Raw genomic sequence first — 144,179 nt, forward strand, 5'->3', positions numbered from 1 at the left:
GTGAACGTGTGGAGCTGGATGTACATGTGGAGCCGGATGTACGTGTGGAGCTGTGTGAACGTGTGGAGCTTGATGTACGTGTGGAGCTGTGTGAACGTGTGGAGCTGGATGTACGTGTGGAGCTGGATGTACGTGTGGAGCTGTGTGAACGTGTGGAGCTGTGTGAACGTGTGGAGCTGGATGTACGTGTGGAGCTGTGTGTACGTGTGGAGCTGGGTGTACGTGTGGAGCTGTGTGTATGTGTGGAGCTGTGTGAACGTGTGGAGCTGTGTGTACATGTGGAGCTGTCTGTACATGTGGAGCTGTGTGTATGTGTGGAGCTGTGTGAACGTGTGGAGCTGTGTGTACGTGTGGAGCTGTGTGAACGTGTGGAGCTGTATGTACGTGTGGAGCTGTGTGAACGTGTGGAGCTGGATGTACGTGTGGAGTTGTGTGTACGTGTGGAGCTGTGTGAACGTGTGGAGCTGTGTGTACGTGTGGAGCTGTGTGTACGTGTGGAGCTGGGTGTACGTGTGGAGCTGTGTGAACGTGTGGAGCTGTGTGTACGTGTGGAGCTGTGTGTACGTGTGGAGCTGTGTGTACGTGTGGAGCTGTGTGTACGTGTGGAGGTGTGTGTACGTGTGGAGCTGTGTTTACGTGTGGAGCTGTCTGTACATGTGGAGCTGTGTGTACGTGTGGAGCTGTGTGTATGTGTGGAGCTGTGTGTACGTGTGCATCATGAGTGTACCTGTGCATCATGGGTGTACGTGTGGATCTGAGTGTACGTGTGCATCATGAGTGTACGTGTGGAGATATGTGTACGTGTGGAGCTGTGTGTACGTGTGGAGCTGTGTATATGTGTGGAGCAGTGTGTACGTGTGCATCATGAGTGTACCTGTGCATCATGGGTGTACGTGTGGAGATATGTGTACGTGTGGATCTGTGTGTACGTGTGCATCATGAGTGTACGTGTGCATCATGAGTGTACGTGTGGAGATATGTGTACGTGTGGAGCTGTATGGAGCTGTGTGCACGTGTGGAGCTGTGTGTACGTGTGCATCATGAGTGTACGTGTGCATCATGAGTGTGACCTTCATGTTCAAATGCTCATCAATGCCTTTAATTCAATATATTTACTTTTCGGAACAAACAAACAGTTTACTCATATTTGCCCTCGAAAAACTCATGGAATTCAAGATGTTTATTCTCGGGCATTCCACTTTTGAGACCCAGATCGATTAAGTTCACCCTGAATTATTTATTACATGTAGATGCGCAAATAAGGTTAAGACATTAACTTCTTAGGCAGCTGCGATTTGAGTGTTGAATGAAAACCCACGACAGTTTTAGATTATTTTATTTCACCCCAGTAAAAAATAGTTACGAAATTGAACACCGTTTGCACTCGACACGGCAGGTGCGGCGACTACGGTTCAATGGGGGTTAACATCGCGTTCAACATTGTTACCATTCCGAGCTCGTGCTGGTTTAATAGTGCTAGTCCCCTGAATACCATGCTGGAGTTTAACATGGATGCCCCACTCAGACATTTCATACTAACTCCGAGCCGACCACTCCTTGTTTTTTCCCCTTAATGTCGAGCGCCAGGAAGGGTAACAATAAGTGCCATATTATGGCGTGGCCACTGGATCAAACCACCGACCTTCCACTCTCCTGGCAGACGACCAATCCACTAGCCCACAGAGGCGGTTCGAGCAAATGAAACGTTGATAATTTTTTTGAAATAAATGTTTTGTATGTATATATAATGTCATGATCATAAATTAGTTAATGTTAATAAGTTTTACACGCGTTGTGTTGAGTAATTATGTGTTTGTTTGGGGTTTTGAACGCCAAACTCAGCATTATTCGTTATAATATGGCAGTCTGTAAATAGTGATGGATATTATGAGTAACGTACTACGCCCTTGGGGTACGATGGCACGTGATTCTCGACCACGGGATCGATTGAGACGCCTCGCACGACAAGCAAAGTTAGTGTCAGAGTGTGTTAGGTTTAACGCCGCTTTGATTGATTGATTAATTTGTTTGTTGGTGAACGCCGCACTCAGCATTATTCCAGTTATGTGACGGCGGTCTGTAAATAATCGAGTCTGGACCAGACAATCCAGTGATTGATATCATGAGCATCGATCCAAGCAATTGGGATCGATGACATGCATCAACCAAGTCAGCGAGCCTGACCACCCGACCCCGTTAGTCGCCTTTTACGACAAGCATAGTTGCCTTTTGCGGCAAGCATGGGTTGCTGAAGACCTATTCTACCCCGGATCTTCACGGGTCAACGCCGCTTTGAACGTAATATAGGTCTCCACGTTTACCACTTTGGTGAAAACCCACGAGCACGCGTATTGTGCTGACAAACCTAGAGACACAATCGGGGCGAAACGGGATTCGAACCTACGACCATAGGTTTCTGGCGTGCCCATGGAACACTACTCTGCACAGAGAAGACGACCGAGGCACCCGTTCCCCCGGTCACTCAGAAAGTCCCATGCGATAGAGCTTGGATTCAGAATAAATCATAGGAAATGTAAATGCTAGTCTTCTTGAACCCCATTTTATCCATGGAGTGAGTCAGTTGGGTTTGACGCCGGCCTCCCGTCGGCTTTGTGGGGAGGAAAGTCAAAGGTGATGCAGGTCATTTACCTTTGGTGTTAAAAAACCAATTATCATGTTCATGCCCCGATAGAGCTTAAACAGTTTGTGTTGGTAGAGAGCTAAAATAAGATCGAGATCGGCCTTAGTCACAGACACACGCTCTGCCGCCCGAGTGTTAGCCTGACATTTTACTGACGTTTCACTTCCATCGGTGTTGGTTAAATAATTAACTGGATAATCCGTGAATGGCTTTGAGTGAGTTAAGTATATAGTATTGTTTGAAGCCGATTTGATTGGGAAAGTTTGAAAATATCTCTGAAGAGGGCCGCCGACCTTCTCTCCACTACACCACAGAGTCAGGTCTCATTTTTAAGTAAAAAAACAAATCCACAAATCTCAGTAGTGCTAGTTTTTTTCCTTATATATGGAGTCATCTCTGTAGCCGTATCATCTTTTACAACAAAAAACAGATGCTCCATTAGTGATTATATCAGCTCATTTATTGATCTCCATATGCTAAAATATATAAACCTGGTACAAGTCTGCTGAAAGACATCCACTTGTGAGGGAACACATGATGACACGTACAGTGATGCAGACACACCAGTCATAGTCTACGTGAGAATGATGAAGAAACACACCATATTCTGAACAATTAATTGTTGAGTATCATTAAGTTTAATGTTTGATATGAGTTTCAGTTTCAGTGACGCAGACACACCAGTCATAGTCTACGTGAGAATGATGAAGAAACACACCATATTCTGAACAATTAATTGTTGAGTATCATTAAGTTTAATGTTTGATATGAGTTTCAGTTTCAGTGACGCAGACACACCAGTCATAGTCTACGTGAGAATGATGAAGAAACACACCATATTCTGAACAATTAATTGTTGAGTATCATTAAGTTTAATGTTTGATATGAGTTTCAGTTTCAGTGACGCAGACACACCAGTCATAGTCTACGTGAGAATGATGAAGAAACACACCATATTCTGAACAATTAATTGTTCAGTATCATTAAGTTTAATGTTTGATATGAGTTTCAGTTTCAGTGACGCAGACACACCAGTCATAGTCTACGTGAGAATGATGAAGAAACACACCATATTCTGAACAATTAATTGTTGAGTATCATTAAGTTTAATGTTTGATATGAGTTTCAGTTTCAGTGACGCAGACACACCAGTCATAGTCTACGTGAGAATGATGAAGAAACACACCATATTCTGAACAATTAATTGTTGAGTATCATTAAGTTTAATGTTTGATATGAGTTTCAGTTTCAGTGACGCAGACACACCAGTCATAGTCTACGTGAGAATGATGAAGAAACACACCATATTCTGAACAATTAATTGTTGAGTATCATTAAGTTTAATGTTTGATATGAGTTTCAGTTTCAGTGACGCAGACACACCAGTCATAGTCTACGTGAGAATGATGAAGAAACACACCATATTCTGAACAATTAATTGTTGAGTATCATTAAGTATAATGTTTGACATGAGTTTCAGTTTCAGTGACGCAGACACACCAGTCATAGTCTACGTGAGAATGATGAAGAAACACACCATATTCTGAACAATTAATTGTTGAGTATCATTAAGTTTAATGTTTGATATGAGTTTCAGTTTCAGTGACGCAGACACACCAGTCATAGTCTACGTGAAAATAATGAAGAAACACACCATATTCTGGAGAATTAATTATTGATAGTATTATTGACTATCATGAAGTTTCACATGTTCTATGAGTCTTAAACAGTACAGGTCCATCATGGCCAATACCAAGGGGAAACCTGAAAGGTTACAATCTCCAGGGGTTCGCGGTTTGAATTTTTCCAATATCATTGGTTAAATGTCATCAATAGTACCGAGATTAAAAACATTCGAGTCCCTGCAGAGTTTAGGGCAAAAGGTTATGTCAGCAAATGGGAATTAAATTTGGCACATATATAATTTGTATTAGAGTGACAATCACTATCGGACAGCTGGCAATATTCCCCTACCATACTTTGCCAATAACAATACCCTGTTAATCCAGACACCTCTCTTGCTAAACAAATTCATGGGGTGGATACAAATCTGGGACTTCAGTAAGAAGGGTTTCCGGACAAACAGGGTGTCACGATCTCCAACAATCAACCAAGATACAATGAATACAAGGATGAGTTATTGACAATGAGCAAGCACTAGTGGCACGATCCAGAGTGGGGTCCACAGTCAAAAACACATTTGGGACCCCCTGAACATACAAATAAAACCTTTTACTGAATACAGATAAATCTAGCCGGTCTCCTCACCCACACCCCAACACCCACCCCACCCCACCCCACCGCACCCCACCCCCAACACCATTGGTCTGAATAGCCCCCCTATCATATCCTACCCCTAATTATTCAGCCCAAATTCTAAAGTTAAGAATTCAGAATTTGATGACCCATCCCCCATCCCACCCCTTATAAAAGTCCTGGATCTGCCATTGGAGCATTGCCATCGTTTCAAAGAATTATTCCAAGTCATTTAATAATACAAGGCTAATTTCAATGTGTGGTATACGTAACATGTTGAAGTGCCATATGCACTATCATATGTCGGGACATCATGTGGGAATCGACCCCAGGCCTTACATGACAAGGTTGTACCACTAGGCTACCCCGTCGCAACACAAAACATGGACTAAAAGAATATAACACAATCTAATTGTTTTTATTCCAAACACAAGGACAAGCTCTCCACATCAAAGCCATCATCTATCCTTCACAGGTGGTACAGACTGTGTTCCTCTTTGAATACATACAGCCAGGTGTAGTCGCTATTTGTATCTGTGTCAAATCACAGCCTGGTTCTAGCAGGGGATCTGACCAATGCAGGATCAGATTATATCACACAAATGACACTATTTCTCATGCACATTGTGCTACAGCCTTGCAAGTATGTACTCTACCCATTGCTTCTATATAAGGCAAGGTAGGGTTCGCACATGATTGACTTCCATGAGATTACAGAGCCTCGGTCTGTTGATTTATTAAAAATAGACATGTTTCACGACTACACTGCATTTCGGCGTGTATTTAAGAATTGACCTTCACTTTGTGTGTGTTCATTGGAGTGTGAGCCTTCATAGAATGAATGTCCGATCTTACTATGTTTGGATCTGAATTTCTTCAATTTGTTCACAAGGATGAGTCGTAGCAATGATATTCATGAGACAATCATCCAGTCAAACTCTCTGATGTTTCTCTATGTATGCTAACACGCTGAGTTCAAGTATAAAGAGTCTAAATGATCAGAAAGAACGTTAACGCTTCTGTATTTATTCGCGCTACGGAATTCCCAGGGTTTTCCCCAGGAATGTGGAGGTAGTCCGTCAGTGTTTACGTCATTTCAAGAACACCGTCTCCTGAAAAAACTATGAACGTCAAATTGTGTTGTTTATACACTAATGAACGTCAATTTAGCAGGTCATGTCTCCGACCTCTCGTCCAATGGAAAAGCCATATATCGTGTAAACTTCCATTAAACAACCATACATGGATGATGGAGGAATGCAGTGTATACAAGCCTGTGAAGTACTGACGAGGCGTTAAGACGGAAACATTTCCGACATCAGACGCTGCCTGAAGTCACAGCACTAACTCAGCCTTCTCAAACAGGGCCGCAATAATTCTTTCATTCATCATTCAAACACGTTCAAAATAAAATACATGGAAAGATTGATGAATATCACAGTGTATATTGTGTGAAGAGAGAAGGAAAATGATTAACATGGGTTATCAATTTGTTGTCATAGCAAGTGTTTCACTCCAGCAATCAGGGAAGACAAGGTCCAACAGCTGGTGCACCATTTCAGTGAGTGAGTGAGTTTGGTTTAATGCCACTTTGAACAGTGTATCAGTCATGTTACCGCATGACAGCTTAATAGGAGAGGAAAGCCTGAAGCGATGCAGGTCTCTGACATTTACCACTCTGGTAAGGCCCTTGAGCACGGGTATGGTGCTGACAAACCTTGACACATAATCAGGGTAAATACGGGATTCTAACCCACATTTCTGCAAGGGAATTGATGCACATTCTTAGATGACTTGGGCAATTGCATCTCTTCACTACTAATAAAGTCACTACAGGATGTTTAGATTATGCAATGGATGGCGAATTCTTTGAGACATATTTGACCTTATAAGTGAATATTTCAACACAAATCAATTATCCATAATAAACATAAATTCATTAAGTAACAATTACCACTTACCAAGGGGCTATGTCAATTGTTTGCACATTATAACAAATTGCATCTACAGGATTTCATTGTTAGATCTTGCCTCCTCAGAATAGTTCAAGAAAATTTACACAAAACAGAACTTACATGATGCCAGATCCAGGATTTCGAAAAGAAAGTTCCAAATAAACCTTTTGCGATGTATATTTTTTTAGTTGATTCTGATTGATTTCAAAAGCCGAAAGTGGAATAGGACTATCATACTCCCTGGATTCTGGGTGAGTGAGTTGCTCACAAACTCATACAGCTAAATCAAGATGGAAGACAGATCAATCTTATTACTGGTAAAATAGATCTTTTACACGGATATGATATGTGTCTGTGTGGAGACTTGACAACCCCTCTACAAGAGGATGCGTTGGATGAACATTCTTATCAGCCGATCACCATTCAGGCTTCTATGTTCTCAGTACAATGATTGAAGAACAATCTCATTAAAATCAGATCTAAGTTTTCGCTACTGCTAAAAAAGATCTGGTCAGATTACGGGTCACGTCAGAACGACCTTTCGCAAACTTTGACCGATCAATGAAATGAATGTCAAGAAATCGACATTAGCCAATCAGAAGGCAGCTTTCTCGAGCTTGACGGCGCTAGGTTCAAACTGGCGACTTCGCTTCGAAACATATTTTAACGTATTCTCGATTTAAAAAAATCAAAACTGTTAAAAAGAACATTCTGGAAAGGCTCTCAGATGGCCTCAATTCTATGGATATAATAATAAAACCTGTAACTGTCGTTTGGAATACCCTCTGTTAAATATTTCGAGGTTGCATGATTAGAAAACACATTCTGTCTGTCACTTTCATGATCTGGTAAGCGAGGCTCCGACTGGTTGGATGAAAGGTCGTACTGACGTGAACCGTAATGGGATGTCCTCAAATCTTTGTTCAGCGATTATGAGAACTAAGTTCTGAATTTAATGAGATTGAACGAAGAATAATCATTTATTATCTGTGTACAAACGAAACTGGCATATACACATCAACACCAAAGTGACACTTACATTCTAAAAAGACATGGAAACTTTTGACACAGCCCCTCACATATACTCATATTCCAGTAACCAATATATTACAATAGTAACACTAAATAAAAGCAGCTTATATCTTTTTACAAACAAATTGAGATATAACCATCAGCATTAAACTGACAGGTACAATGTACATTTGGAAATGATATGGTTAACCTTTGACACGGCCCCTCACGTATGACACATAAACATATTAAAAATATCATCCAATGGTCATCATATACAATTGTACAAGCTTAAAGAGCACCATATTTCAATAAAATCATAATAAATACCTTGGACCCATTCTCTAATATAGCTTTGTCATGGACGTGCCATCTTTACGTCCATCCTTCCTCTCTCTAACTTATCACAGACTATTTGACTGGAGGGCTTTTTTAGCATCATGCTCTCTAAATCAAGCTCTTAACAAAGCTATCATAGTGAATGGGTCCAAAGAATTTATCAAAGTGGAATGGAAATATAATATCCTGGATAATTAAGGATGTAGATCGAAGAATAAAAACCAGATGCGAATTTTGGACCTGATATTTCTCAAACCACTGTGGAAGAAGATCCACATATTGGCATTCAGAGGATCCCCAGAGAGCTTTTTTGATCACCTACGATCCCAGCACTTCAGCAGTTGTGGGTGATCCGTCTAGCCACTGTGGGACTAGTTATCCGCACTGCCACACTATGACAGTCTTGTCATATCCTCCTGACAACAGCCTCCCATCCTCAGCAACATCAATACTGGTCACAGCATCTACAACAGACATCAGTCTCAGGATACCCATTTCTTGAGTGAGTGAGTGACAGGGGACCTATTCTACACCGGAATCCCCACAAGAAGACCAGCATAGGAAACTGGGGCCCTATTCTACCTTGGAATCCCCACAGAGACAAGAGTGGGGTACTGGGGACCTATTGTGTCCTGGAATCCCCACAGAGACAAGAGTGGGGTACTGGGGCCCTATTCTACCCTGTAATCCCCACAGAGACAAGAGTGGGGTACTGGGGACCTATTGTGTCCTGGAATCCCCACAGAGACAAGAGTGGGTTACTGGGGACCTATTGTATCCTGGAATCCCCACAGGAAAACAAGCATGGGGTTCTGGGGACCTACTTTACCCTGGAATCCCCACAGAGACGAGTGGGGTACTGGGGACCTATTGTGTCCTGGAATCCCCACAGAGACAAGAGTGGGGTACTGGGGCCCTATTCTACCCTGGAATCCCCATAGAGACAAGAGTTGGGTACTGGGGCCCTATTCTACCCTGGAATCCCCACAGAGACAAGAGTGGGGTAGTGGGGACCTATTGTGTCCTGGAATCCTCAGAGACCCAGAATGGGGCACTGGGGACCTATTCCACCCTGGAATCCCCACAGGGTTGTCTTACCTTGATGAGCCTTAGACTGGTGAAGTATCTGCCCCTTGTCCATGTCCCAGACCTGCACGAAGCCTGCACTGTTCCCCGACATCACCAGGCCCCCAGCCCAATGGAGACATCTGAAACAACAGAGTCAATGTGCCACCAGACCAGACCCGACGTATGCAACATGCTGAGGTAGGACAATTCAATTCGAACAACCAAATCTTGCCTCAGGCATTGAAAATCCATATCGCCCTCGAGAAGTGCGCTAACCTATACAGAACACAATCATCTGGAGGGTGAGGTTTCCAGACTACTGAGGTTTCACAGTACTTTCACTTTATATTCACTGAGGGCAAGGATTACTTCACGATGTCTGTGCTTCTGGCAACATGGCTAGAGAACAGATGGCTGACAAGTGTGTGTTGAAATGCTTGTATCGGGTGCACTAAATATGTGGAAAATGGTACAAAGTTTCCAGACGCAGAAAAGTGTGAGCTCATGAAGAAAACTATCAAATACAGTGAAGCAATTAATATTATCATCCAAAACTGGCTCCCACAGGAGATATCGCTTGGATGAGATCAAGCGATATCTACACTGTAGATATCGCTGCAATGAAATTACATCACAAAGCTTAGCAGACCATTGTGACATCACTGGTTACCATGACGTCACAATCAAATGACATCACTAATGGCTCTGCTACTGAAGCTGTTAGCAGTACTTTTTACACTGAAGACACTGCTAATTACTGTCTACAAATTGAAAAAGTCGGAAGAATGATGTTGGATGATAAATAAAATCTCACCCTTTTTCCACTTTTATCAACTCGTGTTGATATATTTCATATCAAAAGACACTCGGGTGAGATTCTCTATATCACAATGACATGCCCTACGACTCCACTGGACCTATATTTCATAAAAAAAATTAATCTTTCATCCCACCTAGTCTGTAAGTAGGTCGAGATGGAAGGGAAGCAACTATTGGTTATATGTGTTATTTGTGTTTTCTCAAGCTTGCACTAAATGTCAGGTTAAATATTAAAAAGAGTCCTTACAGTATTTCATCTTGGACATCCTTGGTGAAGATCTCGGTGCCAGTTCCTGTGTCCAGCACTTTGATGTAGTTGTCTTCCCCACAGGACAGGATCCGTCTCACATCTAGAACACACAGACACAATACACACATCTATAACACACAGACACAATACACACATCTATTACACACAGACACAATACATATTATCTATAACACACAGACACAATACACACATCTATAACACACAGACACAATACACACATCTATAACACACAGACACAATACACACATCTATAACACAGACACAATACACACATCTAGAACACACAGACACAATACACACATCTAGAACACACAGACACAATACACACATCTATAACACAGACACAATACACACATCTAGAACACACAGACACAATACACACATCTATAACACACAGACACAATACACACATCTAGAACACACAGATACAATACACACATCTATAACACACAGACACAATACACACATCTATAACACAGACATAATACACACATCTAGAACACACAGACACAATACACACATCTATAACACAGACACAATACACACATCTAGAACACAGACACAATACACACATCTATAACACACAGACACAATACACACATCTAGAACACACAGACACAATACCCACATCTATAACACACACATCTATAACACACAGACACAATACACACATCTATAACACACAGACACAATACACACATCTATAACACACAGACACAATACACACATCTATAACACACAGACACAATACACATATCTATAACACACAGACACAATACAAACATCTATAACACAGACACAATACACACATCTAGAACACACAGACACAATACACACATCTATAACACACAGACACAATACAAACATCTATTACACACAGACACAATACAAACATCTATTACACACAGACACAATACACACATCTAGAACACACAGACACAATACACACATCTATAACACACACATCTATAACACACAGACACAATACACACATCTATAACACACAGACACAATACACACATCTATAACACACAGACACAATACACACATCTATAACACACAGACACAATACACACATCTAGAACACAGACACAATACACACATCTAGAACACACAGACACAATACACACATCTATAACACACAGACACAATACAAACATCTATTACACACAGACACAATACAAACATCTATTACACACAGACACAATACAAACATCTATTACACACAGACACAATACCCACATCTAGAACACACAGACACAATACACACATCTATAACACACAGACACAATACACACATCTATAACACACAGACAAAATACACACATTTACATAACACATTTACATAACTGCATTTGCAGACACAATACAGAGTTTGCAGACACAATACAGCATTTGTGGACACAATACAGCATTTGCAGACACAATACAGCCTTTGCAGACACAATACAGCATTTGTGGACATATTGCTGCATTTGCAGGCACAATTTAGATCTATAACACAGACACAATACAAACATCCATTACACACAGACACAATACACACATCTAGAACACACAGACACAATACACACATCTAGAACACACAGACACAATACAAACATCTATTACACACAGACACAATACACATTATCTATAACACACAGACACAATACACACATCTAGAACACACAGACAAAATACACACATCTATAACACACAGACACAATACACACAGACACAATACACACATCTAGAACACACAGACACAATACACACATCTATAACACACAGACACAATACACACATCCATAACACACAGACACAATACACACATCTATAACACACAGACACAATACCCATATAGAGAACACACAGACACAATACACACATCCATAACACACAGACACAATACACACATTTACATAACACATTTACATAACTGCATTTGCAGACACAATACCGAGTTTGCAGACACAATACAGCATTTGAAGACACAATACAGCATTTGAAGACACAATGCAGCATTTGTGGACACAATACAGCATTTGTGGACACAATACAGCCTTTGCAGACACAATACAGCATTTGCAGACACAATACAGCCTTTGCAGACACAATACAGCATTTGTGGACACATTGCTGCATTTGCAGGCACAATTTAGACTTTGCAGACACAATACCGCATTTGAAGACACAATACAGCATTTGCAGACACAATACATAATTTGAAGACACAATACAGCATTTGAAGACACTATACAGCATAAAAGGACTCTTATATATACTCTGAATGATGCCAGTAACATCACCTACTCTGAAGGATAAATGAACATTAACATCATCTACTCTGAAGGTCACATTAACATTAACATCATCTACTCTGAAGGTCACATTAACATCATCTACTCTGAAGGTCACATTAACATCATCTACTCTGAAGGTCACATTAACATGAACATCATCTACTCTGAAGGTCACATCAACATTAACATCATCTACTCTGAAAGTCACATTAACATGAACATCATCTACTCTGAAGGTCACATCAACATTAACATCATCTACTCTGAAGGTCACATTAACATTAACATCATCTACTCTGAAGGTCACATCAACATTAACATCATCTACTCTGAAGGTCACATTAACATTATCTACTCTGAAGGTCACATTAACATCATCTACTCTGAAGGTCACATCAATATTAACATCATCTACTCTGAAGGTCACATTAACACCCTCTGCCCTTAAGGCTACTTTTAACCAAAGAAAATTGTTTGAGTACATCAATCTTGTACGATGTTATGCACATATTATTTGTGCAAGCGCTTAAGGAAATCTGCTGGATTGTTTTGTGTTTGTGGTTAAGAAGTGCACCTTGCCAAAAAAGAATTCCCACTAAGCCTTTTCTTTGTTTGGACAATTAGATTTAATAACAAAGATAATAGAAAAAGTTAAATACCAGCGAACAGCCTTAAACTACAGAGTCCGGAAGGTGAATGTTATGCCAAACATAGTGGGCAAGGAGTAAAATATTAGACAGGGGTGTATAACAGGTGGATCCGTTACCTGGACTGATGAGGACAGCATTGATTCTCCCATGATGCACTGTAAATACAGGAAAAACACTGAAGAACCACCACTGAGGGCTGCATGTACTATTGTTGGAACATACTGGGTCAAATATTTATATATTCATGATATAAGCATATTTAACCTCACACAACATACCGGTAGTGCCAATTCCTTATCTCTTTAATGCTATAACACAGAACCTAAATCATGTCTCTTTAATTAGGGGGCGCTCTCCACCAGGTCGCCATTTAGAGTTACCTCCCTTCAAGACCTCACTTTCCTCTCATTTGAAAACTGTGCAAATTTCAGATTGGGAAGGTTGGGTGATCTGTTGTATCAGGATAGAAATACTAATATCATAAATATTCTAGTGCAAAGGTTATCACACAGTTGGTGGCTGTGTTTGTAGTTGCAATACTGGTCTGTCGGGAACATGGACCAGAATATGTCATGGACTAGACTTCAGGCCTCCTCAAGCACCCCATCTTCACTAATCTGTCACATGCAAAACTATGCTTGATTACCTGTGTTAGAATACTAAACTCGCTCCCTTGTAAGACCAATTTCTATGAAATGAGTGAACAGTTGTGTAATCTGACGAGTGAATGCTCATAAAATTCATAAAATTGGTATTTCAAGGGAGCAAGTTCAGTATTTTATTTATTACTTGCTGTTTATAATTTTGTTTTAAAATTTAACTGTCGTGTGTGAATAGGCAGACATCTACATGATCCACAGCTTACTCCAATTCAGATAAAGAGAAGAATGCTTCAAACAAATAAAAAATTGATACTTATTAATTAAATACCATACAACAGCCCCCCTTAAGAATTCAGGCATCCGTTCCACAAAGCTATCATGACACTAAAGTTACTGTAACTCCCATTCTTTAACATAGACTTACAATCGCCTCGTGGAATGGGGCCCTGCACTACAAAGTTACAATCATTCAGTCACCAATGATGAAATTTGTTGCACCAGCTAAAACAGCGCCATGTGACGTCAGCCTAGCCACAGGGTTGTTGGGGTCATGGAGTGTGCATAAGCTCCTCTCAGTGATGTATCATCTCTACACGCAATGTCATTGAAAAAGCCCAGGGATGTTGGGAGCTTTCAATATTTGTTAATGAAACTTGTTCCCACAGTACCTTAACATGCATCTAGTATTACACAATGTGTAGTACAGCTGTATGTTATTAAACGGGGGATCTCTTCATGGGCAGGTAATAAATGATGCTGAGGGATCGGAACACCAAGTCACCCATGTCCTCTGCAAACACTTTGAGACCTTCATTTACTGGCCTTTGGCTAGCATACTAGTGTTAATTACTAATTCTGACAGTGTTAGTCATGACTGTACTCCTTGTGCACCTGCTAGTTGGTTGCTGATGTACTGAGTGTAGAGGTCCCACACACACAGATGGCCATCCTTGGTGCCCGTCACCAGTAGGCGACTCTCGGCATCCAGGTCCAGACACGTCACCCCCTCGTCATGGTCCAGCTGGCCCTGCAACATGGATGCCGTCATACTGACTATTCCACATGGATAGGGGTGAACAGAAGACTTGAGGAACATTAGTTGGAAGTTTGTTTGTTTGTTTACTTGTTGATTACTGCTGAATGCAGCAATATTCCAGCCATATGATGTCAGTCTGTAAATAATTGAGTCTGGACTACACAATCCAGTGATTGAGTGAGTGAGTTTTTATGCCGCTATTTATATTTATATTTATTTTAGATTTTTAGCAATATTCCAGCAAGATCATGGCGGGGGACACAAGAAATGGGCTTCACACATTGTACCCATGTGGGGAATCGATTCTGGGTCTTCGGCGTGATGAGTGAATGCTTTAACCACTAGGCTACCCAACTGCCCCTTATCCAGTGATTGACATTATCAGCATCGATCTATGCAAATGACCATCAACTAGGTCAGACAGCCTGACCACCCGATCCCATTAGTTGCCTCTTACAACAAGCATGGGTTGCTGAAGACCTATTCTAACCTGGATCTTCTATGGTCACATCAGTATAAAGAGAGAGATGAGTGACAAGCAAATGCTTGACCCCATGAAGCTACCCTACTACCCTACCACCGCTACCACTGCTACCACCCCTTTCACACTACCCTCCTTACCCAGGGAAAAGTCACGTGACAATTTCACGTTTTAGCAAATGACCATTATCATATAGTAATAGATTCTATGAGATGTCAAATGGTGTGAGTGCACCCTTTTCCATAACTGCTCGTGACATAGAAATTGTTTTTTGGGGTCTTGAACCACAACCAATGTGGTTCCCAAACTCACCAGATATTCAGCCGATGAGAGAGCCTGGCCTTGTTCTGGTTGTGGCAGCTTCCAGATCTGTAAACAACAGCACTGTACTTGTACATCATCCACAGTAGTGTACAGTTGACATAAGTCAGCTCATTTACAGTATCATGTAATTCAATGACTCCATGCTATAGAGGCAGTGTACAGGGAGCCTGACGTCCATACAATAGAAGCAGTGTACAGGGTGTCCGACCTCCATGCTATAGAGGCAGTGTACAGGGTGTCCGACCTCCATGCTATAGAAGCAGTGTACAGGGTGTCCGACCTCCATGCTATAGAGGCAGTGTACAGGGTGTCCGACCTCCATGCTATAGAGGCAGTGTACAGGGTGTCTGACCTCCATGCTATAGAGGCAGTGTACAGGGAGCCTGACGTCCATACAATAGAAGCAGTGTACAGGGTGTCCGTCCTCCATGCTATAGAGGCAGTGTACAGGGTGTCTGACCTCCATGCTATAGAGGCAGTGTACAGTGGCAATGGTACAGAAGACAGTCTTACCTTCACCGAAGAGTCCCAGGAGGCTGTGTACAGGGTGCCAGACCTCCAAGCTATAGAAGACACTGAAAGCACAGATTTAATCTTCATATGATAGAAGACAAAAAACAGTTCGCGCACATGCAGCCTATTTTTTCAGTGACCTTAAAAGTATGATCCCCAAAGGCAGAATGCCCATTTGGGCTGAGAGAAGAAATCCTCCCTGCTACACTGACAAGAGAAGGATGCCCCTCCCCGCTACACTGACAGACAAGGGTGCCACGCCCCCCTACACTGACAGACAAGGATGCCACCCCCCGCTACACTGACAGACAAGGATGCCACGCCCCGCTACACTGACAGACAAGGATGCCACACCCCGCTACACTGACAGTCAAGGATGCCACGCCCCCCTACACTGACAGACAAGGATGCCCCTCTCCGCTACACTAAGACAAGGATGCCCCTCCCTGCTACACTGACAAGACAAGGATGCCCCTCCCCGCTACACTGACAGACAAGGATGCCCCTCCCTGCTACACTGACAGACAAGGATGCCCCTCCCCACTACACTGACAGACAAGGATGCCCCTCCCCGCTACACTGACAGACAAGGATGCCACGCCCCGCTACACTGACAGACAAGGATGCCCCTCCCCGCTACACTGACAGACAAGGATGCCACGCCCCCCTACACTGACAGACAAGGATGCCACGCCCTGCTACACTGACAGACAAGGATGCCCCTCCCCGCTACACTGACAGACAAGGATGCCACGCCCTGCTACACTGACAGACAAGGATGCCACGCCCTTCTACACTGACAGGCAAGGATGCCACGCCCCGCTACACTGACAGTCAAGGATGCCCCTCCCCGCTACACTGACAAGACAAGGATGACACGCCCTGCTACACTGACAGACAAGGATGACACGCCCCTCTACACTGACAGACAAGGATGCCACGCCCTGCTGCAGCTGCACCACATCTCTCACCTGCATCATCATGGCCATGAAGTGTGTCCAACACCCGGCCGTACTCGATGCTGTAGAAGTAGCTGAAACACACAAGGACACTCTGATGTCACAACTAGAAATGATGTAAGCTTCATCAAATTCAAATCATAAACACTCAACATATTTAGCACCTTCACCTTCAATGCCATCCAATATTGTCAGATACATTCCCCAGGAGTATGTAGAAGGCATGTCAAGTCTCATTGTTTGTCACAAGCATGCGGTTGAGAAAACCAATGAGTGGGTTACTTAACTACACAAGTCATAACTGAAGAGGTGTTATGAAAGATCCAACTACTGATGCACTGCAATTTCCCATAGCTGATGGGAATCCATCGTTTACTAGTGAATAAAAAATCATCAATGCTACATGAAATACACTACATCTATAGCATGGAAACTAATTACTAACATTTCCAAAACAGACCTTGTTTAAATAGACATGGGAATACATTGCGAACATATTCATATGCTTCTGTTAGATACATCGTCATAACTTCACAGATTTGTATACACTTCGCTCCTTCATCACCCAAGATTTTGTTTGTTGTTTAACGCCGCACTTTTCAATATTCCAGCTTTGTGACGGTGAATTCATGAATCTCTTATTTATGGATAGCAACTTCTTTTATTCTTTGTCACGACGTTACAGGGCTACCTCTTGCTCCTTCATCAGTTGCTAGTCATAAAAAAGTGTCATGTATTCATGTTTTTCCAACCTATAAATGCCTTAGTATCAAATACTTTATATGGCAGTAAAAAATCAAGTCCAGACCAGATAATCCAGTGATCAATATTGTGAGCAACAATCCACGGTTGGGGTACGATGACAATGTGATCAACCAAGTCAACCAAGATTGTATCAAAATTTTCCCAAATAAAATTTCAGCTCTGACACAGTTGTGTGGGTCGTCTGAGACGCCACAATTCGTTGTGCGGAGTTGTATCCTTTAGTTGCTATCTAATCTCAGTTCCCCCTGATTATGTTTCTAGGTTTGTCATCACAATATTCATGTTCAAGGATTTCAACAAAGTGGTGAATGTCTTTTCTCCCACATCAAGCTGACATGCCATGATAGAACTGAAATACTGTTCAAAGCAATGTCAAACCAAACTCACTCACTCACTCACTTATTTCAGCCTTAGATTGCAATGTTCAAACAAAGAAATCGCCTGTTGTAGTCAAGGAGACAGGAGGATGAGGCACAGGTACTCACACATTATTGTCCCAGGAGCCCACAATGATGGTCTTGTTGTCTGGCATGGCTAAACAGGAAGACAGGGCCTGCAGGAGACAAAGAAAGGATCAGAGTGTTTCTGTTTCTATTGCTCTTACTTTCAAGGTCAACTTTTCATGCAAACTTCCGTGAATTAGAATCAGTGTAAAAAGTGAAAGGCAGTTTGCTGTCAACCATCACCCAGCTTCATTCAGTTTGATAGGTGAGATGTATTAGTTATATGAATCTCAAACAGCCGTCTGTGTCATGTCTGCCTGTGTTAGTTATATGAATCTCAAACAGCCGTCTGTGTCATTCTGCTTGTGTTAGTTATATGAATCTCAAACAGCCGTCTGTGTCATGTCTGCCTGTGTTAGTTATATGAATCTCAAACAGCCGTCTGTGTCATTCTGCTTGTGTTAGTTATATGAATCTCAAACAGCCGTCTGTGTCATTCTGCTTGTGTTAGTTATATGAATCTCAAACAGCCGTCTGTGTCATTCTGCTTGTGTTAGTTATATGAATCTCAAACAGCCGTCTGTGTCATTCTGCTTGTGTTAGTTATATGAATCTCAAACAGCCGTCTGTGTCATGTCTGCCTGTGTTAGTTATATGAATCTCAAACAGCCGTCTGTGTCATTCTGCTTGTGTTAGTTATATGAATCTCAAACAGCCGTCTGTGTCATTCTGCTTGTGTTAGTTATATGAATCTCAAACAGCCGTCTGTGTCATGTCTGCCTGTGTTAGTTATATGAATCTCAAACAGCCGTCTGTGTCATTCTGCTTGTGTTAGTTACATGAATCTCAAACAGCCGTCTGTGTCATGTCTGCCTGTGTTAGTTATATGAATCTCAAACAGCCGTCTGTGTCATTCTGCTTGTGTTAGTTACATGAATCTCAAACAGCCGTCTGTGTCATGTCTGCTTGTGTTAGTTATATGAATCTCAAACAGCCGTCTGTGTCATGTCTGCCTGTGTTAGTTATATGAATCTCAGACAACCGTCTGTGTCATGTCTGCCTGTGTTAGTTATATGAATCTCAGACAACCGTCTGTGTCATTCTGCTTGTGTTAGTTATATGAATCTCAAACAGCCGTCTGTGTCATTCTGCTTGTGTTAGTTATATGAATCTCAAACAGCCGTCTGTGTCATGTCTGCCTGTGTTAGTTATATGAATCTCAAACAGCCGTCTGTGTCATTCTGCTTGTGTTAGTTATATGAATCTCAAACAGCCGTCTGTGTCATTCTGCTTGTGTTAGTTATATGAATCTCAAACAGCCGTCTGTGTCATGTCTGCCTGTGTTAGTTACATGAATCTCAAACAGCCGTCTGTGTCATTCTGCTTGTGTTAGTTACATGAATCTCAAACAGCCGTCTGTGTCATGTCTGCCTGTGTTAGTTATATGAATCTCAAACAGCCGTCTGTGTCATGTCTGCTTGTGTTAGTTATATGAATCTCAAACAGCCGTCTGTGTCATGTCTGCCTGTGTTAGTTATATGAATCTCAAACAGCCGTCTGTGTCATTCTGCCTGTGTTAGTTATATGAATCTCAAACAGCCGTCTGTGTCATGTCTACTTGTGTTAGTTATATGAATCTCAGACAACCGTCTGTGTCATTCTGCTTGTGTTAGTTATATGAATCTCAAACAGCCGTCTGTGTCATGTCTGCCTGTGTTAGTTATATGAATCTCAAACAGCCGTCTGTGTCATTCTGCTTGTGTTAGTTATATGAATCTCAAACAGCCGTCTGTGTCATGTCTGCCTGTGTTAGTTATATGAATCTCAAACAGCCGTCTGTGTCATTCTGCTTGTGTTAGTTATATGAATCTCAGACAACCGTCTGTGTCATGTCTGCCTGTGTTAGTTATATGAATCTCAGACAACCGTCTGTGTCATTCTGCTTGTGTTAGTTATATGAATCTCAAACAGCCGTCTGTGTCATGTCTGCTTGTGTTAGTTATATGAATCTCAAACAGCCGTCTGTGTCATTCTGCCTGTGTTAGTTATATGAATCTCAAACAGCCGTCTGTGTCATGTCTGCTTGTGTTAGTTATATGAATCTCAAACAGCCGTCTGTGTCATTCTGCTTGTGTTAGTTATATGAATCTCAAACAGCCGTCTGTGTCATGTCTGCCTGTGTTAGTTATATGAATCTCAGACAACCGTCTGTGTCATGTCTGCCTGTGTTAGTTATATGAATCTCAAACAGCCGTCTGTGTCATGTCTGCCTGTGTTAGTTATATGAATCTCAGACAACCGTCTGTGTCATGTCTGCCTGTGTTAGTTATATGAATCTCAGACAACCGTCTGTATCATGTCTGCCTGTGGCGGCATGAGGACGTACCATGCTGGACAAGTTGACACTGCGGAGTTGACGCTGTTCCTCCAGTGAGTACATCTTCAGTAGGCTGTCTGCAACAAATGGGGCACATTACTGACAGTTCTGTAACATCACAGGTGCACATGACTCACAGCATTGTAACATGAGAGGGGCACATGCTCTGTAACATGAGAGGGGCACATGACTCACACCTCTGTAACATGAGAGGGGCACATGAGTCACACCTCTGTAACATGAGAGGGGCACATACCAAACCAAGTTTGTATAAGTTTATCATAGTGCTAAACAACTGAGATACTATGCCGCAGTTTAACATGGATACTCCCCACTCAGACACAGTATACTGACGCTGAACCAACCAGTCCCTTAATGACAAATGCCAGGCAGGGTAACAACAAGTACCATTGTTTAACATATTTTGGAATAACACAGACAGGAATTCAATCCTGGACCTTCCTCTCTCTGGGCAGATGCTTTACCACTAGACCACAGTGGCGGTCTGTTATTTCTGTGACTTCATGACATAAAATGTTCCATTGCACTTAATCAGAATCAGTTGTGCAGACACCCACCTTGTAGAGAAGATGGAGTGTGCAATGAAGACCATAGCAGCTATGATTGGATGATATTGTTATGAAGATTTTTTTGCATCTACATCCACCCAGCAATAAAAACTAACCATATTTTTAATATTTTGTCGCATATTTTTAACATCATCACTTCAGCTGCATGTTTCTATACTTGCATATGTTCATCAAGCAGGTGACATTTGCTGCAGAGCTTGGTTGGTGTGTTTAGCTTCCTGTCCCCGGAAATCGAGCTGGGAGAGCTTGCATATTTTGTGATTTTACTGCAGCTTTCAGGCCAGGCTATGCATACATATACATGGATTGGCTGTTGAATGCCTAATTACATCTCTTAAAAACATAACATTAGCCTAGTCTTTGGAAAAACATACACAACCTCAAGTGTCACTGATCTAAGGGGAGACAACTCTCCCTTGGCATCCAAGCCAAGTCAGACTTGTTCTCTAGTATTTACATATACGTCGTCTCCATGTTTGTTGTTTAACGCCACACTCAGCAATATTCGAGCTATATGACGGCAGTCCGTAAATAATTGAGTCTGGACCAGACAATCCATTGATTGACATCATGAGCATCGATCCATGCAATTAGGATCGATGACATACATCAACCAAGTCAGCGAGCCTGACCACCCAATCCCTTTAGTCGCCTCTTATGACAAGCATAGTCGCCTTTTGCGGCAAGCATGGGTTGCTGAAGACCTATTCTACCCCGGATTTTCACGGGTCCATGTGCAGACACTTGTTATTTAATCATACGCTTGGTAAAACTATAAACTATCTGTATTTGAATAATGCTTTACCTTGTGAGACTGAGAAAACATTCTTCCCATCAACTGAGAGCTTTGCATCAGTAACAGCACTGAAACCAAAATATGATCCTGAATCACAATGTTGTTACTTTCAGTCTTGCTGCACATTAATCACGACACACAAAGGGAGAGGTAGAGGATAAGAAACCTTTGAAATATTGGCTTGAAAATTATCAAACATGTTCAAATTTCTGACACTAGCCATTTTACTTTCTTACACGTGCACGTTTTGGACTTCTCACATGATCAGAAGTATGGCTAAAAGGAGGGACAGAAGTGGACTTTTCAAACTTCAGATGAAAATCTAAGTATGAGCAAGACCATGACCCAAGATGAATTCTTGCTATATGTTTTAACTGTTTTTAACTACATTTCCTATTAAAAGCAATTTAGGGCAAAGACCCATTATTAGACAAAATACTTCCTTGAAGGCTTCTAGAATTAACCATTTTGCCATATTTTAACCCTACGGATGCACTTAGGTTTTATCATAAGTATAAACATACAAGTCTTGAAATTAAGGAAGTCTAGTTACCATTCATAATAACAGCGCTGAAAACTTTCCAAACAATTTCTAAACATTTTGATCAATTAAAATATAATCAGTTAAAATATGCAGATCCAGTGGGCCAATAAGTACCCTTATTCTTCCTTGTCCATTCTCATACAAATGAATACAACTTGTCTTATTGGGAAATCTTTTCCGATTTATTTTTCATCTGGTAAATTTACAAAATGTGTATCAGTGATGCTATAAATTGTACTTGGCTTACTGCTATGTTTTTGCATAAGAGCAATTGATTAAAAAAAATATATTCAATTCAACATCAAATTTATTCAATTTTATTTTCACATTCCTGATTATAAGGGCAAGTGGGTTCAATAAACAAGGTGATGATAAATATACCACCTGATATGTCTGGTAGTGCAGGATTACAAGATAGGGGGTGCTAATAAGTTTCGTGACAAATGGTCAAGTCTTTCATAGGCATTTAGCATAATTGAGTGAGTGAGTGAGTGGGTTTGATGCTGCTTTTAACAGTATTCCAGTTATATCATGGCGTGTCAGCCTAATGTGGGAGGAAAGCCCGAAGTGATGCAGGTCTCAGACGTTTACCCCTTAGACAAAACCCACGAGCAGGCGTATGGCACTGACAAACCTAGAAACATAATCGGTGCGAACTGGGATTCAAATCCACAATCATAGGTTTCGGGCGTGCCCAAGGGAAGCAACTCTGCACAGCGAATCGCGGCGCCTTAGACGACTGGGCCACCCGTGCCCCCTCATTTAGCATATTGTGTTAAACATAACTCAATACACCTACACAGCAGTTATCTGAAAAAGGGGCAAGACGCAGCCCTGAAATGTTGTTCCAAACAATAAAGAATTTGTGATTATAGTGTGTGAGTTCAAATTAAACATCACATTGGCAATATTTCAGCCATATCGACACGAGTTGTTATCCAAGTTTCATGACAAAAAAAGCTGTTCTTAGTGTTCACTTAACAAAAATCATACACAAAACAACAACATGGAGAACTGATGTGACAACAACAGCCTTACTCCTTATGCAGTGTGTACTTGAGATGTGTTTTGATTTTGCTGAAGTCGACAGTTTTGATGACTGGTTCAGGCACCTCCAGGCTTTTCTCCATGGAGGACTCTGAAACCAACAATCATGACAGTCTGTTATTCTCAATAAATATCACAGGATTCTCTTCACTATTCCAATGTTATGCCATAGACCATATATAGATACGGTCTTTGGTTATGCTAAAAATATTCTTGTGCAATGTTTTTGTGACATCCCTATTAACTGTTGTACAGCTGCTTCCTGATGGTAACTGTACAGTGAGTCAGTGAGTGAGTCTGGTTTTACGCCGCTTTTAGCAATATTCCAGCAATATCACGGCGGGGGACACCGGAAATGGGCTTCACACATTGTACCCATGTCGGGAATCGAACCCGGGTCGTCGGCGTGAAGACTGAACACTTTAACCATTAGGCTACCCGACCGCCCCTTAACTGTACAGCTTCTTTGTCACAAAGAATTACATGACAGAACAGCATTTTTCAGTTTTTGTTCTACAACACTCAAGAACATTAGAGTTCAACATGTGCCAGTATTCTCACTGAAGTGTTAGACTGAAGTGTTAGACCCTTGTCATGCACTTAATTGAACCAAGACAAGGTGTGGTCCATATGATGGAATATGACTGGAACCAGACATTTTATCATGCTTCCATGTCAGAATGTTGAGATCTGAATGGTCCACATGATCTTGATAAAATACTACCGGTATGTATCCTGCCTGCAAGGGAAATACATTTCTGAGAGGGAGAATAAATCCCTTATACCCCACCTTGGGGAAAACAGGCTGAACGCAGATTTCTCAGTGGGAGAATAAAACCCCTATATTCCACTTCAAAGCAAAAAGCCGCACACTTTTTCTAAGTCAATGAAAGTCACATGACAGCACAAGTTAGCCTCAGCTCAATCGAAAAGCTGTTTTCTATCATTTTTGAATTTGTTTAAATTCTTTCACAATAAGAGATAAAAACATGTCTAAGATATGTAGCAATATCACTTGGGGTACATGGGGTTTTATGAGTCTCTCTGGCTCATAGTAAAAAACTATCGGGGGACGCATAAAATCCCTTGTATCCCACGTGATCCTAGTAGTCAGTGTTCCTGACCCAGTTATCATCTTGACGTTCACAAACATCTACTCTCATAGGACCAGATATTCAGCCCTAAGTCTGCAATTAGGTCAGTAAGCATTCTCAAGCTGGAATAAAAACATTCCCAAATCATGTTGCAATAGTTACAAGTAGCTAATGTTTTGTCGTGTTCATAAAGCTGACTTGTACTACATGGATATCAAGGCCAGTAAAGAGGAAGAAGACTTGATGCATTGAATGCAGTCTTGAAATACAATGTCAAATGCCTCCAGATTTGAGAAAATAAGAAATGTAAAAAAATCCCAATTTTGAACAAAATGACAATTTTTTCTTCATTTGCTTGCATGGGGCACTTAGTTGGGAGTCCTACACAAATCCCAGCTGGAACATGAACTCACCAAATGAACGTTTGTCTTTGTTAGTGTCAGAGTCTGCCCTCGCTGCCACATGTGCCTCCAGTGTGGGAACCGGGCGGGGCACCGGTGTGGTACACAGGCGCCGGGGATGTGGGGTGGTGAACAACTGTTTGGGGACCTGGCCAAACTCCATGATTTGTGTCTCCAGGCCTGCCCTCTCATTAGGGTCCTCGATACTGAAGCAGGTAGAAAAAGTGGCGACTATTATTTGATTAAAGAAAAGCGTGACAAGTTATGTACATCTTCCCACCCTCTCCCCACCTTTAATTTCCACCTACTCTCCCCCATTCTCCAGCACTCTCTCCCCAACTTTCTACTCTCTCTCCCCACCTTCCTGCTCTGTCCCTGCCTTCCCCCTACTTTACCACTCTCTCCACCTTCCCACACTCTCTCCCTGCTTTCCCCACACATTCTTGCCATCTTCCCACACCCTCTCCCCCTTTCCCCACCTTCCCACCCCTTTCCCCACACTCTTGTCACCTTCCCCCACTCTCTCCCCCTTTTCCCCCACTGTCTCCCTGCCTTCCCACACTTTCTACCCGCCTTCCCACACCTTTCCACACTCACTTGCCACCTTCCCCCACTCTCCCACCTTCCCCCTTTTCCCCCACTCTCTCCCCACCTTCCCCTACTCTTTCCCTGCCTTCCCCCACCTTCTCACACTCTCTCCCTGCCATCCCCCACCTTCCCCAACTCTCTAACTGCCTTCCCCACCTTCCCCCAACTCTCTCCCCGCCATCACCCCACCTTCCCCAACTCTCTCCCCGCCTTCCCCCACGTTCCCCCAACTCTCTCCCCGCCATCCCCCACCTTCCCCAACTCTCTCCCCGCCTTTCCCCACTCCCACCCCCTTTTCCCCGACTCTCTCCCCACCTTCCCACACTCTCTCCCCCCTTTCCCCCACCTTCCCACACTCTCTACCCATCTTCCCCCACCTTCCCCAACTCTCTCCCCGCCTACCCCCACCTTCCCCCAACTCTCTCCCTGCCATCCCCCACCTTCCCCAACTCTCTCCCCGCCTACCCCCACCTTCCCCCAACTCTCTCCCCGCCTACCCCCACCTTCCCCAACTCTCTCCCCACCTTCCTGCACCTTCCCACACTCTCTCCCCCTTTCCCCCACCTTCTCACACTCTTTCCCCACCTTCCCACACTCTCTCCCCACCTTCCCACACTCTTTCCCCCGCCTTCCCCCACCTTCCCCCAACTCTCTCCCTGCCATCCACCACCTTCCCACACTCTCTCCCCTCTTTCCCCTCTTTCCCCCACCTTCCCCAACCTTCTCACACTCTTTCCCTGCCTTCCCCCACCTTCCCCAACTCTCTCCCTCTTTCCCCACCTTCCACAACTCTCCCCGCCTGCCCCAACTCTCTCCCTCTTTCCCCACCTTCCACAACTCTCCCCGCCTTCCTCAACCTTCTCACACTCTTTCCCTGCCTTCCCCCACCTTCCCCAACTCTCTCCGCCTACCCCCACCTTCCCCTACTCTCTCCCCACCTTCTTCCCTCTCCCCACTTTCACACACCCACCTTACCTGTCCAAGTCAATTGCTCCCTCATATGTCAGGTAGTAGAACACTGTAAAACAACAAACAATATGAGAAAACAAAACACAGGCACATATACAATAATTGTCTCAAAAGTAGCAATGAATGAATTCAAGAAGAATAACACATATCAGAGCGTCAACAACATGACTTATTTCTCCCCCCCTGAAAATAATCTTACAGTTATCTGCCTTCTCCGCCTCCTCGCCACGCTGCTGGAAGCCGAAGATGAGGTCGATCCAGTGATGGATGTTGGAGGACACGTACTCCGACTCAAGAGCATCCTGTAGCTTACGGACAAAATCTGCTGGACCTATGAAGACAGACCAGCTTGAGACATGTGCATAATACACAAACACATGATGAGTTCACAGGCTTCATTTATAATAGAGATAATTTGGGGTTCCATGACAAGAAAAGAAGCGGCCAAGGGTAATCTACAGGCTAGCCCCATGTGGCACACGAAGCTCCACTTCCAAGAGTGTGTTGTTTCAATGCCCACGTCAGCAATATTCTGGCAATATGATGCAGCCTGACCAGACAATCCAGTGGTTGATATTAAGAGCACCAACCCATGTCATTGAAGTACGATGACATACCACCAAGTCACCTTGTTTGACCACCTGATCAATTTATTTGCCTCTTACGAAAAGCACAGGTAACTGAGGACCTATTTTAACATGGAATCCCCACAAGAACTTCACATAGACATTGCATTGCACATGGACTGAAGCCTAATGCTAATTGGTGATATGCTTGTCAGTATGTTGAGTGAAGAAAGTTTCAAAGATAAACATTTTTGAAAAATTGAATGGTCAAGACACAGTTGAGTCATACAGTCATGGGGTTTCCATGGGACTTGCAGTGCACAATTTTGCATCCATTCTTAAGTTTTACATCTTGAAGCAGCTGTATTTTGTATCTACTAAAATCATGTAACTGATACATTTTATTCAACATGATCAATCCATTTGGATCATAAATGACAGAGCTATGCAACTCCTTGTATGATAAAGAGAGGACTACAGTCTCACACCTTCCTTCAGGTGAACATGTGCAAACATTAGCACTCATACAGGGTTAGAAAAGGCCAATAATGTGCTACTCCAATGAAAAGTGAAAATTCTGGAAGGATTACTGATTTCTCCCTAAATCTAGTTCTGTTGGATTTCAGACAAAGAACGTCTCCTGCAAAGACACCCATATCATTTTTTGGTGTAAAATAAATTGTGACTTAGGATTTTCATAATTTTTTCTAAAAGCTTTAATCTGAGGATGCCCGAGAAACTAAATACATTTGGGATATCAAGTCTCTTAATGTCAGGCTGAAAAGGGTAGAATGGAAAAGAGTCGATTGTTTCATAAAATATATGCTCTCAGGTATTGTCTATCTGTTTGTTTGTTTGTTTGTTTAATGCCACACTCAGCAATATTCAAGTAATATAATGGCAGCCTGTATATAATCACTTCAGAACCAGACAAACCAGTTATAGATGCTGTCAACAACAATCCACTATGGTGAGGTACAATGACATGCACTGATCCAAATCACCAAGTTGACTACCTGTTCCATGTGGTCACCTCTTACAACAAGCCTAGGTTCCAACAGGGTGGGTCTGGTCAGATCTCAGACAAAGAAAGTGTTTGGTTTTTTTCTAAAAGCAGAATTATCTTTTATAAACATCATGGATGCTACTCACATGATGCCCAGGGAGGCAGCTCTACATCGGCGACAGGGCGACCGTCTTGTTTGATGCCAAAGTTAATGATCTGAAAAAAGAATATTTCCTTTGAACAATGAATCTTGTTTCCAATTGCTGTCATACAAAATTCCAGTATGAACACCGGACAAAGCAGCTCATCCCCAGGGGAGTCAAAATCAGGAAAGATTACACTTGACTGCAAGTCTAGTTGTGATCAATAAACCACTTTTATTTGTGTTGTTTTGTTTGTTTGCTGTTAATAAGCCCTTACTGGAGACAACCCCTTTGTGAACAATAAGTCAGTGGAGCCGTTGAAGAACTTGGGTATCAGCTCCTTGAAGCCAAGTGGAGACAACTCACCCCTTTGTGAACAAAGAAGTCTGTGGAGCCGTTATAGAACTCGGGTATCAGCTCCTTGAAGCCAAGTGGAGACAACTCACCCCTTTGTGAACAAAGAAGTCTGTGGAGCCGTTATAGAACTCGGGTATCAGCCCCTTGAAGCCAAGTGGAGACAACTCACCCCTTTGTGAACAAAGAAGTCTGTGGAGCCGTTATAGAACTCGGATATCAGCTCCTTGAAGCCAAGTGGAGACAACTCACCCCTTTGTGAACTAAGAAGTCTGTGGAGCTGTTATAGAACTCGGGTATCAGCTCCTTGAAGCCAAGTGGAGACAACTCACCCCTTTGTGAACAAAGAAGTCTGTGGAACCGTTATAGAACTCGGGTATCAGCTCCTTGAAGTCAGCCGCTCCCTGAAGGCAGTTGTTCCAGGTGTCTTGGAGGCTAGGGAATACATATGCACAGAGACAACAACATATAAGAACTGAGGAGGTACAGACTACAAGTCTTAAGTGTAAAAGTGTTGTAAGACAGGGCTCCAGGTCATACTTTTTAGCCGATGAGTACTTACGCACATGTTGTCTTCCACTTTGGGTTTTGATAGTTTTCCATGGGTATTCAGTATATTTTTACACATTTTTCCATTGAGTATTTTTAAACCAATTGTGTAGTGTACACTGATATTCTGCTATTTTACACGAACATCTCCTTCCAACAGCACAAGTTTTGTATGGAGACGGGTGGGCATTCCAGCAAGACAATGATCCAAAACAGAGAGCGAAGTATTCTCAGGAATGGTTTAACAAGCAACATTTTACACTACATTGCAAGATACTTACAGGTTGAACATTCTGTCCGCATGGTCAAACTTCCCATTCTGTAGACAGAGCACATACTCCGGACCTGACAAGGGCAGAACCATTGTAGTAACCATGGTAACTATACTGAAGATCTTATGACACGTATGGACATGTATGGTGAGGTGAGGTGAAATGGAGTTTAACGTCGCGTCCAAGATTATTGCACTTATATAGCGACGTGCATGTACGTGTGTGTGTTTGTGTGGCTGCTTGTACTAGTCCGGACTAATGCCGATTTATAGTGCTAGCTCACTGAGATATTATGCCCCAGTTTAACATGAATACCCCACTCAGACACAGTATACTGACTCCGAGCCGACCAGTCCTTGTTTTAGCCCCTTAATACCGAGCGCCAGACAGGGTAACAACAAGAACCATCTTTAAACGTCTTTTGGTATGACGAGGCCGGGGATCGAACCCCGGACCTTCCGCTCTCCGGGCGGACCTTCTACCACTAAACCACAGAGGCGGTCCCGACAATCTTATGACATGTATGGACATGTATGGACATTACCAGGCCCATTAATTCATCCTTACTGATACAGATTGACTTCCAGATTACTTATGATGTCCATGCCCTTGTTTGTTTGTTTGTTTGTTTGTTTGTTTGTTTAACGCCGCACACAGCAATATTTCAGCTGTATGACAGTGATCTATTCTACCCTGGATCTTCATGGGTCCATCACAGCAAGTGTAGTCAATGAATAACAATAATACCAGGGCATTTATAATCTGCCAAATTCCATTCACTTAGTGGATGCACATGACGCCACAATATTATTACCCATCAGTGGATCAGTGTGCCCTCGCTTTTCATTCTCAGCTCCCTGGGGAGTATATAACCAACTGTCTCACTGTGAGGCCCTAGAAGGCTAACAGTCACATCACCATCTCATTGTAATATATCTGGAATTTCTTTTTCACATTTTGATTGTGTAGTAGGTCACCAGGTGTTTGTGCGTTTGTTGTTTAATGTCCCACGCAGCGATATCCCAGCTTCCTGATGGCAGACTGTAAATAATCGAGTCTGGACCACTCGATTCATGAAGTCACCTAGGTGATAAGTCAGCTATCAGACCCAAATGATTTAATCAAGGCATAGACAATCATACCATATGTACCCCAAAGAAATGCTCTGCAACACATCTGTAAGATTCACTGCTGGTGAATGTCCTGAATGAAAACAACACTTTCTTTCCCTCCCCCCCCCCCCCCCCCCCCCCCCGACAGGCTTTGGTTTATCAACTTAATGTCGAGCCCCAGGAAGGGTAACAACAAGTACCATCTCTTAACATATTGGAATGGCGTGGCCCGGGACTGGACCATCAACCTTCCTCTATCCAGGCAGACGCTGTATCCACAAAAACCTGGATGACAAGATGAAGGACTTACATATTCTGGCAAGGAAGAACAGCACATATCCTGGAGTGGAGTAGTGGGAGCCGTACATGAACCGCGGCTCCGGCATGTCATTGAACCGTTCCTGGAACACATCATCATCATCATCATCATCATCCGCTCTCTGACACAGCGGCATCACAGAATGGCACGTTGAAAGCATGTGAATACATTACCCATAGAGACACCGATTTTCCAAAAAGACACTTTCATTAAGACTCTCTACCCCTTTTCTAATCACTCACACTAATACTATCTACCAACTCACCCTCATCCTAATTGCTTCAAACCAAATGATGGCAACAAGTCAAGACTATCTGATCGATAGTAAAGATCTATATTGTAATAAAACAGCCTAACATTGCGAAGTGCATCAAACCACTTGAGCACCTTGATGAAAAGGATGAAAAGATTTGCAAAATATCTGTTGACGCCCAGTTGGCGGTACACATGCTTTGTAAATCCTTCAGTCGACCAAAATCTGCACATTGAAATCAATGTTGTTTACGAAGCGGATGTTTAGTTCATTAGGCGATTTTGGTTGGACTATGCATAGATTCATTAGTCTAACTCCAGAATTCCAGCCTAGTTCTGCAAGAGTGGAAGCTGGTCAATTAACACCCTTTCCTCAGGAAAATGCCCCCAGCCCACCCTCATACATCTTCCCGAGGCAAGCGTGTCCACTAGCCTATATCAAAGCCTAGTTTCTGCCAAGGCCACATGTCTTGGCTCGACCATGGTGCCATCTCACGTAGATCACGAGTTGTGCCCCTTGTAATGAAAACGCGATATCCAATCAGATAGCTGTTAATTCTTATCTCTCATTGCTCCACAAAGATGGCAACTACCATAGGCGTTGACAATATCGATCAGACAACGAAAACATTCGCAATGTTATCCCTGACACAAAAACATAGGCAAACGATGGGGGATTTAGAAGATGTAAAAGACATATTCCAGGGATAAATCACTTTCATACGAGGGGTGAACCAGTTGTTGAGGTTGATTTTCTGAAACCTTCTCTGATTTGACTATCGATATGTGCAATAGTCCAATCATATTTACCACAGGAAAGTGGGCTTGATGTGGCAAGGGTGGAAACAAGACTTCGATGAAAAGGCTAGTGGACGTGCTTGCCTCGGGAAGATGACCATCATCCTATCCACCAACTCACCTTGATCCTATCCAGCCTCTCCTGGTTCAAGGCTCCGATCGGCTTCTTCAGATCGCGGTACACTTTCTCATCTTGCAAGTCTGTGGAGGAGATGTGGACTGTCAGATCCAAAACAGCAAGAAACTACAGGCAAATACAAATCAATGCCAAGACTCAGATACGACACCAAGCAGTAACTCATGACTGACCTAAATGATCGCTGGTGTAGTCGGATATGACCCATGGCATTACTGGATATTGCGTCAAGTCATTGAAACTGCGGTCCGCCAAACTGAAACATATCAACATGGCACCATTAGCATTTCAAAGCCATCTCATCTTAGCAACTGATCATTGTATTCTTGGGGGCCTGGTTGTTTGTTTATTCATAAAATAAATGTCCAGGCGACACGTCGTCTTGTGTTTCTGTTCGTTCCCTTGATGTCCTAGTCTAGTCTTTCATCCAGTATCGCGTCCTGTCCAGACAATGAATATATATAACCCATCCACAACATTACCGGTCCTATTATCATTTTCATATTTTCTATACCAAAGTGCCATGATCAGATTATCTTGAAAACAGGTAATCATTCTGATGTTACTTAATCATTAATAGGTCAATGTTTGCGCTTTACACCACACTCAGCAATATTCCAGCTATGTGATGGGAGGTTGAAAATAGTCAAGTCTGGACCAGACAATCAAGTGATTAACATTATGCGCAATGATCCAAGTCATTGGGGTACAATGACATGCAATCAGCCAAGTCAGCCTGCCTGACCACCTGATCCATTAAGTTGCCTCCAGTCTTACGACCAGCATAGGTTGCTGGGGACCAATTCAAACCTAGAATCCCCATGGGGGCCCACCTGTTGAGATAGAGGAGGTACTCGTAGTTGGAGATGTAGCCACTCTGCCACCGGAGCGTCATGTCCTCTTGTCCCACCTCGTCAAGATGCAGGTCTGCAACACAGAGTTGAACTGTACTTCACGTACATCACAGCATGTCAGCTTAATGGGGGAGGAAAGCCCAAAGTGATGCAGATCAAAGACGTTGTTGACTCATCTTAACTTGCTGTTGTAGGATGTGATCACACAGTTGGTTACTCTAACCTTGCTGTTGTAGGATGTGATCATACAGTTGGTTACTCTAACCTTGCTGTTGTAGGATGTGATCACACAGTTGGTTACTCTAACCCCGCTGTTGTAGGATGTGATCATACATTGGTACCTTGTCTTACCTTGCTGTTGTAGGATGTGATCATACAGTTGGTAACTCTTACCTTGCTGTTGTAGGATGTGATCATACAGTTGGTACCTTGTATTACCTTGCTGTTGTAGGATGTGATCATACAGTTGGTGACTCTTACCTTGCTGTTGTAGGATGTGATCATACAGTTGGTGACTTTCCTACCTTGCTGTTGTAGGATGTGATCATACAGTTGGTGACTTGTATTAACTTGCTGTTGTAGGATGTGATCATACAGTTGGTGACTTGTCTTGCCTTGCTGTTGTAGGATGTGATCATACAGTTGGTGACTTGTATTAACTTGCTGTTGTAGGATGTGATCATACAGTTGGTGACTTGTCTTGCCTTGCTGTTGTAAGATGTGATCATACAGTTGGTGACTTGTCTTGCCTTGCTGTTGTAGGATGTGATCATACAGTTGGTGACTTGTCTTGCCTTGCTGTTGTAGGATGTGATCATACAGTTATGACCTTGTATTACCTTGCTGTTGTAGGATGTGATCATACAGTTGGTGACTTGTCTTACCTTGCTGTTGTAGGATGTGATCATACAGTTGGTGACTTTCCTACGTTGCTGTTGTAGGATGTGATCATACAGTTGGTTTCTTGTCTTACCTTGATGTTGTAGGATGTGATCATAGAGTGGTACCTCGTCTTACCCTGCTGTTGTAGGATGTTATCATACAGCTGGTTTCTTGACTTACCCTGCTGTTGTAGGATGTGATCATACATTGGTACCTTGTTTTACCCTGCTGTTGTAGGATGTGATCATACAGTTGGTTTCTTTTCTTACCTTGCTGTTGTAGGATGTGATCATACATTGGTACCTTATCTTACCCTGCTGTTGTAGGATGTGATCATACAGCTGGTTTCTTGACTTACCCTGCTGTTGTAGGATGTGATCATACAGCTGGTTTCTTGACTTACCCTGCTGTTGTAGGATGTGATCATACAGCTGGTTTCTTGACTTACCCTGCTGTTGTAGGATGTGATCATACAGCTGGTTTCTTGACTTACCCTGCTGTTGTAGGATGTGATCATACAGCTGGTTTCTTGACTTACCTTGCTGTTGTAGGATGTGATCATACAGCTGGTTTCTTGACTTACCTTGCTGTTGTAGGATGTGATTATACAGTTGGTGACTCTTACCCTGCTGTTGTAGGATGTGATCATACAGCTGGTTGCGTATCTCCTCTGTCTTGAAGGACAGATACAGATGTGTGACTTGTGCATTGTCACTACAGTAGATCTCCAAACCCTGGCACAGAAAAGACAAAACTCAATATCTCCCACCTGAATGATCCTGCTTCAGTTCTAAATGTGTGTGGAATGAACATCAGCATCAGATTATCTGACATCCTGACATCATTCTGCTGGTATTAAGTACACTTGCAGTAAGGAGAGTTAAGGTGATGAGTTGAAATGAGGTTTAACATCACGTTCAGGTTTATTGCACTTACATAGCTTGTGTATGTGGCTGCTTGTACTAGTCCGCACTGATGCCGATTTTATAGTGCTAGCTCACTGAGATACCATGCTGCAATTCAACATGAATAACCCACTCAGACACAATAAACAGACTCCGAGCTGACCAGTCCTTGCTCTATTCCCTTTAATGCTGAGCGCTAGGCAGGATATCAAAAGTACCATCTTTTAACTTCTTTTGGTATGACACAGGCATTGATCGAACCCCCAACCTTCCACTCTAAAGGCAGACTCTCTTTCCACAACATGACGGAGGCAGTCAAGAGTTAAGGTAACAAGGATTCTGTAAACACCGTTTCAAGTCAAAGCAAGCAGCCAGCTATCACAACAAATTATTTGTCTATTCCTGCAACAAAATGTGACTTTGTTTTTTAATCAGCTTACCAGCTGCCGGAGCAGGTATCTACGTCTTATAAGCCTCTTGATTTCTTTGAGTCTGATTTTCAAAACTGGCCACTGAAAAAAACAACATTCATTGGCATTCAAGTATTGTTTTATTATATATTGTATGATGAGAGACCCCAACTCCAAGATAACACAAATAATCTTTGCATAATTCTCATCATTACTCATCTCCCAACACACACCCCTGTTAAATCAAGTTTCTTCTCAGGCCACAGTAGTAAATCATTGCCTCACAGCAGCATCTTATTTAGTCCTATAACGGTAAACTGAATTTAGCACCTTTTTGACAAACAACATTTAAAAACACGCTACCCAAAACTTTTACAACTTACTAAAACAGAAACACCTGGTTTTATTTTTCACCAGAAATAATTATTGCTTTTAGGAGCATATCCTGCCTAAAGACACAATGACTTGCAATCTAATTGCAGATAGAGTACATCATTCTTGCGAGGAGTTTGGATAATTGTCATTTCACAATGTTGAGTGTTTGGACCACCAACCCTGTCAATGTTGTTGAATGGCTGGAAGTAGAGTCTGGAGGAGGTCAGCATGATCCTGCCGGGGTTCTTGGCCAGGGGAGTGTTCCTGTCTCCCTGCGTCTCCAGCACGATCTTCTCATACAGGTCCTCCAACCTAGAGTCAAAACAACACACCACATCATACAGGTCCTCCAGCCTAGAATCAAAACAACACAGCACGCCATACAGGTCCACCAGCCTAGAGTCAAAACAACATACCACATCATACAGGTCCTCCAACCTAGAGTCAAAACCACACACCACATCATACAGGTCCTCCAACCTAGAGTCAAAACAACATACCACATCATACAGGTCCTCCAGCCTAGAATCAAAACAACACAGCACGCCATACAGGTCCTCCAGCCTAGAGTCAAAACAACACAGCACGCCATACAGGTCCTCCAGCGTGTAGTCAACACAAAACAACACACCACATCATACAGGTCCTCCAACCTAGAGTCAAAACAACACACTACATCATACAGGTCCTCCAGCCTAGAGTCAACACCACATCACATCATACAGGTCCTCCAGCCTAGAATCAACACAACACAGCACGCCATACAGGTCCTCCAGCATCTGGTCAACACAAAACAACACACCACATCATACAGGTCCTCCAGCCTAGAGTCAACACAACACAGCACGCCATACAGGTCCTCCAGCATCTGGTCAACACAAAACAACACACCACATCATACAGGTTCTCAAGCGTGTAGTCAACACGAAACAACACACCACATCATACAGGTCCTCCAGCCTAGAGTCAACACAAAACAACACATCACATCATACAGGTCCTCAAGCGTGTAGTCAACACAAAACAACACACCACATCATACAGGTCCTCCAGCCTAGAGTCAACACAAAACAACACACCACATCATACAGATCCTCCAGCGTGTAGTCAACACAAAACAACACACCACATCATACAGGTCCTCCAGCCTAGAGTCAACACAAAACAACACACATCATCATACAGATCCTCCAGCCTAGAGTCAACACAAAACACCACATCATACAGGTCCCCCAGCCTAGAGTCAACACAACACATACCACATCATACAGGTCCCCCAGCCTAGAGTCAACACAACACACACCACATCATACAGATCCTCCAGCCTAGAGTCAACACAAAACACCACATCATACAGGTCCCCCAGCCTAGAGTCAACACAACACACCACATCATACAGGTCCTCCAGCCTAGAGCCAACACAAATATACTTTATACTTGCACATGATTTTCACACCAACCACTTCATTCACCATTATCAGTTCGACACAATGATGTTACATTTTCAGATACCATTAGATCATGTAGTGGAAGAAATGGGTCAATGACTCACCAGCTGGTGTTGAACTTCACTCTTGACTGCCTCGACAAAACAATGGCATTTATCTGCAAGTGTAAGCATGATTGCCATCACACATGACCAATACAAACCAAGACATCACACAAGCTGAGCCTTTAAACAAGTAAAATGGTGCCATGATTGTAGCTAACCTGGATATGTAGCCAATAGTATAAAAAAATGTCAACTAAGATAGCCACTTAACATTGCTGTCAGCATTGATATTCAAATATTTTCTGAATAAATACTCGGGACTAAAAACTGAAACTAAATTTTAATGATCAAAACTAATCTAACATCAAAACATGATGTCATCATTAGGAGGAACATGAGAAAAATACCAAAGTTCAGTTCCTTAAGTCAGGGGAGAAAACTTGCCAAATATGCATTTTGAGAAAATGCAAGATCATGGTCATATAAAGGTCAAACATTAAACTTCAGTAAAATATGGTTATAATGAACACGCTTATAATGAACTGACGGATGTAACAAACTTACTTTTTTGGTCCCAGCTATTTGCTGTAGTTATGTTGTATATATGATTATAACGAACTACGGTCATAACGAACTAAAATTAGTAGTCCCTTTGAGTTCGTTATGACCGTAGTTTACTGGAAGGGGACCCGGGGGGGGGGGGGTGGTTGACGTACCATGTGAGACTGGTCGGCTGGCGGGAGGGTGGAAGCTCTCTGGAGCTGACAGAACAGCGGCAGGCAGTCATCCAGGGTGGCGTAGTTCAGGGAGAATCGGTGTTCCGCTGAATCCTAACAAACAGAGCACTCTTCATAACTATCAACACAGTCCATGTTTTCATAATAATCTGCTTTGTGCCATATGAGTTGAAACTGCACATAATGCATTTTTATTGATACACATTTCAAGGCCGTAGTTAACTTCTTTTGACAGGGGGGGCAAATATGTGTACAAGTATAACTTGTCCCCAACTTGATTCAAATAAAACTGTTTTCTATAAAAAAAATCCAGGGGGGGCAACTGCCAACCCTGCTCCCCCAGCTGGCTACGGCACTGCATTTATTGAATCCCTTTTTAATAAGCATACAGTGTCAATCTTTTTGTAAGATGTTTATTGTATGTCATGCCCTAACTTCCATGCAAGTTTCAATTCTCTTCCGTCCTGATCCTGATCCATTGCTTAAAGATATAAATGAAAGGTGGTGTGAGAAGACCTGGCATGAGCCTACCTTCCTGAAGACAAAGGGTGCTATGATATTCTTCTCCTTCATCTCCACAGCCTGATCAGACACCACCTTCAGCACCCGGTCCTTGATGTCCAGCCTGTAATCATGATGATGACAACAATGATGATGATGATGATGATGATGATGATGATGATGATGATGATGATGACAATGATGATGATGATGATGATGATGACAACAACGATGATGATAGTAGTAATAGTAATACAGTAAATACATTTATAATGAACTCAAAGGGAACACTAATTTCAGCTTGTTATAACCGTAGTTTGTTATAATCATATATACAGCAAATGGACAGGACCAAGAGAACAATTCGTTATATCTGTCAGTTCGTTGTAAGCGTGTTCGTCATAAACATATTTTACCGCAGTCATAATATTAATAAAGTGAGTGAGTGAGTTGAGTTTAACGCTGCTTTTAACAGTATTCCAGTTATATCGCGGCGTGTCAGCTAATGTGGGAGGAAAGCACAAAGTGATGAAGGTCTCAGACGTTTACCACTTCGGTGAAACCCACGAACATGGGTATGATGCTGAAAAACCTAGAAACATAATCGGGGCAAACCGGAATTCAAACCCACAATCATAGGCTTCTGGCGCAACTCTGCACTGCGAATCGCGGTGCCTTAGCCGACTGGGCCACCCGTGCCCCCATATTAATAAAGAAGGAGAAAACTAAGAAATATTATTATTATTATCATCATCATCATCATCATCATCATTATTATTGCATGACCGCATGACATCATAACCAATGGTCACAGATCAGTAAGCATTCAAATTAGATTCTCATCTCAATGGGAAGTGTACAGCCCAAGATGAAATCATAACCAATATTCAAGATATGTGGACACAATCAGCCAGTTCACACATTGTAGCCACCCAATCACCATCTGATTGGCTCTTAAGGCAAGCAGGGGGCCCTAGGGCCCATACTGCCACAGAATCTGTGGGGTTGTAACATGTTGAAAGAGAAATACTTATGATGGACAAGCTATTGAAGTATTCAGAGAAGCAAATCTTATTTCTGTGTCTCAAAAATGAACATAAACATGCAGTTCCAAATGTAAAATAAAAAAGGCTCCTTTATTATATTGTCGTGAATATTTTTATACACCCTATCATTTACAGCTGAGAGAATTTTCTTTTTTAAAAGTCTCAATTGAGGGGATAAATAAACTAAGCTGAATCATTTCAGAAACCTGACATCTGACTGGCTCAAGAATTCATGCACCTTCATTTAGATTGGGGATCAATGTTTGCTCAATGTTCATGTGACACGATCTCCTGTGGAGGGAATGTTAGATATTCACACAAAGAGGCATCATATCAGAGATCTGATTTTAATGAGGTTGAATGTTATTTTTAATATGTTAAACATAATAACAACAGTCTGTTTGTAAAGCACAAAACTCAATACACAACGTACGCGTGAAGTGCTGCATTAATATTTCCCTGGTGAAAGAATTGGTATGCACTCATTTTTTCATTCTCTGCTCCAATTTATATAAACTGTTCTTACTTTGAAAATAGTCCTCCGGACCACTCATCAATCGTTGTGATGCACCGCATCGGGAACTGAAAACATAACTAGGGTTAGTGTGATCTGACTCAAGGTCTTCCATATGATCCATGTCTGGTCAGCAGATCAATAAGACAAATAAGAAACCTAAAGATGGATCTTGTTCTGACAATACTGCTTACAGTGAAATCTTGTCCATTTGTGTTTAACAGGTTTAACATGCATGACCAGGTAGTTATCAGGATGGGTTAGACATAGTAAATTTTGCTTATTGAAAACTGATATAGAACTAAAACATGAATTGAAACATTGGCAGGTGTATCATATATCACATAGTCGGGGCTATACAAAACTTGCACACGTGCAACCTATTATTGAAAAAAGCAACCTTCGGTAATATTTATCTCTGCATACAGCAAGAGCATGTAAAACATTTTCAAATATGTATCTGACTAACCCTTACTTTTAGTCCCAACAACGATCTTTAAACACACTCAATACCTCTAGTGAGTGAGTGAGTGAGTATGGTTTTACGCCACTTTTAGCAATATTCCAGCAATATCACGGCGGGGGACACCAGAAATGGGCTTCACACATTGTACCCATGTCGGGAATTGAACCCAGGTCTTCGCCGTGACGAGCGAATGCTTTAACCACTAGGCTACCCGACCGCCCCCTCAATACCTCTAAGCTTTATGTACCATACTACATTACTAATCCCTGTGTAGTGTGTAATTTGTCATGCTTTCTTGATCCTGTGCTTGCATCTTAGTGATTATGAAGCATGATATTTTAAGAGACTGCACAGGCCACTTGTAAGGGTGTCATTGATTCAAAATGTTATATTGAAATACTGATTCATATGTTTGTTTGTTTGTTTGTTTGTTTGTTTAATATTCCAGCTTTATGGTTGCGGTGCTCACATGATTTGATGCATTTCGCAATGTAAGACCCGTTTTATCAAAAAAGAGATCTTGATTATCCATCAGACCGTCCTGACTTGGCTACCGCTATGTTGTTCGAAGCAAATGCTTCACGAGAGGTGGAATCTGATTGATCCATAGGAGAGGCTCAGAAGGGACATAACTCATAATAGCCACCAGTGGCGCTACGATCGAGCCCAGGAATTCCAGCCTGGTTCGGCAAGGGCGGACACTGGACTTTTACAGTCGGTTAACTCTCTTGCCTCAGAAGGATGCACGTACCTTAATAATAGGGAACTGTATGTCCTTCGGGACGAAAACAATGGACTTGGAGCACATCTTGAGATGTCCCCTTTGTTTCCTACAAGAGAATGAACATTATCCTTTAACACTGCTTAAATCACATCAAGTAGGTTTCTCCATAAGCTTAAAATAATTGTGTGTAGTAAGAGAGGAATATGAGTTGTACAGGGAGTGAATGAGCTCTGCCTATTCTATACTGTACACCTTGTAACTTCTCTCTCCGAGGGGAGGAAGGTTTTACTGGATGTAAATGTTGCGTCGTATACATACAAAAATTAAGAACGGATGCAAATAATATCCACTGCGAGTCCCAAGAGATACATATTGGAATGATTGAGTGAGTGAGTATGGTTTTATGCGCTTTTAGTAATATTCCAGCAATATCACGGCAGGGTACACCAGAAATGGGCTTCACACATTGTACCCAGGGAATTGAACCCAGGTCTTCGACATGACGAGCGAATGCTTTAACCACTAGGCTACCCCACCACCCCTGGAATGTTTGAAACTAAGGAAATTGAAGCATGTACGTAAGATTTATCAGACGTTTCTGTTCTAATAAGCAATACAAACATTGTTCGGACAGACCATGTCCATTTTAGTTACTCAATCATTGGACATACGGCTTCACACATACCATGCACACTGTGTATTTTATTAACACTTGGTACAGTGGTCGCCCTTGGACCCCATTTTTATGCCTGGGACCCCAAAAGTTCATTACCAAGAGTTCCTGGGACTTGTAACTATACAGACCAAGGTAAATCCCTGGATCAGGTTGGCAGTGTCAGAACTGCAAATTTCACAATAGCACTGAAATAGTCAAAACACTATTGTGACACTATTTGACAGTATTGTACTATCTTGATAGATACCCGTACCTACCCACAGTGTGAAAGTCCTTGCATCATTCAACATGATGGCAAAGCCCAGTATGTGAGTAAAGTCAAACACAGCAGATTGGTACCTCTGATTATTGTCTGTCATATGATCAGGAAAGTGTAACCTTGTCTAAAGGACATCTATGTTCCTACATGCATCTTATCATGTTTATTAAAGGAAACACTTGTTTCTTCAAAAAAGCTGTATTTCAGACTAATACAAATGGATGAGTATACAACGTTTAACCTTGACTTACAAAAGTGGGGGTCCAGGGACCCCCAATAACAAATTTTAAGGGTCCTTGCAGGCAATATGAGGGTCCTGTAAAGTAATGAAATGGTGTAGTATACTGTACGTTTAGATAATTGCTTCAGAGCCTGGAATGAATCAATGATCACGTAGACAGTGGTCTTGATTGATATATGAAATGACACCCTAACTGCTCTTGATGAGCTGTAGGTACAATGTATATTATTGTGCATCCCTCAAGATGAAGTGTTTTCTTTTTCTGCATCCATTATCTACAAATATTTGTACATAGGAGTAAAGCCCTGAGGAAATATGGAAAATAATTAACATTATTATTATGTCTATCAATATTGTGGCCCAGCATGCTTGTCAATTATTGATATCATAATGGACTCACAGAAAACAGATAACTGATCAATCTTACCATCCTATCACGCTTTTTTAACAATGTATTCGAGTCTTTCTTCCTTCCATTATATATGACAGGGTAAATGGTGTAAGATTAGATAACTACACTGAAACGTTATGTCTAATGTGACCTCACCTTCTGATAGCATCTTGTTCTGATAATCCTGCTGGGTAATAAAACACACTGAAGTCCTCAAAGTAGATCTCTCCAGGTTCCAGGAGGAGGAGGGAGAATCTAAAATTGTATACAGAAAAACTACCGTTTGCAATACTAAAGCAAACTACCCCTGTCTACTGCGACTTCAGCCACAAGTCAAATACAAACTACATGTATATATTAAAGGTTTAATGATATTCCTATCAACACAAGTCACAAAACCTGAATTACTTAATCAATGCTGTTATTGTACTTCTCTGTTTCATGTGGCATGCTAAACAAGGAGTGAGTAAGTATTGTCAGCTGAGAGAGCACCAAAAAAAACTATGTTCATGGTGCACTTGGTTCCATTGAGTTATATAACAATGTGCAATCAATCAACTTATTATTGGTTAATCCTTTGAACGACGTACATGAATGTTTTTTTTAAATAGGCACTTCACGCCCAGGTATGGGTGTATTCCGTCTGCTTGAGTAAACCTACATATATAAACACTTACTTTTGACAAATCCATTCCGCAAGATAACACTGATTAATCAATGTATTATCCATTAATCCTTTGATCGATGATATTTTGCTACACAACTGATCATTCCTCTCTTGCTGGGCTGACACAGGCATGCTACATAACATGTAATACATTCACCACATCAGACCTCGCTTAATAACCCAATCTTAGATTGAAAAATTACCCCAGACACAAGACATGCTAAGTGGGAACCACTGATTGCTATCCTTGATTCCCTCAGAGGCAGAGATGAACGTTATTGTGTGATTTCGCAGTCTTTGTGAGGTAATCTGAGTGGTTCTACCACTAATAATATTGATGACTTTATCTTCGTGTTTATTCTACATCCGATAGTAAATAGTATACAAAAACCATGCAATGGGAAAACAGGGTTTTATTTACAGCCTCAAATAAATCAAATGGTTATTTTTAATATTGTGTCTATGCACAAGCGATATTACATGATATGTTTGAGTATCAGCCTATGAAACACGAAAATGGTTAGATGTAAACACTCTTTATGTAGTCATTCAGTTTTATTGTACGATTCATACCTTTTAAGTTTGAATCACTTGTTAATTGTTTTAGCATCTTTTAAGAGCAAAATGTGAAATAAAAGTTTGAAAATAAAACAAAATTAGTGTAATGATTGGTGAGAAAGGAGACATTTAGAATTTTTTCTGCAGTTCCTTTGTAATTTTTGCGATCATGGAATTGCAGAATTTGTTTAAGAATGATCATGGGTATTTCCATTTAATGGCATCCAATGAGCTTTTCAAACCCAGAATTTGCACAGGGTGTTATGGAGATTTTAATTTTGTAAAATAATAACCGGACTTAAATTTAACTGATATTAGGCGTCTAATAATTTGTTTATACCATTGTATGCTACCTTATCTGATCAATTTCACAATATGTCCTACTTTTCATACCGATAAAGAGACAAGTGATACGTTACTGTTACGATGAAACAGAAACAAAATAAAGATAAAACTGATATAGCGTGTATAGCCTCGGGCCTAAAGTTACGAGTGCAACTGCCACTCTCAAACGGATGTGATTGACTTTCAAAAGTAATGACATGTGCTTCTTATGACAGGTTCCGATCTTGACAAACAGACATGAATAGATAAAACCATAGTGCACACAAAAATATACCTTTCCTGTCCAAGTGTATCAGTTTCCAAAAATGCCATCACCGTCAAAAACGCCCTTTTCTTTCTACGGAAGACAGAATTATCTGCCCTTCAAAACAGGAAATCACGTGATTGTATATGGGGGATTATTCATTATGGGGGTATATACGAATTAAAGACAAACGTAATGCTTATGACATGTCTGTCAACAACTGAGTTTACATGACATATATAAGTATTTAATAGTTCTTTGAAATAATGCTTTGTGTCTAAAAGGTATTTAGGTTGAAATTAATGCAATATGAAAAGCTATGAAAATGAAGAGTCCCTTATGTTGACCTTGAACCCACAAACATGGCGTCGAAGAATAAATACACGGTATTGCTGCCAACATACAACGAGCGAGAAAATCTCCCATTGATAGTTTGGTTGTTGGTTAAATGTTTTTCTGAAAGGTATGACTCCCTTTTGTCAAAACAAGTGTCAAACATGACAAGATTGTACATACTATTCATAAAAATAGGAAGAACACTTCACGACTAAGTCCTGTCAAATGTGGCATGATTTCATCAGAAAAGTTCTACGGTTCGCAATGGTAGTTTTCAGATGCCAACAGAAATATAAATTGATATGAAGTGTGAGGTAGTTGTCGAACATCTCGAATGTCATGTTTGAAAGTATATATTGTCAGATGTCGTGTTAAAAGATGGACTAAGATTGTGATAGTTCAAACATGGATACGTGGAATTCACTCATATCGATTATCATTGGGTCTGCATGATCTGTCCCACATTAAGCTGACACGCTGTGATATAACTGAAATACTGTTCAAAGCGGCGTTAAACCCAACTCACTTAGTCACTACAACAATATCAACCTAATCGTGCTGACAACATGAACATAATCGTGATAAAGGTGAAATGGGTATATTGAAAACACATATTCCATCACTGATCCATAAAGATTTCTGTGATATTAACAGAAACATTTTGAAAATATTTATATGATTATGAATTATGAGAAAAATTGGCATCACTTCCAATTGAAAATCTGAAAGAACATGACCTGCTTTTCTGAAATATTCGACATGCTTGGCTGTACACATGATATATATTACTAACTGTTTGCTCCACAGTGGCCATGACTATGAGGTGATTATCATTGATGATGGCAGCCCTGATGGAACACTGGATGTTGCAAAGGATTTACAGAGAATATATGGGAAAGAAAGAATTGTAAGTTTTACTGTTTCTTCTACTGCAGCTGCTGGTCATGGCACAATTGTACAGCTGATTTGTGCAGTGCAATAAACAAATGCAATTTTGTTATATTGGCTTGTTTGTGTGATGAGTATGATTAACCTTCTTTCAATCAAAACTTGGAAAACCATGAAGAATTCTGTTTCAGTGTGGTGATGCAGGCTCTGCTAAGTTTAAAGCAGTTCAACCTTAGCATTTGTGTCAAATTCTGTCACTGTCTTTACTTTTACAAATGTGGGATTTCCTTTAAAAAAATAACCACATTTGTTTGTTTTATAATCTTAAACTTCTTTAATTCCTGAAATTATCAGTTATGTACTACATGATTAATACAAGATGTTTCCAACTTTTACAACCTTTTATTTCTTCAGGTCCTCCGGCCGAGGGAAAAGAAACTTGGACTTGGTAGGTCTATATCAGTCAACTTTTCCAGTATCAAGACATTTGTCTACTTTACATTGGGGTGTATCTAGCAGCAGTATTATCAATAGTCCTCTGAAAATTCCAGTCCCAAATTAAAGTTGCCTCTCATATTGAAATTCTTGTTATTGCATGAATGAATGTTTGATCCAGTGTCCTCCATAAAAGTAGGAAGGTTATTTGTCAAAATCCTTTACATGTTTTTGTTTATAAACTCCATACCACTTTGAATTTAGTGATACATCACATGATGTTTTTAGGCGACACATTTTCAATTTTTTGTTTACGATTAGAAGATTTATCAGAATGACAGGAGCCCCAAAACACGATCACAGAGTCTAATACAAAGTATTCAAGTTTTTGTTTTTTTTCAACATTGGTGGAATAGAAAAATAAAAAAAGACGACTAAAAACAATTTTTGAATTATAATTGATAAAATGCATTGGTATGGTCTTTGTCTGCAGCAAAATCTTTTTGAAGAGAACAAAGCATTCTCTAACACATATATTCTTACTGTTAAAATAGTAAATAGCCTTCACTTCAATCCATAATTTCTCACTTAACCTACATGCTAGTGTAAAAACTATTAGATTGATAAGGAAACTGGAATTTTGTGATCTTGATTCCAACAATAGAGTCCTCAAGGTTTTTTTCATATATTCCCCATCCCAATTTAAACATGGCAAGCTTACTGTATACCATTGTATGTATCATTGCACAGTGTGATAAACAGTAACAGTCGGCAACCTAAGTCACTAGTCTGACACCCAAGTCTAGTGGAATGTGTTTCCGTCTAGTAATCTCAGCTAAGAATAGGCAATATATGAACACTAAAGTGCATTCAAAATTATCCAAAAACCCTTGACGCAGACTTTAATATGTATGTTTCAAATTTGTGTCCTCATCAACAGGTTGTGATAATTTTGCCTGTCAATCTTTGTGGTATGACCATGAAACTGAAACTGAAATTGACAAAAATGTATTCATATTTTCAACAGAACTTCCTCATTAATTGTGAGAAAACTGAAATATGTTATTGTAATGTCTTTTTTACCAAGCCCTCAACTTTGTATTTGGACAGGATTTGAGAAACATAATTATTGTAACCAATGGGTATTATATTTTCAGGAACAGCCTACATCCATGGCATCAAACATGCTACAGGAAACTTTATCTTTATAATGGATGCTGATCTCTCACATCACGTGAGTGCATGTTGTTGTCAGCCTGTGTTCGGGCGGTATACGGCACATAGTGCACAAATTATTATAGCAGTCGTCAGTGCACATTGCATGTATATTCATGTGTTTTGCAAACTTAGTAAAAGTCTTTTAGGAATAAGTATCCATGTTTGAGCTTAATTTAATTTCACAACACACTTATCAGTTTACTGTCCTCTTAGTAGGGAATGCAGGAACATGTATAATGTTGCAATCATCATTGCATCTCAGTGAATTTGGATTGGGGTCACAAATTTATTAAATGAAATAAGTTTCTACATTTTACATGTATTGTTTGAAAATGCCAAAAATAAACATTATGATTAAATTAGCTGTAAAAGTCCACACAATGTGATCTTTCAAAATGCAAACCTGTTTGTATTTTTTCTGTTTACTTTCATGTTTCTAAAGAAAAAATCACTATGTCTTCTACTTTCAGCCCAAATTCATTCCACAGTTCATTGAGTAAGTATACACATCAGAACAGGATCACATTCCTATTCAGTTTATACCCACAATAATCTGCATACATATACAACTGGTAATGAAACAATAACAATTTCAAAAGGAGACTCCCCGATAGTGATCTGTGAATAGTCAAGGGGAGGTAATTAAGAGAATTGCTTTCATTATTATCTCCCCTGGATTATACATTGTGGAGCAATCACAGCAATATGCTTAAGATACCAATTTTGCCCTATACCATGATTACATCCTTTACTGGTCAGTTAACAGCTGATACAGTTCCTATTTTGCTAAATAGTTTTTTAGGAATATTTTCCCTTATAGGAAGCAAAAGACACAAGATTATGACATTGTGCTTGGAACCCGCTATGCAGGTGATGGTGGTGTGTTTGGCTGGGATTTGAAGCGAAAGTGCATTAGGTAAGTCACTGTGTAAGCAATAGCAGAATTACATCCCTTCATATGTGTAGCAGCCACACGTCTGAGCTGTCAGATGTAGACTGAGGCAGTGGGTTAGTCCAGGGGTTAAAGCACTTTTTGGTCACACCAAGTGCCTGGGTTCAATTCTTAACATAGGTGTAATATGTGAAGCCTTTTTCTGGTTTTCCCTGCCGTGATATTGGTGAAATATTGCCAAAAACCGGCAGAAAACCCAATTCACTCACTCATGGACTTAGTGCCTGAAACCATGGTAACATCACTTACACTTTCTTGGCCAAACCAATTTGATGATTTGGTGATGCAGGTTTTAGGTGTTACCGTGCAGAAATTCTCTGCTTTTATGTGGGTTGTCTATGAAGGAGGTTGTACCTGCAACCAAGGTTATTTTGTTGTCATTTCGTTGTGTCTTTTTGTGTCTAACCATAATAAATATACTGCAAGCTCCTCTCAGAATTATTTACAACTTTGTTCCAAGTGTACATGATTGATGTGAATGTTTCAGTCAGGATGTCACGACCTAAGATGTTAATGTTTTAGTCAAGACATAACTGACCTAAGATGTGATTGTTTCAGTCAAGACATAACTGACCTAAGATGTTAATGTTTCAGTCAAGACATAACTGACCTAAGATGTTAATGTTTTAGTCAAGACATAACTGACCTAAGATGTTAATGTTTTAGTCAAGACATAACTGACCTAAGATGTTAATGTTTTAGTCAAGACATAACTGACCTAAGATGTTAATGTTTTAGTCAAGACATAACAGACCTAAGATGTTAATGTTTTAGTCAAGACATAACTGACCTAAGATGTGATTGTTTCAGTCAAGACATAACTGACCTAAGATGTTAATGTTTTAGTCAAGACATAATGACCTAAGATGTTAATGTTTTAGTCAAGACATAACAGACCTAAGATGTTAATGTTTTAGTCAAGACATAACTGACCTAAGATGTTAATGTTTTAGTCAAGACATAACTGACCTAAGATGTTAATGTTTTAGTCAAGACATAACTGACCTAAGATGTTAATGTTTTAGTCAAGACATAACAGACCTAAGATGTTAATGTTTTAGTCAAGACATAACTGACCTAAGATGTGATTGTTTCAGTCAAGACATAACTGACCTAAGATGTTAATGTTTTAGTCAAGACATAATGACCTAAGATGTTAATGTTTTAGTCAAGACATAACAGACCTAAGATGTTAATGTTTTAGTCAAGACATAACTGACCTAAGATGTTAATGTTTCAGTCAAGACATAATGACCTAAGATGTTAATGTTTTAGTCAAGACATAACTGACCTAAGATGTTAATGTTTTAGTCAAGACATAACTGACCTAAGATGTTAATGTTTCAGTCAAGACATAATGACCTAAGATGTTAATGTTTCAGTCAAGATATAACTGACCTAAGATGTTAATGTTTCAATCAAGACAAAACAGACCTAAGATGTTAAAGGTTCAGTCAAGACAGAAAGATAATGTGAATATTTCCGTTGTGACTTTGCTGACCGATGATGTTGATGTTTCAGTCGCGCTGCTAACTACATCACACAGGTGCTGCTGCGCCCTGGAGCTTCGGATGTAACTGGCAGCTTCAGGTGTGTTCCATGCTTAGCTTGCAGAATGTATGGTGAATTTTTTGTGATGATAACCATATGATATGATGAGTACTTAATCCGTTCGTAATAGACTATGAAATCTGAAACACGATTATGCTATTACTTTGTTATGAACAATATCAAAACTTTGTGGAACTGTTTCATAATTCACCATCATTGTCAGGTCTGTCCCTTGCTCATCCCACATCCAAATGACACTCCTGATGTTCCCTGTTGTGGTATTCATGAATTTACCGGACACAAAATCCTGCATCCTAAACACAAAAATTGAAAACAGATGCATAAAATAATACAGTTTATCTACTGAAATGCATACAATATATGTGAATGTTTGAAAATAAATGCTGCTATTTCATAATTTGGTATCACTTAAGATTCATTTCTGTATACTTTGAATACTTCATGATCATCCACTATCATTTATGGATGCATTTTGTTTGGGGAACTTCATATCTATTTTTCTCTAACAGCCTCTGAGCTGACCTTACAGTTGTGGTAGAGTACTGTATTCAGGTTTTGACATTGCTAGCACCCCTACAATTATAGGCACTGAGTCCCTGGGATTCCACAAAAAGCTAAGCCCTGTAACTCCCTTGGTATTGCTCAAATGTTGCTAAAAGATGAGTGAAAACCAAGCTCACTCTCTACAAACTTGGAAATGTGAATCAAAGACTTCTTGAGATTCCTGTGTAGAATGGATTTACTGAAACATATATGTGTATGTATGAATAGAGGTGTAATGATTGGTAACTGAAATGCATCAGTAGTTAATCTATGTAACAGTGGAACTACATCAGTCCTCTCGTCTGAGACATAAAATTCAGGACTTGTGTGTCATTGTCTTATATAACTTCCTACCCTGACACAATGATCACATTGATGAGAATTTAAAAATCCCAGTAGTCAACGTTCATATTTCCCTACAATGGATCATGCTCTATAGTATCAATGGACAACGACCATAAAGTACTGATAACAAATGATTTTATTATTCTTTCTCTCAGTTTTATTTTCCTATTTTAGAAACATGTAGATGTTCATTCTGACACTGAACATAATATTTATGAATAAAGAGATCATATTTAATAATCGACAGAGCTATCTCTACTACCAAACCATGAACCTGGTGAGCCTTGCATGTAATGATTTAATGTGAAGAAATCAACATTGTTTGAAGCAAAATGCTTTCAGCATACTGTCTTCATGCTGTGGCAGCAGTGATCCAGCTATCGACATGGTGACTTGAGCTATAGTGAAACCTCGTTAATCCAGACCCTGTTAGTCTTAAAATCTCGCGTTGCAGGCAATAATTATTTGAAACATCTTTCCATTATCTAAAATATATTACAAGCTACCCTTGATTTATTTATCCAGAAATTTGATAATCCCAACCTTTTCCCTGAGAATGGTACTGTCTGGATAAACAGGGTAATCAGTCAGTGGTTATTATGCCCCCGTGGTTGTCCCTGTGTGTGAACATGCGATGTGTTCCGGTTGCAGGCTGTACAAGAAGGACGTGCTGGAACGCCTCATCCACTCATGTCTGTCCAAGGGCTATATGTTCCAGGTGGAGATGATCATCCGAGCCCGACAGTTTGGATACACAATAGGAGAGGTAGGGGAGACAACTCTGTGATGGGGAGATAACTCTCACTTAACCTTGCCTTCTATAGTAGTCTTTGGGAGGCAAAGGTGGCATATTTGTCTGAGGCTCTGAAATTCGAATTGGTGGGCCAGAAATCTATGATGGTATGTTCGTGTCCCATATTCCCCAGGCAGGAGTGTCCACTAACCTTTTTATCAAAGTCTTGTTTAAACCTTTGCCACATCAAGCCCACTTTCCTGTGCCAAATATGATTGGACTATCGCACATATTGATAGTCCAATCAGAGAACATTTCACAAGATCAACATCCTCAACTGTTACACCTTTGTATGAAATTGATTTACCGCTGCCTGTCTTTGTTGACAGGAATATGTCTTTTTCTTTTTCATCTTTTAAACCCCCCAATGAATCCCATTGCTTTTATGTCAGAGATAAGATTGTGAATGTTTTCGTTATCTGATCGACTAGGTTGTTGCCTGTGGTAATCGCCATCTTTGTAAAGCTTTACAAGTTAAGAACAGCGATCTGATTGTATATAGCATTTTCATTACAAGGGGCACAACTCGTGATCTATGTGAGGTGGCGCCAGGGCCAAGCCAAGAAAAGAGGCCTTGATGTGGCAAGGTTATAAACTAGGCTTTGATATATGCTAGTAGACACGCTTGCCTCAGGAAGATGCCCATCGTCCTGATTATATGTTTCTAGGTTAGTCAGCATCATGCCCTTGTTGGTGATATCACCACAGTGGTAAATGTCTGAGACCTGCATTACTTTGGGCTTGCCTCCCACATCAAGCTGACACACTGTGATATAACTGGTATACTGTTCAAAGTTGTGTTAAGTTAAACCTCACTTCTTCACTCACTCACTGAGGTATTACTGATGACAACACTGTTGTATTCATTTCTACAGGTTCCCATCTCATTTGTTGATCGAGTGTATGGAGAATCGAAACTTGGAGGGAGCGAGATTGTTGACTGGATCAAAGGCACTCTCTACCTTTTCGCAACAACATGAAAATGATGTGGTCCTTGTTAATAAATCTATACTATGCTGTTATTTTGCGTTTTGTTTGTATTTCAACATGACAGCAAGGAACAAGTGTCTCTTTTGACAAGAGGGGTGGTCGGGGAAAGAAAGAAAGACTGCCAAATTTCACAGGAAAATCATTGAATGTGTTTATAAGGCATCTAGCAATTTCCATGTGCCTTTGTTGTCAGGGGAACAAATTGTCTTTGGCCAGCATTTTTTATAAAATCCCTGGTTGGGGGCCTATTCTAATCCTCATTGCGGCATGAAGTAGGTATTTCAAGGGTGTAAACATACGCTTTTCCATCTGAGTTTGTGTTTGATGATCTTTGATTAAAGAATATTGTGGAAATTAGTTGGGATATTTCGCATACTGGTGCCTTTTAATACCATCACCAATTCCGAGTCAGGTAACTGGAATATGTGTTGCCCGGTACATAAACTTTGACATAATGAATATTCAAACGAGATATTGAAATCTCCATGAAATTCATGATTCTGAGCTGAATCGCCCATCCTTATTTATCGGCTTTTAGGGACATACAGTGGATGCTGGAAGGTTGTGGTACCTTGGAATTTTAAAAAAAAATAATTCACATTTGACAGATGAAATTGCTGGGAAATAGTTTGGTCAACCTAACTAAATTCAATAACATGAAAAGAATGATTTTATAAAGCAGACGTTCGAGGAATAGTTTATTTATTACTAATATCATCCTTATAGATCTCCAAATCCGATTCACATCCAGATACTTAACGTATGTTTTGTGTATGTTGACAGTCATGGGTGTATATGTGACATACAGGCATTTGGGAGAAAACGTCGTTTCTCTACAGTAGCGACCATGAACACATTACTTTGAGGAGTGAGTGCATGTTGTTAACACAATCCGCAATAATCCAGCTATATCACGATGCTGTAAAGTCGTCGAGCCTCGACAAACCAGGTACATAAAACAGCAGCTATGATCCACGCAGTCTGGGTATGACTCGCACTCTACTAACTCACAGCACCTGAAAAAAAACGACAAAAATAAGTTTCTGGCCGGTTCTACTTTGGAATCTCAGCGGAAGTGAGCAAATGTTGAGATTTTCTATATTGCATATGTACAGGCCCAGGTCAGAAACACGGGGCTGGGGAAACGATCTCGCTCCAGGTGGACTTGAAACGATTCCTATCGACCGATGGGTGAAATCGCTCGATTTCGTCCAACCACGCTACACCTATGCAGGAAACCGTCGAACAGAATCACAAGGAGACAAGTGCTGTCTGTCTGTTGTTTAGCGCCAGAATAAGCAATATTCCAGCCATATAACGTTGCTCTGTAAATAATCAAGTCTGGTTATCAATCCAATGAATTAATGAGCATTGATCCGTCCACTTGAGGTGGAATGTATTGCTATCAACCAAGTCACCGAGTCTGACCACCAACGCAAACACCTCTCGCAACTAGCACATATATGATGCTAGGGAACACTTCTAACCCTGACTTCCCACGAAGCTGTTGTGTATTTCATGGCCCCGTCTGTGGAAGACAATAGCAAATATTTTAGGAGTTGAAGGGTGCCGGTATTCATAGTGTCTGGGCTTCTATGTCAGACATCACAAACACGTCACCTGTTGTGGGTTATCGTTGTTATAACGCATGTAATATCGCCTGTGATACCCGTATCAAATACATCAGCATCAGCGATGTCAAGTTGTTGTTTGTTCCATCAACACGAGTGTATACTTTTTTTTGCACGCCTGTCTCTTTTACATTTCAGATCTTATACTTAAAGATGTTCATGACATATATATATGAACACACTAAAAATATTGAGGTGCATTAGAAGAACTTGTCATTATTAAAGCGCTTAAAATGAGGCAGTTTGGGTCGACAACACAAAATTATAGCAATTAATTTCACTCAGTTACTTTAGCGTAACCTCTTTTAATCATACATACATACTTCCGGGGTCGTGAGAAATATACTGAACCTCACCATGTGTACTCACGAATACACGTCCTTAATGCCTGCATGTCTGTTGATAGACACCCGGGTAGTGTCCTTGAAAGTTATACTTGGAGTAAGTGAGTAATGGTTTACACCGTTTTGAACAGGAGATTCTGTTAAGCGTTCAGCTATTTTGGGAGGAAAGCCCGATCGAGGTAATACATGTCTTTTCCTCTTTGGTGAAACTCTAGAATATGAGTATGGTACTGACAAACCAATTAACATAGTGAGAGTGAATCTGGAATTCGAACCCATGATTTTTGCAGACAATATACGTATTATCATGTTTTCAAGCATCGGACATGATGTGTTTTTGTGCTCAAGGCCATCTCGAAACACATCACCAAAATGCTAAACGTCAGATTCCATTCCCACGTTAAACTAAAACGCAGGTGAAATAACCGAATGAGTGCGTGTGTATAGATATCTATGTCTAATTTGGTTTAGGTTTACCAGGTTAGGCTGTTTAATATCCATATAATTGTTCTATCTTGAATAAAAAATATGTTTATTGTCATATGCACTATTTACCTAATGTTATAGAAATATATCTTATTGTGTTTCAAAACGACCAACATATATACTGAAACAGTTTTGTTAGTTGTTGTTTTACTTTCGGATCAGAAAATAAATAATATTGAGTGAAGGTTTTCTTACAAGTTCCCTAATAACCGCAAAAGAAAAAAAAACGTCAATCAAAAGTCACACGAGACGTTCTGATTGAAGTGTGCCGAGTGCTTATAAGGGGAGATAATTCCAAAGATACTTTAGCTTGGCGGGAACGTTGATGATTGAATACAAGAAGATTCGGAATTCGCCAAAGGCCAAGTCTCAGGAGCTGACTCCATTAAAAGGTGTTGCGTATTGCTGCGAAAAGTCAGGCAACTATATAACCTTGCGAACATGTAAGTATTACAGATGCGTTGGCATGCGTCATCAACTTAGACCAATATGGGCACGATAATTCATTCGTATGAACAGATCAAACTGTCGTTTCAGTGGAGATAGTTTTCACGTTTTGTACATGAAATTTCAGTTCACACCAAATTTCATTTTATACAGCATCGTTAGAAATTGGCACTAGTCCTGTATTCCTTGCCACACTGCCCAATAGTTAAGGTATCATAAAGACTAGAATCTAGTAGAATTTGCCATTTGTAAGGGTTTTGCTATATGATATCATTATACAGACTAGTGGGCTTAAACTGTAAGCAGAGACCATATGATATATTATATGGTCTCTGATGTAAGTTTCTACCGCTGTACAGGCTGTGAAGGAAACAGATTATATACTATGAGATGAGAATGTGTAAACGTCTGCACGACTCGGAGCAGATGGAACATAAAGAAATTGATAAGTAATTTCTTCCACAGATTGATGTAACATGGAATTGATATTCTTTTCCTTACAGAATCACATCCTCGCTCCACAAATGGTGGACTGGCTCCACTGTAACTTGTGTTTCATACAGCCCGGGGCAGGAGCCAACTTCTCCCTCACCAACTGTGGACATATCTACTGTGAAAAATGTTTGATAGAAGGTGAATCAGACATTTTGTGTGCAGGACAGGTGTGCATTGTGTGACTTGAAATAATGTCATGGGGGTAGGTGAAGTGAAATCGAATTTACAGTGCTTGACACAAACACTGGTCTGCTTGTCTTAGTCTAGTATATTTCCATAAGGACAAGTTAAATTAGATAAATGTTTGTCCAGTGGTCTTGTGTTATTTTAGGGACGAACAGTGTAATTTAAATTTGTACAACTTTTGAAATCAACGGTAGAGCGAGTCTAAACTCTAAGCACCAAAGTGTCTGGTAGAGATCCATCAGGACCACTGACAAATTATGGTCAGTGTCAACTCAAAATTGCGTTCAAAACCATTGCGCTCATATAGCGAGGTGCATGCATGTGGATAGTACTGGATACCCCACTCAGACACAGTACATCTACAGACTCTGACCAATCCTTGTATAGCCTGAACGCCAGAAAGGGTAACAACAAGTACAGTCTCTTAACGTCTGTTGGTATGAAATGGCCAGGGATTGAACCACCGACATTCTGCGTTGCGAGCAGATCCTCTATCCCCAGACCACAGAGATGGTCCTGAATGTCGTATGAAGCAGCCCTATGGGGATCCTGGTGGAGAAAAGATCTCAAGCGTCTTAATTATCACAGATTAGTGACCTGGAAATTTGCTGCTCATGCCTTCAACCATGTTTGGTGGCACACACATATTTTAAAAATTATTTAAGGCTCATGTCAAACAACAGGAATTATTTCAAACTATGACAGTGTACGAAATTAAGCATAAAAGTCTGGTGGTCATTTTCATAACCCAATTGTTAAACGTAGAATGTTTTATGATATGCTTCAGCAGCAAACCTCATGACACCCTTTAATTTGTAACACTGCTGTAAAGCAATATTCAATGTCATGTCAGGGCTCAAACTGCAGGATGCACACCAACTGCAAGAGGCATGCAGTGTCGTTTTTTCCTCCCCATTTCAAAATCCAGGAATCACCTGCTTTTTCATGTGTTTTTGCTGACGTGGGGGATAGATCTTCTTTTACTCTTTTTTGGAGTGTGGGTCGGGAGAGAGTGTTAACCCTGGAGGCCCTCCGTACATGTTCATACATTTATAAAGTCATTATTTTATGTTGGATAAACAATTTCTGAAATAAGGTTAAAAGACAAAAACCTGCAGCAATAGTTTGAGTTTCAGGCTGCAAAGAACAGTGTCGGATGTGTGGATCCAGATGCACAATCATCAAGCTGTCAGCAAATGTGAGTCCTATATATAATGATACCTAACGCATTGTAAGTTAGCTGTATCATTTCACCCCTCATCTACATCCTGACTCACTTTTGAGAATAGTCCTTGGTTGCATAACTGATTTTATTATTTAAATGTCAACAGGGATATATTTTTTAGGTGATAACTCGTATCTAAATTCAGTCTTGTTCCTGTAATTTTTTTAATTGAGTGATCATGCAGTAAATTGTAAATCAATAAATTGTGACAATTGTTTGCTTTATGAGAAAAACAACCTGGAATACAGAAACATCACAAAAACAGAAATGGATTGTAATGGCTGTTGTTAAAAACTTAAATTACTTCCGTCTAATATTTTTTAATCACAAAATGTTGAGATGGTGCATTATTATAACGCCACTTTTCAGATGAAACCAGAAGTGGAATTGTTTTTCACTGATCCAGTGGACATCTTGCGGAAATGTTTAAAGCAAGCCATTCAGGTAAGCAGATTTCCTTATCCAGGATTCAAAACTAACTGGCAAACAAATAGAGAATCTCACCCGAGTGTCTTTTGATATCAAATATATCAACACCAGTTGATAAAAGTGGAAAAACTCTGAGGCTTGCTCGCACTTTGAGTTATCACTTGGTGATTGGAATCTGGAGCTTTATAAACAGACATTATTATTTATTCTACCATGAATTTGGAATTTACTCGATTCTGATTGGTCAATCAGAGGCTATTAAATCACAATAAACCCCCTCTGATTGAAACAGCTGGTTGGACGGCCGCATCACCGCGGAAGCTAATATTCATAGAATAGTACTATTTTCAGTCATTGTCGGTAGGCATATTTGAATAACTATATCTACAATTACCGGTTACAAAATGCACAGATGCGGTTACTACAATATTCAAAGGATGTGTGACAATACATTTCGTGCAGAAAAACACGACAGAAATCAACAAAGGGAATGTATTTACGTTTTGGAGACAACAGAGAGCTTGAAATTTTCGCGCTTTTCTGTATACGACTGTGACGTCATATCTTTTGCGTCACAATGAGCGATATGACGTCATAATGGTGACGTGCGATGTAGAGCGAAAGCCTTGCAAAGCTTGCTTTGTTTTCTTTAGGGATGCCCACCTCATGTTAGCTTACCAAGTTGCCGTGCTTATATGCTTTCAATGCCTGTCATATGTTCGAGTGAAGTATAACGGTGTAAACAAACTGCTTGAGTATATACAACACCATATTTTGTTCGGTGATTCCGTAATTCAGATCGATTACCCACTCAAAACACTGAACTCAACCCTTGCAGCTTCACTCAGTATATTTGCTAACACCAAAGAGTTCGCATTTTTTTTAGTCATGGTAGAATGGAGATAAACATACTGTGTTTTCAATGTAGAGCTAGGTTACCTGTAGATTTAACCCCGCTAAATTGAATTTGGAACCGAACATACACAGTATGTTTATCTCCTAATTATTTGGATGTTGGAATTCATCGTGTTTCCTTCAATATGATGCATTGTGTTGCAGGTGTTTGACTTCCAGAAGAACCATCGCGGGAGGATGCTGAGTCATTTTAAAGGAAAGGTATAGTTTTAGCATCCACATAGTAAACCACAGTAGGGTGTTCCTAAGTCTCCATGTGTTCACAAGTGTGCTGACCAACCAGACAAATACTGCTGGCCACAACTTCCACATCTCTCCTGACCATGTTGGCTAGTACAATAAGTAGGGTCCATGCACTTACCTGAATGAAAACTCCCTTCAATTTTGGGCTCTCCGAACAACCTACTGTCGATAAATTGAATTTAGTGGTTTCAAACAACATGAACCAGAACTGACAAATATGTTGGCTTACTTAAATAATAGTAGGGTCGGTGGGGTAGCCTAGTGGTTAAGAGTGTTTGCTCGTCATGCTGAAGACCCATGTTCGATTCCCTACATGGCTACAATATGTGAAGCTCAAGGTGATCCAACTTGTTCGAGATAAATTTGAATAATTAGTCACAATGACAGTCTGAATGGACAGAAATTTGGAATATTTGCAGAATCTAGATTGCTAGAGGTTTGATAGCTTTTGCCCTTATCACAACATTTGTTGAACCACTTTCGTCTCAGATCTCCAAGCAACAGGAGGTGTTGGACAAGGCCCAGCATTCTATACTCAAGTACCAGCAAGTAGAGAGGTGAGGTTTGGAAGTTACAGTGATAGTTAGGAGTGTTTGAATGTCTGCATTATTACTTGGGAAAGAAATTGCCACTCATCCCAATAGTCGAGGCAGTTAGAATAGCAGAATCTTCCAATTATAACGGTTTTGCTAGTAGACTGCCACTCATCCCAATAGTCGAGGCAGTTAGAATAGTAGAATCTTCCAATTATAACGGTTTTGCTAGTAGACTGCCACTCATCCCAATAGTCGAGGCAGTTAGAATAGTAGAATCTTCCAATTATAACGGTTTTGCTAGTAGACTGCCACTCATCCCAATAGTCGAGGCAGTTAGAATAGTAGAATCTTCCAGTTATAACGGTTTTGCTAGTAGACTGCCACTCATCCCAATAGTCGAGGCAGTTAGAATAGTAGAATCTTCCAGTTATAACGGTTTTGCTAGTAGACTGCCACTCATCCCAATAGTCGAGGCAGTTAGAATAGTAGAATCTTCCAGTTATAACGGTTTTGCTAGTAGACTGCCACTCATCCCAATAGTCGAGGCAGTTAGAATAGTAGAATCTTCCAGTTATAACGGTTTTGCTAGTAGACTGCCACTCATCCCAATAGTCGAGGCAGCTAGAATAGTAGAATCTTCCAATTATAATGGTTTTGCTAGTAGACTGCCACTCATCCCAATAGTCGAGGCAGTTAGAATAGTAGAATCTTCCAGTTATAACGGTTTTGCTAGTAGACTAAAAATATTACTTTCTATCGCTGTGACTGGTTTAGTGTTTGATACCATGCGCACCAAGTCCTCGTTAATCAGCTCGTGTAGTCTGGGGATCTATCCGCCCAGAAATCTCCACAGGAGAATTTGTCAATCAAAAACGACACTTATTTCAGCCAGACTGAGAAGAAACATTTCTATCATCGTTATATGAAATATGTGATAGTAACTGCTATTAAGTTTTGCCAATATAAAGTTAATTCAATCTCATGAAGTCAGATCGTTTACTCCAATTTACAAGACAGACAAGATATGAACCCTCAATGAACCCTCAATGATTCAAATGTCAGCTTCCTATAATGATTCAGCTTCACCATCTTCTTATTTTGTCAGCACAGTTCTGTATCAAAATGAGAAAATGGAGGGTTTTTTCAGACCTTGATGGAATGTAAATGGAACATTCATCATTAAGAGATTATTAAACCCCTGACCTAAAAGGCTGGGGGGTATATAGTTATACCAAGGAAGTCTGACTGTTTGTCCATCCAACTACATTTTTGTGTGCGACCTATAACTTGAAAACTACTGAATAGATTCTTTTCAAACTTGGTGAAAACTCCGATTTTGATAAGTGGATTTTCTGAGAAAATATTGCTATTTTTCATGTTTTGAATGTTTTTCAATTTGTAAGGAGTCGAGGTCGGGTGTATTAGTGAGTCCTCCTCACTTTTTGTCATGTATTTGTTCTTTCAGAGAATTGATACGATTGAGAGAAGAAAATTCCTATTTGAAACGATTGATATCAGAAAAGGTAATGAAGGTTGAACTTTGTATCAAATATAGACCCAAAAGAATTATGCACACAAAACAATATAGACCTACAGTTTATGAATTTCATGGTTAATATGAACTTGAATGATCCAGTAAATGTTTTGAATTGAAGTTTCACCCTTCTGTTCATTTTAACATGGTAATCGTAACAGGTAAATGCTTTGAAGCAGTGAATTATGAATTTAGTATCAATATTCATAAATTTGTATCAATGCAGTATCAACATAATGATAATATTTTTAGCGATATCACGACAGTGTTTGAAATGATTTTAAAACCCAACAAGTCAGTCGAGCAGGTGACCTATAAGTGTTGCCGGCCTAACTTGCAATAATGCAAACAATCATTTGAGAATCTACAAGGAGTTATAAAAATGCTGAATATGTAGTAGTCTTAAAATAATCTGCCAGACAGTCAGGCAGGTGGAGCAAAATTTCATGCAGCTCGACAAAAACGTTACCAGCCGCGGGCAGGCAGTTATTTCAGACACTGTATCGCGATATACGATGACACCCGTAATTTCTATATACATTTTAAACGTGGTGAATCGTGTTCTTTTCTTTATATTTAGGGACTTGGGAATCATTCTAGGTAAGTAACACGCAGTAAAACCAGAGTATTTACGATAAAATAGTATTTAATAAATTGTTCGATGTATACATTTTGGTATGCCGTGATTGTCAGTGGTGTGGACTCTCAGTGAGTGGCAGTAAGAGTCAAAAGAATCTATTTATCTAGTTTTGACATTTACAGACAGGGATGTTTCCAACAAAGAAACTAGATCTCTATCCTTGTTTCATTAGTCCTCAGTGTTTGTAACTATAGTCCTCGCAACTTGAAATAGAATCACAAAATATCCCAATTCAGGTGAGGTGAAATGGGCTTTAACGTCACGTTCAAGATTATTGCACTTATATAGCGACATGCATGTATGTGTGTGTGTTTGTGTGGCTGCTTGTACTAATCCGTATGGATGCCGATTTATAGTGCTAGCTCACTGAGATACCATGCCACAGTTTTACATGAATACCCCACTCAGACACAGTATACTGACTCCGAGCCGAACAGTCCTTGTTTTAGCCCCTTAATGCCGAGCGCCAGACAGGGTAACAACAAGTACCATCTTTTAACGTCTTTTGGTATGACGCGGCAGGGGATCGAACCCCGGACCTGCCGCTCTCCGGGCGGACGCTCTACCACTGGACGACGGAGGCGGTCTGACCCCAATTCAGGGTGTTACCTTGACTTACAAAAGTGGGGTTCCGTGGGCCCTCATATAATCTCAAGGGTTCTTACTATACTATAAAATATGAGGGTCCTGTAAAGTAATGAAATGGTGTAGTGTATTATACTGTAAGATTACTGGTAATTACTTTAATCATTTATATTTCTTGTCAAGAATTTGGTAAAATGAATATTATTGAGCATCCCTCTGACTTAGAGTAAAGGCAAAGCTTGCAATGTGCGCCTATCAAGATATATCCATCATCATTAAGTTTTGATTACGTTGGTTACAATCTGGGTTAGGGTCGACAGTGTTTTAACAGTGAAAAAAAACATGCACATGTAGTATTTAAGGTGCTATAGACATAGTTCATAGTGACTTACATATTGTTGTTAGAATAAAAAAAACTCAATTCCGGTTGCAGTTTGTACTTGTAGTGCCTTTCGCTCCTGTTCCACAGACTCGGGTCCAGCACGGGGAGCATGCGTCCAGCATCATCATCATCACCTGGGAGCTACCGAGGTACTGCATCTGTGTGTCACGTCATGTACAGTTCTCCTTATTAATCAAGACACTTTTGTTATACTCATCAAGATATGTGGCTAGTCTTGTCAAGCATATTTGCTTATTGACTGACATGAGTCATGAGTAAAAAATATGAACTTTATCAAGTCTCTAGATGTAGAATTTTTTCACTAAATATATGTTTAACATGTACGGTGTATTCTCAGGTGTCATATACAGTGAAATCCTGTTAATCCAGAAACGGCCTGTGGGGATTTGTGTGTTAGAAATGGTCTCAAGCAACCAATGCTAGTCATAAGAGGTAGCAAAATGGTTCAGAGGCTTTTATTTGGATGAGATCATGTCATCATACCCCGACGACGTGCATCGTTGATAATATCAATCACTGGATAGTTTGGTGCAGACTTGATGGGGGCGGTGGGCTAGCCTAGTGGTTAAAGCGTTTACTTGTCACGCCAAAAACCTGGATTCGATTCCCAACATGGGTACAATGTGTGAAACCCATTTCTGGTGTCCCCCCACCGTGATATTGCTTGAATATTCCTAAAAGCGGCGTAAAAACTTACTCACTCACTCACTCACTCAAGACTTGATTATTTTCAGGCTGCTTTCATGTTTATAGAGAAACACAACTACACAACCGTTATTCGTTAATGTGGAAATTGTAATTGTTAAATTAGATGTTACAACCTTCAGAGCTCCAGATAAGCTGCGTATCTGCGTGAAATACGCATCAGAAATGCAGAAATACGCAGTAAAATAAAATCCAAGCGTATCAAATACGCAACGAACATTACAGATATGCTACAAAAAAAACCTTGTGCGTATCATCAAATATTGTGAAGTAACCCTGCACATTCGATTAGCAAATCAGCAACTTATTTTGAAATTTTAAACGGGCATTCCGTCAACCTTGCCAAACTCCACGATGACAGTTACATCATGATCATTTGCCATCACACTTTCTTGTGGAAATAGCGTGGTATTTTTTAGTCCTATAAAGCTCTCGAACCCACACGACACCAGTTTGCAGGAACTAGATGAATAGTGTTTTTAAATATTTACCTTAAATACCCACATGTGTAAAAACTAGTGGGTAACAGAAATTTGAATACCCAGATAGAATTACTGATACCCAATGATTTTAAATTGCATGGGTAAAATACCCACAACACCAAAAGCTTATCTGGAGCTCTGAACCTTGCATAGGTGACATGTTTTTCATAAACAAGAAGAGGCTCATATGTTTAATTTCAAGTTTTTTCGTAATGGATCTATCTATCTTGGATCATGTTGATGATGAGATGCTTTTTTTTCCTGTGGGTGCAGCTTCCCCGTCCAGATCCCCCGGCACCCAGACCTCACCCTACCACTCAAGGGGCATGGCACACTCAGCCTCTGCACAGTAAGTCTACCCTCACAGGAGAAATTTGAAACTTCGGCCAGCAAAGTGACATGTTCTGTGATTTTTGGATAGGGACGGGACACATACTGACTCTGTGGCTTTAGACAGTAGTCCGAAGCCGGAGTCTCAGCCTAGTCCTTGGCTGATAACAGATTAAAATTTATCTGAAATGGTGCTACAGGAGTACTCACAAGCCCCTCAGACTGCTGTGAGGTGAGGTGAAATGGGGTTTAACGTCGTGTCCAAGATTATTGCACTTATATAGCGACGTGCATGTACGTGTGTGTGTGGCTGCTTGAACTGATGCCGATTAATAGTGCTAGCTCATTGAGATACCATGCCGCAGTTTAACATGAATACCCCACTCAGACACAGTTTACTGACTCCGAGCCGACCAGTCCTTGTTTTAGCCCCTTAATGCCGAGAGCCAGACACGGTAACAACAAGTACCATCTTTTAACGTCTTTTGGTATGACGCGGCTGGGGATTGAACCCTGGACCTTCCGCTCTAGATCAGACTAGATCAGAAAGCTATGGGTGATTTTGAGAAAAATTTTAATGAGTTAACTTTACAAGAATATCCCAGATTTGAACAGATAAAAATAACTTTTCCCCCAATTTGTCTGCTGGGGGCACTTAGTTTGGAATCCTTGATAAATCCCTTTATCTCAACTTTCATTAAAATACTAGCTTTGATTGGTTGAGGAGCAGGCAATTATTTTCATGTAGCCCACTGTGAAATCAATCGAAACATACTGTAGGTAACTCGCTTATCTCACATTAGTTTCGTTGAGCTGAAATAGACCAATGTTTATCGGAATACTGAAATAGACCAATGTTTATCAGAATGCATTGGGTAAAGGGAGGTAACTCATTTCGTTTTTATCGTCTGCTAGCTGTCAAATGGCTCCATCAAAACGTTTTACTCAGTGAAACTTTGGACATATATTCCCGGTCTGTATGAATGTATGTCGGTGACATAAATTCGTTGTCCACCAGTCCCTAGGGGCATATGGTGTGATGTATCCTCTGTGTGAGCCTATGTACCTCGAGCTGCTGTTTACAACTTACAATGTACCACATGAGGCCCAGGTGATGCACATCCATTAGATCAGTAATTGTTACAGTTGGCCTACGCTACCAAGGGTAATGCTGATACAGTAAACTACATTTATAACGAACTCAAAGGGACCACTAATTTTAGTTCGTTATAAAGTTCATTAAAAGCGTTTGGACTGTCAGATATCTTGGATAAAGTCATGTTTCCTCTATCTAGTCGTCGCATTTTATGGACAGAATATATTCAATTCAAAGGCTATAGCCTAATCACTATTGTTACTATTGTTGAGGACAAGGTGTCAGTACTTAATCCAGTTAATCACTTGCCTTCAGTTGTTTATTGCCACTTTGAACAGCCACGGATGTTTTGATTGGCTGATAAGTGACGCCTGAGCAACTAAATTTTTAACAATTCGTTATAAACATAAACATTTTCGACAGACTACACATGGGACCATGGGATCGCTTTATCAGTTTTTTCGTTATAAGCGTGTTTGTTATATCCATCAATTTTATATATGATAAAATATACAGCAAATGGCTGTGACCAAAAAACAACAGTTTGTTATATACTGTATTCGACATAATAAGCATCCCGCTCTAATAAGCGCCCACAGCGATATTGGCTAATACATTAACCAGTGAACAATCCCAATTAGGACCCCTTCCGATTGATCAATGTACACAAGATTCATTTATTCGTGTATAATACACACCTGTGTGTTTTATGCACCCTTAATTATGGGCAATTAAATTCTGTAAAATATATCTGTCGTGTATGATACGCACATACTTTTCTTTTGTATCATTTCAGGCTGTCAGCATAAACTGCGAAATTTACAATCTTTCAACTCTGTTTTCTTCTCTCAACAAAATTATGTTCTAATAAGAGCCCCCTATTTCTAATTTTGAGAGCGCCCCGTGCACTTATTACATGGAAGACGGTACTTCAGTTTGTTGTGACATGTTTGTTATATACGAAGTTTACTGTATATCCACCTCCATTTTATACTGTAGTTGTTGATATAAAGGAAATGCAGAATGTTTGACAAAGAAATGCTCTGATTTTCAGTTACTCCAGCTCCCAACCTCAACCGGTAAGTTTGTAACTAGAGGAGGAATAGTGAACACTTCAACAGGTTGTCATTCATATTTAGACTTGACTTGCACAGGAGTGACTAGGGATTTACACCGCTTTTAGCAAAATTCCAGCAATATCACGGTGGGGGACACCAAAAATAGGCTTCACACATTGCATTCATGTGGGGAATTGAACCCAGGTCTTCGGCATGACCAGTGAATGCCTTACCCTCTAGGCTACACCACTGCCCCTTGACTTACAAGACAACCATATCGAGGTACTATCTTTACACAAATGCAGGATTCCTGTCTTTCATGATTTTCATTTGTGGAACAGTCAAAGAATGGAAGCTTTTATTGGGAGGTGTGGACAAAATGTATTATAGTTACACTTGTTTTCCTCTTCAAAGATATGGGCTCTGTGGGGATTCTGGGATTTAAAAGTTATTGACCGTCTCCAGTGAGTGAGTGAGTGAGTATGGTTTTAAGCCGCTTTTAGCAATATCATGGCTGGGACACCAGAAATGGGCTCCACACATTGTACCCATGTCGGGAATCGAACCCGGGTCTTCGGCGTGACGACTGAAAGCTTCAACCACTAGGCTACCCGACCGCCCCTGTCCTTCTCCAAACAAACACGGATCAGGCATGAAATCTTTACTAGACAGACGGGCCATCTACTTTACGTTACAGCAAGCCCTTTGTAATTTTACCTGGCCACAGGCCAACAGGCCAGCAGTTAAATCGACCCCTGGATTAGATCTGTAACTTGATCGGTAAATATTATTGAAACACTTGAATGTGTTTTTTGTGTTGCTTGCAAATGGAACCATTCCATCAATGAAAGAAAGTATTCGTAAGAATGTCCAAATAAACCCCTTTGAATTAAACTTGGGTGCTACTTTTAGCCTGGAAATGTCTGATCATTGGCTGTAGGATGCGTTAAAAAGGCCTTAAGTTTTGTAGCTTCAGTTTATTATGGACCGTGCATTACATTGTGTTATTCTGTATACTTCTAGCAGCAGATGTCTGGAACCTCACCAATGACATCAGGCCGCATCTCTGTGAGGACACCACCCTCTGATGGCAGAATAGGTACACTCTTCCACCAGGGTACTTCTGTAGCTTCTTTTTTTATATGATTTATGATTACCCTGCTGTACTGACGATGATTACCCTGCTGTACTGACAATGATTACCCTGCTGTACTGACGATGGTTACCCTGCTGTACACTACTGAGGATGATTACCCTGCTGAACTGACGATTACCCTGCTGTACTGACAATGATTATCCTGCTGTACTGACGATGATTACCCTGCTGTACTGACAATGATTACCCTGCTGTACTGACAATGATTACCCTGCTGTACTGACAATGATTACCCTGCTGTACTGACAATTACCCTGCTGTACTGACTATGATTACCCTGCTGTACTGACAATGATTACCCTGCTGTACTGACAATTACCCTGCTGTACTGACAATTACCCTGCTGTACTGATGATGCTTACCCTGCTGTACTGACGATTACCCTGCTGTACTGACAATGATTATCCTGCTGTACTGACTATAATTACCCTGCTGTACTGACGATGATTACCCTGCTGTACTGACTATTACCTAGCTGTACTGACAATGATTATCCTGCTGTACTGACAGTGATTACCCTGCTGTACTGACGATTACCATTCTGTACTGACAATGATTACCCTGCTGTACTGACGATGATTACCCTGCTGTACTGACGATGATTACCCTGCTGTACTGACAATTACCCTGCTGTACTGACAATGATTACCCTGCTGTACTGACAATGATTACCCTGCTGTACTGACAATTACCCTGCTGTACTGACTATAATTTCCTTGCTGTACTGACGATGATTACCCTGCTGTACTGACTATTACCTAGCTGTACTGACAATGATTATCCTGCTGTACTGACAGTGATTACCCTGCTGTACTGACAATGATTACCATTCTGTACTGACAATGATTACCCTGCTGTACTGACGATGATTACCCTGCTGTACTGACGATGATTACCCTGCTGTACTGACGATGATAACCCTGCTGTACTGACAATGATTACCATTCTGTACTGACAATGATTACCCTGCTGTACTGACAATGATTACCCTGCTGTAATGACGATGATTACCCTGCTGTACTGACGATGATTACCCTGCTGTACTGACGATGATTACCATGCTGTACTGACAATGATTACCCTGCTGTACTGACTAGGATTACCCTGCTGTACTGACAATTATTACCCTGCTGTACTGACGATTATTAACAAGCTGTACTTACGATGACTACCCTGCTGTACTGACTAGGATTACCCTGGTGTACTGACAATGATTACCCTGCTGTACTGACGATGATTACCCTGCTGTACTGACAATGATTACCCTGCTGTACTGACGATGATTACCATTCTGTACTGACAATGATTACCCTGCTGTACTGACGATGATTACCCTGCTGTACTGACGATGATTACCCTGCTGTACTGACGATGATAACCCTGCTGTACTGACAATGATTACCATTCTGTACTGACAATGATTACCCTGCTGTACTGACAATGATTACCCTGCTGTAATGACGATGATTACCCTGCTGTACTGACGATGATTACCCTGCTGTACTGACGATGATTACCATGCTGTACTGACAATTATTACCCTGCTGTACTGACTAGGATTACCCTGCTGTACTGACGATGATTACCCTGCTGTACTGACGATGATTACCATTCTGTACTGACAATGATTACCCTGCTGTACTGACAATGATTACCCTGCTGTACTGACGATGATTACCCTACTGTACTGACAATGATTACCCTGCTGTACTGACAATGATTACACTGCTGTACTGACAATGATTACCCTGCTGTACTGACGATGATTACCCTGCTGTGCTGACGATGATTACCCTGCTGTACTGACTAGGATTACCCTGCTGTACTGACGATGATTACCCTGCTGTACTGACAATGATTACCATTCTGTACTGACAATGATTACCCTGCTGTACTGACTAGGATTACCCTGCTGTACAGACAATGATTACCCTGCTGTACTGACGATGATTACCCTGCTGTACTGACGATGATTACCATGCTGTACTGACAATGATTACCCTGCTGTACTGACTAGGATTACCCTGCTGTACTGACGATGATTACCCTGCTGTACTGACGATGATTACCATGCTGTACTGACAATGATTACCCTGCTGTTATGACGATGATTACCCTGCTGTACTGACGATGATTACCATGCTGTACTGACAATTATTACCCTGCTGTACTGACGATTATTAACAAGCTGTACTTACGATGACTACCCTGCTGTACTGACTAGGATTACCCTGGTGTACTGACAATGATTACCCTGCTGTACTGACTAGGATTACCCTGCTGTACTGACGATGATAACCCTGCTGTACTGACGATGATTACCCTGCTGTACTGACAATGATTACCCTGCTGTACTGACTAGGATTACCCTGCTGTACTGACGATAACCCTGCTGTACTGACGATGATTACCCTGCTGTACTGACGATGATGACCCTGCTGTACTGATGATGATTACTCTGCTGTACTGACAATGATTACCCTGCTGTACTGACGATGATTACCCTGCTGTACTGACAATGATTACCCTGCTGTACTGACTAGGATTACCCTGCTGTACTGATGATGATAACCCTGCTTTACTGACGATGATTACCCTGCTGTACTGACGATGATGACGCTGCTGTACTGACGATGATAGCCCTGCTGTACTGACGATGATTACCCTGCTGTACTGACAATGATTACCCTGCTGTACTGACGATTATTAACAAGCTGTACTTACGATGATTACCCTGCTGTACTGACTAGGATTACCCTGGTGTACTGACAATGATTACCCTGCTGTACTGACTAGGATTACCCTGCTGTATTGGCGATGATAACCCTGCTGTACTGACGATGATTACCCTGCTGTACTGACAATGATTACCCTGCTGTACTGACTAGGATTACCCTGCTGTACTGACGATGATAACCCTGCTGTACTGACGATGATTACCCTGCTGTACTGACGATGATAACCCTGCTGTACTGACGATGATTACCCTGCTGTGCTGACGATGATTACCCTGCTGTACTGACGATGATTACCCTGCTCTATCTGGTTTCAGCCAGCAGCCAGGTCACACCCATCCAGGACTTCCACAGATCACAAACACCACAGTAGGTACACCCACACTCACAGATTCAGCCTCAGTTTTTCTTTCATTTTAATCAAAGTTGCAGTGAAATATTTTTGATATGAAAAAAATCCTAGGTTATATTAATTTTATCACCCTTTTCAAGACATAAACTTGGTATGTCCCATAAACTATGGGAGAAAAAAAACAGAAAATGTATTGCAGAGATAGCAATACTTAAATCTACACCAGAGCCAAAACAGCAGTTTCCTTGCCAAACATTATTGTGTCCTGAAAGCCTTAGTGTTGCATAGACCATAGAAACATAGATATAGATGTATATTACTCACAGACAAAAGAAACGTGAATACCATACATGTTGGCTAATATATGAAGAAATACTTGGATTCAAGAGATATTAGATGTGCACAAACGAACATACTGTTATGTTGTTGGAACTCACGCTCATGAACGCATCACGTGACGTTATAGATCCATGATTCAAGATGCACAATTTGACTTGTGCAGGATTAGCATGTAAAGTTTGAAATCAGGTGCAGCAAATCGTGATAAGAATAAAGACACGCTGTGGTAACACTTGACTGATTTTTAGTTTTGTCATTAAACACATTGGAAACATCTCTTCTTAACGTCCATACTTCTCTACATGTTTCTATGGTTCGTGCATATTTTGGCGGTGGCTATATAATGTACTTACGAAACACTGGTTGATTACCCACCAGATGTGACCTGTCTATCATTACTTAACACAGCAAGTGCAGGAGTAATGTTGGTCGCTGTGTGACATTCTGTGTTTTAGATCCGTCCCACACCCCATCAGTCTGCCAAGTCCTTCACCAAAACGTCCATTTTGAAGAAGAGCAATTACTGGCAAGTTGATGTGAAGATTGTCCACCTTGAGCTTGTATGTTAGGTTGTACAAAGTCTATATTGTTAATAAACTAAACACATATAGAACAATTGTTGTTGTGAATGTGAATAAGGGGGAAAATTGTGGATAATGGGTCCCCAGTAACCTATGCTTGTCCCTGGAGTCGGCTTAGTGGATCACTCTAGCTATGTGATTTCGTTTATAAGTGTCTTGTAATGTTATATCATAATATAATGTCAATCGTTTGTTCAGACTCAATTCTTTGCAGGCTGCCTCATAGCTGAAATATTGCATGCTGAATAGGGCTGAAAACAGTACAATATTCGACGTAATATGCGCCCCGCTCTAATAAGCCCCTGCGGCGATATTTCTTAATATATTGGCTTGTGAACAATCCCAATCAGCACCCCTTCCGATTGATCAATGTACAAAAGACTTATTTATTCGCGTATAATACGCACTCGTGTGTTATATGCATCCTTAATTATGGGCAATTAAATTCGGGACAAATATGTATGTCGTATATAAACATTTCAGGATGTCAGCATAAACCACGAAATTTATCTTTCAACTCTGTTTTTTTTTGTCACCAAAATAGTATTCTAAAAAGAGCCACCTATTTCTAATTTTGAAAGCGCCCTGAGCTCTTATTACGTCGAATACGGCAATACAATTGTTACAATTCTGGTGGTTTGTGGGGATACCAGGATAAATGTGACCCCCAGTCAGTATGCTTGTAACAGGAGATGAATGGATGGTCAGGCTTGGTGACTTGGTTGGTTGTTATCTTAATTTACAACGCCAGCATTAGTGGTTGTCACTATCAATCACTAGTTTGTCTGCTCCAGATGCCATTATTTAAAGGCCAGCTGTGTGGCATAAAACAGTATCAAACTGATCTGGTTGTTCTTTCTGTCTATGTTACAAGAAGATGGGGGTTGGTTTGTTGTTTAATGCCGTACTCAGCAATATTCCAGCTATATGACGGCGGTCTGTAAATAATCAAGTTAGACCAGACAATCCAGTGATTGACATCATAAGCATCGATCCACGCAAGTGGGATACCATGACATGCATCAACCAGGTCAGCAAGCCTGACCACCGGATCCCGTTAGTCGCCTCTTACGACAAACGTGACAAACATAGTTTCCTTTTACGGCAAGAATGGGTTGCTGAAGACCTATTCTACCCTGGATCATCAGGGGGCTTATTTTAGGTACTGGCGTGAATGTGAATCGCTTGGTTAAAATAGCCTGCGCTCTGCACCATACCGAGTTCGGTTCATATGGACTTATGCCATAACCTGTGGCATCTCGCAGTCCCAAATAGCAATCATCATTAAAGCACTTAGACTCTCCTGTGCATCTTCCGTAGTCAAGGGCGTTAACTGACTGAAAGTGGAAACTGGACTTTTACAGTCAGTTAACTCCTGTGCCTCGAAAAGCTGTTTCTGTGAGGATTCCGGGTACATGCTTGTTGCAAGTAGCGACTAAAGTGTGGATTGGAGTGGTCAGACTCAGACTCTGTTGATAACATGTCACAGTGAATACACTGGAATGGCGAGTATCCTTCAAATACTTGCACACCTTTCAAGAAGAATAAGGTCACTTTCAATGAGCCACTTGCCATATTTATTCCTAATGATTGATTTACTGTCGGGCAAAAGAAAGTATACACCCTTTGAGGGTGGCTAAAAATATAACAAACAAGAGCTGATTAGTCGATGGTGATGTATTTGTTATTGGTATCATAGTTGTGTTTTGGACATAAGTTTGCAGATTTTCGGGACTTTTCAGTCTAGTAAAGTTTTGATCAAGTTTGTATTTGTTTGGTCAAATCCCATTTTCAAGTGTATATTTTCTTTTCCCTGTCGTGTGAACTTGAACTTGTGATAATGATCACTGCTCCAGTAAAAGTTGACAGCAAAATGACATGGTGAGCTATAATACATTGGTACTCTTCCTTTTGATCCACCTGTCCTGGGTATGCATGATACCATAAATGATTAAGAACTTATGGCTTACCCAGTCGATAGTTTTGAACCCCCGACAAAGACACTGGGTAGTTGTATGTACGATTTCAGAGTTCAGCGTCGACTCCAAATGTTTAAATACTAACTTGGGGGCACGGGTGGCCCAGTCGTCTAAGGCACCGCGATTCGCTGTGCAGAGTCGCGTCCCTTGGGCACGCCAGAAACTTATGATTGTGGGTTCGAATCCCGGTTCGCCCCGATCGTTTCCAGGTTTGTCAGCACCATACCCGTGCTCGTGGGTTTCACTGAAGTGGTAAACGTCTGAGACCTGCATCCTCCCGCATTAAGCTGACACGCCCTGATATAACTGGAATACTGTTAAAAGCTGCGTTAAACCCAACTCACTCACTCACTAAATACAAAATTATTCATTTTTGATAAGTTCAAATATTAAAACAGTCATGAAGTAGCATCCTTTCGAGTGGGTAAAAAAGTAATATTGTTTGCGTATGAGGAAAAGGCGCGTCGTCATCAAAGTATAAATCTATATACTACAGAGGGTTAACCTGGAGGTTAAAACGTTCTCCCGTTGCCCCAAAACAATAAATCATGTGAAGCACATTTGTGGTGTCTCTAGTTCGCTCTAGTGTCGTCCCTTGGACACGCCAGAAACCAATGAGTCGATTCTCGGTTCATCCCGATTATGTTTCTGTGTTGGTAAGCACCATAACGGTGCTCGTGGGTTTCACGGAAGCGGTAAACGTACGAGACCTGCATCAGGTCGGGCTTTCCTCACTCATTAAACTGACACGCCGTAATGTAACTTGAATACTGTTCAAAGCGGCGTTAAACCTAACGCACTCACTCGACCCGTGAAGATCAGTTTTAGAATTGGTCTTCAGCAACCCATGCTTCTCATAAGAGGCGACTAACTGGATCGGGTGGTCAGGCTTTCTGCTTTGGTTGATGCATATCGTATTCCAATTGCGTAAATCGATGCTCATGATGTCAATCACTGGATTGTCTGGTCCAGACTCGAATATTTACAGACCACTGGAATATTGCTGAGTGCGGCGTTAAACAACGAACACTCAATCAACCTTGTGTCCCTCGCCGTGATATTGCGGGAATATTGCTATTTAAAAGCGACATGAAACCACATTCACTCACTCATACTACTAACAGTTGTACGTACCCGTGAATCCGGGGTGGAATAGGTCTTCAGCAACCCATGCTTGCCGTAAAAGGCGACTATGCTTGTCGTAAGAGGCGACTAACGGGATCGGGTTGTTAGGCTCGCTGACTTGGTTGATGCATATCATCGATCCCAGTTGCCGTCATATAGGTGGGATATTGCTGAGTCCGGCGTTAAACAACAAACATAAACAGTTGTACGTTCTATGTTGTACTCGTCTTAAGTGTAATAAGACAGCTATTCTAACTGTTGTAGTTCCAGCACACATATAAACAAAGCCAGTGTTTGTACACTGATTATAAACCTACTGCTATTTAAGTGTAGGTATCTTCCAATTTCGCAATAACATCTTGGGAGGTTTTACTTTTTCCTGGTAAGACCTCATCCCCTGGAATGAGGTTTTACTTTTTCCTGGTAAGACCTGATGGTATAGTAGATGAGATTTGTACTTGGTGTTTCAAACGTCCAATGTTCTAATATCGAAGACAAGACATTAAGGTTTCCATTATGGATGACGGGAATAGAAATTGCAACCTCATACATCGTGTTTACTTTTGTAACCAACTGTTTTCCCACTGATCTACCGTGCCAGGTGATGAGAAGTTGTTCAGTTTTAAGTTCTTCATGCTGCATGCTGCAAGATATCTGTTTATATGTTTGATAAAACACCCTCGGTTTTAGTTCACGGTTTTAAGATTTTCAACCAAGACCTCAGAGTCGTGTTTTATCCTTAACTTATAATGGTCTCGTTTTATCGCGCCAAATTTTAATTGGGTCTGTTTGTTAATTAAACTCTTTATAAGCCAGAGAAAACACTACCCATCGGAGGCGTGTTTTCTCCTTCAGTACTCTACACTCCGATGCTCCACCAAATTACTGTTATATTTGTTTTCTAACTTAATATATCCGGTGTGGTGGGGTAGCCTATTGGTGAAAGCGCTCGCTCGTCCCGTCGAAGGTCCGGGTTCAATTCGCCACATGGGTACAATGTGTGAAACCCATTTGTGGTGTCCCTCGCTGTGGTATTGCTGGAATATTGCTGAAAACCATACTTAGTAATTCACGCACTCACCATATAATTCTGCTTACCGGTACCGGTACCAGCTTGGTGGAACACTTTGCTCCTGTGTACTAGTATATTACAAAAACAACAAAACTGTTTCCTTCTGCTGCTAAACTCATCTTGGGAGACTGGAGTCTGTGTTTTCAAAATAAATATATAAAACTCAAAAACGTTAACACTGCAAAAATGACAATCGGCATGTAATATGAAGAACACGTTCTCTAGGTCATCCTCGATTTTCCACTGTGTTACATTAAAATTATATTATGATATGTATTCAGTGTGTCTATTTAGATATTTATCAAGCTACATGGAGATATAAACACTGGAAATTCGAGGATAAGATACAAACAGCGTGTGTATTAATATCGTATTTTTAAGGGTTTATTTGAGCAGATGCATGCTGCGCTTGTATTTGAATATTATGTCTGAACAAAAATATTTACAGAATGCGCATTACACAATTCTGCAAGTTTGTTGATTTACCGTCTTCAGAAAAGATCCCTTCCCCTCGCGCAGGAAATTCGATATCTGTGTTCTCATACATTTTATTAATTGAGATCCCCAGTTCCCAAGTTTGATACCATTCAGATCGTGTTTCAATTTTTTTTTAAAAACAACAACCTACAAATCGAAAAATAGAAATTGAATCAATTACGCAAACAGCTACAGTATGTAATGTTAAATCATCTTATTTGTGACATTATAAAAGAAAATGTATCTTTTCTGATTAAGTTTATCTATGGACACTTCTATATTTAGGGTCCAAGGTTTAACGCAACATCGTTTGTCACATTATTATATTATTGTGGTCTGCAAAAATGGGCGTTTCATTAGAGTGACGTCCCTTAGATAATATTTCAAAATGGCGACTTCCATGAGCACATGAGTTCGCTGAACATCTGAGTCGTGTGAAATATGCAATGCTAATCGGTTTTGGACTGACGCGCTTATTTTGTTCAACCGAAAAGTCTTTGTCGCGATTTGTGTCTAAGATGAGCACTTTCGTCTCTCATGCCAACCCAGTTACAGGCAAAATGGACTGGATAATTCAGGACGAAAATTATGATTACCACCAAGAAATAGCCAGGTGAGCTAAGTCTTCATGGAAACAAAACTAACATTCAATTTCTCGTTTTTAATTTCTGTCCTTGATATGCCGTTGATGCTTAGAATCTTTAAACCTACAGACGACTAATGAAGTGCAACTGAATCACAATTTTTTTTAGAAACAGCTGATGATTGCCAATTTGGTTTATTATTTGTGCTTGTACAGTCCCAAATGAGAATCAACTTTTGAGATTGTATAATTTAGAGGAAACATATTGTGGTAAAGCTACCGTACGTTCGCTCCACTTAAAATTAATAGTCACTTACTAACAGCTGAATAACTAAAGGGGCGGGAAAATATGATATATTCTTACCAGTATTGCTGTTTTGTATGTTTCATATATGGGCGTATGTCACTTGATTTCATGTAAAGACATTAATTAGTATAATTTACATGATTAACATCTGGGTTGTAATGAAGGTAATTATGTTTCAGGTCAGCTTATGCAGATATGCTGCATGACACGGAGAGGGTAAGATGTTCACTTGTTGCACTTGCATGCACTTGTTTGTCCAGCCAAAATATGACTCAGTAATTCTGGCCTAGTTTGGCAAGGATGGAAAAACTGGACTTTTACAGTCAGTAAACTTCCTTCACTCAGGAAGATGGGATTGTCAAGCAATATTGCTCATTTCATATTCAACCAAATTCGCTCCATCATCTGTGAAGATAATGTCAGAAGAGGTAATAACTACTACATAATTCATACATTATCATGATTATTGTAGTCAGTTTATTTGTACATTTATCTTTTTGATCCTTGCAGAACCAAAAGTACTATGATGCCTTGAAAATAGCCATTAAGATGCTACATGATCGAGGGGAAAAAGCTCATGTCCTTGACATTGGAACAGGAACTGGTCTTCTGTCCATGATGGCAGCCTCCGCTGGCGCTGACTCTGTAACTGCATGCGAGGTGAGGATGTAGCATGGAAATAACAGATGTCGTACATAGGGACTGATATTCAAGCTGACATTTTCAGTTAAAGGATGTTGTTTGAGTTTTCTCCAGCAAATTATTATCTTTAGTTCACAGACATGATATGAGCTGATGAGTAATATACTATTGAAAGATGAATTAACTGAGGAGTGAGTATCCTGTAGATGTCTCAATTTAGGACATGTAAATTATATATAATGACATATTGCCAATGTGAGGATGTGATGGATTTCGTTGTATTGTAAACTAGGTTTGAATGTCAGTAAGTTGTACATGAGGCAAACTAGAAATGTATGACCAACCAGCTATAACATTTCCCAAACCATGATGTGCTTCAAACCACAGACTTGATCCGAGGTCGGACACCTTGTCCACATGACCAAAGAGGTAAACCCCATCATCAAGCTGACAAGGTTAGGATGTCGTCTTTGGGATGACTCCGGGCCCTGTTTTACTGTTGACATGAGCAAAAATATAGATCTTGTCCTTGATCACGTTGATATGATATACTTTTCTTGATTTTCTAGGCATTCAAACCCATGGCAAAGTGTGCTAAAAAGATCATGCAGAAAAACAAGTTGGGGGACAAAATTAGTCTGATTCCAAAGAGATCAACAGAGATGACAGTTGGTCCAGGTGAGTTGTACTCTGTGGGGTTAGCAGGGGAATGGAAATCAATGTCTGACTTGTCTGACATGTCATGTGAGAATGCCGGACAAGCAAAAGATCCAACTTCTGTAGATTTGTTGTAACATTGTGAACTGATTGATCCGTTCAGAGACATGGTGGCTTGAATTCCACAGTTCACGGTTTTGGCTGTTGATAAGGGCTCAGATTATTGTTGCCAGAGCATAACAACATTTGTTCTTGTTTAACATTCAAATTGCCCATATTTAATGACTCGGGACCAAGGAAAAGTTCTACTTTTAGTTTTTCGTCTCCTTACATGACTCTAAGTTATCCATATATATATACACATGATATAAACAAGGTATACATGATATAAACAAGGTATACACATGGTATACACATGGTATACACATGGTATACACATGATATACACATGACCTTTATCTGCAGATGGTGATATGCCCCACAGAGCCAATATTCTGGTGACCGAGGTGTTTGATACGGAACTGATTGGCGAGGGCGCCATAGGAACATTCAACCATGCACACCAGGAACTGCTGGTGGTATGTATACAGCAGCCATGCATGACAGCTGATTGGTCAATTCCTCCAGTCACTTGATCTCAAAACATGCTGAATATTGTCTTTTAAGTAAATGTTTTAGTCAATAAGTAGGCAATCTAGTGTTCGCTAGTGTGTGCATCAGTCCACGTCCCATCAAGGCGTGGTGACACTCGAAGCCAGATCACACATTATAACTACACGATTCTGACGGTCAGCTCTCATTATAAGCATGTGGTGCTGGTGGACGTGGATCTAGAGGGTGGTGTAGGGTGCCCAACGCCCAAGGTTGAAGCAATACAGAACGTTAGAGGCTTGGAAATTCTATATGTGATCTAAACCCAGACTTGTCCATAGTAACCTATGGCTGTTGTACATGGTGAGTTAATTGATCGGATAGACTCGCTTGGTGACTTGGTCGATTGCATGTTATTGGAGTGGATCATTAATCTTGAAATCAATCACTGATTTGTCTGGTCCCGACTCAGTTCAGGGTTTTACTCAACACAGAAATGTTCTTCCAGTACACACAAATGTAGAGAATGGATGCAGAAAAATATAAAATGCGTCCTGAGGTGGGTACAAAAATATTCATGGTACCAAATTCTTGACAAAAGATATTTGGTTCCTTTATTTAAAGTACTTATTGGGTAAGGCAATGATGCATGGATTGTGATGCTGCCCTACTTTTCCATAAGACCTGTCTCTATGATTGTACTGGGCATCTCCACAGAGATATGTGCCAAACTCTATTAAGGTGAAGGTCAATATTTCACAGTTGTAGTGCAAAGGTGTAAAGATATATCCTCTGTTCCCAGGAAGACTGTTTAGTCATCCCTAGAGCTGCCAACATGTTCGCACAGCCAGTGTCCTCAGAATTGGTACGGCGCTGGAACCAGATTGACACCTCGAACATGGATGGCAGTGTTCCAGGTGCAGTGTCGCAGTGTGGTGGAGCGCCGTCCCTGCATGACCTCCAGCTGGACCAGCTACCACCACAGCAGTTCACACCGCTGTCGGCGCCGTTGATGGTGTTTAGGTAGGAGCCCTCAGGAGCATCACAACATTCACACACTTGGTACCAACCTGTTAGCTGGATGGACTGCAATGTCAGGCTAAAAAAAATAGTCTTGGTTCTCAAGCACCGCCAGAATCATTATAAAGTCTGCCACACGTTTTGTTTTTATTTCCATTTTCAAAACAATTAAATAATCCTAATACCCAGTACTTAAAAACAGTGCAATCCAATATAGCACACAAGTTACTCCCCTTACATACGCACCGCTTTACTGCACATCTTGTGTTATAGTCATGGTGGCAATAGGAGTTTGTATGCTTGTTTGTGTAGGGAGGCCCTTTCCCAGGGTGATGGTACACAACTGTTTATTTGGTCACATACTAGTTTGAACAAGCAAAGAAAAAGAAACAAACACCACCTGCCCGCACTATATTTTCAAAAGACGTTATCTGGGAACCAATTTTTCATTTAATTTTTTTTTAAGCCTCAGATTAACTGTATTTTTCTTCAGAAGGGTTGTTGGATAAACAGTGTTTTTTTTATTTCTCTTTGGTAGGGTTGTTGGATTAACAGGATTTCACTATATTTCTCACTGGCAGGGTTCTTTAGGATTTGACTGTAATTCATAGTTGTGAGGTTGTCAAATTAATCAGGTCACACTGTATATGACATTGACAGGTTTGACTTCAACTGTAAGGGGGGTCTGAAGTCTGACCGGAGGAGTGAAGTTACGGTGTCTGCAGACGATGATGGGACTGTGGATGCTATCTTCATGTGGTGGGACTGTGAGATGGACCCCAAAGGGGAGATAACTCTTAGCTGTGCACCTCGATGGGCCCATCCGGATGGAAGCGACTTGCCGGTAAGGTGATATATCTGGTGATATTTGTCACTTTGTAACCATGACAAAATGCCCACGGTGTTGGCATCAAGAATCAGGTTCCGTCTTTCCCGAGGCAAGGGAGTTAACTGACTGTAAAAGTCGCCGAACAAGGCTGGAATTTCTGGGCTCAATCATAGCGCCACCAGTTGCTAATACGAGTTATGCTACCTTCTATGTCCCACCTATTGACCAATAAGATTCCACCTCTCGTATCACTTGCATTTGCTTCAAACAAAATGGCGGATCCCTGTCAAGACGATCTGATCGATAATCAAGATCTATATTGTGATAAAACGGGTCTTACTTCGCAATGTGCATCAAATCACGTGAGCACCTTGATGAAAAACATGAAAAGATTTATGAAAATATCTGTTGACGCCCACTTGTTGGTACACTTGCTTTGCAAATCGTGTGATGGACCGAAATCTGCAAGGCAGTTTACGAACCAGATGTTGATTATGTTAAGCGATTTTGATTGGACTATGCATAGACCCGTTAATCCGGCCAATATAGAACTCCATATTTCCAGCCTAGTTCAAGGGTGGAAACAGGACTTTTATAGTTAGTTAACTCCCTTGCCTCAGGACGATGATCTGGTTCATGCTTCATTAGATTCTGTGAGGGAGAAGAAAACAAAGAAGAAAATATGTTTCAGATTAATCATTTGTAAAAGTGTTAGAAGAATATATTGTCATGAGTACAGTGTTGGTTATGCTTGACTCATAGTTTAACCAATTGCACATTTGTTGTAAATATACGTAAGTTTGTATTCTTAACCTAAAAAAAGTGTATTTCAATTTTGTTTTTTCAATTTGATATTTTTTAACTTGTGAAAAAAATACGGACAGAAAACATTTTACAAAAATAACCATCATTGGTTGGTAGGAAGCCTGGGTAAATCAGTAAGCCCACATACACAAACATAAACATTATGTTGATGACTGTCATACAGGACAAAGTGTTTTGTAGTCAATCATTAATCTACTGAATTGGTAGCATGCTGAAGATGAGGATGATGACTTGTGATTATAATGATAATGATGATGATGATAATGGTGGTGATGATGATGTCAATGTTGTAGTGGCGGGATCACTGGATGCAGGCTATCTACTACCCCAGCAACCCCTTGACCGTGTCCCGGAGTGAACCTTTCAGCCTCGTCAGTTGCCATGACGAGTACAGTCTCTGGTTCGATGTCACTAAGCAGGGGTATGTTGTGTAGTTCAGGAATTTGTTTATCACAGATAATCATGCCTTTTTTCGTTTCTTGATCAAGTACAACAGCATGAAATATGTCTAGTACTACTTAGCCTATGATGTTGATGTTTAGAGGAAAAAAGGGTCTAAATTTTGTTTCGGTTCTATATCTAAACTATTATCACACATTGTTGATCTGAGTTAGATATTTATCTGCTTGAAGTTGTTGGTAAGATCCGCTTAAGCTTAAAATAGGTCCCCAGCAACCTTGTTGTGAGGCTAAGCGTTGTATTGGGTGGTCATGCTACAGGATCCTCTGTATGTTCCAGAGATACCTCGCATGTATTGGAGCGGCCATTGTGTACCTGTGGGTTTCACACGACCCTGAGTCGGACGCGAATCGGGATGATGGGGGACCCGTGCCGAGTCAGCATCTTCCAGGCTGCTCTCAAGAAGGTAGGCACTCCATCTACATCTCACATCTTCATCTCACATCACTGTAACAGAATGAATATGAAGCTTGTTCGATATGTGAGATGACTTGACTTATTTGGTGGTTGTACTCGGTGACTTGGTTGCTAACATGTCACTGTCCTCTGATGTCACTTAGCATGCTTAGTTATCTTGTCCAGACTCGATTATTTAAGACAAACAAAAAAATTTCATGATTCATGTAGATTCATTTCCAGTTTAATGTGTGTATGTGTAACCATAGTTACAGACACAACTCTCCTATTTCCAGAATTGCCCATTTATTCCAGTGATTCTCGATTCCTTAACAGGTGCTGATATATACACTGGTGGATCATGACACTGTCTGCTTGTGTTACACTGGTGGATCATGACACTGTCTGTGTTACACTGGTGGATCATGACACTGCTTGTGTTACACTGGTGGATCATGACACTGTCTGCTTGTGTTACACTGGTGAATCATGACACTGTCTGTGTTACACTGGTGGATCATGACACTGATTGTATTACACTGGTGTATCATGACACTGATTGTGTTACACTGGTGGATCATGACATTGTCTGGGTTACACTGGTGGATCATGACACTGTAGGCTTGTGTTACACTGGTGGGTCATGACCCTGTGCTTGTGTTACACTGGTGGATCATGACACTGTTTCTTGTGTTACACTGGTGGATCATGACACTGTCTGCTTGTGTCACACTGTTGGATCATGACACTGGCTGCTTGTGTTACACTGGTGGATCATGACACTGATTGTGTTACACTGGTGGATCATGACACTGTCTGCTTGTTACACTGGTGGATCATGACACTGATTGTGTTACACTGGTGGATCATGACACTGTCTGCTTATGTTACACTGGTGGATCATGACACTGATTGTGTTACACTGGTGGATCATGACATTGTCTGCTTGTGTTACACTGGTGGATCATGACACTGATTGTGTTACACTGGTGGATCATGACACTGGCTGCTTGTGTCACACTGGTGGATCATGACACTGTCTGCTTGTGTTACACTGGTGGATCATGACACTGATTGTGTTACACTGGTGGATCATGACACTGTCTGCTTATGTTACACTGGTGGATCATGACACTGATTGTGTTACACTGGTGGATCATGACATTGTCTGCTTGTGTTACACTGGTGGATCATGACACTGATTGTGTTACACTGGTGGATCATGACACTGGCTGCTTGTGTCACACTGGTGGATCATGACACTGGCTGCTTGTGTTACACTGGTGGATCATGACACTGTGCTTGTGTTACACTGGTGGATCATGACACTGGCTGCTTGTGTTACACTGGTGGATCATGACACTGATTGTGTTACACTGGTGGATCATGACACTGTCTGCTTGTGTTACACTGGTGGATCATGACACTGATTGTGTTACACTGGTGGATCATGACACTGGCTGCTTGTGTTACACATGTGGATCATGACACTGATTGTGTTACACTGGTGGATCATGACACTGTCTGCTTGTGTTACACTGGTGGATCATGACACTGATTGTGTTACACTGGTGGATCATGACACTGTCTGCTTATGTTACACTGGTGATCATGACACTGGCTGCTTGTGTTACACAGGTGGATCATGACACTGTCTGCTTGTGTTACACTGGTGGATCATGACACTGGCTGCTTGTGTTACACTGATGGATCATGACACTGTCTGCTTGTGTTACACTGGTGGATCATGACACTGGCTGCTTGTGTTTCAGCATGTGAAAGAGACCAGTGTGTGTCTGTGCATCAGCGATGGAAGTCTGCTGCCTGTGATGGTGGCCTCAAGAGCAAGGAAGGTAACAAATCTAATCTACTGTATGTGTTTGCTTTTGTATTTCCCAGAATATTAAATGGCCAGCCCCATGCAAACAAAAACCTTTCATCAGGACTGTTGAGGATTTCATGTTATTTGTTGCCGTTACAAACCCTGATATTGTGAATCGTTTGTTGTCAGGTGTTTGTGATTGAGACGAACCCCATGTACAAGAGGATCACTGATGCTCTCATCCAGCATAACAATCTCAGAGACCGAGTCACCGTCATCAACAAACAGCCAAACGAGATCAGCCGGGACGACCTTGACAATCTGCAGGTACAAAGTTCACATCCTCAGAACGTCTGTGTACCCTTGAAAATCCAGGGTAGAATAAGTCTTCAGCAACCCATGCTTGTCGTCAAAAGCGACTATGCTTGTCGTAAGAGACAACTAACGGGATCGGGTGGTGAGGCTCGCTGACTTGGTTGAGGTATGTCATCGTATCCCAATTGCGTAGATAAATGCTCATGATGTCAATCACTGGATTGTCTGGTCCAGATTTGATTGTTTACAGACCGCTGTCATATAGCTGGAATATTGCTAAGTGCGGCGTTTAACAACAAAACAAACAGACAAAAGCTATAATGCTTGATTTTGTGAGTGAGTTAGTGAGTTGTGTTCAGTACTGCTGTGAGCAATTTCAGTTCTATTAGGGCTTGGCACCAACAAGCAGGGCTATAGCGCTGATAAACTGTTTCCTGATCGATAAATCTGGGATTGGCGACTGTAAAGTAAGGACCACTCAAACCAGTGATTGATATTAAGACCAGCCATTGTCACTTTGTATGACATTTAGGGGCAGAGTGGGCAAGTGGACAAAAGCGCCAGGCTAGCAAGCACGAGGTGCTGAGATTGAATCCCGCTAGTGACTGGGTTGTTATTCAGCCTTGGGACCAACAATGTTTACAGGTCTTTACAGTGTTGTCACTACACCTAGTGTATCGTACATACACCCTGTGCACTCAAAGAATCCACTCGTCCGATGGTGGGTATCCAGGTGGTGGAAAAACGAATACATACATACACCTGAAACACAAGTGTCAAAACTTGTGGTGTCAGCCTGGGCAAGTGACTTAGTTCCAATGTGCCTCTGTACACCCAGCAGGAAACGGGTACCAGGTATGTCAGGTGGGTGTAAAAACATTCTAGTGCCTGTAGGCAGCTTGGGTTGCACACTCCCAGGGAGTTGACAATGATAACTGAACTGCTAATGGATCCACTGGTCGGGGAACAAATAAAACCACATTTGAGCAGATACCAGTACCTGGGTACCTGCTGTATGTATAGGATAAAACACGTCTGAGGGTTGTTATGACATTTAAAACCTTGCCCCGAGGGATTTTCCGAGGGAAAGGGTTTTAAATATCACTAACACCCCGAGGGGAAGTGTTTTATCTAACTTATGAACCGAAAAAAGAAACTAAAAACAACATTTATCAACATTTTTATGTTTCGACCACACTTTCCACGAACATTAGGAAACAGGCGTAAAATATCTGTTGCTGGCATATGGATCTTTAAAAGGACATCCTAAAAACATATTGATTTACCAGCGCCTCTGTAGCCTTGTGGTACACTCACTGGGCTATAGATACGAAGGTTGCAAGTTCGATCCTCGGGAATATAAAGAAAATATTTGTCATTTGATTTTACATTTCATTACATGTTACAAATTGAACCGAAGTTGTATAAATAAAATACCCAGGACATTATATAAAATCGGATATTATAACACATTATATAGCAAACATGACTTGAATATCCTATAAAATCCCAGGGATATTATATAAAATCCCAGGGACATTACAGCGTCCCTGTTTATGAGATTTAACCCGACCAGAGAACAATAGGATGACGTTGCTGGAGGTTTATAAGTAAAGGTATAATACAATAATGACAAGCATCAGTGTATGGGACTACCTCTATCAAGGAATCCAACAGAAGGTGGGACACAGAGACTTGCAGTGTCAGAGACTTGTGTGTTTTGAGAATCTTTATTGTTCTCTTGTCGTAGTACAGCTGTTCCTGTTTTGGTGTTGAGAAGTGAAAAGACTTAAAAAACAGAGCCCAAGGCAGAGTTACTTCCCTTCTTTGAATACCTTTCTGGAAATATACAAAGTGGTCTTGGTTGATTAAAAATGAAATTCACTGACCTTTTTCCAGGAGGGAAGAGAGATATTCAAGCAGGCAAAGGGTGGATGTGAAAAGCTTTTTTAATTTTTTCATGCATTCGATTGTTTTAGGATATATTAAGTTGTTTTAATCTTTCAACCTCAGTTCAAGATACTCAGTTGTCTTTGGGTATTGATTTTAGTCATAAGGTAAAAAATAACAGTTTTGGTTGTCAGGTGCCAAAAACAGTGGCAATTGAGTTTCTTTTTCACCTAGGAGGCAAATTGAATTTACTTGTTTCAGTCTAATCTCTTTTTTATGTCACCAATCAAGATAATATTGAAACTAATTGAAAAGCCTTAAAAAAAAAGTAAAAAGTAAAATACAAAATAGGTTCAACATTTTTTATTTACCAGGAGACTTTCAGGACTGAAAATATTTCAGATAAATAAAAAAAGTAATGAATCAGTAATTATATATTTCTTAAACATTTGAAGTCAAACAAAATATTTCATTTGCAGGTGGATGTAATTGTAGGGGAACCCTACTTCTCCTCCTCTATGTTGCCATGGCACAATGTCCACATGTGGTACGCCATTTACGACCTTGACGCTCACCTTGCTGATAATGCCGTTGTTCTGCCAGGGAAGATGGTGATGAAAGCTGTTGCTATGGACTTCAACCACATGTGGAAGATTCGGGCTCCTGTTGGTGTCTGTGAGGGCTTTGATCTTACCGAGTTTGACCGGTTAATTGAAGTAGGTACCAAGCTATAGAGAATCTCCCCCGCCCCAATCATCAGGCACTACATTGTATATGATAAATGGGGCAGTTTACTCAGGCATTGTATTCATACACAGATCCTATTGTGTCCTGGGTACTCACAGGACCACCCAGACATGTGGTTAGTCACGTGATATATTGTTTAATGATGATGATAGTCAAACTCCAAAGGTTACACAAGTCACTGAAAGTTCGCAATCCTATGCACACATTCCTTCTGACTTTTATTTGTTTGAGTAAAGATAAAGCTTCAGTCAACGTCAGAGTATACACAATCAGATTGTTTTATTCGTGTATCTAAGCTGCTTTTGCCAGGACTCCAGTAAAACTTGAGACCTACAGCGGGTACCCGGCTAGGGTCGGGTAATAGGGAACGGGTACCCGGGAAGACAATTTGGACTCGCCCCAGCCCTATATGTTAGAGGATGTTACGTGTATGTGTCTACCTGAGAGACTCACTTGTACACAGGACTGCCTGTCAGTGGCTCACGGAATTCTGCATGTGGCACAAAAACGTCTCCACAAGTGTTATTTATCTTATTAATAAATCAAAATTATGTACAGTTATTAATAATTATTATCATGATTATATCCATGATATCAGTTATCGAATGATATGAAATAAAATGTTAAAAGAACCAATTAAACGGTCAAATTTGGAGATAGATGTTCAGAAATTAGAGCAAACAAAGCCAGTTTGGGATTGCCAACTTCACCTTTGTACTTATGTCAAAATCTGTACCTTGGACGTCAGGAGACAATTCCGATCATGTCTTTACCATAGGGTCGGGGGTCAGGTGTTTTTTTTCTGTCTGATTCAGTACTCATAGGTTTGTTTATTGTGACAGAGTTCGTCGGACATCTCGGACAGTAACATTGAGCCACAGCCGCTGTGGGAGTACCCTGGCAGAGCGCTGTCCTCTGCTGTTGACGTCATCAAGCTTCAGTACAAAGACTTGAAGGAGAAGAGCGTTCAAGCCAGCGTGGAACTACAAATGAAAACGTAAGCAGTGCCCATGTTCCAAATATTAACAACTTTTATGGCAACTAATTGAATTTCCCCTGCTCAATGAAGTTTTGCAATTTAGAATTGTACTCTGTATGTCCATCATGTTTCATGGAGCATAACTTAGAAACAATCAGTCTGATTCATGAAACTTTGTATACACATCAGGCAGGCATTTAATTGGTGACTTTTCACCATGGCTCGCTACAGTGTTATTCCTAATATAGGACATTTACCATCTGAACATGCTGAAAACACATGCGCGGGATAACTTCTGTTTACAAATATTTAATGGAACAAAAATCTTTTTTTCACTCTATGTATCTATTTGGGTAAGAAAGCTCTTTGCAGTTGTATGTTATTTTGAAAAAACAAAAAATACTTTATTCAACATGTTCAATATCATGCTAGTTTGGTGCATCATCGTCATATCCAGTGTGTTATATATCGCCATTCTATTATGATAAATATCCTGGACCCATCCAATCTCAAACAAATCAGACCCATGAAGATCCGCCTCAGAATTGGTCTTCAGCAACTGATGTCTGTCGTAAGAGGCAGCCAATGGCATTGGGCGGTTAGACTTGCCAACTTGGTTGATGCATGAGTGAGTGTGTATGGTTTTACACCGCTTTTAGCAATATTCAAGCAATATCACTACGGGGGACACCAGTAATGGGCCTCACACATTGTACCCATGTCGGGAATCGAACCCGGGTCTTCGGCGTGATGAGCAAACGCTTTAACCACTAGGCTACCCGACCACCCCCATCATCACCCATGAACCCATCACTTGTCCTCCGACCCGTGAAAATCTAGGGTAGAATAGGTGTTCGACAATTGATTGCGGTTAAAGTCGATTATGCTTGTTAGAGGAGGCAACTAACAGGATCGGGTGGTCAGGCTCGCTGACTTGGTTGATGCATGTCATCGTATCCCAATTGCTTGGATGGACGCTGATGTGTCAATCACTGGATTGTCTGGTCCAAACTTGATTATTTACAGACTGCCGTCATATAGCTGGAATATTGCAAAGTGCGGCATTTAAGAACAAACCAACAAACCTGACTGAACATAGACACTCATAATGTTTACACCTTATAGCAGTCTATGCATAGTCCAATTAAGATCGCGCAACGAAATCGAAATCCGGTTTGTAAACTGTCGTGCAGATTTCGGTTGATTGCAGGATTTGCAAAGCATGTGCACTGCCAACTCGTTGTCAACAGATATTTTCAAATCTTTTCATGTTTTTAATCAAGGTGCTCACATGATTTGATGTATTTTGCGATGTAAGATCTGTTTTATCACAATATAGGCCTTGATTATCGATCAGATCGTCTTGACTGGGCGCCGCTGTTTTGTTTGAAGCAAATGCAAGTGATACGAGAGGTGGAATCTGATTGGTCCATAGGAGAGGCTTAGAAGGGACATAACTGGTGGCACTATAATCGAGCCCAGGAATACCAGCCTAGTTTAGCAAGGATGGAAACTGGACTTTTAAAGTCAGTCAACTCTCTTGCCTCGGGAAGATGGTGATGTATTGACATGGAGATGAGTGTGGATGTGAGAAAGTCAGGCTTGTTTTATTTGCAGAGACGGAAGCCTGAATGGTGTTGCTGTGTGGACGGAGTACGAGTTCGGGGAGGAAGGGACGGTGACCACGGGTCCACGGACGAGTCTCCGCGTGGGAGAGAATGTTGACTGGGATTACTACACCAGACAGGGGGTGCATCTGCTGAAAACTCCTCGCACCGTCAGCGCAGGGCATACCATCGTACTCCATGTCCAGTTTGACCCCAAAACAGGGGAATTTGACTTTTCTTTTAAAACTTGAGCGCAGTTTCATTATCTGAGCGAGGTCCAAAAAACTAACAGGAACCATTTTACCCATCTATAATTTGATGTTTTACGTCATTTTTTATCTGTGTTTTCGTTTGAGCAGGCTGTGATGAGCTTCAAGGTTGTAGGGATTAGATCCAATGGTGGATGTCTCTACTCAATGACGAACACAGGAATGGTGGGTGGAAAAGGGCCTCTTCGGCCCACAGGGTCTGCATAATTTAACAACTGAGTAAAACTTTTTGAACTTGATATGAATGAGAACTAGACTATGTTCATTCCAACAGCTGCATGTTTGGGACAGATACATAGATATGGATCAAATGTGTCAGCACGGCTGATTTTCGAGTTTTTCAGGAAGCATTTTCTGATATTTGAACAGGAGCAAGGTTTCTACCCAAACTGATTTTTGTAGATGTAGATAATAACAGTTGAGTCACATGATAAAAAAGATCATGTTGGGTTACGGACTGGCTCATACATTGTACTTAGATTTTCATTTGAAGAAAAAATCTGCCTTTTTCTCATTTTAGCCATACTTATGTATTTGATCTTGTCAGAAATCCAAACTTGCAAAAATAAGGAAGAAAGATACTACATGTCAGTCATTTGTACATGTCTGATGTTTTATACCGATATTTCAGCATTCCAGAACTGTAAAATTTGACATTCCCTGTGGGTCCAAAAGGTCCCTTATCTTACCTCAGTCGGGGCGGTCTGGTAGCCTAGTGGTTAAAGCGTTCGCTCGTCACGCAGAAGACCCGGGTTCGATTCCCGACTTGGGTACAATGTGTGAAGCCCATTTCTGGTGTCCCCGCCGTGATATTGCTGGAATATTGCTAAAGGCGGCGTTAAACCATACTCACTCACTCACTTACCGCAGTCTCTTCAAGATCAGATCTTAGTTCTGACTACCACGAAACATAGTCTGTAATGAAGTCGCCAGTTTGAGACCAGTGCTGTAAAGCTCGAGATAGCTGCTTTCTGATTGGCCGATGTTGAATTCTTGTAAGTTATTTCATTGGTTGGTCATAGTTGGCGAAAGGTCGTTTGGATGTGACCCATAATGGGATTTCCTCAGATCTTTGATTAGGGGGTAGTGAGAAATAAAATCTGATTTTAATGAGATTGATCCTAATTCACCATATTTACGCACACACTCACTCACTAGCTGTTCATCTCATTTAGTGCTGAAAGGCACAAAATCTAATTTTATACATATGAACATCTCCTCTAACTTTGATTATTTCCAATAGTTTTGTTTATTTCTTAAATAATATTGATTTTGTGAACAAAAAGAGGGCCCTCGTTATACCCCCATGGGGTTTCAACAAGATCGGACACAAATTTTCCCAATTTCGTCTTCGCATAATTTTATTGTAGTTGTAGTAGAGTGTTCCCTCGCTATTGCGCTCTTCAATATAGCGCTAACTCGGGTGCGGTAAAGCGTAAAACGTGGCTCCCAAAATTTACGGACATTATTAATAAACTCAAGATTAACAACTTCTATTCTAATCATTTTTTAAACTCTGAAACATGCAACGTAGATCGTGTTAGGTAGGCAGAGCATGTGTACTGCTTTGTTGGTCATCTACCACCTACGACTCGACCTCGGTATAACCGCTGATCATCTTTAACGCCCATCAATTATTTGGACCCCAAAGGTAGCGTTGTAGCGAGGGATCACTGTATATCAGTATAATTACATAAGCTATTCAAAGTCCGGGGATTGAGGGGCTGAGTTGCATCTCTTCAGCGGGCCAGAATCGAAGGTTCGCCATGATTGTTTCCTTGGTAGTCATGCATCATGCCTGTGAATAATCCCAACAGACAGTCTGTATTGACATAACTGTTGAGTGTTCTGGGAGGGTCCTGTGTGTCTTGATAACGGTTCCACAGTCTTGTAATGGTGCTTGGTGCTACATGGGAAAACCTGGGTACAGCTGAAGATGATTCTCCCATTTGCAGTCAGCCGATGGCGTTGTTGTGTTGGGCTTCCGTCAATCGTGGCATGTTTTTGCTGTTCACTTGCTGTAAGATTGTGATTGCATGCAAATGAGAACTCGATGTTTTTAGAGCATAACAAGTGGTGTTGCACGTGCATGTCATGTTGGTGTGTTTCAGCACTAGGCTCACGCGGTTGTGTTTTTTTTATTGTTCCATCTTTTCATCAACTTTCTGCGGTACCTCATTTTTTCCACACAAATCAATCCCAAGTCATGCAGAAATGACCAGTTCATTTTTTGTATTAATTCTGCATGGATGTTGGCAACACTATGTCAGATATTTACGATTTTACTACTTTTGCATTATTTTTTTGCAAAGCATATATCACCAGAAATATATTGATGGTATAAAACAAAATCCATGGATTTGTAACAATTTTCTATCATTTTTTTCAAAACTATTCCAGGACCCTTACGAACTGTGGTTTAATACCACTTTGAAAGCACGTCAGCAAACTCTCGTCTTCAGTTTCCCCAACAGATTATAGAGTTCGCTTGTCACACGGAAGGTCTGGTTCAATTTCACAAATGGGTACAATGCATGATTGGTTGGTTGGTTGGTTGGTTTTGGTTTGTTGTTTAACGCCGCACTCAGCAATATTTCAGCTATATGACGGCGGTCTATAAATAATCGAGTCTGGACCAGACAACCCAGTGATTAATATCATGAGCATCGACCAACGCAATTGGGATCGATGACATGCATCAACCAAGTCAGCGAGCCTGACCACCCGATCCCGTTAGCCGCCTTTTACGACAAGCATAGTCACCTTTTACGGCAAGCATGGGTTGCTGAAGACCTATTCTACCCGGGAATCTTCACGGGTGTACAATGCATGAAGCCCACTACTGGTGTCTGCCTCTATGATATTTCTAGAATATTTCTAAAGCTGTAAACGCAACTCACTCATTTTCCCAAACTGATGTCAGGAACAAAATAAACATGATAAATGTCCATAGATTTAAGAGATGTCAACACAAAGGAATTTTTAAAATTATATTTGGGCTTGGACAGATGTACATCAAATAATTTAGAATATGTGACAGACATTTTCTGACAGTTAGATATAGCAAATGGATAAAAGGGTCACAGCACTTTAGCTCACCTGGATGTGGAGACAGACACTTAAAAAACTGCTCACAGCAAATGTTTTCTGCATAAATACAAAGAACAAACGTATATGAAAACAAATATGAAACATAACTATTCACAATTTATGAATGTACTACATGTACATGTATTTTGGAACATTGTTATTTATCTTACACAGTGAACAGTTTTTCGAATGCTATACAATATATCCAATTGTTTCACAAGAAACACAGTGGAACCCAGGGCTTGATTTAAGGAACCTGATTTAACTTGCATCAGGTGCATATTGACATTAAGCTTAGCTGCACCAGACAAAACCAGGTTGCACCCTGGTCCTATAAAGTTATCAAAGTTGACATACAGATGCATTAACTAGTCCAAATCATTAAGATCTTAGCTCTCTGTTGACTGTGTCATGAGATTACATAAATTAATGACTATTGCTGTGAAACAATGGCCGGGAACATGTGAACATAACATGTACCCACAGTTTGAATACGTCAAGCGCGAGAAAGCATGACAAAAGTACATGTAACACAGGGATCAGTGACGTAGTCTGGTACGTAAACTTTTGAGTGTTTTCAAAGCTCATTGTTGTGTGAGGTGAGGTGAGGTGAAGTGGGGTTTACGTCGCGTCCAAGATTATTGCACTTATATAGCGACGTGCATGCACGTGTATGTGTGTGTGTGGCTGCTGCCGATTTATAGTGCTAGCTCAATGAGATACCATGCCGCAGTTTAACATGAATACCCCACTCAGACACAGTATACTGACTCCGAGCCGACCAGTCCTTGTTTTAGCCCCTTAATGCCGAGCGCCAGACAGGGTAACAACAAGTACAATCTTTTAACGTCTTTTTGTATGACGCGGCCCGGGATCGAACCCTGGACCTTCCGCTCTCCGGGCGGACGCTCTACCACAAGACCACGGAGGCGGTCTTCATTGTTGTGTGGAAAAGTATGTAAGGGTTAGTCAGACACAAATTTGATTTTTTTATTTACATGAACTTAACGGCGACTATGCTTGTCGTAAAAGGCGACTAACGGGATCGGGTGGTCAGGCTCGTTGACATGGTTGATGCATGTCATTGTATCCGAATTACGTGAATCGATACTCATGATGTCAATCACTGGATTGTCTGGTCCAGACTCGATTATTTACAGACCGCCGTCATATAAACAACAAACAAACAAAAAACGTCATCTCTAGAACAATACGGAAAACCAGGACATACAACATCGCTATCAGTTACAATGCTAATGTACATATTGCAAGAGACATATTTTGCTATTCTTCAATTGCGTCTGATCATCGGACTCGTATGTCTGCTGGGCATGACGTCATCTCCACACCACTTGTCTGGCATGTCAGAGAAGGCCTTCTCTTGTTGGTCCAGCAGCTTCCAAATGACCTTGGGCAGGTCGCTGCCCACTTGGTCCTCCAGGAAGCGGGGGGCGGTCGGGTAGCCTAGCGGTTAAGACCCGGGTTCGAATCCCGACATGTGTGAAGTCCATTTCTGGTGTCCCCCGCCGTGATATTGCTGGAATATTGCTAAAAGCTCACTCACTCACTCCAGAAAGCGGCGAGACTCGCGGGTGTCTTCCAGCCAGCACTGCCTGGCAGACTCAACAGCCTCTCCCACAGTACCGGCTTGGCCAGGCCCTCCAGGTTGAAGTCCCCTGCAACACAGCACCTCATGGATGTACTACACACAGGCAACTTTTGTTGTTATTACATGTACATATATATCTGCTCTCTGCATCCTAGCATCCATTCACCTGATGAAGGAGGACTGCCTCCGCGGTCTAGTGGTAGAGCGTCTGCCCGGAAAGCCAAAGGTTCAGGTTTCGATTCCCGGCCGCGTGACACCCAAAGACGTTAAAAGATGGTACTTGTTGTTACCCTGCCTGGCGATCAGCATTAGGGGGCTAAAACAAGGACTGGCAGCGCGGAGTCGGTATACTGTGTCTGAGTGGTGTATTCATGTTATTCGGCATTAGTCCGGAGTAGTACAAGCAACGACACAAAAACACGCGCAGTAAACTTGGATGCGAGTTAAGCCCCATTTCACCTGACCTGATGGAGTAAGTATATACTCCAAACTGTTGTGTTCCTCCTTATAAAGAAGTTAACATCCATGAATTCTCTCCCTTATCTATCTGCACTTATATCTATGTCTCTCTATGCATGCATGCTCCACTACACCAGTCTACATCAGAATTCAGAAGAGCTCATTAAGACATGACATACCTTTGTGGGGCAGGTATCCGACCGGCGTCCACCTCGCCATCGCAACGCTTCAGGATCCAGTCAAGGACACGGATATTGTCACCGTATCAAGGCCACAATAGCTCGGCATCGTGATCAACACGGAACCAGTTCACATGGAATATTTTGGGCATCTGGATCATCAAACCAAAACTTTGCAGATATTTAAACTGGCTAAACACCATACACACAAAAGAGCCATATTAAATGTTTTGAGAGAGACTGATCAGCAACTTAAAACTACTGTTTGGCTTGTCAAGGTCCAGCCAGTGCTGTACATAGATCCCGAAGTTGTAGCCCATGTACGGTTGCATGGCCATTGGGTCATTTCCTGAAAGATGACATTACTAAACTCTCTTGTCCACAGGTAACTAGTAACTACACACATTGTTACTTCAGAAGTTTATTTGTTTGTTTGTTTGTTGTTTAACACCGCACTCAATATTCACACAATATTCCAGCTATATGACGGCGGTCTATAAATAATCGAGTCTGGACCATGCAATCCAGTGATTGACATCATGAGCATCGATCTACGCATTTGGGATTCGATGACATGCATCAACCAATTAAGTCAGCGAGCCTGACCACCCGATCCCATTCGTCGCCTCTCACGACAAGAATGGGTTGCTGAAGACCTATTCCATTCCGGATCTTCACTGGTCAACTTCAGGAGTAAAGTACTGACAAAACTAGCCACAATTTTTAAGTCTCAAGCTTGTGAAATTCAAACACTACGTACCTGTGTTCTGCCCTGGTACAAGACGACGTACCTGTGTTCTTCCCTGGTACAAGACAGCGTACCTATGTTCTGCTCGCTACAAGACGATAAACCTGTGTTCTGCCCTGCTACAAGATGACGTACCTGTGTTCTGCCCTGCCACAAGACAACGTACCTGTGTTCCGCCTGCTACAAGACGACGTACCTGTGTTCCGCCTGCTACAAGACAACGTACCTGTGTTCCGCCTGCTACAAGATGATGTACCTGTGTTCCGCCTGCTACAAGACAACGTACCTGTGTTCCGCCTGCTACAAGATGACGTACCTGTGTTCTGCCCTGCTATAAGACAACGTACCTGTGTTCTGCCCTGCTACAAGATGACGTACATGTGTTCTGCCCTCCTACAAGATGATGTAACTGTGTTCCGCCTGCTACAAGACGACGTACCTGTGTTCCGCCTGCTACAAGATGATGTACCTGTGTTCTGCCCTGCTACAAGACGACGTACATGTGTTCTGCCCTGCTACAAGACGATGTACCTGTGTTCCGCCTGCTACAAGACAACGTACCTGTGTTCTGCCCTGCTACAAGATGATGTACCTGTGTTCTGCCCTCCTACAAGATGACGTACCTGTGTTCTGCCCTGCTACAAGACGACGTACATGTGTTCTGCCCTGCTACAAGATGATGTACCTGTGTTCTGCCCTTCTACAAGATGACGTACATGTGTTCTGCCCTGCTACAAGATGATGTACCTGTGTTCCGCCTGCTACAAGACAACGTACCTGTGTTCCGCCTGCTACAAGATGATGTACCTGTGTTCTGCCCTCCTACAAGATGACGTACCTGTGTTCTGCCCTGCTACAAGACGACGTACATGTGTTCTGTCCTGCTACAAGACGACGTACCTGTGTTCCGCCTGCTACAAGACAACGTACCTGTGTTCCGCCTGCTACAAGATGACGTACCTGTGTTCCGCCTGCTACAAGACAACGTACCTGTGTTCCGCCTGCTACAAGATGACGTACATGTGTTCTGCCCTGCCACAAGACAACGTACCTGTGTTCCGCCTGCTACAAGACGACGTACCTGTGTTCTGCCCTGCTACAAGACAACGTACCTGTGTTCCACCTGCTACAAGACGACGTACCTGTGTTCTGCCCTGCTACAAGACGACGTACATGTGTTCTGCCCTGCTACAAGACAACGTACCTGTGTTCTGCCCTGCAACAAGACAACGTACCTGTGTTCTGCCCTTCTACAAAATGACGTACATGTGTTCTGCCCTGCTACAAGATGATGTACCTGTGTTCCGCCTGCTACAAGACGACGTACCTGTGTTCCGCCTGCGACAAGATGATGTACCTGTGTTCCGCCTGCTACAAGACGACGTACATGTGTTCTGCCCTCCTACAAGATGACGTACCTGTGTTCTGCCCTGCTACAAGACAACGTACCTGTGTTCTGTCCTGTTACAAGACGACGTACCTGTGTTCTGCCCTTCTCCAAGACGACGTACCTGTGTTCTGCCCTGCTACAAGCACTACGTACCTGTGTTTTGCCTCCAAGCCATTGTTACTGTCATTTTATCCCAAATAGGATTCGATTTCAAGTTCTTCTTTGAACCAGAAAATATATTCAGCATGCATGGGCTATATTGGAGATATTGGTTTCATGGTTTGTATGACAGACTAGAATCACACAAAATACTGCCTCTTAGGAGCTGGTACACTAAAGCATGCTCTCAAAATCGGTTTCTGGACATTTGACACGTACAGCCCTCAAAAGTGCCTACCACTGACAGTAGAAGGGGCAGTAAATATTCCTGTCACACACACTTTCAGTGGCATGTCAGAGATGGGTGATAGGAATCTGTAAAATCCCAACCAATTATAGATTGGCAGATTTGTTTAGTCTCTGAAAATGAAGAAAGTCTCTGGGCTTCTATAACTGTTTTTTTTCTGTAAAATATTATTTCAAAGACTCAATGTTAGTCTAGGGATTACAGTGCGTGACCTAATTGATGGGGTGGTGGGATGTCTTCGGGTGAAATGCTTTTAAAAGCTGGAAACGTGGTTCAAGCACGTTTCCACATAATGATCGAAAGAAGAAGGAAGTAAACAAAGTGTGAGATAGGATAAGTTTCAGAATTCAATTTTTTTTCCCCAAAGCAAAGACCATGAAGACATCACTGTGAGCATGTAACACTGGAAATACCATGTCAAGCAAATCTGTACAGAAGTACAAAACTATATCCTGTAGTTCCACTATCTGATGAAAAAATATTCATTGCATATCTGGACTAATGTTTGTAATCTATTTTATTAATTTTAGTTAGAATATCATTCAATATTCTTTATATTAATTTCGATAAAATCGTGTGTTGTGATCGGCAGATCTCATCAACTAATCTTAATCTCTGCATATAAAACTATTCCCGGCAGAACAGTAAATACAATTGAAATGATAAATCATCATGTCCAGTGACGTTTTATTGCAAATTTCACATACCATGCATTGTTTGACTGCGCATTTACGAAAACACCGAATCCCCTAGAAGGGTGTGTGCATCATGCTTGGGTGTGCACTGAAGTCAAGAAAATACAGTTTTGACTTTCAAATACATTTTTTTAATACAAAAATATTGTCCCTCATATAATATGATATAATAAGACATGCTTTGTTGGTTGTTAACACCTACCTGTGGGTCTGCGGCCCCCAAAGATGATGGCACTGATGGGTACGCCTGCTGGGTCCTCCCACTTGGGGTGGATGATGGGGCACTGAGTGGCGGGTGCCGCGAAGCGAGCGTTGGAATGAGCAGCCAACCCAGGATGTCCGATATGCCACACCTGGTTCTCCCATGTCTTTATACTGATGTTCCGCACAACATTCACACAGGTATGTCAATGCACTGATCAAATAAATTTCCATATGGAAGTGGATGATTATGTTTGTTTGTGAGATAGAGAAATCATCTATGCTGCTCTGAATGCTTCTCTCTCTCTCGCTCACTCATACCAAGGATTTAGAAGCCTCTACACCAATTGGTTGATTAGAAAGTTCATCATGCATGAACTCCTTTGCTACTTTGTTTGTTTGTTTGTTTGTCGTTTAACGCCGCACTCAGCAATATTCCAGCTATATGACGGCGGTCTGTAAATAATCGAGTCTGGACCAGACAGTCCAGTGATTGACATCATACGCACCAATCCACGCAATTTGAATACGATGACATGCATCAACCAAAGCAGCGACCACCTGATCCGCTTAGTTGGCTCTTACAACAAGTATAGTCGCCTTTTACGACAAGAATGGGTGCTGAAGACCTATTCTATCCCGGATCTTCGCGGGTTCCTTTGCTACTAGGCATATCGGTGTAATAGATCCGATCCGATCTAATGATCATAACATCATTCAGAGTCATTTTAAAAGTAGGGGCACGGGTGGCCCAGTCGTCTAAGGCGCCGCGATTCGCTGTGCAGAGTTGCGGCGCTTGGGCACGCCAGAAACCTATGATTTTGGGTTCGAATGCCGGTTCGCCCCGATTATTTTTCTAGATTTGTCAGCACCATATCCGTGCTCGTGGGTTTCACCGAAGGGGTAAATGTCTGAGACCTGCATCACTTCGGGCTTTCCTCCCCCATTAAGCTGACACGCCTCGCTATAACTGGAATACTGTTAAAAGCGGCGTTAAATCCAACTCACTCACTCACTCATTTTAATAGTATTTTTATTTTGCTACCATGTCAGATGATCTGGAAACCAACTAAAACAAAACAAAAATGCCTTACTGGACAATATATATATATATATATATATGATAGCTACCATAAAGAATTTGTGAACTTAACATTTGCCGCAGACCTAATTCTGAATGTTGGTGTATAAAAATCCCTAGAAAAATCCCTGACAGCAGATGGTTTGTCATGCGAACTTCATTGCAAAATGGCACAAAAGATAACCCTCTGAAATTGAGTTCAGTCAGAATGAAGCTATTACTGGTCAGCCTGTCGCTTATGTATTTTGCTGATGAATGCAATACCAGGAATACAGTTGTTTTTAAGCATTTCTCTCTACTACTACCAGTAGTACTGGTTGGCAATTTCAATCATAAACTATTCAAATGTTGCAAAAAAGTCCTGAACAAACATTGGTAGCAGAGGAGACAACCTACCAACGACCTTGACCTTGTAACCAGGGACGGTAGGCGTGATCATGGCCAGGTTAGTTTTCCCACACCCACCAGGAAGGCACGAATTTCTTCTTGCCTGCAGGGTCATTCGTGACCAACTCGTGCAGGGTTTGTGATGCTCATGACCTAATGAGGAAACAACTCTGTACATTCTCCTACGAGTATTACAGGAATATGCTGCAATAACTTGCATAGTTGGAGTTGTTACATCATCACTGATTAAACACCTATTTCAATAACTGCTATAACTCAGCATAAAACAGCACTAAAGCTCTTCACAATACATAAAGCAGTAATAAAATTCTATAAAAATGAATATGAATTAAACCCAGTTCTAAGCATTTGAGACCTTCAAGGTCGGACTGCCAATCCCTTTATCTCCTGCAGGACTGAGTGTTAAAGCTGAAGGCAGCTATATTCCAGCTGAGCAGCTGATCCAACTCAATCTAATCTTCATCAGTTATAACAAGCAAGCTTGTTTGTTTGTTTGTTTGTTTAACGCCGCACAGCAATATTCCAGCTATATGACAGCGGTCTGTTTATAATCGAGTCTGGACCAGACAATCCAGTGATTGACATCATAAGCACCAATCCACGCAATTTGAATACGATGACGTGCATCAACCAAAGCAGCGAGCCTGACCACCTGATCCGCTTAGTTGGCTCTTCTGACAAGCATAGTCACCTTTTACGGCAAGAATGGGTTGCTGAAGAACTATTTCTAGTAAAACAATTCCCAATCGGACATTTTGTACCCAACTCTTGAGGTCTACAGCGGGTTCCCAGGCTGGGTCTAGGCCGGGTTCGGGTAACTGTGTAATGAATTTGGACTCGTCCCAGCCCTACTAAGAATCCTCGTAGGTACCAGCACATGGATGCTGGGGATCTATTCTGCCTTAGAAACCAGGTAGGGACATGCAAGGTGCTGGGATCTATTCTGTTCTTGAATTCTCACGAGAAAAATATTGGGTGCTGGGGACCTATTCTCCCTTGATTTTTCACGAGACTGCGGTGCTGTATACCAATTCTCCCTTGAATTATCACAAGACAAGCATAGGCTGCTGGGGACATATTCTCCCTTGATTTCTCACGAGACAAGAATGGGGTTCTGCCCGTTAATCCTCGTGGGGACTAGCATGAGCATGCAGGGCGCCTATTCTGCCATTGAAATCTCACAAGATAACCACTGAGTGCCGAGGATGTGGAACACCAGAAGGATGAAAGCAGGGACAGCAGCCTACTCACCAACATGTACTCAGCCATCCAGCCTTCATCCCGGGCATTGACACTGGCAATACGCAGGGCAAAACATTTCTTGCCAAGCAGGGAGTTTCCTCCAAAGCCGCTCCCATAAAAAATGATTCTGCGGTCATCAGGGAAGTGAGTTATGATGATCTTCTCAGGGTTACACGGCCAGTGGTTCATCACCTCTCCTGGAAAAACACAAACATAGACAGTAAAACCTGTATCTCAAGTGTGGGGTATGGTTTTACCATATATTGACCGTATTCGCCATAACATGCACCGCGGGCATTTAGAAAATTGACAGTCGGGGGCTCCTACAAAAACCATAAACAAGAAGTTAAATTTGATTTTAGAGACTGAGCAGTAGTGAATAAAATTAGTTAAATGTTGATCAAACTAACCTCAGACAGTTACTAGGCAATACTATAGGGAAACAGAGCATTCACCTTCTTTATGGAATTGTCCTGACACAGTATTGAATAATCCTGCTTGCTTTGAACATATCACAGTGTAGAACAATGTACAGCAATCACCCGACTACACCCTCCGACCACCTCGCTCCCAGCATGTATTACTCGTCACAAACAGGAGGACAACATATTCTTGGAGATATTCCTGCAACTATCCTTGACAGAGGAAGAAACATTTACATTGAAATTACTGGAGACATCAATGCAACTCACGCACTGGGCAGTGGCCAACGACACCAACAAGTTTTCTGAGTAAGACGTACCAATCCCACCGCCATGAAAGGAGCGTAGAGAGAAAGCAGTGGCAATACGGGTAGATATGAAGGAACCATGACCGAGTAAATTCCTGAGACATAACTGGTGCTGCCTGACAAATGCTTCCTCTTCTGTAAGTAGTTTGTCGCCAAAGTAGGATCCAATGCATGTTGATGGCAATAATTCTTTAAAGAGAACCATTTCTGGTCATACAGAGATTCCGTAGATGGGTGGTGAGAGCTGACAACCTTGAGAAAGCCCTGGCCATCAGTGTGTCCTAAGTTCTAAATGCTCTCCTGAAATTTGGACTGGGCCAATAAAGCGGATGTTGATGTCCACTGTGGATGCCAGTTTTTGCAAGGAAGGAGCACCAGAGGTGGAAACGTAATGGTGAAAAACGTTGTGATCCCAAGCCAGATCATCAGGCATCAGTGATACGAATGTCTGAAGCTGGTGGTTGTAGCGTGTCCAACAAGTCAACAATTGGGTGGCCCAAAGAGCTAGCAAATCTGTGGGTGCTGCCCAACGGGCGAGAGAGAGCATCGTCGAGAATGTTGGGAAACGCTCGAAATGTGGCTAGCTCTCATCTCCCATTGGATGCTGTCAATGAGACTATAGAATGCAAATGTGAGATTCAGCAGACTCTTGGAGTGAATGCATTCCAGCCAAATGATGTATTGAACGACTGTGATATTGTCCGTCGCCATCATGTGATGAATTTCCTGCAGGATCATCTGCAACGTCTGAAAAGCCTACAGAATTCCTTGAAACTCCAAGCAGTTGATGTGTCAATGGAGAAACGGGGCAGTCCCTAGTCTGGAAGCCCAGAGGTCCCTGAAGAAGAGGTGATGTGTTGGAATGAAGTCGTCCCCGCCGAAGACGTTTGACTCAATGATCCACCATTGGAGGTTAAGCCACAGCAAGGCCGGGCGTGATAGAACGTGGTCGAGCGTGTCTTATTCAAACCAGCGCTGCAGATCTGCAGATGATGTAGCTGCACGCGCTTGTGGTGGGTTGAGTCCTGCGCAGAAGTGTTTGTTTGTTTGCTTGTTAAATGCCACACTCAGCTATATTCTAGCTATATGGGGAAAGTCTGGACCAAACAATCCAGTGATTGACATGAGCATTGATCCATGCAATTGGGATACAATGACATGCATCAACCAAGTCTGCAAGACTGACCACCCTATCCTGCTGAAGTGAGCAAGCTGAGCAGGCGTTGACACCTGTGTATCATGAGGCCTGCGTGGACCTTGGAGGTTGAAAAAAGTTTCACCGTGGCAATTTTAACTTATTTTCTTTGGAACCAGGAATATGCAGATGTATGAATCCTGGTGTGATGGCCTCTGGGGAAAGGTGCTTTATTGCTTCCTTGTCCAGAAGAAGCCGGATATTGTCTTGTAACGACAGTTGAGCAGTGATACAGTGAGCGGCGGTTGCACTGTTAAAGGTAAGATGTACCCGTAGTCTGAATGACCCAGCAGTCCGAATGACCCAGCAGTCCGGGAAGGGTTGGTCCAATTTTTGCCAGAACCGCTGGAGGTGTGTGTACTGGGTACCCAGGCGGGTAACACACATCTGTAAGGCCTGAACTGTACCTTCAGCCTAGGTGGTGGATAGAGATTTCTAATAAACCCCCTGAACCCGACTGTTAAAGAGTTTCTGAGACAACCAAAGTATATCTTACTTATTTGTGAAACGTATTATCATTTAAGGTATAAATTACTCCCCATGTTGCAAGGTATTTTTAAAGACCAGCAGTTAATGATAAATCTGCTAAACTCTGAAAATCCTGATCCATGCTGTTTCGATATTCTTAAAACATGCCTTTATAATGAGGAATATGTAACTTAATTTAAAATCTAATCATGTACATCACGCGACAAATGTTAATATCTAATCTGCATTTTACTATGTGCATTGATGCATAAATTACTGAATAAACTGTCTGATATCTGATACCTGACAGAGCTCCAACAAGAGGGATGGGTGACACCCAGCCTCTTCAATTATAAGCCTTGTGTTGCAGAAGGAGGAGGAAACCTGTGGCATGCATGAGAAGTTGAGCCAAGTCCTCCAAAAGGCAAATAGTCTCATCCAAAGCCAACGCCTGCATGAAGGTGGTAATGAGCGACAACGACAGGATGGGACAGACGGATGTCGGAGTGGACATGAGGGATCTGTTGCCAATCATCAAGTGGAAGTGGCGAGATGGGGAACGAAATCTTATGCCGAAGGACAGATGGACATGCTCCTTTAGTTCAAGCACATCCATGATCCAAGATCCGATCCTTGGAAATGTAGCTGCTCCTTCAACGCACAGGTAGCAAGGCTGGGCGCCGAAGTGCTGAGCGTGTGCATGAGGTACAACCATCATGAGGAGCCTGTACTGGTGTCACGGCCGATAACGGAAGTAGAGGTGTTCCCGGTGGCGACAAAAGTGGTAATTGCTGCGCCGAACTGACATTATCTCAGTCTGAGTATCTGAGGAGAGAGCACCGGAGGCAAATAAAGGTTACTAGCAGATTAATCAGACGTTACATATTGGACAAGGGCACTTCATACAGTAATTTACAGTGGCAATATTTCAGCAATACCTGTTGAGGAACCCCCAAATGGGCTTTCCCATTCCAGGGATTGGATCTTGGAGGAGCACATCTTCCATTAGCTTTTGCTTCAGTTAACATGGTTATGAAGTTTTGTTGTTAAAATTAAAGTTTTCTTCTCTTCTCTGATTTATCAAGGCAATTTGAAAATCAGGAGGGGCAAGTAGAATGTTTAAGTTTACTTGGGCAAGTCGGAAATATGTGAATTTGAACACTCCTTGGCTTCACACATTGTACCCATGTCGGGAATTAAACCTGGGACCTCGACATGGCAAGCTAACGCATTGACCACTAGGCTCTTCAAGGCAGCCAACAATAACTCATTTGTTCACATCTTCAAGCTCATAAAAAATTATCCGACACTAATGAACCGATTAAATCAGTGCTATTAAGACCTGTTAATCCCACAGTCTCGTTCTCCGACTCCGACACAGCTAATTTGCAACAAATTACCGTAATCTATCAATTAAAAAAGATCAGGAAATACACAGACCTAGTGGAAACAAGCACCTACATTGCCCTGAAGACTTACTGGTTACGGGCAGAGGGCATCCAATGGAATGCTGACACTTGACAAAATTGTTGTCCTTGAGAACCTCCAGGACCTTGAGGGACACTCACGTCATGATCCTCATACAAAGCAGCAGGTAGTTGGAGTCCGTTAGCTGGATTCCGATCTTGGACAGTGGAGATAAGGAGAAAAGATGGAGGATAAGTTTGTTTGTTTTGCTTGATGTTTAACGCCGCACTCAACATTCCAGCTATATGACGGCGGTCTGTTTATAATCGAGTCTGGACCAGACAATCCAGTGATTGATATCATAAGCATCGATCCACATAATTGGGATACGATGACATGCATCAACCAAGTCAGCGAGCCTGACCACCTTATCCCATTAGTTGCCTCTTCTAACAAGCATAATCGACTTTTACCGCAAGCATTTGTTGCTGAAGACCTATTCTACCCTGGATCTTCACGGGTATGGGTTCAGGGTATTGATCCTAACTGAATGGAGAACTTGATAATTGAGGTTGTTCTTGTCTTCACCTTTCATGCACCCTGGAAATCGGTCATCAAGTTCCACTTGCATGTCCTCAGGACTCTTCCACTGTCCCAGAATGACCCCAGCTCGGACATGCGGCACAGTCTTGTACTTTTCCTTGGTGCAGATCCACGTCTTTGCCTCCTCGCGAGCCACATCTCTTGTGTCGGTACGGCAGAGGTAGCTACACCAATAATTAAAAATCTACCATGGTTCCACCTTTTAAAATATACATTGAACAATTCCTCGTTACCATGGTAACATTCTTTATTATTTGTTTGTTTCTTGTTTAACGCTGCACTGTTCCAGACATAACAACGGTTTGTAAATTGAATTTGCACCAGACAATTCAGTGATTGACATAATAAGCAACTCCTCGTGCCTTTAAAGTTTACGGCAAAGTGATATTCAATCAACTAAATTACCGAGCATGATTCAGTAAGTCGCCTCTCAGCCTAGGAACCTGTTCTAATTCTGGATTCTAATTCACTTGCACAACTGAAAAGATTACAAGGTTTCATAACTTGACGATAATGTCGCTGATTTATGTTAACCCTGAACACCATAATGATTCAAACACTAGTGACAATCTCTTAGAAATCAGATCTTTTTCTCTGATATGAAGCTTCTCTGTGTGAAAATCTGAGGTCACGTCCAAAGAATGTCGTATCAGGTGAATCCGGATTGAACTTTAACTGCCCAATCTAAATAAAGGACCTGTGGTTCAGATGTCAGCTTCTAAAACAATTTGGCTTCATTTCCTTGTCACCTCCATTCGGAGATTTCAGTTATTTTAAGTGTAGATGGTGCTCAGAAACGACAGGAAGTATGAAACATGCAACCTTAACCCTAAAACTAGGGGCTAACTGATTATAAAAAAGTCTAGTTTCCACCCTTGCCCAATTAGGCTGCAATTATGGAGTTACATTTTGGTTGGACTAACGAGTGTATACATAGACCAATCAATATCGCTTAAGGAAATCGATATCCGGTTCGTGACCTGCAGTGCAGATTTGGTGGATTGCAAGATTTGCAAAGCATGTGTACCGTCAACTGGACGTCGACAGACATTTTCCAAATCTGTTTGTTTTTAATGAAGGTGCTCACTTGATTTGATGCACTTCGCTAGGTAAGACCCGTTTTATTACAATACAATCGCCGCCATGAGTCACTGACCGTAAAAGACGAGTTTCCACCCTTGCCGAACAAGGCAGGAATTTCTGGGCTCGATCGTAGCGCCACCAGTGGCTATTGTGAGTTATGTCCCTTCTATGTCCCTCCTATTGACCAATCAGATTCCACCTCTCATTTCACTTGCATTTCTTAAAAAAGAAAGGCGGCGCCGAGTCAAGACGATCTGATCAATAATCAAGATTAGTCGCTTGAATTTTAAATACATACTGACGGGGATTATGGGAAAAATAGAGGATATATATGTTTATCATATAATGGGTAGGTTTCTCGGCAGGGTAAAGCCAACGGATAAAAACGATATCCGTTGGGGTCATATGCGGATAGACATGCAAATATCAAAGGTCAAGTAGGACTACTTTCAATGTTTATAAACAAACATGGCGTCGCCCTCGTCATTCGGCGATCGAGTCAGAATTAACCATCGTGAATCTGGATAAACTACAGGGATAATTGCTATCATTATCAAACGAACAGTCTAATATACTGAAAATCAGTGTCTAACCGTGACGTAGCTAAGGCATTTTATAAGTTTTGGCAACTTTCGAGATATAAATTTCGAAACAATTTTGCGAGGGCACGAGGCCTAGCCAAGCGGGATCAGTAGCCATATCTGTGCTTGTAGACCTCTGTGGCTTGAAACCTTCTCCACAAATCAAAATGGTTGGATTCGGCCGAAATATGTTTTATCTGTTACCTTGTTTCGATTTGTCGTTGTGTGAACATCTGACTACACTTCTTAACGTTATGAAAGGACAGACCGACTGTCAACAACGTCTGACCGTGGCCGTGACGTCTCATAGACTAGGGTTAGAGTAGCTTCCCTTTGACAAAGGGCGGTTACTTTAGCGGACAGCCCGATGGATTGCCACGAAAGGCAATTAAAAACAACTGTTGTTTTGCGTATAAGTTGCTTCGCCATTTCAGTTGGAACTATATTGGCTACTGTCACAGTCCTACTGACACATCACTTACCCTGTGACGTAATAAATATTAATGCGCGCATTCCAGGAAAACTCGCAATGTTTCGGTAATGAAAACTCGCAATGTTTCGATAATGTTTGTGAGAGAGGGAAAGCGATTTTAAAGCACAGAATTAAAGAATGACATTATATGATAAAGAGGTCATCACGCTTGTGTGATTGGGGATGGTAAATATCCTGTATTAGGAATAAACACTCGCTAAATACAATGTGTATTCCTAATGCAGGATATTTACCATCCCCAAACACACTCGCGTGATAACCTCCATTTATCTGATTTGTGTTTTTTCTCGTCATTGCTATTAATATGAACATTGCTATCGGTAACCTGATCTAACACAATATTATATATATATATAAGTCAATTTCACACCATATATTCTTGTGTCGCAGTAGCCTAGGTCGACAATTACACTTCCTCAAATCAAACGATGCAGGTTCTAACCCCGCTGGCGACACATGTTTTCCTACAAAATTTGACATTATTGACTTGTCAAGATATTTAAAAAATAGTTCCGTCTATTTCAAGTGCAAATTAATTGAAATGTTGGTTCAATTTAATGTACAATTGACAAACAACATTCATAATGGAGCGTTTAAACAATAGAATGACATCACAGATGCGTTTTGTTGTCCGGCTTCCGTCACCATTCGGCAAAGTCCGGTGGTCGTCGTTGTCAAGTGGCTTCACATTCAAAGAATTGGTGACCTGTAAATTTTATTCTCTAAATGTATAATCGCACATTGTTATCATGTATTGATTTGATATATGTTAGCTCATATATGTTTGCTACCTTATTCATGTGTTGGAAATGTTGTTGTTTTTTTGTAATTTTGATTTTCACTTTGATTAGCGGAAATATTAGTACTTGTAGATATTTCTTATGTATTTATGGCCATATTTGCCACCTCAATAATTGTACATATCTGGTTGCACCCGACTTAACTGGCTGTCTGTTCATCTTGTCAGTACCATGTCAACGTGTTGATTTAGCTGCTCTCTTTATATTTGATTTACAGTTATACAGTTGCTTAGCTGATCAGTTTGATTATTTGCACTGATGTATTATTCAGTGATCATTGTCATAGTAAATTGGTCTTTTTATCCTTTATAATGTCGTTTATTGATACAATTAGCTGATAGTAATACACCAAAACCTATTACCACCTTTTAATGATTATTTTTGTCTTTTTCTCTGGTCTCTGGAGCACAGCTCCGTGACATATGCTACGCTGTTATTATATACACACTATATATCACACTGCCAACAGAGGACGATAGCACAACGTGAGACTGACAGCACACTGCTCCGATTGGCCCACATTTGCTTGGATTTGCTATAAGAGTGTTTGTTGTTTTACGACGCACTCCGCAATATTTCAATGTGTCTGAGTGGGGTATTCATGTTCAACTGCGGCATGGTATCTCAGTGTGCTAGCACTATAAATCGGCATCAGTGCGGACTAGAACAAGCAGCCACATACACACACACGTGCATGCACGTCACTATGTAAGTGCGCGTCACGCCGAAGACCCGGGTTCGATTCCCGACATGGGTACAATGTGTGAAGCCCATTTCTGGTGTCCCCTGCCGTGATATTGCTGGAATATTGCTAAAAGCGGCGTAAAACCATACTCACTCACTCACTCACTCACTATGTAAGTGCAATGATCTTGGACGCGACGTTAAACTCCATTTCACCTCACCTCATATATTCCCTGTCGAGTCGGCAAGCTAACACTTCCCGTTTGACGTCATCAATGATAAATTGAGACGCTATGTGACGTCATTACACATGTACATGTGTAGAATCAGTATGATAATTTCTATAAATTATCCACATGTTTTTGTGATAGGGCAGGTGAAAGGGGGTTTAACGTCGCGTTTAAAATTATTGCACGTGTGTGTATGTATGAGTGACTGTCTGTCTGTATGTACTGGTCCGGACTAATGCCGGTTTTATAGAGCTAGCCTATTGAGTCAGGGCAGCGAACCTGACCATCCGATCCCGTTAGTCGCCTCGTACGACAAGCATAGTCGCCTTTTACAGCAAGCATGGGTTGCTGAAGACCTATTCTACGCCGGATCTTCACGGGTTTTCCCTGAGTGGAAACTACATGCTGGGAGGTCCAGGTATGTTAAGGATAATTTCTAAAATCTAAAATTAGAAACAGTTCAAAGGAGTGACAGAGGGCATTTTTCATTTTCACCTATCAGGTATTAGATTTATAACATAAAACCAAGTGGAATAGCTACAATGATATAATTTCGGCATATTTGGGGTTTAGTATATTAATCAATAAATTGCCTCTTATCACAGATCAAAGTAAGCTGATTCCACCTACTAACAGATACACGGCCTACCCATGGGATCCCCACTCTCTCCTATCGTTACTGAAATCTACATGACCCACTTAGGACAGCAAGCCCTCACCACATCACCCATCCAACCTATTTCCTGGTACCGGAAAGTTGACCGGCACAAGAGCCATCCTGTAACAAGACCAAAACCCAGCCCTGCTACTACAACATCTTAACCAACACTGACACCTTCTTCGCCAGTTCCACCCTCAATATCCTACCAGATATTGAGGGTGCCAGAGCCAGAACACAACCAAACCCAAAGAGCCTAAAGGTGCAGTTTACAAAAGTGACTTCAACTGTGGACAACCTTATGTAGGTGAAACATCCCGCCCCATCAACACAAGAATCAAAGAGCACAAAACCTCAACCATCAAATCAGGCAGCAAATAAGCAACAGTCCGAATAACATCAACTGGAACAACGTCCAAATCCTCTCCAACAACCTCCATGATTTCACTGAAAGAAAATTAACAGAGTTTGCCACCATAAGCCACCAATCAACAGAGATCAAGGCTATTTCATCCCATCCGCCTACTATGAATTCATTAAGCAATAATCACCACACCTATGCAACTAGTCCTGTTCGATTGGTTTCATGTCCCATTGGCTCCTACCTATGTGTTCTCTGTCCATCATGTTGCAACAGTATTATCCTTCTCATTACTTACTCATGCTATCCCACTCATGTATGCAATTGTTGTTACTGTTAATCATCTTCTGTTAATCCTCCACCAGACCCGTGAAGATCCGGGGAAGAATGGGTCTGAAAGGCGACTATACTTGTCGTAAGAGGCGACTAACGGGATCGGGTGGTCAGGCTCGCTGATTTGGTTGAAGCATGTCATCGATCCCAATTGGGTGGATCGATGCTCATGATATCAATCACTGGATCGTCTGGTCCAGACTCGATTATTTACAGACCGCCCTCATATAGCTGGAATATTGGTGTGCGGTGTAAAACAACAAACCGACCAACCAATCCTCCACCACTCTATATATTCTGTACAATATTCCTCATTCAGTCTCACATGACAGCGGTATTAGGATCTATACCTAAACGTCGTCTTTACAGTATTAAAGAAGTTGTCATCCATAAATGTCTACTTTGTAATTGTTACTTTTGTTGAAATGTCACCAAATTATGTAGTTATATGTTTCACTATACGTCGGTATAATCAGTATTCTGTATGGAAGTATCTGCAATAATCTATGCAAGTATGAAGTCCTGGCACGCATGTTTTCTCAACACCACGATTCTTCACAAACAAAACGTGAGTCGGATACACAGGCCGTAGCTGAAGGTAATTTTCCACATTTAATCGATAAATAAAAGGACAAGTTGATGTTTTGTTCCAAGTATAGTACAACTGCATGCGATGATTCATTTCAAGCAAAGGTTTATGCAGACACCTGGGACGTGGTCCAATTGTCGTTAGGGACCCCCCCCCCCCCCCCCTCCCCTCTATTGAAATTACAAATGGTTCAATTTGAGACACCCCCTTCCCAACCTTTTTTTTAAATCCTACATCCGTCCCTGCCCGTTCGCATAAACGCGGATGTGGTATTGGTGTACACTAAATATACTACTCAAAAGAAGTTAAGGATCACCTGATTACAATAGTTAATCTCTCATGCCATGACAGAGTAACATTACCAATATGAAAGAATTGGGTGATCCTTTACTTCTTTTGAGTAGTATATTTCAAACACTTCACATTGTTTCTTTTTTCCAATAACTGAAACAGTTACTCGATGAATTGTGCAGAAATGTTCAAAGGCAACAGCATCGACAATACTTCACGACAGACGAGTTCATAAGTATTGACAATGACGTAAAAGATCATTATACAAATTTTCCACACTGAACATGAATAATAGTTGGGGCGACGTGGAGGATAGTTCACATACGGACAGTCTCAAGCGCTGAGAAGTGTTGTCGGATGAAAAGATCCGATTTTATTGAGCAATATTTATTCCAACTATATGACGGCGGTCTGTAAATAATCGAGTCTGGACCAGACAAATCAGCTACTGACATCATGAGGATCGATCCATGCAACTGGAATACGATGACATGCCTCAACCAAGTCAGCGAGCCTGACCACTCGATCCCGTTAGTCGCCTCTTTCAAGCATAGTCGTCTTTTACAGCAAGCATGGGTTGCTGAAGACCTATGGCACTGCTGTGTAAAAGATGCTTGCTTGATCGTTCAAAGTCAGTATATTTGATCAAAGTCTTTTTGTTGAAATTTGCTGTCCATCTGAAACGGGATGGAAATAACCAGATTCACAGTCTTTTCGGTCGGGAACACAAATGAATTTGAATTGGGAATTTTAGAATGCTCAGCTGAGGAGATCCCAATACAGGCAATTTGGACTTAATCAGTGTTTGTTTCCTCTGAGGCAGAGAGGGAGATGCTGGAAAATCTGTGCTCAGGGGATGTCAGAAGAAGCAAAAAACTTCAGTACTTCTTTGCATTCAGCTTTTCTACAATGGGAGAGTGATTATGGTTCTAAGTAATTTTAATCAATATTCCAGATGCAACACAAATGGAACATCAGCAACTGGCTCCACACCATCTTCAGAGTTAACTTACAAGAGAGTGGAAACTGGACTTTTGTAGTCAGTTAACTCCCTTGCCTCGGGAAGATGTCTCCACACATTGTACCCATGTGAGGAATCACATCGTCAGCTTCACAAGGCAAAGCTTAAACATGGCTCCCCCACTGCCAGGTCATCAATATGTTGGCAAAAGTCAATGATGCATAACATCATTACATAGAATACCAGACATACAAAATATTTTTCATCTTTAATATGCTATTCACCATGTTTTTTTCCATCGACCTTCACAAAATAGTTGTTTTACATAGAAGTCTTTCTTAATATTGCAAATTAAAAAGTCTTTCTTCGTTTTCAAATACATATTTCCATGAAACTTATTTTTAAACTTGTGTTCAGGAAAGTAACCCTAAATATTATTAATCTTGCCTTCTGTTTATTTGTCCAACATGTCCAATGACCAAAAACCTGTTTGATTCTGGGTTAGAATTGGTACGCAGCAACCAATGTCCTATAGGGGGACTTAATCATTTTTTTCAGATTTGACTGATTAGAGGCCTTCAATATTGCTGCAGGGGGCACAGGTGGCCCAGTCTTCTAAGGCGCCGCGATTCACTGTGCACAGTTGTGTCCCTTAGGCACGCCAGAAACCTATGATTCTGAGTTTGAATCCCGGTTTTCGAGGTTTGACAGCACCATACCCGTGCTCATGGGTTTCACCGAAGTGGTAAACATCTGAGACTTGCATCACTTCGGGCTTTCCTTCCACATTAAGCTGACACTGCGATATAACTAGAATACTGTTAAAAGCCTTGTTAAACCCAACTCATCCACACCCCTCAATATTGCTGCAGGGTTGAGGAATAACATGAGTCTGGCTTTTTATTCATGTGAGCTAAAAGGTGTCAACATATAAAAGAAAACGAGAACACATATTAAAACAACCCATCAGTTTATTGTCATTGCATTGTGGTCATAGATCCACATTCTCCCAGTTAAATATTGTCAACATGTTATAAAAAATACACCTATATGAAGTAGAACACATTTTTGCATACCGACACATGTTAAAAGAATGAACACATACACTCACAGATTCACAGCCATCGTCTATGTTCAGAGATTATCACACAATTCTAGTTTAATATTGATAAAACACATTTCATTCAATCAAATGAATAAGACACCTGAAACGTGAGTTTGTACAGAGTTGAGTCTGACAAAATGAATGCCATTTTGATAAATGATATTGCAATTTCCTGGATAATTAATGTATGGTTTGTATAGTATCACAGGCACCGTCAGCAGCAAGGCACATGAACCGTTTCCCAAGACCACAACAGAGATGTTATATTTACTAGGAAGAATAACCTCATTTTCTAAGTTTCGCAAGTGTTGCCAAAGGAGCAGACAAGGAGACATTTAACCATTACTGACTCAGAGCCGAAACTATTCTTACAGTAAAATATACGGCTGTGGCCTTACAGTTTTCAGGTCAGAACCACTGGAGCTTATCTGAATGTTGATGAGATTAAGCACATATAGTTTGTAACTTGATATGGAATGTATTTGTATTTAATTGACCAGAGCAGTGACATAATTAGATGTATCTAAATGTTAAAGAAACATTGGATAAAACATACAGGGCACTAAAATAAGTTTTAAAAAATTAAAAATTTATGCACTGGTACAATAGATGTCTACATAGTAGACATTGTGCATAGAGCCTTAAATCTGCATCAATTATATTGAATATCATGACACACCATGATATACAAATGCATTAAGAAGAGACATATTTATACCAACTACAAATATGACGACTACCATGCCTCAATAATCTATTCTATTCCTACCAAGTTTAACATATTGCAACATCCTCACCTAAATGTACAATGTACTTCCTCAACGATACAATGTATTTCTCTTATGATACAGTATCTTCAAATGACTGTCTCAATGTTGCACCCATACTGGTACTGTCAAGCTTTGAGCAATGGGTGATCAGCTACTAAAGATGCTCACTGATAGTGGAGTGATGCAGTCTCATGTTCGTGAAATGGTCACTGCGGGTCCAGCAGGTTGGGTGATGAGGATGAATATATCACAGCTGAGAAACTCGCTTCTCAAGGGCTTTCAATTCCTCCATGATTGCAGGAGGCAGGTCATCGTTCACCTGCTCGTCAAAATACTTGTAGATGGACTTTACCTCGTCCTGCCAAAAATCGGCAGGCAGTCGGAACAATTCCTGGAGATCTACTGGCTCCTCGAGACCACTGAGGTTTAAAGAGTTCAATTTGGGGATGTAGCCAATGGCGGATTCATTTGCAATGTTCTCTCCGTCCACACGACGGAAGATCCATTCTAACACACGAGCGTTTTCGCCAAATCCTGGCCACAGAAAGTGTCCTTTGTCGTCCTTGCGGAACCAGTTAACATGGAAGATCTTGGGAAGCTTCTCCTGGCGTTGCTGGAAACTCAACCAGTGCTTCAGATAATCCCCAAAGTTGTACCCGAAGAATGGACGCATGGCAAAGGGATCGTGCATGATTTGTTTGGCTGCAAGAAAAAATAGACAAATAAGAGGATTTCTTAAATAGTTTGATTTATTTTCACTTTACAATAAAACTGTAGAGAGAATAAATAACTACCATAAAAAGCTTGTGTTTGAAACTGAGTGAGTCAGGTGTAATGATGTTTTGAACAGTATTCCAGTTATACCACAGCGTGTCAGCTTGATGTGGGAAAAGTGAGAGTATGATTTTACGCCGCTTTTAGCAATACTCCAGCAATATCACGCCAAGGGGACTCCAGTAATGGGCTTCACACATTGTACCCATGTCGGAATCAAACCCGAGTCTTCAGCATGACGAGCAAACGCCTTAACAACGAGGCTACCCGACCGCCCGCGATGTGGGAAGAATCTTTTAGAGATGCAGGTATGAGTTTCGCATGTACCATGACTAGGGGTTGTCGCTAACAAACCTGGCAATATAATCCGGGTAAATCTGGGATTTGAACACATGATCAGAGATCTCCCTCCTGCCTACTGGACTCGAGCTAATTGTGATATCTGAGACATCTGCCCTCCCAGGTAATGCGACACCATATACACTACTTACAGCTATGTTCTGCTGCAGCTGTAGACTCGGATCTCATAGCGGCACCAAGGAAGACGCCATGCTGCCAGTTGAAGGACTCGTACACAAGCGGAACTCCTGCGGACAAGTTGGCAAGTGAAAGTTTATCGCTGACAAGTGACTAACTGCTCGTAAAACAAGTAGAGCATCAAATGGTTGGTCTCTTTCAATTCATATTCAGCAAACATTTTGACCCCTATAAAATTATTGTACAACAAGAATAGCATTTTGACGTACTCATCACAGGAGTTTACATAATCTGACAACCACAAAGGTTCTTACCTTCTGGTCTTCTGCCCCCAAAGATGATGGCCTCGATGGGCACGCCCTCGGGGCTCTCCCATGCAGGGTCCATTATGGGGCACTGTGAGGCTGGGGCACAAAACCTGCAACATGCAAAACATACAGGTTACTGAACAAGGTCACAGTTCAGAGACTGCACAGAAAACTGCGTTCCAGCAATATGACGGCAGCCTGTCAAAAATCGAGTCTGGACAAGGTAACATCCTGACCTGGAGTTAGGGTGAGCTGCCGGCTTGCCGCTCTCCTTCTTCCAGTCTCGGTCTCCCAACCACGACTCCACCTTGACGTCATTGGTCATCTCCTTCTCCAAGCCCTCCCAGAAGAACCCTCCATCACTCGTCTCCGCAACATTTGTGAATACTGTGTTGCTCTTGACCGTCTTCATGGCATTTGGATTTGTTTTCATTGAGGTACCTGATGAAGCAAAAAGAGATAATAATAATACACAGCTACACAACTAAGAACATGCATTTCAAAATAACAAAGGAAAGTCTCTTACAGCAACCCATGCTTGCTGTAAGAGGCAACTAATGGGATTGGGTGGTCAGGCTCGCTGACTTGGTTGATGCATGTCATTGTATCCCAATTGCATAGATCGATGTTCATGATGTCAATCACTGGATTGTCTGATCCAGACTCTTATTAACAGACCGCCGTCATATAGCTGGAATATTGCTGAGAGCAGCGTTTAACAACAAACAAAAGAGATGTAGATGTACAGGTACTACATAATTGAAATCTTAAGTTATCTCCCATTGAAAATTAAAATGACAATCAAACACTATTTATCTAGAGAAAGACGAAGACACTAACCAGGGGCCACTCCGAAGAATCCAGCTTCGGGGTTAATGGCTCTGAGCTTGCCGTTGTTGTCGAACTTCATCCACGCGATGTCATCACCCACACAGGTGACCTTGTACCCTGGCAGCGAAGGGGTCATCATGGCAAGGTTGGTCTTGCCGCACGCACTTGGGAACGCAGCGGCCATGTACTTCTTCTCCCCCTTGTTGTTCTCGATGCCCAGGATCTGACGAAACAAACCGTTGCAATCAGATAAGTAAATACACTGAAGGAAATAAACATGATGACCTGGAATGGTGGGGTGGGTGAGTGAGTGAGTGAGTGAGTGAGTGAGTGAGGGAGCGAGTTGGGTTTAACGTTGTTTGAACAGTATTCCAGTTATATCACGGTGTGTCAGCTTAATGTGGGAGGAAAGCTCAAAGTGATGCAAGTCAGACGTTAACCACTTCTGTGAAGCTGTGAAACCCACGAGCACGGGTATGGTGCTGACAAACCTAGAAACATAATCTGGGCAAACGGTTATTTGAATCCACAATCATAGGTTTCTGGTGTGCCCAAGGGACGCAACTCTGCACAGACGACTGGCCCACCCGTGTCCCCCAGGTCAACCAATGAGCATGGGTATGGTGTTGATAAACCACAATCAGTATTTGAATTCACGATCATAAGGATCAAATCAGATCAAAAATACAATGTGTACCATTTTCCGAACTATTTAGGTAGGTGGGGGTGTCATGAACAAATGACACTGTTTTAGTTTATCAAATACTTTTTCCATAAATTTGATTTGTCAGGGTGGGGTTCATGAAGAAATCAGCGGGGAAAGAGGTGTAGGTGTATGTGTGAGTGTGAGTGTGTGTGTGCATGTGCGTCAACCAGTCTCTAATCCAAGGACAACAATGGACTCCTACCAGCATGTGTTCTGCTAGCCAGCCCTCTCTCTTGGCCAGAATGGAGCCTAGACGTAGAGCAAAGCATTTCTTGCCGAGGAGAGAGTTTCCGCCATACCCACTGCCAAAGGACGCGATTTCGTTCCTCTCTGGGATGTGAGCCACCAAGGTCAACTTGGGGTCACACGGCCAGTTGTTACGGAGAGGACCTGCAACAGTGAGTTTAGGGATGAATAATATTCCATTTCATTGCACAGTGACAGATAAAAGAACTTGTTAAAAAGTTACATTGAGTTTGGCCTTGAAAACAGAAAGGGCTGAAGTATTTAACACATATTAAAGTCACAAGTATCTTTGCTGTTGACTTATTTGTAAACTTGTTGACTCGTACGCAAATCCAGTCAGCAAGAGTCCAGTTTTATAACAACAACCCATTTATAATCAAATTTGGGCCAAGCTCACTAGTGGTTAATAGCACAAGCAACAATCCACATCATTGCGGTGCAATGGATACACAATCAGACATGTAACGTTTCATATGTCACATAACCACAGCCCGTAAACAGTCAAGTTTTGGCAAAGCAACTTATGGATGATAGCAAGAGCAACAATACATCATGTTTGGGGAAAGTGACGATTTTACACGTAATACTGTAACCAACCAATCTTCATTATGTTTGTTTGTTGTTTAACGCCGCACACACCAATATTGCAGCTATATGACGGCAGTCTGTAAATAATTGAGTCTGGACCAGACCATCCAATGATTGACATCATGAGCATCAATCCATACAATTGGGATACAATGACATGCATCAACCAAGTCTGCGAGCCTGACAACCCTATCACATTATTCTCCTCTTTCGGCAAGCAAAGTCACCTCTTAGGGCAAACACAGATTGCTGAAGATTTATTCTAACTCGTATCTTCACATGTCCAATCTCCACTAGTCAACACATATACCATGTATGGTGGGGGCCTATTCTCCAGAAATTGAGACAAGAATGTCAGTAAATCCTTCTTTACTGGAACTAATGTTTATTAACGTTTCAGATAATATTTCTATCATCAAGCAGTTCAATCATCCACTTACTTGTCAAGGGCAGAGGTCTTCCGACGGAGTGCAGACACTTGACAAAGTTTTCATCGTTCAGGGCATTCAGCACACGTGACCCCATACGTGTCATGATTCTCATGCTGGCCACCACGTAGGCTGAGTCCGTCAGCTGCACGCCGATCTTGGACATGGGCGATCCAATAGGGCCCATGCTAAACGGAATCACATACATGGTGCGCCCTGAAGACCACAACAGTAACATATTAGTCAATTGTCTCACAATATTACATATATAATGACTGGCACTTTCTAATGTATACCTAACAAAAAAGTTAGATCATAAATATTTTGGGGATACTTTTATGAAATTGTGTTCTTTGCCTTCAGTTAAAAAAAATCCCCCCCCCCCCCCCCAAAAAAAAAAAAATTATTTTTTTTAACTGATTTACTACTCAAAACAGTTAAGAACACCTGTATATAACAAATAAATTACTACACCTTGATAGCAAGGCAAAAATAATTTCATTTGCTCTGTAGGCTCTGCTCTAACAATTTTTTATAACTTTCTGCACTATTCATGTAGCAAGTTTGTCAAACAATATTGATAAATATGTGTGTGCATGAAGCTTGAGAAGAGGTTAAAGTTGTGATAGAGGATACACAAGATTATGTTCAGTTTCATTTGTACAAATGTACAAAGGAAAATTTCCAAATCAAGGCGGTAAAGAAATGAAGGTTGAATTATATTTCTGAAAGCCGACATCTGATTGGCTCAAGAACCCATGCACCTTTCATTTAGAATACGTGGTATGTTCAGTGTTCACCTGAAACAATCTTCTAATGGGGATTGTCATGCAGAAATGTATTGGATCAGAGTAAAGTGAGCGATTTGAGTTTCACGCCATTTTTAACAGTATTCCAGTTATATCATGGCATGTCAGCTTAATGTGGGAGGAAAGCCCGAGGTGAGGCGGGTCTTACATGTTCACCACTTTGGTGAAACCTCGAACACGGGTATGGTGCTGACAAACCTAGAAACATAATCAGGGCAAACCAGGATTTGAACCCACGATCACAGGTTCCTGGCATGCCTAAGTTACGCAACTCCGCACAGCGAATCGTGGTGCCTTGGACAACTGGGCAACCTGTGACACTGGTTAAGAATCAGTCACCTAATGCCGAGACACATTTTGGCATGTTCCACCATCAACCCACCTTTCATGCAGTTAGGGAATCTCATGCTGAGTTCATTGTCCATGTCCACTGGCGACATCCAGTTGCCCAGCTGGCTCTTGGCACCAAACTTGGGACTTGGCACCGTATCCCGCTGTTCATCTGTCGATATGTAGGTCAACTTCTCAACTCTAGCAACATCTGCAGGATCCGTCCTGGCCAACCAACTGCAACATGATTGTCAAGTTTGTTACTAGGCAACACACTTCATGTGTGTGAGTGAGGCAGGTATACCACAGCACGTCAGCAGACAGGGATGAAAATCTAATAATTGTAAAAAATCAAAATAATCATGAGATTTAAATAAAGAGACCAATCAAGGGGTTTTTAAAGTGGCAGGGGGAGGTGATGGGGTCAGAGGATGTTGATGCATCAATGTACCAAAAATAAGGATCTTCCCCTCATGGATGTGATATTTTGGGATGACCCTCCATATGTCCTTTGACATTTTTTCATGACCCTCCCCGAAATAAATAAATGCAAAAGCACTTTGTATTTTTTTTAAAATGACAATTTTTAATGAGCCCTTATTTGACCTCCCCCAAGAAACTGCTATATTTGGGTGACCCTCCCGATTTCCTCGGAAACCCCCACATGATTCCCTCCAACCTGGAGCCAATCACTGTGTCACCTACCAGTTATCATATTTTGGTAGACTTTTCAGGATGCCATCTTTCTGCAGCATGTACGTGAGAAGCTCGTTCTCCCGATCGGAGCCATCACAGATGTGCAGGGTATCAGGCTGACAGACACGGGCATTCTCCTCCACATAGCTGCGGACTCGGTTGGGGAGGCGCTCCAGATCGCCATATATGACCTGGAAGTTCCGTCGGGGGACATGAAACACAGCTCTGCTCTTGATGGAAGGCGATTGCCTCAAAACACAGGAACTGAATCTGTTGGGGGAGAGAGAGAGAGTGTCATTATTCATGTTAGTGATAGCTTAAGGACAAACAGGCCGTTATGGAAATAAATTGTTCAAGCGGCAAATATTCTGAAGTCTGTATTTTCAACAAGATTGTTTTACCAGCTTTTCAGCCTGACTTATGTCACTGGCCTGAAGCCCGAGTCTAGTAAGACATTGTTTGGTCTTATGCCAAGAGGCAGTTTTGGGGTAGTAGACTTTTCTAACAGAGACTGCATTTTTACAGAATGGAGGTATTGCCAGTGCCTATCCTTCATGGGTCTGTGTAGTGGAATATACAAACCAATGAAGTATTGACAATGATGCAAGGCACATGAGGAATCAACGTCATAGCGAACACCCAACCGACCTTCTGACCCAACTGATTATTTTACAGGCTTTTGTCATATAACTGGAATATTGCTGAGTGCGGCGCTAAACAACAAACATGGAATTTTCAATGGATGTTGGAAAATGCCCAGTCTGTGAAATGGGAAGCCATCAATACCTGTCAGACAAGTGTCACTCACAGGTCTATTTCAGTACATGCTGATGAATGTTGCCATGACAACCTTCATGCAACAGTTAATTGAGTCTAGCATATTTGCCTTCTCCCTCATCACAACAGCTCTGTGGAGCATGGACAGTTCGAATGGTTATGTTGGTAATAGAAGATGAGAATGACTGATAAGATATATAATTTTATCATATAATGGGTAGGTTTCTCGGCAGGATAAAGCCAACGGATAAAAACGATATCCGTTGGGGTCATATGCGGATAGACATGCAAATATCAAAGGTCAAGTAGGACTACTTTCACTGTTTATAAACAAACATGGCGTCGCCCACGTCATTCGGCGATCGAGTCAGAATTAACCATCATGAATCAGGATAATCTACAGGGATAATTGCTATCATTATCAAACGAACAGTCTAATATACTGAAAATCAGTGTCTAACCGTGACGTAGCTAAGGCATTTTATAAGTTTTGGCAACTTTCGAGATATAAATTTCAAAACAATTTTGCGAGGGCACGAGGCCTAGCCAAGCGGGATCAGTAGCCATATCTGTGCTTGTAGACCTCTGTGGCTTGAAACCTTCTCCACAAATCAAAATGGTTGGGATTCGGCCGAAATATGTTTTATCTGTTACCTTGTTTCGATTTGTCGCTGTGTGTACATCTGACTACACTTCTTAACGTTATGAAAGGACAGACCGACTGTCAACAACGTATGACCGTGGTCGTGACGTCTCATAGACTAGGGTTAGAGTAGCTTCCCTTTGACAAAGGGCAGTTACTCTAGCGGACAGCCCGATGGATTGCCACGAAAGGCAATTAAAAACAACTGTTGTTTTGCGTATAAGTTGCTTCGCCACTGTATATGAAACAGATTTCAGTTGGAACTATATTGGCTACTGTCACAGTCCTACTGACACATCACTTACCCTGTGACGTAATAATTATTGCGCGCATTCCAAGAAAACTCGCAATGTTTCGGTAATGTTTGTGAGAGAGGGAAAGCGATTTTAAAGCACAGAATTAAAGAATGACATTATATGATAAAGAGGTTATCACGCTTGTGTGTTTGGGGATGGTAAATATCCTGCATTAGGAATAAACATTGTATTTAGCGAGCCTTGGCGAGCTAAATACATAGTGTTTATTCCTAATACAGGATATTTACCATCCCCAAACACACAAGCGTGATAACCTCTATATCCTTTTGTCTGACATGTTCCAAAGCAAATTACATATAGTTTTATAAGTGGACAGATATTACAAAAAAATAAGTTGAAAAACCACCCTATGTTTTTCATAAGACTATTCAATCTGTCACGGCCATGACAACTATGGTCATATGAAAGAAACAGGTGTTCCTTAACTTCTTTCGAGTAGCATATGATGTGAGCATTACTAAGTACAAACCTAATTCATTAAAACTATACCCAGCACTGACCATGCAATACACTGTAAGTATGAGAACTTAAGCAGGTTTTATTACATCAACTGGGTACTGCCTCAACATTGTATCGCGCTATCTCACGACTTGATACCACTTGATCCACTTTGAGAATCAGCTGATTTCTCAGATCTAGGTCACCAGTAAGGAAAAATACCTGACTGGACTTTGATCGAAATAACAATGTTGAACATGTCCTTTCAACTTTCCATTACTTCTTGTTTTAAATTTGAGGCCATAATATCAGATGCAGTAGGAGAGGGTTGAATAATAGCTGGTAATAAAGAAGTGAGTGATTGCAAGTAACAGTTTTATTTACTGAAAATATTTTAAATGTTAAATTTTGAAACTATATACAAGCAAGGGTTGAAAAAATTCAATAAAGACAGCATTAACTTTTTTCAGATGAGCCTTGCAAAATTTAAGGTAAGACTATTTTAAAACAATAAACTTCTACAAACATGGTGTGGATATTTTAAATAATAATCAGGGTTTCAACCTGTATACGAATATTGATGAAATTTTCAGATATAACCCATACTTCGGAGTATTAACCAACATCCTTTGTCCCCAAGGTGATAGTGTGACACATGTGAGCTTCCACAGCGTGTTGCATCCATGATAACTGCTCTATAAACAAGTTATATGTGGAATAGTTAATTTATACTTTCAATTTGCTAGCCAGCTGGTCTGGGAAGGCCCTCGAATTACTGACTTGGATGGAATATCTCTTGGAACCTGAGCAGCAGGGGAAAATTTAATCACGAGAATCAAACGTCCTTGTCAAACCAACAAACATGCAGATGCTCTACCACAAGACCATGGAGGCAGCCTTATACTATAGCAGAAAATTTTAAAGGTCTATGACTTTCCTTGATATCTGACACAGTTGAGTCTGGTTCATAGCAGTGAGCTACTAGTCAAAAGCCCATGTCTCTAGTAAAAGTCTGTTTGGTCTAGTAAGATCACCTGATACTACAGGAGTGTGAGTTGGGTTTAATGCCACCTTTAACATGTCAGCTTAATGTGGGAGGAAAGCCCCAAGTGATACATGTCTCAGAAGCTAACGACACTACAGCGAAGCCCAGGAGCATGGGTATGGAGCTGACAAACCTAGAAACAAACAGGGATTTGAACCCGCAATCATAGGTTCCTGATGTGTCCAAGGGATGCAACTCTGCACAGCAAATGATGGGGCCACCAATGCCCATTTACCAAAATTACAACTGAAAGCTATGCCAAGCGCCATCTCAAGGGTTGTAGACTAATTTTTTTGGTCAAAGACTGACATTTTTCAGTATTGAAAATAGTTCAGTGAAACAGTGGGAAGAATAAAGATTATCAAAATTTGAATCAACGAAACCTTATAACAAGTCATTAAAAAAAACCATCTGTTTCACAATTTTGGAAAAACCCAGGATTTTCCCAAAGCATGTATTCCCAACAGATTGTATAACTGGACTCACTGAATAGAGCAGCTGTAACACTCAGACAAATAGATAAGGCACAGGTGACCAAGTTTTTTTTGACTAGGTGAACATCTGAGGCGTATTTCTCCATTCTGCTGTGCAGAATCTTAGTCAGATGAATTTACCAAGATATAGAAAAGTTGGCAAAAGTAAATCAAAATTGCTCTTTTGATAAAGAAAAATAATATATCTGAATATGCACCTTATATTTCACGAACTATTGTTGGATGGGTAATCTAATCTGACCATGCTGACAGAAACCTTTGAATATTTAAATTTATTTATTATGGCATGTTGACCAAGAGATTCTGTAAGAGAAAAATTGGCCAGTGTAACTGTAAGGATTAAATAAAATAAAATCTTTTGAAGTAAGTATATTTATCAATTAGTAAATGTTAGATTATCTTGTATTTTACAAAAATGCAACTGTTCTCTCCTTGGCATACATTTGGGTTCAACATGTTCAAATATTTCCGCTAAAAGTGTCCCCTCTTCAACATGTTGGAGTTCTGTAATGGAGCTAGGTGGGTCCTGTTTGCATAAAGTATTGCTTAGCCTCACGTTTGTTTAAACACCCTCCGGAGTCCCGCCGGAATAGTTGTCAGCTCCGCATTCAATCAGTGTGGGGCTTGTTGAGAGATGCTGTTATCACTTGTCGCACAGTTCACTCACTTTGACATTTCACATTTTATTTCTCCACAATATCATATCATACACCCATATATTTCTCTTCACCAGGAGGAAAGTTTACAATACTTAACATTTTACCATTTAATCCTGTCCTGATGGAATTTTATAAATAAGATGACACTTAAATAATATGCTTTTTTAAGTAAAACCATTTTTGAAAAAATATATATATGAGTAATAATGATAATACGTTAATAAATAAATTCAGTTTATTTATGTAGATCTAAATATTATTAGTGCAATGAAAACAAATTAAATGCATATAAAACTACTGAAGCTCAACATTTTATGCAATGGAGGAGGATCTAATAGTATGACAAGCGTATTCATGTTCGCAAATTTTAGATATTACAGATTCAGAGGCAGCACGTTGACCTCCAGTTGAGCATGCCCTGTCAAGCAAGGTATGAACCCAAGTCTGCAGAAGACAGTCGGCCGACCACTGCTTATAAATCGATTGACAAACACGTGGCTCAAAGGGTTTCACTCGATTAATTTTCCAGTTCAACATTTCTTTCCCACGAAAGGAAGACAAATTCAAATATAGTCGAAAAACAGTTTGGAGATAATTGATTAGATAACAGTATAGCAAATTTAAAAAGCAACTGAAAAAATAAAGTATTTTTTGTCACCTGATGAACTTGAATAGACCAACCATTATGACGACCGTGCTGACCCATCGACAGTTCAGTGACAACTGTTAATTTTAGTAACCGCGTAAGGATATGACATGTGAAATCTTGCCGCTAAACTAGGTTATCGCAATACTGATAATAAACCACAACGAACTACTTCCGCTTGCTACTATGCATTGTATTGTTAGTCTTTATTTAAAATGTATTTTTTACACATATGATTTCCATGAAGTCATATAATTATGCACTATATGTTAAAGCTAAGTGATATATGTGCGTTGCGAGGCAATATGGGGGTGTGTCTGAATACTAGATTTTCATTGGTCGAACAAATCCACACGCACCGACTCACGTCTCGTAGTCAGCTGATCGTGTAAACAAAGAGAAACGGGCAATCTCCCACGCTCAGCTATTAACATGTCGTTGGAGTTTAGGGCGGTTTTGAGAACAAAATGGTTACAAATGAGCAGTCACGTTGCTGATCATGATGTAACAATCCCGTTGAAAGATTATTTGTACCATTTTGGGGAGGATGACGAAATCGCTGGCTGAGGTAATTCCTAATATTCAACCAGGAAACGGAGAACAATTATACGTTAAAATTAATTTCCACACAATACAAACACCACATTGACGTCGCCATTTTATCATTAACCATTATGAAACAGATGTACACATGATATGAATATTCATTTGTCTACCTGTTCATGGTATGTGCTAATATACATCGTTATTCATGACACGAATTCTAGAATATATCAAATTTCCACTGCATTATCACTGTTGGTTTGAATGTATTTGTTCCTGGGAACATGCCGAAATGCCCACTAAACGTTAGAACAGTAATGAAATGTCAAGTTGCATGAGTCCATCTTCCAAAATTATTATGAAGATACCCATGCATGTCAATTATCATATATTTATCAATTATGGCGAGAAACTGGCACGATGCGTCGAAATGAAAAAGCACCCACATTAATAACACTCTTCATTCACTAAACTAAAACATATGAAATCTTATGTTATACTCAAAAAAGACAAAAAGTAAAATTCTGGTAGTATTCAATTTACAAAACGAAAGAGAAGCAGATCACGAAGCTACATTTAAAATGGGTAATCAAAGAGCCTATCTTCAGTTGATAAAATCAAAATGATATGTTATACATATATAAGACATATTTAACATATACGCATCAAAGTGATATACTTATACAATGTACTTACTGCTCTGTCTCCGACATCGATTCCATTGTATCTGTCTCAGGCATATTGCGGATCTAGCTTCAAACTCAGTGTTCATAGATGCTTGTTGTCTATCGAGATTCATGCAGATTCTGGGGCAGCTATTCGCTCCGCGGTTCCTTTATACGCTCGGCTGATGCGCGTCATCGATATGCACATGTTGACGAGACCAGAATAACATCTATTTTTAGACAATCGGTCAAGCAACGCTTCTGGAAGTAAAGCTGGCTGTACTTTGACCTCGGAGGAACTCATATAAGTGACGTATATTTACACGATACAAGGTGTGTGTTTTTCAAGGATAAGTAAGTACATTGTCACATGTATAACGTACAAACTTCGCCAGGCTTGCTGACTAGTTATAGCTTGGTTCCCTCATTTATACGAAGCAAGGAGTCTACAGGTATATTAAAATAAGAGGGTGGATTATAGGTTCCGCATTATCACTGCTTGTTTAAATATCGGATTTGTTTCAAATGATTTATATTGATGCACAGGACCATGTAACTACTACTACTAATAATAATAAACATACTCGCAGACCTGTTAACAAATTAAACAATAAACTTGTTGTTTTTCTCATGACAACACGCCCTGAAGCCTATTGTTACTTTGAATCGTTAGTTGAACGATCGCATATCACTGAACAGGTTCTTTTGAAAATAGGAAAGGATCTTTTGAAAAAAAGAAAGAATTACAATTATTTTAAAGAAATGTTTTCATAGACTTAGTGTTAGTCTAGCTCATTATCACTTCTTATTGTCACGATTGAGGGTCGGGTCGAGGTATTTTAGCAACATTCAAGCAATATCACGGTGTGGGACACCAGGAATGGGCTTCACACATTGTACCCATGTCGGGAATCGAACCTGGGCCTTCGGCGTGGTGAGCGAACGCTTTAACCACTAGGCTACCCCACAACTGTCTCTCTACACCGACCTACATAGATTATTATTAAGTTAAATTATCCATGTATATTGTCCATAAGGGTAGAATTATTGTGTGTAATGACTTCCCTATACTTGCTCATGTGCATTTTATCAATTCGGAATGCTGATTGGTCTATTGAACCATATGGCGTCACAATGCGTCAGTGATGAGACAGATACGATATGACGTCATCCATTGTTCATGACGTCACGATAGGTTTCATGACGTCATGTGAACATAGGCTTTCATACCTTTTACTCGGGATTACGGATAATCCGTAGTTCCTCGTAGCTCAAGCCCCTATCTCACATGTACACGATTTAAGAAATTGCGAACTCGATTTAAGAAAAGTTGAAAAATAGTGTTGATTCGTGCTCGACCTTGTGGTTTATGCAACTTTCTTAACCAAACACGACCCTCATACGACCACAAACGACTCTCATACGACCCTCATACGACCTTCACACTACTGAACACGACTTTTCAGATCGACGTCCATACGACTCCACGCGACCAACCACGACTTAACACGAACGAACACGAATGAGTGCGCGACCTTCATACGTTCTAACACGATTTAAGGAAAAACGTTAAATCGTGTTCAGATTCGTGAATGTGAGATAGGGGCTTTATGGGTTAAGATTTATTCATTTGTTTCTGGTTTTACCAACTTATCATCATCAACCAAGTCAGAGAGTCTGACCACCCTAAACTCGGAGATCGCCTCTTACGACAAACTTGGATTGCTGTAGACCAGTTCTAACCCGGGTCTTTACGGCTCTTGAAATCGGGTTAGAATAGGTCTTCAGCAACCCATGCAACCAACACATATGCAGCTTTTGCATAACACTTTTCACTGGCGATTATGTTAGATAAGACGCAAAAAAGGTGTATGTTAGGCTGACCGGTTATCACAGTGTTACGACGCTGGATTGTCATAAGTAATCTCCCGTGAAAACCTAATCTCGCGTAATCTAAGGAGGTAATTAGTGATGGCATCCAAATACTGGCTGTATACATAATATATATTCGTGTTATATAACAGTGTGTTAACGTGAATGTTTTAACGCCCGAGCTTTCATAATATCCCATACTGGAGCCAACCCGAAGAGCGGAAGGTCGGTGATTGGAAACCCGGTCGCGCTATGCCAAAAGACGTTAATAGGTGGTACTTGTTGTCACCCTTCCTTGTCCTCAGTATTCAGGGGATAAAACATGGAGTCATTATACTGCTTGGGGTACCCCAGTTACACTGCTGTGTGGTATCTCAGCGAAATGCCGGGAATCGAGAGTACGATCAACGACCAGATAATACGTGGATGGTGTGAAATAGGCGTGTGGCAGATGCACATATGTACATGTCGTTTGCTGCAAGATCGCGTGACACATTGTACAAATGAATGTATACATGAATTGAATGAGGCCTAGATGCACACATACACTGAACTATACACTGTATATCTGTCAAATAAACAGTTTTGAAATCGATATATCGTTCCCGTATACGAGAAATTGTGGTCTGTCTCCCAGACCCAAGAGAACATTCAAGTCTAGAATGCCCTGGGCTCCAGTTGAATTTTTATTTTATTTTGTAGAAATATATTTTTTTAAATAAGGACTTAATGTCAGTCTAGAGAAATTGCACTGCAAGCTTTAGGATAACCGTTTTATATGTTTCTTGCAGTTACAGTGTGTCATCGAGCGATACCAAAAGACTTGAAGACTTTAATTAACACGTGACCAAAATACGTCACAAGGGTACTCCCTTTCTGCTCAGGACACCATGTTATGACTACAATTTAAGACTTTGTTTTGCAATAGAAGAGGTTGCGCGTAATGTAGCGCGTAAATGTAAGTCTCGTAATTGGAATTAGTTTTGGTTTGTTGTTTAACGCCGCACTCAGCAATATTCCAGCTATATGACGGCGGTCTGTAGATAATCGAGTCTGGACCAGACAATCCAGTGATTAATATCACGAGCATCGATCACGCAATTGGGATACGATGACTTGCATCAACCATGTCATCGAGCCTGACCACCCGATCCGGTTAGCCGCCTTTTACGGCAAGCATTGGTTGCTGAAGACCCATTCTACCCCGGATCTTCACATTAACACTAGTGTACGTATATGAACACATTAGTGTATATGCATGGACTCTTTAGTGTATGTGTTTGAACACTTTAGTTTATGTGTATGCTACTTTAGTTTATGTGTATGCTACTTTAGTGTATGTGTATGCTACTTTAGTTTATGTGTATGCTACTTTAGTGTATGCGTATGCTACTTTAGTTTATGTGTATGCTACTTTAGTTTAAGTGTATGCTACTTTAGTGTATGACTAACACATCTTAGTGCATGTGTATAAACACATTGGTAACAGTTTTGTAACGTTATCCGCGGTTTGTAAGGTGATAAAATCACTGACGTTCAACCTGTTAGTACCCAATGTTTCTGTGGGAAGATCACGAATGTAAGGAAATATCGTGTTCACATGTGCGTGGTATGTGTTTCATCATCCTAGTGTCGTTCAATAACATAATGAACACTGATTGCATCATCTGGACCAAACCAAATAAACAGATGGTTTTTTTGTCCGGTGGACGGATCCGGGTTGGCACACAAATCTAAAATCCGGAACAGAATAACTTGCCTTCTGTTAGTGACGCAACTGTGACCTGCAAATGTATGATTTGTTCATGTATGGCCAGATTATTTGAATCGAACAGAACAAACACAGTGACGAAATGTACCGATTGCCCTCGCGCTAGATAATTACTTTGTCATTTTCTGCTTCCCGAATATAAACCCAATTGAGTCTTAAATGCCCCACGCCCCGTAGTTGTTGGTGTCAGGTGACTGGGTGTAAATACGTAGGTATACTTGTATTTTGAAAGACACTGATGCAATCTCCAAGAACAACCGATATGAACTGGGGTTTAACGTCGCGTTCAATGTTATTGAACTTATATAAAGACATACATGCATGTGTCCGTGCCTGCGTGCGTGTGTGCTTGTACTAGCCCGGACTTATGCCGAGTTTATAGTGCTAGCCCAGTGATATACCATGCCGCAGTTTAACATGAATACCACACCCCGACACAGTATACTGACTCCAAGCCGACCAGTCCTTGTTCCGTCCCATTAATTCCGAGCTTCAGGCCGAGTAAGAACCAGCACAATCTTTTAACGTCTTCTGGTGTGACGCGGCTGGGGATTGAACCCACGACCTTCCGCTCCCCAGGCAGACGTTCTATCCACTAGACCACGGACGCGGTCACTATAACAGGGAACAGAAATGTGAAAAATTCAATTTCATAACAATAATTAGTTCATGATTTAAAGGGAAGGTAATATATTTCATGGATTCTCCGACATAATACTTATAATATGTACTATAATGCGGTATATTCTGACAGTTTTACACAGTGAAACCCCATCAGTCCTAACGGTATGGTTTCCAATGAAATCATCCGGATTAACAAAGTATTAAGGAATTATAGGCTTGTAGTTACACATGCCGGTTTAGAAAGAATCCGCTGTATACAAGTTCTTTCAACTATATTGATAATTTCTCGACAATTATAGAACGGCCAGTGGAGTGGAGTGGAGTGGAGTGGAGTGGAGTGGAGTAGAGTGGGCTAGGGTAGGGTAGGGTAGGATAGGGTAGGGTAGGGTAGGGTAGGGTATGGTAGGGTAGGGTAAGGTAGGGTAGGGTAGGGTAGGGTAGGGCGGGGGATGGTATATTCTGGTTTCGCGGGGGTCCTGACTAAGGAGGTTTCGTTTTACTGAGTTATACTATGGTTTTGCTGGACGTAAATGGGCGTAAACCAAACGGTAAGTGTGTGTGTGTGGGGGGGGGGGGGGGGGGGGGGGGGGGGGTCAGTTTTCTTTCATGCTCCCTCCAAGACAAGACGCCCTCCTTGAATAAACGACTGCGAACAAAACTGAAAAAAAACTCTCTGAAAGATTATCTGTCGATTAAACGTCGGGTGGTAGGCCCTTGTGAAAAAAAAATATCAGCACTTGTTTAAGGATTTATGGTACTGATGTCATCGTGGTCTTTTATTGTGTTCTCGTAATCAATAGATTCAATCCGATGTGTGTGATTTTACAGTCGTATGTTTTTATTAACTTGTCGGTTAAAAAACCCGGCTCTTTTCATATAAAAACACAGCTCTATTCATTTCATGTTGTTTGTAAGTGCACGTGTAAATTTTCCGAAAAAATGCAAGAAACCAAGAACTTATAAATAGACAAGGAACGACTGTCGTCATCTTTTGACGGCCTTCACCTTCGGCGGAGGTGTGTCCCAGTACTCGTTTCTGATTGGTTGAAATAGAAGCCATGACTCCTTTTGTTGGCGATCAGCTGTTCATGTAGGTCGATCGCTGAACTGTTTGTGTGACTGCATTGCATCAGACGTTTTAGTCATTCTGGGTGATAGTTGTCACTTGATCCGTGAACAATGCAGTAAATTGGGTTAATTTCGTCAACCGTTTCCCTTTTCACAAAATATCGCCATGTCACGTCATGGATCAAAGGAATTCGTAGCTCCACACAACATAAATATAGATACTTATTTATTGACCATACATCCATGGGGGTATGGGGGCCAATAACAAATACATGTATTTGAATACAGCTACGAATACTTGTGCATGGGTGTTATTTGGAGGTATATCTCTCACGTGACTATACAGACAACTAGTGCGTATAGGTACAAATGCACTGGATCACAGCCTGAACGACGTGGAAATTATTTTTATAATTTATCAAAATATATTTTACGCGTTAAATAGTATGCATGTATATGTTACAGTCAACGTGCAATTATGATTAACTTAGGGAATTTACAAAATGGCTAAATATTTCAGTTATTTTAAAAATTGACTGAAAAATATTTATTTAACAGATTGACTAAAAATTGTTAAGAAGTTCAAAAGGGCTTTAAAACATCACACATAGACTAATTATGCTAGGATAAGAAGACCAAAATCCTATAATGTTCAGTTACTGGGTGATGGAATTCAACATCAGAGTGTTTGGAATTCGTTATCACAGTAAAATAATGGAAACTAATTGTAAATTTTCAATCATTTTACACATTGACTGTAACATATATATCGTATACAACGAAAGACAAACTGAAGTCAGAAAGTCTGAAGTCAGGAATGAATGTGCATTGTTCATTGTTCATCTGTCTTGAGTGGACACATGATGACCGCTTGGTCACGTGACCATTCCATCTATTGTCTTGTACGATTCTTGTTGAAGTGACACAGTTTGACATGCTTGACCTAGATCTATGGCAAAGATGTCTTATTGTATATCGAGGTTCGACTGAAAGCCGAAAGCGTGCACTGTTCGGGGTCAAACAAATCGATACTCGATCATCGATAATGGGAAGTAACACCCTCGATAGTTTAGAGGAGCATGTAGGCTAGTATGTGTGAAAGCTTGTGTATATTAAGCAATTCACTGTCTTACCCCTCTTTTTGTTGTTTTCTTAACATGTGTTTTAAAAGGGGGGGGGGGGGGGGGACCAGAAATGGTCTTCATACACAGTACCCATTTAGGGAATCGAACCCCGGACCTTCGACGCGAAGGGAGAACGCTTTAACCACCCGACTAGCTGTGGTAACTCCCTATAAGCGATTTTGATATTGACTTGTCGCTGTGTACCAACCCGAGTCGCTTCTTACAAGCTCAAGCTGTTGGGTACAAAAACTAACCAACCTTTTTTTCATATATTGAAATTTTAAGATATGACTGTTTTGTTATCAAAGATAAGTACAATCAAACGTCTCATGATATTTTTGTTTTATGATTTTAGGAATATTCACATGTTGTATTACAGACACACACGTGACCGGTCAGACAATGCCTATCTGTTGTGCAAGTAGCCACTATATCATCGCTCGGGCTCAGCAGGTCGCGATGACTTCGCAAATGTGGAGGTGTGTCTCCAACACGGAATTTGATTGGCTAACTATGGGGGTATGTTCTGTACGAGTGCACCCATTGGCTGAAATAGAGGTTGGTGACCGAGTTTGACCTTGTGTTTGTTTGTCCCAACGAGATCTAACCGGGGATGACGAAAGCTGGGTTATCTGGGTACTTGGGTTGTAAAGTGAGATAATGGAACCCAGGACCACCGTCCCACAGACTGATTGTGTCCAGTCAGCAAAACACCGCGGCATACAGGCGTCTAACAGTAGCGCTGAGGAAGTGGTAATTGTTAAAGGGGGGGGGGGGGGGGGGGGGGGGGGGGGAGGGGATGGTGGGACGGCAGCCCCACCCCCTCCCTGTAAATGATAGAGCAGTCTCTTAATAATACTCAAATTACATAAACACCATATTTAAAAATTTATTCATTTATTTAAAAATTTATTCATGACACCCCCCTGAACCTCGCCCGACCCCCCACCCCCCACTCCTCAACCCCCACCATTTGTTGTCGTTGTGAGTATTAACCTATAAACGCCAACTCATTATCTGCTACTGTCTGGGCCTTGTCACCGCACATTATCATTTCCTAATGATAATACTTCTTTCAGCCAGTACTAAGATCCATCCCCTATCTCCCATTGATAGCAGTATCTGTAGGAGTCGACATGTCAACAGTGTTACAAAGGAACCTGTGTTATTAGAACCTTCAGAGCAGCGGTTTATTATAATCCTAAGTACCAGTAACAGATATTCGAGTGGGTAGTTGTGCAAATAGATTCGAAAAATTTATTAATCTTTGCTTTAAACTTAGATTTATATACCCAATGGACGTGTTTTCTGAGAGTTATCATTTGCTACCTGTAATCTTATGATTCACAATTTCAATAGATGATGTGAAGCATACCGTACCAGTAGAAACTACACCATGTCCTGTCAAGTATGGAGGCAACAAGTCTCACATTGTCACGTTTTATAGCCACCATGATTGCCCTAAAGCGCTATGTAACGCACTTAGTTATGTTATAGATCGAGATGATAATATATCTCAGTTGTAAACTTGATTCAGAAGAAAGTATGAAACAAAAGTAGTCCATTATCCCAGAAAGTTTGATTTTGAAAGAACCGCATACAGTGTCAATGTGAGAGAGTGAGTGAGTGAGTATGGTTTTATGACGCTTTTAGCAATATTCCAGCACTATTACGGCGGGGGACACCAGAAACGGCTTCACACTTTGTACCCATATGGGAAATCGAACCTGGGTCTTTGGTGTGACCAGCAAGCACTTTAACTCTGGGCTAAGCCAGTCCCTATCCACCTATGAGCACTATGCTATTCTCACTATTTAGGGGGGGCACGGGGGGCACGGATGGCTTAGTCGTCTAAGGCGCCGAAATTCGCTGTACACGCCAGAAATCTATGATTGTGGGTTCGAATCCCGGTTCGAACCGATTATGTTTCTAGGTTTGTCAGCACCATGCCCATGCTCCTGGGTTTTACCGAAGTGGTAAACGTCTGAGACCTGCATCACTTCGGGCTTTCCTCCAACATTAAGCTTACACGCCGCGATATAACTGGAATACCGTTTAAAAGCGGCGTTTAAACCCAACTCACTCACTCACTCACTATTTCAAAATCCACTGGCTCTCAGCAGCGCGTATGTTTGTTACCTCCAGCTCTTAATTTTAATGATCACACTACTCCCAATTCGGGTACAGCTAGCCTTATCCCCACTGATCTTGCCGACTACCATGTTTTTATGCTCCTAGGCCTTATAACCCTAGGTATTGCTTCCAGCCTTCTTCTTCTTCTCTATCGACAGCGTTCCAGTCCTCGGAATGGTCTAGTTCACAATGTGTGTCTGTCCCAGTCAGATCTCTGACCCTCTGTCCTTCATATTGGATATTCAGTCACCTTCAACTGTGGAAACTCTGCTTGCTACTTCCCCAGCCTCATTATAACTAACCAGCTTACTAAAATCCCCATCACTCTTCCCATACCATTAGGAGTTCATACTTCAATGGGGGCGGTCGGGTAGCCTAGTGGTTTTAAAGCGTTCGCTCGTCACGTCGAAGACCCGGGTTCGATTCCAACGAGGGTACAATGTGTGAAGCCCCATTACTGGTGTCCCCCGCCGTGATATTGCTGGAATATTGCTAAAAGCGGCGTTAAAAACCACACTCACTCCCTTACTCACTCTTATTTCAATGATCTACGAAATATCTCTTTGTGCCTACCTCCGACTTGTCCATAATAATGTGTATACGATTCTTGAACCACCTACCCCAGTGCATTTTAGCGTGTGGGCAGCAATATTTGAGCAATGCATCATGTAAAACTTGTTTCTAGTGTTGTCGTATTTCATAATATTGTGTTTTGTTTATTTGATTGATTGTCATATTTGTATAATTTCAATTGTGGACAGAAGCTTCACGACGCCCAGGGGTATTGTATTTTTCGGATTACCAATTATTATTCAACGTCTGTGGACATTCACTTGGTCTAAATTCTTAGGAAAACCGCTAAATCCTTCTCGGCGCACTAACGCATATTACCTTATCAAGCGAATAATTGAACATGCAGTATATTCGTGACCATTCAAGGTGGCTGGAGTATAGATATATATATATACTGGCTAGTTAAGGGTTTGAGTATAAAAATTTGGCTTCAAATATTACATATTGTGATGTCACAAATTGTTAGGATATATAAGTTGACTATTTCGACAGAAAAATAATGAAGGAAGATGGCAACCAAAACCTTGAAGTATGTTTGATAAACTGTCCGTTATACGATCGAGGTAAAGAAGATGACTATATTTTTTAATTGTATGTGAGTGAGTGAGTGAGTTGGGTTTAACGCCGCTTTTAACAGTATTCCAGTTATATCACAGCGTGTCAGCTTAATGTGGGAGGAAAGCCCGAAGTGATGCAGGTCTCAGACGTTTACCACTTCGGTGAAACCCACTAGCACGCGTATGGTGCTGACAAACCTAGAAACATAATCGGGACGAACCGGGATTCGAACCCACAATCATAGGTTTCTGGTGTACCAAAGGGACGCAACTGTGCGCAGCGAATCGCGGCGCCTTAAACGACTGGGCCACCCGTGCCCCCTAATTGTATGTACTACTTTTAATGATAATGGAATTAAATATTTACCGAAGACATGTATCACTTATGTAAATATGCATACATTTAAAACTATGGTTGCCACAAGGGATCCTGAGTGAGTGAGTGTGGCTTTACGCCGCATTTAGCAATATTCCAGCAATATCACGGCGGGGGACACCAGAAATGGGCTTCACACATTGTACCCATGTCGGGAATCGAACCCGGGTTTTCGGCGTGACGAGCGAACGCTTTAACCATTAGGCTACCCGACCGCCCAAATGATCCTGAACAAATCAAATCAGTATGTTTGTTTCTTTAGCATGCTTATGAAAGAAGAAGGTATTTGTTAAACAATGCTTAAAATTATGTATATCGTCACTCAAACTTGTAAGTTGTTATTTGTATATGGGCATAAGTCCTTACCGAATAACGTATTGAGTGATTGAAGAAAATAATTGGTCTTCTTATTATCGTTAAGATTATATGACCTTATCGCAATCGTCAAGTATTATATAAGTATATTCAAAAGTATGAAGGTCATCGTTATGACCTCAATAAAGGTCGTTATTTACAGCACCAGGGAAACCAGACACCCTTCAACGTAGTCATGAAAATGAAGTCAAAAGGTGATTATCAAAAGTACAAACATATATGTCAAGTTAACCCCGTGGAAATTATCGTTTAAAAGGATGATTATTCACATTAGTTTAATCTGGCCTCATATGAGAGGTTTCCAGTGACCTGACCGACCAAGCACCCACCACAGATGTTTTGTAATTGTCGAGCCGGTCACGTTCATACGCATTTGATAAGAATTTACTGATAAGAAAACCGAAAAAATAATTAGTTTAAGAAATATACCGAGTAAAGTCCACTGTATCTGCTTTGGACTTTGACCCCAAGTAGGTCAACTGATAAGTCGTTATTCTAATCATTACCCCAAAAAAGTATTTACATGAGCTCAACTCATGACTTAAAGATGTCAGAAATTTGGAGACCTAAATTTAATTTGCCATGCATATCATGTTATTTTGGTATAGCATTCTCGCCTGTTGGCAATAAATATAAAAATGGTATATATGTGTCACAATTTGTTATATTCTCATCTATTGACAATGAGTGTGAAAATGGTATGTATGTGTGTCACAATTTGCTACATTTTCGCCTATTGGCATTGGTGTCGTAAACACAGGGTATGGCCTCAACTGCGATGGAGAGATCTCTAGTTCAGCGACGAATCAAGATTTCTCCTCCGCCGGTGTCTACAGACGTCGGGGAGAACGTTACGTCGGAAACTGCGTACAGGAAGTGGGCAGGTTTGGTGGGGGTACCGTTATGATGTGGACGCAACGGTGTATTCCAGTAGGACAACGCTTGACCGCATACAGCACGGATCACAAGAGGCTGTCTACACAACAACAACAACGTTGATGTTCTCCCCTGGCCCTCCAGATCCCCGGATTTGAGCCAAATACAGCACCTGTGAGATGAATTGGATAGACGGCTACGCCGACCTTAACCACAACCCCAGACGTTGCAGCAGTTGGCTTTTACGTTGCACGCCGAATGGGCTACCATTTCCCAGGATGTGATTCGCATACTCGTCTCTTCCATGGGCAGGAGATGTCAGGCCGCTATCGATTCGAACGGGGGACATACGCTTTATTGATCGTAGCTGACCTTCACCTTGGACTTTTCCTATGTACCGATAACTGAGATGACTACAATCATCAAGTGTTCTCTCCACAACATTTTGGCTCAATGCCTTGTACGGTTCCTCGTATAAATGTATTTTCCTACCTCACACAAATCTGACTTCGCGAGGTTTCTTTTGAAGAGTATATGTGTCACAATATGGTACATGTTCGCCTATTGGCAATAAGTATAAAAATTGTATACCGTATTTCCTCTATTAGACGCCGGATCTTTAATAGACGCCTGGTCAAAGGCTTGTCCGAAATACATAGAAGCCCGGGCGTCTAATAGAGGAAATACGGTATATGTATCACAATTTACCACACAACTGAACACTCGGTGAGAGATGACGTATTGGAAAAAGCACAACAGTGGACCAGTGTTTACAACGATTTGCTGCTCAAGTGAACAGGACTAAAGTAATCCTTTTATATGAGAGCTTTTTCAGCCTCTACAAACCATACGTAAACATAATTCATGAGTAATGAGCCGTTATGTGTGGCACGAAGAGGCTGGTTGGAGCTGAAAGCGCTCGCATATAAATGCATTAATTTACATCAAGTTTATATATATATCCTGTTTTTATTTGGTATCTGTTTACTATCTGGGATAATTTTATGAATTTTGTATACATACACACATACGAATGGCTTTCAATAAGTTTTGCAACTTCACTATAAGACCAAGTCGCAGAATATCTTTTGCACTTTTATTTTTCAATATAATCCCCATTCATCTCAATACACTTATTCCATTTGTCCTGCAAGCTATTAAAATCACTTTTATAGAAATCCACAGATTGGTCCTCTAACCACGCCTCTGTGGCAGCCTTTATGTCCTCGTCAGCCTGGAAGCGTCTTCCACGTAGGGCAGATTTCATTTGACGGAACAGGAAATAGTCACTGGGCTGAAGGGTGGGTGATTTGATTGTCCACATTCACATATGGCGGCCTGTGCAATTCTCGACTTGTTGTCATGCAAAAGTAGAATACCACAAGTTAACATCCCAAGGCGTTTCTGGCGAATAGATTTTCGCAATTCTTTCATTACATTAGCATAATACTGTCCATTGATTGTAGATTTTGGTTGCATTTTTGCAATCAGTAATATGCCTCTTGCATCCCAAAATATAGTGGCCATTACCTTGCCAGCCTATGGTTGAGTGCGAAACTTCCTCGGAGGCGGAGAATTGGGGTGCTTCCATTGCATGGATTCCAATTTAGTTTCTGGGTCCCAGTGGTTGATTCATGTTTCATCACTTGTCACGAGACGAGAAAGAAATCCGGCTTCATCAGCAGTATAGACATTCAGGAGGTCTCGACAACTGTCAGTTCTCTGATGGCGATCTTGATCTCTGAGGTGTCTAGGTACCCATCTTGCAGATATCTTGGACATACCAAGATGCTCATGAATAATGGTTCCAACAGTTCCAACTGATATTTGGAATTCCCATGAAAGTTCAGATACTTTCACTCGTCGGTGAGACAAAATTCTTCTTTCTATAGCAGCAATGGTTTCCGGTTGGGTGGCATCTGAAGGCCTGCCTGGACTTGGATCATCGTTTATGGACTCCCTACCCCTTTAAAGCTGGAACTTGTCATGACACGTGTTCACCTGATGTTTTGACTAGTGTGACGCCTGCCACAAGTTGACATTGTTTGTGTAAACACAAATGCCCAAGTTGCAAAACTTATTAAACGCCCATCGTATGTAGAAATTTATCACCTTATGATTTCCACATCAAGCCCTTGTATCACCCCAAGACACTCATATCAGTCCGGGCACACACACGCACACCCACCCACGCACGCACACACGCACGCACACACACACACACACACACACACACACACACACACACACACACACACACACACACACACACACACACACACACACACACAGACACGCACACCCGCGCGTGCGCACACGCCGCTATTGAAGTATATCTCCACACGCACAACCTTCCATACTTGGTCCCCACAGTTATTTATGTTATACAATCATTAACCAATGAACTGTCGATTGTAATTGTATTTAATACGTGGTATTCTCAAATCCCTAGTAAAAGTTCTTAAATAACCTGAGGTTAACAATATAGAAGTTAGATGTCATCAGTTGGAATATATATATATATATATATATATATATATATATATATATATATATATATGCTTTATGAAGCAGTCTATTTCTAACAAAATCGTAATACATTTGAATAAATGAAACCATGACAGTCATATAATCCGGGGTAGAATAGGTCTTGCTCAACCCATACTTGTCGTAAAAAGCGACTATGCTCTTTGTAAGAGGCGACTAACGGGATCGGTTGGTCAGACTCGCTGACTTGATGCATGTCATCGTATCTCAACTGCGTGGATCGATGCTCATGATGTCAATCACTGGATTGTCTGGTCCAGACTTGGTTATTTAAAGACCGCTGTCATATAGCTGAAATATTGCTGAGTGCGGCGTTAAACAACAAACAAACAAACAAACAAATCGTACAATCCGCAGAGAAGTTCGGAATTACCACGGGACAGAATAACAACAATTAAAAGTTATTTTTGGTGATCAACTGACAGCAATATTCGGCGAGAAAACATACAGGTGACCATCGCGGAAGATCGACTGCCAGCTGTCAGCCGTTACCATAGTAACCTGGTATGCGGGTCGATGTTCAAACTATCGACCACCGCATAGAATCGCCGCCAGTTACTTAACTGACCGCTATAAGTAATATTGATTGCGGTCATCTCAACCTGTCCTTCGCTACATTATGTATGTGCTATATCATCGGTCACAGCAAGACGGTCAACTTGTATAGGTGTGAGATAACCGGAGTCCAAGGTCCACATCAGGTCGCCCGAACTTGCCTGGATTACACGGAACAATTTGTACATTACTCAGTCTATGATAAGTAAGCTGTCGGATATTCCACCATTGATCCGCTTACACTGTAAGCTCGGGCTGGGGCAATGAACGGGGTAATGGCCCTGTCACGCTACAATTTTTAAGAGTAACTTGCACCTAGCGTTTAAAAGACAGTTAGTACGCTGTCATACGTCGAGCTTTCAGTGTGTGTCTGGCGTGTTCAACGTATGGCCAGGGTATGCACAGCGTATGAGTGACTAGCGCGCTAAGCGTAAGGGAAAGGCGTTTTGGCAAAAAATCTCATTCGTAGCTATACGTTACTGCTGTAAGTTGTTGTGTGACAGACAGGGCCATAAGTGTCGGGGTGAGACTCTTCACGGGGTCAGCCCGGGGGATTTCCTGGTCAGAATCGCCACCCAGATGTTTGACGTAAGAGGCGACTAAAATAGGAATTGGAGTGTGGTTTGTAACTGACTGCTTGCCATTGTGTCCCTAAGGCGTGGATCGTTGACCTGACTGCGGCGTTAAACAACATTCACCCACACACTTCAAAGGGCTACACAATCTGTTGCTGTATTAATGAAGGCCACTCCTTTTGAGTGAGTGAGTGGGTGAGTGAGTGACTGAGTGGGTGGTTGGGTGAGTGTGTTTGTCGCTATTTTGCCGTTTGCGCCCAATGGAATCTGTTTCAGCGGATAGGCGAGACTGGTTATTATCTGACGTTGACCTTATATATATTATATATGATTTAACGCCCTTCGGAACTATATTTTGTTATTCCACGGCATGTCAGCTTAGTGTGGGAGGAAAGAAAACCCCGAAGTGAAGTAACTCATTAAGACATTAGACATTTACTACTTTGGTGAAACTCACGGCACGATCTGGAGCTGACAAACCAAGAAACGGCATATCTGGGATAGGCCATACGTTAAAATCTGATATTAAGCCCGAAGAAGATGCTTGCCTGTACCGATCTGAACTAGTGCTGCTGGACTGTCGAGTCGACGTGACCTTGACCAGCATACACCGGCAGTCCATGTGTCATCGGGGTGACGTCATTGTGGTTGACATTGAAAAACGCTGAAATAGGAAAAAGCGTGCACTTACTGACACACCCCACACAGGATTCGCTCTCGCTCTCTCTCTCTTTTCCTGGGTTGTCTGTCTCCCCCTGCGTAGCTCTGTCTCTCTTTCGTTCTCTCTCTGTGTCTTTCATTCTGTGTGTGTATGTCTCTCCCAGTGAATCTCTCGCTATCTCCATTTTTCTTTCATCCTCTCTCTCCGTCTGTCTTTCTTTCTTTCTCTCTCTCTCCCGTCTGTTTTTCACCCCCCTCCCTCTCTCCGTCTGTGGCTTGTTTAAACGAGGCGACTTGAGTAGTAGCAGTTGAAACTAATGCTGTTACACCTACATCTACTGTTGCTGAGGGGTGGTGGGGTGGCTTAATGGGTAAAGTGTTCGCTCGTCACAACGAAGACCCGGGTTCGATTCCCGACATGGTTACACTGTGTGAAGCCCATTCATGTGTCCCTCGCCGTGATATTGCTGGAATATTGCTAAAAGCGGCGTAAACCCATACTCACTCACTACGGTTGCTGATGCAACTGGACCAGAAGACCCGGTATGCTGAACGTTGGCCGTATCATTCGTGAATCTGTCATTCGTTAGCTCAACCGGAGTCCATGAAGAAAGATTCGATGTCAGCCAATGTTTGCTAGCTGGAATATCTATGTGCCCTATCACTTAACGGTGGATTAGCCTAGTGGATAAAGCGTCCGCTCGTCACGCCGAACGCACGGGTTTGGTTCCCCATTAGGGTACTGTGTGTAAAGCCCATTTCTCGTGTCCATGGGTGGCCCAGTCGTCTAAGGCGCCGTGATTCGCTGTGCAGAGTTGCGTACCTTGGGCACGCCAGAAACCTATGATTCTGGGTTCGAATCCCTGTTCGCCCAGATTATGTTTCTAGGTTTGTCAGCACCATACCCGTGCTCTTGGGTTTCACCGAAGTGATAAACGTCTTAGACCTGCATCACTTCGGGCTTTCCTCCCACATTTAGCTGACACGCCATGATATAACTGTAATACTG

General features: G+C 41.3%; 5 protein-coding genes and 1 pseudogene across 6 annotated transcripts; 3 read left to right on the forward strand and 3 right to left on the reverse strand.

Moving 5' to 3' along the window:
- Positions 1–8,169: 8,169 nt before the first annotated feature.
- Positions 8,170–44,720, reverse strand: LOC139454320 (protein FAN-like). Its single transcript, XM_071235949.1, has 32 exons — positions 44,649–44,720; positions 42,961–43,059; positions 41,265–41,343; positions 40,060–40,115; positions 38,518–38,611; positions 37,966–38,079; positions 37,310–37,362; positions 35,937–36,069; positions 35,413–35,484; positions 34,693–34,801; positions 33,165–33,258; positions 32,505–32,587; positions 32,317–32,396; positions 31,137–31,227; positions 29,724–29,787; positions 29,226–29,328; positions 28,543–28,612; positions 27,024–27,155; positions 26,831–26,873; positions 25,280–25,473; positions 23,764–23,863; positions 22,191–22,249; positions 20,805–20,872; positions 18,461–18,528; positions 17,223–17,284; positions 16,252–16,313; positions 15,727–15,783; positions 14,789–14,924; positions 13,412–13,450; positions 10,337–10,439; positions 9,301–9,410; positions 8,170–8,666 (listed from the first exon to the last, which is right to left on the reverse strand). Exons 1-32 carry the CDS (start codon positions 44,684–44,686, stop codon positions 8,578–8,580), a joined length of 2,754 nt encoding a protein of 917 aa, XP_071092050.1. The 5' UTR covers positions 44,687–44,720; the 3' UTR covers positions 8,170–8,577.
- A 259-nt stretch (positions 44,721–44,979) lies between these two features.
- On the forward strand, positions 44,980–52,711 carry LOC139449416 (dolichol-phosphate mannosyltransferase subunit 1-like). Its single transcript, XM_071230795.1, has 9 exons — positions 44,980–45,081; positions 45,762–45,861; positions 46,257–46,290; positions 47,435–47,511; positions 47,966–47,991; positions 48,316–48,411; positions 49,969–50,037; positions 51,559–51,673; positions 52,576–52,711. The coding sequence occupies exons 1-9, from the start codon at positions 44,981–44,983 to the stop codon at positions 52,678–52,680; spliced, it is 723 nt and encodes a 240-aa protein (XP_071086896.1). The 5' UTR covers position 44,980; the 3' UTR covers positions 52,681–52,711.
- Positions 52,712–55,518: 2,807 nt separating this feature from the next.
- On the forward strand, positions 55,519–71,576 carry LOC139449420 (E3 ubiquitin-protein ligase RNF212B-like). The gene is made up of 14 exons (XM_071230806.1): positions 55,519–55,594; positions 56,102–56,231; positions 57,416–57,477; positions 57,874–57,948; positions 58,993–59,049; positions 59,581–59,648; positions 61,093–61,150; positions 61,742–61,761; positions 62,856–62,917; positions 64,250–64,325; positions 66,457–66,481; positions 67,487–67,577; positions 70,669–70,720; positions 71,498–71,576. The coding sequence occupies exons 2-14, from the start codon at positions 56,123–56,125 to the stop codon at positions 71,550–71,552; spliced, it is 810 nt and encodes a 269-aa protein (XP_071086907.1). The 5' UTR covers positions 55,519–55,594; positions 56,102–56,122; the 3' UTR covers positions 71,553–71,576.
- Positions 71,577–76,677: 5,101 nt separating this feature from the next.
- Positions 76,678–92,564, forward strand: LOC139449428 (protein arginine N-methyltransferase 7-like). The gene is made up of 14 exons (XM_071230819.1): positions 76,678–76,889; positions 77,346–77,382; positions 77,677–77,826; positions 78,378–78,486; positions 78,931–79,043; positions 79,859–80,079; positions 80,737–80,920; positions 82,024–82,151; positions 82,469–82,595; positions 84,358–84,438; positions 84,597–84,734; positions 87,092–87,328; positions 88,202–88,356; positions 89,956–92,564. The coding sequence occupies exons 1-14, from the start codon at positions 76,723–76,725 to the stop codon at positions 90,194–90,196; spliced, it is 2,088 nt and encodes a 695-aa protein (XP_071086920.1). The 5' UTR covers positions 76,678–76,722; the 3' UTR covers positions 90,197–92,564.
- Positions 92,565–94,595: 2,031 nt separating this feature from the next.
- LOC139453722 (phosphoenolpyruvate carboxykinase [GTP]-like) lies at positions 94,596–110,773 on the reverse strand (annotated as a pseudogene).
- Positions 110,774–114,142: 3,369 nt separating this feature from the next.
- LOC139454321 (phosphoenolpyruvate carboxykinase, cytosolic [GTP]-like) lies at positions 114,143–127,635 on the reverse strand. Of its 2 annotated transcripts, none has more exons than XM_071235950.1 (10): positions 127,516–127,635; positions 121,267–121,527; positions 120,614–120,798; positions 119,435–119,638; positions 118,363–118,550; positions 117,464–117,677; positions 116,860–117,064; positions 116,630–116,733; positions 116,330–116,425; positions 114,143–115,766 (listed from the first exon to the last, which is right to left on the reverse strand). In XM_071235950.1, the coding sequence occupies exons 1-10, from the start codon at positions 127,557–127,559 to the stop codon at positions 115,312–115,314; spliced, it is 1,956 nt and encodes a 651-aa protein (XP_071092051.1). In that variant the 5' UTR covers positions 127,560–127,635; the 3' UTR covers positions 114,143–115,311. The 2 variants fall into 2 exon arrangements, with proteins under 2 accessions (XP_071092051.1, XP_071092052.1); XM_071235951.1 differs by lacking the exon at positions 127,516–127,635 and adding an exon at positions 126,289–126,367.
- Between the last annotated feature and the right edge of the window lie 16,544 nt (positions 127,636–144,179).

The sequence above is a fragment of the Haliotis cracherodii genome, unplaced genomic scaffold, assembly GCF_022045235.1.
Source record: "Haliotis cracherodii isolate W230 unplaced genomic scaffold, xgHalCrac1.p SCAF_10, whole genome shotgun sequence".
Classification (NCBI taxonomy): Eukaryota; Metazoa; Mollusca; class Gastropoda; order Lepetellida; family Haliotidae; genus Haliotis; species Haliotis cracherodii.

Excerpts from the sequence above, each read along its gene's own strand:
- LOC139454320 (XM_071235949.1), bottom strand. The coding sequence starts at position 44,686 with ATGGCATTTTTGGAAACTGATACACTTGGACAGGAAAG. Across the intron at positions 37,363-37,965 it reads CAGCCGACCAGTCTCACATG|ATAAATGCCATTGTTTTGTC; the intron begins GTACGTCAACCA and ends TTACACTTGCAG. Across the intron at positions 36,070-37,309 it reads GTGAAGTTCAACACCAGCTG|GTTGGAGGACCTGTATGAGA; the intron begins GTGAGTCATTGA and ends TTTTGACTCTAG.
- LOC139449416 (XM_071230795.1), top strand. The coding sequence starts at position 44,981 with ATGGCGTCGAAGAATAAATACACGGTATTGCTGCCAACATACAACGAG. Across the intron at positions 45,862-46,256 it reads TATATGGGAAAGAAAGAATT|GTCCTCCGGCCGAGGGAAAA; the intron begins GTAAGTTTTACT and ends TTATTTCTTCAG. Across the intron at positions 47,512-47,965 it reads ATGCTGATCTCTCACATCAC|CCCAAATTCATTCCACAGTT; the intron begins GTGAGTGCATGT and ends TTCTACTTTCAG.
- LOC139449420 (XM_071230806.1), top strand. The coding sequence starts at position 56,123 with ATGGTGGACTGGCTCCACTGTAACTTGTGTTTCATACAGCCCGGGGCA. Across the intron at positions 57,949-58,992 it reads GTTTAAAGCAAGCCATTCAG|GTGTTTGACTTCCAGAAGAA; the intron begins GTAAGCAGATTT and ends ATTGTGTTGCAG. Across the intron at positions 59,050-59,580 it reads TGAGTCATTTTAAAGGAAAG|ATCTCCAAGCAACAGGAGGT; the intron begins GTATAGTTTTAG and ends CTTTCGTCTCAG.
- LOC139449428 (XM_071230819.1), top strand. The coding sequence starts at position 76,723 with ATGCTAATCGGTTTTGGACTGACGCGCTTATTTTGTTCAACCGAAAAG. Across the intron at positions 77,827-78,377 it reads ACTCTGTAACTGCATGCGAG|GCATTCAAACCCATGGCAAA; the intron begins GTGAGGATGTAG and ends TTGATTTTCTAG. Across the intron at positions 78,487-78,930 it reads AGAGATGACAGTTGGTCCAG|ATGGTGATATGCCCCACAGA; the intron begins GTGAGTTGTACT and ends CTTTATCTGCAG.
- LOC139454321 (XM_071235950.1), bottom strand. The coding sequence starts at position 127,559 with ATGCCTGAGACAGATACAATGGAATCGATGTCGGAGACAGAGCA. Across the intron at positions 119,639-120,613 it reads ATTCCCTAACTGCATGAAAG|GGCGCACCATGTATGTGATT; the intron begins GTGGGTTGATGG and ends TGTGGTCTTCAG. Across the intron at positions 116,426-116,629 it reads TGGGGGCAGAAGACCAGAAG|GAGTTCCGCTTGTGTACGAG; the intron begins GTAAGAACCTTT and ends ACTTGTCCGCAG.